This window comes from Scyliorhinus torazame, chromosome 5 (assembly GCF_047496885.1).
Source record: "Scyliorhinus torazame isolate Kashiwa2021f chromosome 5, sScyTor2.1, whole genome shotgun sequence".
Taxonomy (NCBI): Eukaryota; Metazoa; Chordata; class Chondrichthyes; order Carcharhiniformes; family Scyliorhinidae; genus Scyliorhinus; species Scyliorhinus torazame.
In genome coordinates this window covers 239,264,476-239,408,654 of record NC_092711.1, presented here as the reverse complement: position 1 = coordinate 239,408,654, position 144,179 = coordinate 239,264,476, and the positions used below count along the sequence as shown (strand labels likewise).

Below are 144,179 nucleotides of genomic sequence, written 5' to 3'. Positions count from 1 at the left end.
TATTTTCTAATTTATATTAATTTGTCTCTTTTCTGTTGTAATGAGAGGTTCCAATTTCTTGTTGTCCGAATCCATTTGTACAAATCCCTATCATTCTAATGGAGGAGAAAATTAAATTAATGTCACCTAACAGTTTCCTATTTGTACATGACTTGGATGCATATTAACAAGTTCCATCAATAAATGGGTGGCTATGTCTCTGACGTACTGCCTAGAAGGATGCCATTACAATTGTGTAGGTGCTAGTTATTTCAATCCTACCCTACCTGCTTTTTTCCATATTTTTTCAGAATTTTCCCTTTCCATTTATTGACAGACTTTACACTTAAATGTGGAATTTTTCACAACAACCGGATGCTTCAAAGCGCTTTACGGCAAATGAAGTACATTTTAAGTGAATGCACTGGTATTTTTGAAATACGACTGCCGATAGGCACGCAGCAATAACTCACACAAACAATGACCAAATTATCAGTCTTTTTGTTGATTGAACATTTTCCCAAATGAACAGATAGAGCTTGGTTTAACATCTCATTCAAAAGCTGGAACCTCCAACAACGCAATACTCCCTCAGATGTGCACTTTAGTGTCAGCTTTAATTTTTGTACTCAAGTCCTAAATACCATCTCAATGGAAAACACTTTAACCTCAGTGACAAACCTAAACTGACAACCATGGAACTACGTGGTTACAGTGTGTGGATGACTCCAATATATCAATGCACACCTGGTCAACCAAATATTCCATCCCCCATAAAAACTGCAGGAGCACTTCCCATAACTTGGCAACGGCCTCTCTCAAAAGGCCGTCAGCCTTCCACAAAATAGGTCAGTGAGCATTAGATATCAAAGATCTCCGCAAAGCAGCAAGGGTTCTAGTGTACAAAGCAGTTGACGTCACCATGCTCCTGTCCTGCAGTGAGACCTAGATGGTGTATCAGCGATACAAAGGAGTGCTAGAGAAATTCCATCCTCCTCCATCACTTCCTCCAGTAGCTCAGTATTCAATGGCAAGATCAAACACTGGTGTCCTTCTTGAAGCCAGATCGATAAGCATTCAGTCAAAACTACTATAAAATCAACTTTGATTGACTGGCTACCTTGTTTGCATGGCTAAAAATTATCTTTCCTGCCAGGTTATGTTTTCTCAAATCTCAAGTGCCAAATTTCAAAGGGAGAAACAAAGGAAACACTTCAAAGACAATCTGAAGCTCTCCTTGAAGCAGCGTTGGTCTTAATGACTGGGAAGAGTTTGCCACCAATCACTCAGAATGGCAACAATCCGTCTGGTGAACTGCATTGTACTTCGAGTCCCAATGCTTTAATCATGAGGCAGAGTGATTGCAGAGGAAAAAAGAAAATGAGACAAATTCTGCCTGCATTCTGATCCCATTACTCATTGGACATCTTTTCCTATTGGCCTAACGATCTGTCGGTTGAAAATTGGCCTACTCAGTCACATGAAGGCCCATGGCAGAAACTCGTGACTGTGAGTGAATGGTGTCTTCGAACAGAGGAACAGAAGGCAATGGTGGATGGGGTGCCAATTAAGAATGCTGCTCTGCCTTGGCTGGTGTTGATTTTTGAAGTGTTATTGGAGCTGAACTCATCCAGGCAAATGGAGTTTCCATCACATCATGACTTGTGTCTTGTAGATGGTGTACAGCTCTGGCGCATCAGGAGATAAGTTAGTTGCCTCAGAAACCCCGGCCACTGATCGAGCTTTTGCATCCATAGTATTTACATGGCTGGTTCAGTTAAGTTACCGCTTAGGATGTTGATATTAGGGGATTCAGCAGTGCTAACGTGTTGAACATTGAGGGTAAATCGTTCGGTTCTCTCTCTTGTTGGAGATAGTCATTTCATGGCACTTTTGTGGTACAAATGTGACTTGCTGTTCATTATTCCAAACCTGACCATCATCCACGCGTTGCTGCATGCAGGCACAATCTGCTTCAATCTGAGGAGTTGCAAATGGTACCGAATACTATGCAATCATCAGTGAACATCCCTGTTTCTAAGGTGTCCAAAATTGCATGCAGTACTCCAATCTGTGGTCTCATCAATTTCCAGATTGCTTTATTGTTTTTACGTATAATGCTCTATCTATAAAACCCAGGATACCATTTGCCTTTCATATTGTCTTTTCTACCTGGAATCCCACCTTTAATGATCTCAGTATTTGTATATTTTGTTCTCTTCTTTCCTTTGTTCTGTTAGGTATCCTGGGCGAGATTCTCCGACCCCCCGCCGGGTCGGAGAATCGCCGGGGGCTGGCGTGAATCCCGCCCCCGCCGGTTGCCGAATTCTCCGGCACCGGATATTCGGCGGGGGCGGGAATCGCGCGCGCCGGTTGGCGGGCCCCCCACCCCCGCGTTTCTCCGGCCCGGATGGGCCGAAGTCCCACTGCTAAAATGCCTGACCCGCCGGCGTAGATTATACCACCTACCTTACCGGCGGGACAAGGCGGCGCGGGCGGGCTCCAGGGTCCTGGGGGGGGGCGCGGGGTGATCTGGCCCTGGGGGGTGTCCCCATGGTGGACTGGCCCGCGATCGGGGCCCACCGATCCGCGGGCGGGCCTGTGCCGTGGGGGCACTCTTTTCCTTCCGCCTTCGCCACGGTCTCCGCCATGACGGAGGCGGAAGTGACTCCCTCCACTGCGCATGTGCGGGAATGCCGTCAGCGGCCGTTAACGCTCCCGCACATGCGCAGCCCGGAGATGTCATTTCCGTGCCAGCTGGCGGGGCACCAAAGGCCTTTTCCGCCAGCTGGAGGGGCGGAAATTCATCCGGCGCGGGCCTAGCCCCTTAAGGTTGGGACTCGGCCCCACAAGATGCGGAGCATTCCGCACCTTTGGGGCGGCGCGATGCCCGACTGATTTGCGCCGTTTTGGGCGCCAGTCGGCGGCCATCGCGCCGATACCGGAGAATTTCGCCCCCTATCATGTTAGCAATAATTCCATTCACTGCTCGTTTTTCATGACCTGTCTTGCTTTATATTTACTCTCACTCAATTGCATCTTTTAGCTTGTGTTCGCTTGCCTTCCTACAGGGTAATTTGATAAGATGGATTCAAAATTGGCTTAGCTGTAGGAGACAAAAGGTGATGACAGATGGCTGCTTTAGTGACTGGAAGCCTGTGTCCAGTGGTGTACCAGAGGGTTCTGTGCTGGGTCGCCGACTGTTTGTCATTTATGTAAACGACATAGATGACAATGTGTGGGGTATGATCAGTCAGTTTGCGGATGACACAAAGATTGGTCGGGTGGTAAACAGTGAGGTTGAGTGTCTTGGGTTACAAGAAGATATCGACGGGATGGGCAAATGGACAGAATGTTGGCAGATGGAATTTAACCCTGAAAAGTATGAGGTGATACACTTTGGAAGGAGTAATTTGACAAGGAAGTATTCAATGAATGGCCTGACACTGGGAAGTTCTGATGAACAAAGGGAGTGTTTGTTCATAGATCTCTGAAGGCAGAAGTGCAGGTTAACAGGGTGGTGAAAAAGGCACATGGGACACTTGCCTTAATCAATTGGGGCATAGATTACAAAAACAGGGAGGTCATGATGGAGTTGTATAGAACTTTGGTGAGTCCACAGCTGGAGTACTGTGTGCAATTCTGGTTGGCAAATTAGAGGAAGGATGTGATTGCACTGAAGGGGGTGCAGAGACGATTCACCAGGATATTGCCTGGAATGGAACATTTAAGTTATGAGGAGAGGTTGGATAGACTTGGGTTGTTTTAGCTGCAGTAAAGACTAAGGAGTGGCCTGAACCGAGGTGTACAAGATTATGAGGGGCATGGGCAGTGTGGAAAGCTTTTCCCTTAGTCAAAGGGTTAGCTACGAGGGGACACAAGTCCAAGGTGAAGGACAGGAGGTTTAGGAGAGATTTGAGGAAAAACATTTTTACCCAGAGGGTGGTGACGGTCTTTAATGTACTGCCTGGGAGGTTGGGAGAGGTGGATTGCCTCACATCCTTTAAAAAGTAACAGAATGAGTACTTGGCCATGTCATAGCATTCAAAGCTCTGGCCAAGTACTGGCAAATGGGATTAGATAGGCAGATCAGATGTCTTTCATGTGTCAGTGCAGACTTGATGGGCCAAAGGGCATCTTCTGCACTATATTATTCTGTGATTCTGCAACTTCTTCATCGCTTACCTGATGTTTAATTTGATGTCATCAGCAAATCCCCCTTTTTGTCTATAAGATTGAAAAATCAAAACCTTCCAGTAAGTTTCTCCTTGGCACAACACTGCTCACAGGTTGCCAATTCCCCCAAAACCTGACTATCTATGTAGCCATGTTTTGCGTAATATAAAATAAAAACAAATTACTGTAGAAGTTGGAATCTGAAACAAATACAGAAAATGCTGAACAAGTTCAGAGGCCTTACAGCATCTGTGGAGAGAAAACAGAGCGAATGTTTTGAGTCTGAACATCTCTTTGTCAAAGCTACATAAAATACCTCAATTTCATAAAGTCTTTATTTGGTACTTTGTCAAAATACCTAGAAATCTAGAGATACTAATTTTATGATATTCCCTTTATAGGTGCATTATGACTTCCTCTGAAAATAAAACCTTTAAATAGTTTTATTGACTGTCCCAATGCTTTCCAAGTCTATGTTGACAGTCTAATGCCACAATCAGTGTCATTTTTAAAGCAGTACAATCTCAATTTTTGCTTCAGAGATCTGCTATGACTGAATTTTCTGAAGCTAAAACTAAAGTTAAACCTAGGGTAAATCCTGTTAGTGATCCTAATGTTCAGATAATCAGTAAGAATGCTGTTCATTTTTGACAGACCGGTTAACAACAAAAAGAAGCAGTCATAATGCATGGAGGCAATTTGATCAGAATTACAGTCTCTTTCATACAAGTATTGCTCAATATTTTGAGCAAGATGGCCGGAAACAATAATAAGCGGCCTCCCTAAGCCCAGTCCTTTCCGTAATTTGTTTCCCCCCATTATTCTTCATGGAAGGTGGGCATCATTGGGAAACCCTTAATTGCCATTGAACTGAACATTTCAGAGGTCAGTTAAGATCCAAGGACATTGCTATGGATCTGGGGCCACATGTTGGCCAGACTGGGTAAGGATAGCAGACATTGATTAACCAAATAGTCCTTTACAACAATTGATAGCTTGATGATCACCTTTACTGAAACTATCTCCACATGCCAGATGTATTAAGGTAATTTTTTAATTGATTTTGAATCCATTGTCCCCATAACATTATCCTGGATTATTAGCCCAGTGGCATTACCACTGTGCCACCATCTTCCAAGCAATACTTTACAATTGCTTTATAAAGTAATTGAAAGTTTCTTTTAAGATCTGATCAGCATTGAAAAGCAGGGTGTCCCAAATAAGCGCACCATTAAGCTAAGCATATTCTCAGACAAACTACCGTGAACATAATGGACTGAATTTCACGCACAGGGATGGATGGTGGATATTTCAGATGTACCACAAAATAGAGCATAGGGACATTAGGAGTGGGTCCTAACTTATCACGCTGCTTCACCATATTTAAGGAGTTAGGTGCATCAGCACTGTCAAATTTGGAACTCCACCACTTGTATGATTGCGTTCTTGTGCATTGTACTTCCTTTTCTCCTGTGAAGATAAGAGCACATTAATGAGGGCCTATTCTATATGGCTGAGGAGTGCATTCGCCTCCCCAGCATTGTTGGTCCATATGCCCAACACATTGCTGGACTTATCACCTTCAAGGTGTGCCTGCCATCCTACCTAGTCCTAAACAGCCTTGCTGGGCACAAATTTTGTTTGCTGCAAGAGCCGTTCATGTGCCACCTTCCAGCCCACTAAATGAATACTCACACACATTCATTCCAAATGAAAAGTGGTTTCCTTGCCCACATTTGCAGAGCAGAGGAGGTGGCGTAGTGATATTGTCACTGGGCTAGTAATCCAGAGACTTGAGTACTGCTCTAGGGTCCCAGGTTCAAATCCCACCACTGCAGATGGTAACATTTGAATTCAATAAAAAATATTTGGAATTAAAAGTAAACTGATGACCATGAAACCATTGTCAATTGTCGTAAAAACCCATCTAGGGTATTAATGTCCTTTCAGGAAGGAAATCTGCCACTCTTACCTGATCTGGCCTCTATGTGACTCCAGACCCACAGCTGAAGGGGCTGGTTTAGCACAGGGCTAAATAGCTGGCTTTTAAAGCAGACCAAGGCAGGCCAGAGCACGGGTTCAATTCCCATACCAGTCTCCCCAAACAGGTGCCGGAATGTGGTGACTAGGGGCTTTTCACAGTAACTTCATTTGAAGCCTACTTGTGACAATAAGCGATTTTCATTTAATTTTCAATTTAATTTCAAGTGGCGACTCTTAACTGCCCCTCAAGGGCAATAGGGATGGGCTATAAATTTTGGCAGCCTGTGACGCCTACACCCCTTGAACAAATTTAAAAAAAGAAGGTAATTGACTCTCTTCACACAGTGTAACCAAGACCTGAGCACAAACCCACGACTTCTGACTACCTCCACTATGTACATCTGGGCTTTCTGTGTGGAGGCTTCCTTTTCCGATCACCTCGCAGCAGCACGCCCCGGCATTCACTCGTTGCCTGCAGGAGGGTACGCATGCAGTCTTTGGAGAAGCGAGGGGCAATGCGTGCATGCTCATTTGCATCCCTTCTAGCTTGGCTTTGTCCTCTCGGCACAGCTCCCTCAATGAAGTGGTCTTGCCTGCGCTGCTGGACAAGAGTGAATGGTTGTTACAGGAGAAGGTCCTGCAAACTCCACACGGACAGTCACCCAAGGCTGTAATCATTGTCGGCAGTTGGGATTGGGTGTGAGTCGACATTATAGTCACTTCCTGTCCCCCCACACGCCCAGCATAACACTCAGGCCAATATTTTTGCCAATGCTTGGTCTTGAGATTCTGCAGTCAGGGCATTGATCAGTGTAAGAACACTTTGGAGTCCATTTCGCCAAAATAAAAGCTAACAGCTGATTGCAAGAACAGAATCGTTTCGAGTTGATGTGTTGGGTGTTCTGGATCACATACAGGTCACCAACACTTGAAATAGTGCAACAATATTTTATTGAATCATTAACAGTTTAAACTTACTTAGACTGTGGGTTAATACGATACTAGCTTTAACTAAATACCTTTGCCTTGTCCTAACCAGTTGATGCACTCAGCACATGGTGAATGTCTGTGTTGCAGGCTATGAGCTCCGTCCTCCTAGCTAGCTGCTACTCGAATGAACGGGAACTCTGATGCCCCCTGTCTTTATAGTGCGTGTGATTAGCTGCAGTTTTGTGTATGTTGATTGGTCCCACTGTGTGTCCATCAGTGTGTGTCTGCACCATGATATACTGGTGTATATTATGACAAGAGTTACAAGACTCAGGGAATCCCTGTAGTGTTACTGAGATGTGACACAGCCAGTTGGGAGCAACATCAGTGAAGGAAAAGAGGTACTTTATGATGAATTTAGATCCAAACAAACTCAACTGACACCTTCATGGCAGTTACTACCAGCTATAACATCATAATGGAGAGATGCATCTGCAAGAAAGTCTTAAAAAAATTAGCCTGATGCAACCAAAGGAGCTTTGCCTCAACAGATATCTTTAAAAAAAATTTAGAGTACCCAATTATTTTTTTCCAATTAAGGGGCCTGCACATCTTTGGGTTGTGGGGGCGAAACCCATGCAAACACGGGAAGAATGTGCAAACTCCACACGGACAGTGACCCAGAGCCGGGATCAAAGCTGGGACCTCGGCGCCATATGGCAGCAGGGCTAACCCACTGCGCACCGTGCTGCCTATCTCAACAGATATCTTAATTATCTTCTGAATTTTGTCATAACTGACTACATAGAAAATTGAAGTAATGCAATTTATCTATTCTGAAAAATTGTTGCTTTTGAATCGCATTCCTAGTTTTATAGAGCTTACCCTTTGAATTGAAGTTTACATTAAAAAAACACATTTTGTAAAGAAAAGAGCTCAAGTGACTTTCATGAAGAAGCTTTTGAAAAATAAAGTAATTAGTATACAGCATTAATAAAAGTTTCCCTTGGAGATTGAGTTTTTCCTCTCTGATTAATTTTAATAAGTTTTGCAACACCATTTAAAGCAAAAATTAAATAATTGTAGATTTGCTGCATTTTTGGTTTGATGCTGTGTTGTGCTTCTACAAAGGAAACCAGTAAGATTTATTCTGGTTGATGTTTTATGGTATTGATCATGGAGCAAACCATCTTTCTCACTTCATAACTGCTTCTCCATTAAGTTCCTCACTCTAGTTATTTTCAATGCCCCTCTGTAATTCAGATGTAATCTGTTCTCTGTCCTCTATGGGGCAATCCACTTTAGTATGCAGATGACAATGCCATCCCTGCTCTCTCAAAAGAACATTTCCAAGCCACGCTTGATGCCTTCACAGAAGCATACCGAAGAATCGGTCTCAGCCTCAACATCAGGAAAACTCATGTCCTTGACCAACCATCCACAGGACAAGATCCATTTTCTCCTTCCAGCAAGGTCAATGGAGAAACCCTCCCAAATGTGGAACCTCCCAATCCCCCACCTTTCACCTAAGGCTGACATTGATGCGGAGATCCAACATGGTATCCAACCTGCGAGCTCCACCTTCGAATGCCTCAGGAAGAGAGACTTCGATGACCATAACATCCGTTGCTGATACCAAGATCCTTGTGTACAAGGCAATCATCCTTCCAAGTGTGCGGTCGGAGATCAGGCGTCATTCTCCGACCCCCCAGCGGGTCGGAGAATGGCCGCTGCCGCCGTGAATCCCGCCCCCGCCGGTTGCTGAAGTCTCCGTCACCGGATATTCGGCGGGGACGGGAATCGGGCCGCGCCGGTTGGCGGGCCCCCCTGCTGGATTCTCCGGCCTAGATGGGCCGAAGGCCCGCCGATAAATTGCCTGTCCCGCCGGCGTGGATTAAACCACCTTTTGAACGGCGGGACAAGGCGGTGTGGGCGGGCTCCGGGGTTCTGGGGGGGCGATCTGGCCCCAGGAGGTGCCCCCATGGTGGCCTGGCCTGCGATCGGGGCCCACCGATCCACGGGCGGGCCTGTGCCGTGGGGGCACTCTTTCCCTTCCGCCTCCGCCACGGTCTCCACCATGGCGGAGGCGGAAGAGACTCCCTCCACTGCGCATGCGCAGGAAACTGTCAGCGGCCGCTGACGCTCCCGCGCATGCGCCGCCCGGAGATGTCATTTCCGCGCCAGCTGGTAGGGCAACAAAGGCCGTTTCCGCCAGCTGGCGGGGCGGAAATTCCTCCGGCGTCGGCCTAGCCCCTCAATGAAGAGGATCTGTAAAGATTTAATCACCTGCTAATGCTCGTATTCCAAGCATTGTCTGGCATCTTTTGAATCTGTCTATATATATGTTTCTGGAACTTACCTCTTCATTCACCTGAGGAAGGAGCAGCACTCCGAAAGCTAGTGACATCGAAACAAACCTGTTGGACTTTAACCTGGTGTTGTAAGACTTCTTACTGTGCTCACCCCAGTCCAACGCCGGCATCTCCACATTTAAAAAACAAGAATAGAAGACATTGAACTCAGGCATGTCATACAGAACCAAGAATCATCATTATTAAGCAGTAAAGCATGCTACAATTGAAATTGATTTATCACACTGATGCTGTTGCTGACAAGTAGTACAGTAGCAAATTGAGGAATGAATTTCAAAGAAAATTTAAAAGCTTGAGAAAATTGAAGTCCAAATACCATGCTACTCTTAGTGCTCATGCTAAACCAATTTGCCTCATCTTACTGAAGGCCTCCCACTCACTATTGTAGTTCGGACTGGAATTGAGCACATTCCACAATGCGGGTATTATTTCTCCAGCAACCACAAAGAGGAAGTGGTGTTCTGGATTGTTCATCAGTTTCATGTAAAATGGCTCAATTAAAATCTCCATGGACTGGACTTGTTCAAAAAATATAGGTAGTTTTAAGGGCCTGATATTTGTGTTGGTAAACATTAGAAATAAGGTATAGGTTTAAGTAACTTTAACGTAATGTTTCTGTGCCTGGAAGGATCACCTATAGTTAAATTAATGCTAGACAAATGTGTTTGCATGTGTGAGTGTTGGTTCATTTCCACTGTGCCTCCATTGTGCTTAAAGAGGGTCACAGCATGAAAAATAAATAAAAGGCATAAGTATGTGGGTGTTGCTTAGCAATGGGGCCACGGAAGGTAGAGAAGCTTTTAAATTCTAGTATTAGCTGAATTTGTGGGCAGTTGGAGACAGGATCTTGGGGAGAAAACAGCTCTCAACTCTGCCAGGCGAAGCTGGATAGGACAAGGGAGTTGCAAAGATGCAGGCTTCCTAAGGAACATGAGACAATCTGGATAACTAGGGAATTGAGACAGACGGCATGTTTAAGACACCTGGAGGTAAGGGAATAGAAACCAAGATATTATTCAGAAGAATTCAAGAATAAACAAAGTGTTCTGAGATAAAGACACAATTTCAGTAGCTATATTTAAAGTAGGACAGCAGACTTCAGAGGTAGATGAAACATTTAATGTAATTTTAATACAGTCTGGGAATTGAGAACCAATTGAAGCAATTTGCACAGCAGTGAAGGCAAAGAAATCCTAAAGTGGTTGGTATAAAATCCTGGACTAGAATCACTGTTAAAAGTGGAGTATAAGCTTTATTTTAAAGAGTAATTTGTAAAATCTGTTCTGGATTTTGGAATGCAAACTGCTAAAGTAAAGTATTATTATGAGGTAAACTATTAAAACATGCTTTTTGGAGAGGAGTTTGGAAACGCTTACCTGAAAATTTAAGAGGAAATCTAACTTGGATTCAAAGCAGAAGTCATTTTTTGATCACTGTCATCTTATCCTAGATTATCATAGAATTTACAGTGCAGAGGGAGGCCATTCGGCCCAACAAGTCTGCACCGGCTCTTGGAAAGAGCACCCTACCCAAGGTCCACACCTCCACCCAAGGTCCACACCCCATAACCCAGTAACCCCACCCAACGCTTAAGGGCAATTTTGGACACTAAGGATAATTTTTAGCATGGCCAATCCACCTAACCTGCACATCTTTGGACTGTGGGAGGAAACCGGAGCACCCGGAGGAAACCCACGCACACACGGGGAGGATGTACAGACTCCGCACAGACAGTGACCCAAGCCGGAATCGAACCTGGGACCCTGGAGCTGTGAAGCAATTGTGCTATCCACAGTGCTACCGTGCTGCCCTTAAGCATCTTCTGTGCTTAAAAGGGACGTTTTGTCTTAATGTGACCATTGGAGCTTAAGGTATACTTTATTATCCATGTTATCACTTTTTTTTATTAAAAATCATTTACAGCTGCATAGAACAGCTCAGAACGGCTTCACACAATTAGAGAACTTATCCATGTTAATCTTTTAAAAATCTCAAAATCTATGTGTATTTGTTGAACTAAGTGGGGGGAGAGGGGGGGGGGGCAAATAAAGGAGTATTGTCCAAAACTAGATAAAAGTATCCCATTCACCAAATATAATGCAAACAGCATATTTTGACAGTAGCCTGGGGACAAAGAATCCAGACTGCTGACCACTTTTATAAGGTAATTTGGTCATTATTACTGCAGTAGATTACCAAATATGGTTAGAGAGTCCCCACAGCCCAGGAATATTGCAGAGCTGTAGAGATTCCTGGTCAACCAAGCAGTCAGATACTTACCAAATTTGGTGGAAACCAATGAGCTGTTGAGACAATGGTGCTGAAATGTGAACAAGCAAAATGCTTTCGAGCTGATCAACAATCTTCCCATTTCTCCAAATATTTTAGTGCACCATGATCCAGAATTGCTGACCTGAGCAGCAGTAGATGCACCATCTACAGGGTTTTATTCCAATTGAAAGATAGTGAACAAAAATCAATTTATTACAGCTCAAGGTCAGTCACCAACATTGAAAAGATATATGCTACAATTGAGAAGGAATTATTGGCAGCAATATGGGTGTGTGGGAAGTTCTCAGACAACATAATGCGATTGCTTTAAAATTGAAACCGATTATTAGCTATTAGTCACCTTCTGGACATGAAGATTGCAAAAATGCCACCGAGAATTCAATGTTTCAGACTGAGGCTAATGATAGGATTCACTACCAAAGCACATTCAAGTGAAGTATCAGACAACAGCAAATGCACTATCAAGAATACCATTTGCAAGGCAAAATAGAAGATTTGAATTTCATTGAGGAGGTGGAAGCATTTACACTGCTCATTACCAAACACCTACCTGCTGCTGCAATGAAGCTGCCGGAGATAAAACAAACAAAACAGCAAGATGGAAAATGTGCCGAGGTACAGGAATGCTGTCTGGAAGGATGGCCGGACTATACTCTTACCAATCCAGTATTATGGCAGTATTTCAAACAGAGAAAGCATGTCATAATCATTGATGATCCTATTTTTCAATGACACAATAGTAATTCTGAGAACATGTCAGCTTGATATTCACCAAAATATTCATCACGGTCAGTTAAACATAGCAAATTGTCAAGCAAGAACCCAGGAATCGGTGGTGAGGCATTGCTTAAGTGTGCAGTAACCGGCAACATGAAGAGACCAAGTGCCACCTGCCACCTTTCCTCCAAGGCCGTGGGGCACCTGGGCATGGATTCTTTTGATTTTAAAGACAAGGGGCATGATCAAATGATCACGTTGCACCTGAAAAGCAGCGTGTCGTGGCACAATGTGGCTGATAGAAGCAGGGAGACCCTGCTCCCAGGATCTACCCAACGCTTCCCAAGATCCAACGCTAACTCTTCAGACGTTGCAATGTGAATCCCGCCCATTGTGGGCTGGATCACTTTTTGACAAATCTGCATATTAAAGTGAGATAGCTAGTCTCACTTTAATATGCAGTTTTCAGAGGAATCTGAGGCATTGGAATCTATCTCCTTGAACTTGGGCGAATTCTGTTTAATACTGGTCTGCATAAATGGTGACCAAATGGAATGGCATTCGTGAAGGTCTCCCAGGTGCATGCCCTCTAGGCAGGGTGGTACCCTGGCACTCCTGGTGCCAATGGGGCACCTGACAATGCCAGCCTGGCAATGCCATGTGGTTTCCAGATTGGCACTGCCCAGGTAGTTCTGCCAAGGTACCAGGTTGGGGCACTGCCAAGCTGCCATTCTTAGTGTGGCAACAATCATGCAGGGTTGCCTTGTGTGTGCGTTTTGAGGGGGGGTGGGGAATCGGATCCTCCCATACTGAGTTAGGGCTTGGAAACGGGTCGGGAGTCATGCCACGGCTCCTGATTTCTAGCGGAGATCCTCAGTGCAGAAAATGGGATTACGTGCGGCCTCGGCCACACATTCCCTGCTGAAGTCCTGTATCTAACCTGAGTGACGTTAGATAGCGTTGTATTTCTCGGCGCTGTGAACACCGGGAAACATGCGGCTAAACACGCTCGCTGTGGGACTTTGTTCCCATTTAGTTCAATCGTGCCTGAGGTAGTTCTTATTGATTACCACTCCAGATAGATTGAAGTGACCAGGTTACACTGCATCAGGATAGAAATAGTAATTTATTCATGAAGAGAATCTAAGCTACACATGGCATCCCAGATATTGTTGGGTCAGCCAATGGTCAGTAATTTACCCTTGAATTATTCCACAACATGGAGTCATTGAGGTAACCACCTCACCTCGATAACCTGAAACAAATGGAAAAGCTGAGGAAGGTGTGTGAACCATCAATAACTTGGTGACGAAAAATCAAGATCTCAGCTTAGCGCTTCTTAATTATCGAACTTCACCACTTCAAAGTGAGTCCTCACCATCAGCATTGTTAATGAGAAGATGACAGAGAACACAACTTCCAGCTCTGCAACACAAACTAGAAGCAAATATCATCTTGCATGACCACATGATGGGGAGGTGGTGGCATAGTGGTCTTATCACTGGACAAATAAGCCAGAGACACAGGATAATGATCTGGGGACGTAGGATCAAATCCCACCATGGCAGGTGGTGGAATTTAAACTCAATAAAATATCTGGAATTAAAAGTCTAATGATGACCCAGAAACCATTGTCAATTGTCGTAAAATTCTATCTGGCTCACTAATATCCTGGTCTGGCCTATTTGTGACTCCAAACCCACAGCGATGTGGAAATGGCCAAGCAAACCACTCAGTTGTATTCAATCGCAAAAAAGAAATTAAATCAGATGGACTACCCGGTATCGAACCAGACACTCGAAACGAAAATGGCAAACCCAGCCCTGTCGACCCTGCAAAGTCCCCCTTACAAACATCTGGGCTTGTGCCAAAGTTGCGAGAGCTGACTCACAGACTAGTTAAGCAACAGCCTTACATAGTCATACTCACCGAATCATACCTTACAGACAATATCAACATTCCTGAGTGTGTCCTGTCTCAACGGCAGGGCAAACCAAGCAGAGGTGGCAGCACAGTGATATACAGTCAGGTGGGAGTTGCCCTGGGAGTCTCATGGCTTCCAGTTAAACATGGGCAAGGAAATCTCCTGTTGATTACCACGTACCGGCCACCATCAGCTGATGAATTAGTACACCTCCATGTTGAACCCCATTTGGAGGAAGCACTGAGGGTGGCAAGAGCACAGAATATGCTCTGGGTGGGGGACTTCAATGTCCAAGAGTGGCTCGGTAGTACCACCACAAACCGAACTGGACGAGTCCTAAAGGACATAGATGCTAGACTGAGACTGCAGCAGGTGGTGAGGGAACCAACAAGAGGGAAAAACATACTTTACCTCATCCATACCAATCTACCTGCTGCCAATGCATTTGTCCATGACAGTACCGGTAAAAGTGACCACCGCACAGATCTTTCATTGAGGATACTCTCCATTGTGTTGTGTGGCACTACCACCGTGCTACATGTGATGGACTTCGAACAGACCTCACAACTCAAGGCTGGCCATGAGGCACTGTGGGCCATCAGCAGCAGCAGAATTTTATTCAACCACAACCTGCAACCTCATGGCCTGGCATATCCCCACGCTACCATTTCCACCAAGCCAGGGGATCAACCATGGTTCAATGAAGAGTGCAGGAGAGCATGCCAGGAGCAACATCAGGCATACCGAAATATGAGGTGTCAACCTGGTGAAGCTACAACACGGGTCTAGAATATAGAAAATACAGCACAGAACAGGCCCTTCGGCCCACGATGTTGTGCCGAACAACTTGTGTGCCAAACAGCATAAGCAGCAAGTAATAGACAGAACTAAGCTATTCCATAACCAACGCATCACATCTAAGCTCTGCAGTCCTGCCACAGCCAGCCATAAATGGTGGTGGACAATTAAACAGCTCACTGGAAGAGGAGACTCCACAAATATCCCTATCTTCAATGATGGATGAGCCCAGCACATATGTGCAAAAGACAAGGCTGAGGTATTCGCAACAATCTTCAGCCAGAAATGCCGAGTGGACGACCCATCTAGGTCTCCTCCAGAGGACCCCAGCATCACAGATGTCAGTTTCCAGCCATTACGATTTGCTCCACATGATATTAGAAAAATGGCTGAACACACTGGATACTGCAAAGGCTATGAGTCCTGATGATATTTCGGCAACAGTACTGAAGACTTGTGCTCCAGAACTTGCCGCACCCCTAGCCAAGCTGTTCCAGTACAGCCATAATACTGGCATCTACCCGACAATGTGGAAAATTGCACAGGTGTGCCCTGTACACAAGAACCAGAACAAATCCAACCCAGCCAATTACTGCCCTATTGTGCAGTCATCCGCAAACATCCCCACTTCTGACATTATGCTGGAAGGCAGGTCATTGATGAAGCAGCTGAAGATGGTTGGGCCTAGGACACTATCCTGAGGAACTCCTGCAGTGATGTCCTGGAGCTGAGATGATTGACATCCAACCACCACAACCATCTTCCATTGTGCCAGGTATGACTCCAACCAGCGGAAAGCTTTTCCCCTGATTCCCATTGACTCCAGTTTAGCTAGGACTTGATACCATACTCGATATACTAGTCTACTCTCCATCATCAACAAGATAATAGAAGGAGTCATCATCAGTGCTATCAAGCGGCACATACTCAACAATAACGTGCTCACGGACGCTCAGCTTGGGTTCCGCCAAGGGCACTCAGCTCCTGACCTCATTAAAACCTTGGTTCAAACATGGACAAAAGAGCTGCATGCCAGAGGTGAGGTGAGAATCACTACCCTTGACGTCAAGGCAGCATTTGACGGAGTATGGTATCAAGAAGTCCTAGCTAAACTGGAGTCAATGGGAATCAGGTGGAAAACTCTCCGCTGGTTGGAGTCCTACCTGGCACAATGGAAGATGGTTGTGATGGTTGGACGTCAATCATCTTAGGACACCACTGCAGGTGTTCCTCAGGGTAGTGCCCTAGGCTCAACCATTTTCAGCGGCTTCATCAATGACCTGCCTTCCGACATAAGGTCAGAAGTGGGGATGAAGCAGTCTCTGTCCAAATGCAGCAAGACCTGCACAATATCCAGGTTTGGACTGACAAGTGGCAAGTTACATGCATGCCACATAAGTGCCAGACAATTCCTTCCCATATTCCAACTTTCTCAAATTCAAAAGTGTGTAGAAAAAAAGGCTTTGACCTATAATACATAATCATCAGCAAGCTCCATGATTTGCCTCGCCGTTTTTTTAATCCTTTGCTCCTCCACATGAATTCTTGTCACGACAGGTAATGAATCGTTGAATTCTTCCAACAGAATTACTTTGCTAAGAACCTCAGAGGTTCATTCTACTTTTAACCCACCTATTAAAAATGTTTTTTCTTAACCCCTCTTAAATTCGATATAAGTCTTCCAGACTGTTTTCTTACGTTTCAAAACTTTTTTCTGTAAGCTTCCAGTGATAATTCATCAGCGCTCAATACAGCTTCATACATATATAATATATATATAATATATAGCAATATAGCTATCTTCACTGTATCATATTCACCAGACCTTTCCTCTGACAAAGACACATAGCCTTCACTAGCCTTACCTAAGATTTACTCTGTAAGAGCAGCGTCTAAATTTCTTGTGACCATTTCATTAATCTCGCTATATTCTCCAAAAAAATGTCTCTGTATCCTTCTTGTCAAATTTTGCAAGTGCCTGTAAATATAAACATCTCCCCACTAGGTTCATGTCTAGAACGACTTCCTTCCTCACCCTGCTCGAGTGTCTCTGCTTTAAGCTCCAGCATTTTAAGTTGAATTTCTCTCTTTTTCCTTGTCTTTCCTTGCTAATCTTTCTACCTACACATCAGGTTTTCTCATTTCAATTTTGCTTTGAAAAGCTCTCTCTCTTTCACTTTCTTTTTGCTTCTCCTGCATCTCTAGCTCAAGTTTTTTCATTTCTATTTCTATTTCCTTTTCTTTGTCAAAAAATTCTAATTGTTTAATTTGTCATTGAATTTTAGCAAATTCAGTTGCCTCACTTTTCGGAGAACGTGGTCTATCTGACAACTCTTGAACATTTAAATGCTTTGCAATTCTTTCCACTTTCTTAGCTTTCTTATCCCAGTCGGGAAGCCGAATTGTAATATATTCGCCATTTCTGTAAATTTAGGTGCACTTTAAAAACTTCCAAGGTTATGTTGTCTACTCACAAATCTTAGCCATTGCCAGAGCCATGCTACACTTACCTTATTTTAAATCACAAGCCTCCTCACTTGTTTCAACACGTTCCTCACTCTCGTTACATTTAAAAGTCGCAAATTCCCCTACACCCAAGGAATTATGTTTTTCAAAATCCCGCGAAAGAGCCCCCAATTTTGTTAAGAACCCGACTAATGTTAAGTGTGAGAGTATCCCAATTCCCAGGGTGGTAACTTGGAATAACGGTTCTTAATGGTTTATATGCAAAATCAGGGAGGAACAGCCAGTCGTTTTGTGATCAATTAATAAAGAATATCTATTAACTTAAAAGAAAAATACACAGCACGAAGGATTAAAATACACAAATATACGACAGCAGTATACGTAACTAGACTGATAGTTACACACATATCACATGAAGTTATCCCTTTCTTCCCAAATACCTACACTTCCTAAACTCTGAGATGCCCCTTTTTTTCCCAAACAACATCTAAGGTTATATAACTCTGTGGCCAAATCCAGCAGATTGTCATCAAACACAGGTTATTTGTCTACATTTGGGAAAACCATCCTCAGTTTCAGTGAAGGAATACTTTTTCTGTTCGAGTTTTGGATTTTGACCAGTCGCCTTTTTGCAATAACCTGTTTTCGGGACGTCTGCTTTGTGAAACTGAGTGCGGCTGTGACGGTAGCTGCTGCTATTATGTCCCTTTCTCCAGTTACTTTGCGATGGATATATCATTCTTTCTCTTTGATGCTACCCAGCCTGTGGACCCAGCTTTGAGCATATAAGTGCTAATTCTCCTCACTCTCCACTTTTAAGTGACCTCTTCTACATCCCATTGTTCTCCCCTAGTCACAAAGGTAAACACTTTTCACTGGTATTCTGATTCACATATAACAAAAACCTTCAGTCAGCTACACTTATCAATCCTCTTTCTTTATTTTATCCCAATTTCATTTCTAATCTTCATTTTCCTCAATTCTTAACAATAGGCAACTCAAGAAGAATGAGAAGGGATAACTTAGCTTCATCACCATCAACTAGTTGTTATTTGCGACTTTGATAAGAGACATTTCGATGGTGACTACCAGTCCTATGATAGTCAAGGATTTGTTGATGATGATACCATTGATGATCCAGAAGATGATTGCGTTTTTCCTTCTTTGGCACTTATGAGGTGTAAAATATTGTGCATCGTTTCACAGCCTAAGCCTGGAGGTTATTCCCATCCTTACAGTTACTTTCATCCCATTTTTTAGAGGTTGGGACATTCCTGGATACTCATCAGATTATTGGGTAGATGCCAGTGTCATAGCTGCTGGAAAGAAATGGTATGGGAGAGTGGATAGCTTTGGTGCACAGTCTTCCGCATTATATCCAAGGTGTGGTCAGGGCTCATAGATTTCAGTGGGTTCAATTAATGTCTTAATGTCTTTTTAATGTCACATTGAGTGAAATAAATTGACTGCACACCTATATTGGTCCAGACCTCAAAAGGAAGTCAAATGGGATAATCCACTTGGTACTTTTGGCCAAAGACTTTCACAAGCATCCAGCCTCATCTCTTGCACTCAACAATAGTTGAGCATGCAACAGCTAGTGGACTCTGTCGAACTATTAAGAGGGGACAGCTAACAATAGGATATTGGGAGACATGAAGCTTTACCTTTTAAAAATATTACAATCAGTGCCCTCACCAAAGAACTTAGAAGCAATAATTGATTAAGAATTCATAATATTAATAATTAATCTGTTACAACTCTCAGTAATTATCTTGTTAAGGTTATTATCTAAGTGCCATAGTTTCCTTTCTTTGCAAGTTTTGCTAATAAAATAGGCCTTGTTTAAAATTACGGTGCAAAAGTGGTAGAAGTTATGAACAGACTAGTTCATATTTACTGATATTCTAAATATTCTTACTTTTTCAAAAATGGATCAACCAGTAGGTATAGAGAGTTAAAGAAAAAAAAGCTGTTCTGTGATTCATCAAAAGTAACTTTTGAGGAAGTCACATCGCTTTTAGCAATTTTAGACTTGCATCAAAAATATATTTCCCTCAATGAGATTGCTATTAGTGAGTTTAAAGAACAGGGATTTACCAGTTGTGATAGAAATGGTCGTTGGGGTTTGAGAGGAAAGACATTTTCTGAATTGTGGAATTGAATGGAATAATTTTGGAAATTTCACAGAATGGCATTGGTGTCTGGGGTTTTTATTTCACTTGCAAATAGTTTTAATGTAGATGTGTTCTAAATTATACACTTGTTAGTTTTGCATGTGCAAAGGAACCTACAAAGTTGGAATATAAACTGGTAATATGCATGTTTTATGGTGGATGGAATAGGCTGAGGCAAGTCTCACTGCGCCCAAAGTGAATTGCCAGTGTTATGGACAGGAGAGTGTTAATTTAAACAGCACTAATTTCATCTCACAATCCGTCCATAAACAGAAAGGTTTTCTGATTTGTTACCCTCTTTATAAGTGGTGGTGTATTTCCCAACACACCGGTTTTGGTGTAGTCCAATTTTCTACTAATAACCCCACAGCAAACTTGAGATAGGATGAACTCAAAGGGTTAGTCCATTTGCACACACTCAAAACACGAAAGCGGGTTCACAAAGTCCCCCTCGTATTCAGATAGTAAAAATATGGAGGGGACAGAAAGGTTCAGCGGTTCAGACACCACAATGAAAATAAATATTGTTTCAGCTGGATTCCAGAGTCCAGAATCAAAGTTCAATGAGGTATACCTTCATGGAGGTCAATGGGCTGAAAACTGATCCTGTATGATATCCTTTTCCGGTGGTGTTGATGTCACATGAAATAGGAACATGAAGTAGGAACACAGAGATGCATCAGTCTTGTAGGCGATGGGGCAGAATTTCAACCAGAAGCAGTGGAGGTGGGGCCAGAGGTTAAACCTGAGCAAAGCTTCTTTTCTGTGAGGCTGGCAGTTAGATGATAAACAGCAGACTGAGCTATGCAGTTCAGCAAAGTTTATGTTCCACAAGCCAGAGGCCCATGTCACATGACCGACTACCACTCCACCCAGCCTTTGACAAAGGGTGTGCCATCCATCAGCTGGGTTCCAAAGACTGTTAATGGTCTCAGCCATTAGGAATTGAAAAGGAAGATTGTGAGGCATTTGCCTGAGCAGAAAAGCCATCTCTTTCCGGCCAGCCTGGGTTATTAGATGCAGATAACCTTTGTATAGCTCTCTTTGAAGTTGGTCTGTGCACTCTGCAAGGGGTTATTAGTGGCGCCTCAGAAAAAACAAGGTTTACATTTTCCTAACACTGCCTGGTACCTTCTTTTGTCCAGGAGGTCACAGACAGGCATGGTTTCAGCTATTTGAAGAACTTTTGCTCATTTAAAAATTTTTAGTAATAACCCTGAGCATATCTATTTTTTAAAAAAGTGTAAGCCTTTGTTGTACACACCTGGGTAATGGAAGATTGGAAAACATCAACTCTCTGTGACACCCTGAGTGATCAAATACAGTTTCCACCACCACCCCTAATAAACACATCGGTTTCAACATGATTTGCCCATTTTGAGCCTTGAGTGGTAAATCTGTACTTTCCAGCTGCTTGTCATATTGTTAACAGAACTGCTATTGATTCAGATGCAACTAAGAACCTCATCACACAGGTAATCACACTTTAACAAGTGAAAAGGGCTGATTGAAGATGCTTGAACATCCAACTTTTGCCTGATTCAGCAGAACATTTGAAAAGACAAATACATGGGGTTAAGCAATTAAAGCAATTGCTTAAGTTTTGATGAGTTAGAAATATCTAATTGAATTTCCTATAATGGTCAGCACACATACCTTTGCAATAGTCTTCCATGGCAATGGTAATATCTATTGTTAACCATCCGGCATAAACTCATCATAAGCGTGAGTGGTGCAAGTCATGTGGACTACACCTGAAAGAGGTCATGGGCATATTCCCGGACACTTTAAATGATCCATCTATCAGCCTTTCATTAATGGGACCTGAACCTATTCTGGAGGGTGGAATTCTTTCCATTAAACTCCAGATGACACTGTAAGCCAAGGTGCTAATGGATCATGTGATTAGAGTTGAACAAGCAGCAAGAAGTGCTATTGCTCAATGTAAATTGCATAATTTTAATTGATAAATCCCAAGGAGTAATCCATATGTTCTTGCAGTCCCTAACTTTTGTGAGTTAACCTCTGCCGAACCTAACTGGAATTAAGTTAATTGGTGCGGTATTATCATAAATGAAGGCAATGCAAGGGTTAATGAAATGTATACAGACATCCACTCGAGGAAGCTAGTCCCATAAGTATATAAGGGGTGGGGCTAAGCCTTATGGGTCAGATGATGATGATAGACAGTTAGAGATAGCATCGTTAAATATAGAAACCTTCTACTTTTGGAGTGTGAATGAATCTTAGTTAGTAGCATAATAAATCTATAGTTTTGACAAAGTTACAGCTTTGACAAAGGGTCATCTGGACTCGAAACTTTAGCTCTTTTCTCTCCCTACAGACCTGCTGAGATTTTCCAGCATTTTCTCTTTGGTTTCAGATTCCAGCATCCGCAGTAATTTGCTTAAATCTATTATTTTGTTTGTTAACAAAGCTTTGTGTTCTTTATTCAACACTACGCATCCAAGCCATCCAAGTGAAGCAAAATAGAGAACACACCAGTGGGTTTTATCCTCATGATATAAAAAAGAAGCAAATGGAAAATTATGCAGGTTCTGGAAACCTAAAATTAAAGAAAATAATAATAAAAATGCTGGAAATACTTAGCATGTCTGGCACCTGTGGGGAGGAAAACAAAGTTAATGTGTCAGCTCAATGATCGGCGAAGGGACATCAACATGAAACAGGGGGCGAAAGTTAATTTGTGTAATGGCTTACAGCTTCTGGGTGGAGAAATTGCAGGAGCCCCCTGTCATCTCCATTGGGGCAGGCCCACCATTGGGCCTTCCCCTGGATGGGGAGGCAATGGTGTAGTAGTATTGTTGCTGGACAAGTAATCCAGAGATCCTGGATAATGCTCTGGGGACCTGAGTTCGAATCCTGCCATGGCAGATGGTGAAATTTGAATTCAATTTGAAAAATATCTGGAGTTAAAAGTCTAATGATGTCCATGAAACCATTCCGATTGTTGTAAAACCCCATCTGGTTCACTAATGCCACTTAGGGAAGCAAATCTGACGTCCTTACTTGGTCTGGCCTACACATGACTCCAGATCCACAGCAATGTCGTTGACTCTGAACTGCCCTCAGGGATGGACAATAAATGTTGGCCCAGCCAGTTGATGTGTTGGGTACTCTGGATCTGTGGAGACTGCATTTACCTTAGCAGTAACATAGACAGGCTACCAACACTTGTAATACTACAACTCTATTTTATTTAACTAAGAGCTGTTAAACATACTTGCACTGTGGGTCGACACTATGTTAGATTGACTGAAGACCAATGCCTAACCTGACCAGCCTATACTGCTAGCACATGGTGGATGTTTGTGCTACTGACTGCGGGCTCTGTCTGTCTCAGAGGCTGCATCCCGAATGACTGGGAAAACTTGTGCCCTCTGTCTTTATAGTGACCGTGCCCTAACTAGTGATTGGCTGCTGTGTTGTGTGTGTTGATTGGTCTTGCAGTGTGTCAGTCAGTGTGTGTCTCTGCACCATCATATACTGATGTGTATATTATGACACCAGTGATGCCCATGTCCCATGAACGAATAAAAAAAAAAGGACCTTGGGGCTGAAATCCCACTGCGCAGTTACTCTCCATTGCCATTAGTATCACCAAGAGCTAATGGTTGCTGCTGTTAGTGCACCCACCAAAGAGCCAGAATCAAGGAAAGACCCCATGTCAAAGGTGAGTGAGGACTTGATTGAAAGATAGCTGGCTGTGAAGTCGGGGTGATGTGTGAGGGGGGGGGGGGGTATGACGGTGTGTGCATCAGATACTAGGTTAGGCGGGTGTTTTTTTTGTGTCTCACCCCCATTCTTCCCAATGCTGAGTCCCTTAATGAGTACCTTTGAACAATGGGCCACCCAACCCCACTTCCCCATGTATTACTGAACCAAATGGACACTATAGGCAGAGAATGTGTACTCTATTCAGCAAATATATAATCTAGCTACATGAAGTTTCCCATAAATAGTTTTGAAGTCCCTTGAGAGTAGTGTTAGTTTTCAGCACATTAGACACTCAGCCAAAGAAAAACATTTAATCACTGGGATATCCAGATTTAATATTTGTATAATTTCTATTATCTAATTTCCTTAATTTCAAAAAAATTCAGAGATATTTTAGAATGCTCTCCTCCAAGTAAAGCTTCAGCCTTACATTATTTGAAAACTTCTTGCACAGGGTTAAATAAACATAACAGTTTACTTTGAACCTTTTGGCATGATTTCTGGCCATGTCCCGCCAGGGATGGAACGCGACCGGTAGATCCTGTGAGAGGCCTCTTCAGGAATTCCTGATTGGTGTTATGCCCCAGAAGATCTAATGAGATCTTGCAAGACATTGCAATCTGAATCCTGCTCACAATGGGTAGGATCCAGACTTCCATAGTTAAGTGAACTTAGCTGCTCACTTAACTATGCTGACGCCAGATCTAACCAGCGACCAGGACCTACTGCCTCACCGAGGAGACCTCAGCCAGGTGCCATTTAGCACTGTTGCCCACAAACGGAGACCAGGCAGAACGGCAGATGGGGAGGTCTTCTAGTCGATTGGAGGCCCCTAGGTCATTGGCCTTTGAGCAGGGTGGCACCCTGGCATTGCTGATGCCACCCAGAACCCTGGCAGTGCCAACTAGGCACCCTGGCAGTGCCAGGCTGGCTGGGGAACTGCTGGGATGACAGTGCTAAGGTGTCCAGATGGCATTGTGCCCAGCCTCGGGCTCGGGCCTGGGGATGCGCAGCCTGTATGAGGTGGGGTGTAGGGATGTGGGAGATTTTCAAAGACCCCCCAACAGGTGAGCTAGAGTTTGGGAGGTTCCAGGGGCTACACTGGGTGGCCGAGAGATCGAGATGGCATTTAAAAATAGCGCCTCAATCTGTTCCTGCATTGATGAGCTGAGTACTCAGTGTAGGAAATGTGACTGAGTGTGGCCTCGGCGGGGCGTTCCCCGGTGTGGCCAAAAAAATAAGAGTTCCATTCGATAGTGAGGTCATTATCAGCACTACGAGCGCCAGGAATCACCCCGCTCATCCTGCCCAGAACTCAATCTTGGTAGCAGCCTTCAGACCTGCAAGATCACATGTTTTGCCGTGATGATCAACGATGTGTTAATCATCACCTAATATTAAACTGATAAGAACAGATACTACATTTGATCTTAGCCAAAAGGCCGAGAAGTGATAATCATCACCTAATATGACTCAGGAGCCCACTCTGGTGTGAAACGTAATCTGAATGATAAATAATCTTGTGAACGAACCTGGGTCTGAATAATCCAGGTGATTTCACACTTTGCACAGGAAGCCTTATCCTTCAATGTTGGTGTTATATTACCATTCTTGGTAATATGCTAGATTCTTTGTCCTTTCTTCCAGAATGATCCAATGTGGTGTTGACAAAGATTATCCCTATCAAAAGATTGAAACAAAACTAATTTATCATTACACTACTAATTAAATGAAGTTCGCACAATCTACTGAGCTACAGATAATAACTAAGTAATATTGAATCTGTCTTACAGTACTCAATAATCTAAATAGTCATTAACTATACTATGATCTAACCTTGTGTTAACTCTATCTACTCTAATCTTCTTCTTATGCTTTCACCATGCTTTCTCCTTATGCTACTCCCAGAATTCCCTCAGAGTCTGATTTAAATACAGAGAAGAGGTAACGCCCTTTAGTGTTCGATTTACACTGAGATGTAATTGTTCAAGCTTCACTAACCTGACTATATACATATCATTACATACCTCTTTTGTTAGACATTTTTTTTCTATTAACAAAGGAAAAAATGTATAGGGCGAAATTCTCCGGAAACGGCGCGATGTCCGCCGACTGGCGCCCAAAATGGCGCAAATCAGACGGGCATCGCGCCGCCCCAAAGGTGCGGAATGCTCCGCATCTTTGGGGGCTGAGCCCCAACCTTAAGGGGCTAGGTCGGCGCCGGACGAATTTCCGCCCCGCCAGCTGGCGGAAAAGGCCTTTGGTGCCCCGCCAGCTGGCGTGGAAATGACATCTCCGGGCGGCGCACGCGCGGGAGCGTTAGCGACCGCTGACAGCTTCCCACGCATGTGCAGTGGAGGGAGTCTCTTCTGCCTCCGCCATGGTGGAGACCGTGGCGGAGGCGGAAGGGAAAGAGTGCCCCACGGCACAGGCCCGCCCGCGGATCGGTGGGCCCCGATCGCGGGCCAGGCCACCGTGAGGGCACCCCCCGGGGCCAGATTGCCCCGCACCCCCCCCCAGGACCCCGGAGCCCACCCGCGCCTCCTTGTCCCGCCGGTAAGGTGGGTGGTTTAATTTACGCCGGCGGGACAGGCATTTTAGCGGCGGGACTTCGGCCCATCCGGGCCGGTGAATCGAGCGGGGGGGCCCGCCAACCGGCGCGGCGCGATTCCCGCCCCCACTGAATCTCCCGTGCTGCAACCGGCGGGGGCGGGATTCACGCCAGCCCCCGGCGATTCTCCGACCCAGTGGGGGGTCGGAGAATCTCGCCCCAGATGTCGGTACTTAATATATGATATGTGTATGAATTTAACATGTAGTGAAAAAATCAATAATGAAAAAGTCCAACAGGTACGATTCACAAATTGAGTCTGTCTCTCCTTCTATTCCTGGTTGACCTTCTGAAACCATGAAGAGGAAACTCAGAAGTTTTTAACGTCTTCCGTGAATCTTCAATAACTTTGGAAGATGTCATCGTAGCGTTGAAAAGACTTTCACGGAGTTGTAGATCTGGAAAAACCTTGTTAGATTGTTTGATTTTCAAAAGGGCTCATCGATTACGTCGAACAATTGATCCTTCATTCGTTTGAAAGACATGTGAGCATGTTGCTGCATGACAAATAACTTTTGGAGGGGCAGATCATCCTCCATCAAGAATTTTGATCCTAACTTGATCCCCTGGATTCAGTGTTTCCAGTGTAGTTGCATGTTGATTGTAGTATTGTTGTTGCATATCTTGTTGATGTTGCATCTTTTTGATAACGGGTAGATGATCTGGATCGGGTAGTCTAACGGACGGAAGAGTAGTCCTTAACTCCCTATTCATCAATAATTGCACTGGTGATAAACCCGTGGAAAGCGGAGTTGCTCTGTACTTGAGTAAAGCAAGATTCATGTCAGCATGATAATCAAAGCATTTATGAAGAAGTTGCTTCATGATGTGAACCCTTTCTCAACATTCCCATTTGGATAGTGGATAGTGCGGACTTGATGTGATGTGAGTAAAATTATATTCTTTGGTGAATTCAGCCCATTCATTTTTTAAAAATAAATTTAGATTACCCAATTATTTTTTCCAATTAAGGGGCAATTTAGCGTGGCCAATCAACCTACTCTGCACATTTTTGGGTTGTGGGGCGAAACCCACGCAGACACGGGGTGAATGTGCAAACTCCACACGGACAGTGACCCAGAGCCGGGATCGAACCTGGGACCTCAGCGCCGTGAGGCAGCTGTGCTAACCACTAGGTCATTGTGCTGCCCTAAATTCAGCCCATTCATGACTGTCAAAGCACGGTCCGTTTCAGACATGACAGTGTTCAGAATACCATGTCTGGGTAAGATCTTTTTCGTAGCTTTTAAAACAGATCGAGAAGTTAAATTGGACAACTTGATGACTTCAGGATAATTCGAAAAGTAGTCTATGATTAACACATAATCACGACCGTTGAAATGAAACAAAACAATTCCTACTTTTGACCACGGAGTTTTCTCCAATGCATGCGGTAGAAGTTTGTCTTTGCATTGTACAGTTTGGAATTTTTGACATGTTTCACACTCGAGTGTCAGATTAATGACGTATCGGTTGATACCTGACCAATACACAGCTTGTTGTGCTCTTCTCTTGCATTTTTCAATGCCAAGGTGAACTTCATGTATCTTTTTCAGAATTATGGGCCGAAGTGACATAGGTATTACCATTCGATCAAGTCGAAATAACAATCCATCCACAACTGTTAGTTCAGCTTGTATGTTCCTATACTTGGAACAAGATCCTTTTGGCCAACCATTGTTTAAATGGTCTATGACTCAAAGTAACATTGAATCTTTCTTGGTTTCTTCACAAATGAGTTTCAGTTTGACGTCTGATGCAGGTAAGGTTTCAGCTCAAAGCTGCACTTAATCTTCTATGTGCAGTATAAATTACGGTGGCTGCTCTTCTGAATTAACAGAATGTGATATCATTTAAATCCTTATGAATGATATGGACAAGTGGCCTGTGATCAGTTTCGACTGTAAATGTAGGAAGACCATAAACATAATCGTGAAACTTCAGAACACCCATTAGTAAACCCAAGCATTCCTTTTCTATTTGTGCATACCATTGTTCAGTAGGCGTCATTGCTCTGGAAGCACAGGCAACTGGTAACCATAAAGAATTGTCATCTTTCTGCAGCAGAACTGCACCAATTCCACTTTGACTTTGGATCAAAGAAAGAAAGAAGAGGTGCAGTAGTCAGTTGAGACTTCAAATCGATCCATTCTTTTTGATGAGTGTCAGTCCATGCAAACGTGACAGACATTTTGATGAGATTTCTCAACGAACTAGTTCTGGACGAGAGGTTGGGGAATGAACTTTCCCAGAAAATTCGCAACACCTTAGAATCGCAACACAGCTTTCTTGTCCTCTGGGACTTTCATTTTTGTATGGCAGCCATCTTGTCATTGTCAGGTCGCACACCATGTTTTGAAATTTGATCTCCAAGGAACTTCAGGGTTGAGATACCAAAACTACATTTGGCTCTGTTCAGTTTCAGATCAAATATATGTACACGTTGAAATACTTATAATAACCTTGCATTGTGCTCTTCTCTTGTAGATGACCAGACAATTATATCATCCACATACGCTCGTACACCTTCAATACCTTCAGTCATCTCATAGATAGAAAGGTTTCATAGAATTTACAGTGCAGAAGGAGGCCATTCGGCCCATCAAGTCTGCACCGGCTCTTGGAAAGAGCACCCTACCCAAGGTCCACACCTCCACCCTATCCCCATAACCCAGTAACCCCACCCAACACTAAGTGCAATTTTGGACACTATGGGCAATTTAGCATGGCCAATCCACCTAACCCGCACATCTTTGGACTGTGGGAGGAAACCGGAGCCCCAGAGGAAACCCATGCACACACGGGGAGAATGTGCAGACTCCGCACAGACAGTGAACCAAGCCTGGAATCGAACCTGGGACCCTGGAGCTGTGAAGCAATTGTGCTATCCACAATGCTACCGTGCTGCCCCATCTGTTCCATCACTCAATGAAAAATCTCTGATGCTGAGATAATTCCAAATGGCATCCTGTTGAAACAGTACCTATCAAACAGTGTGTTGAACGTACCCAACTTCTTGTTGGTGTCATCAAACTGCATTTGTCAAAATCCTCTGGAGGCACCCAGTTTGGAATTTTTTTTAGCGTTTGCCATCTCACTGGTGTATTCTTCCCTCTTAGGTATAGGATAGCGCTCTCTCTTAATATTTTTATCAAGATCTTTAGGATCGATGCATATCTTTAATTCCCTGGAAGTTTTTTTACACACACCATGGAACTGACCCAGTCAGTCGGTTTTGTTATTTTAGATGTTATGCCTAGATTTTACATCCTTACAAGCTCAAGCTTCAATTTCTCCCGAAGTGGTACAGGAACTCTTCTCGGCAATGTGTACCACTGGTTTGTCATCTGGTTGTAACTGAATTTTATATTACAGTACGAAGTCTTACAACACCAGGTTAAAGTCCAACAGGTTTGTTTCGATGTCACTAGCTTTCGGAGCGCTGCTCCTTCCTCAGGTGAATGAAGAGGTATGTTCCAGAAACACATATATAGACAAATTCAAAGATGCCAAACAATGCTAGGAATGCGAGCATTAGCAGGTGATTAAATCTTTACAGATCCAGAGATGGGGTAACCCCAGGTTAAAGAGGTGTGAATTGTCTCAAGCCAGGACAGTTGGTAGGATTTCGCAGGCCAGATGGTGGGGGATGAATGTAATGTGACATGAATCCCAGGTCCCGGTTGAGGCCGCACTCATGTGTGCGGAACTTGGCTATAAGTTTCTGCTCGGCGATTCTGCGTTGTCGCGGGTCCTGAAGGCCGCCTTGGAGAACGCTTACCCGGAGATCAGAGGCTGAATGCCCTTGACTGCTGAAGTGTTCCCCGACTGGAAGGGAACATTCCTGCCTGGTGATTGTTGCGCGATGTCCGTTCATTCGTTGTCGCAGCGTCGGCATGGTCTCGCCAATGTACCACGCTTCGGGACATCCTTTCCTGCAGCGTATGAGGTAGACAACGTTGGCCGAGTCGCACGAGTATGTACCGCGTACCTGGTGGGTGGTGTTCTCACGTGTAATAGCGGTATCCATGTCGATGATCTGGCACGTCTTGCAGAGATTGCCATGACAGGGTTGTGTGGTGTCGTGGTCACTGTTCTGAAGACTGGGTAGTTTGCTGCACACAATGGTTCGTTTGAGGTTGCGCGGTTGTTTGAAGGCAAGTAGTGGGGGTGTGGGGATGACCTTGGCAAGATGTTCATCATCATCAATGACGTGTTGAAGGCTGTGAAGAAGATGACGTAGTTTCTCCGCTACGGGGAAGTACTGGACGATGAAGGGTATTCTGTCGGTTGTGTCCCATGTTTGTCTTCTGAGGAGGTCGGTCCGGTTTTTCGCTGTGGCGCGTTGGAACTGTCGATCGATGAGTCGAGTGCCATATCCCGTTCGTACTCGTGCGACTCGGCCAACGTTGTCTACCTCATACGCTGCAGGAAAGGATGTCCCGAAGCGTGGTACATTGGCGAGACCATGCAGACGCTGCGACAACGAATGAACGGACATCGCGCAACAATCACCAGGCAGGAATGTTCCCGTCCAGTCGGGGAACACTTCAGCAGTCAAGGGCATTCAGCCTCTGATCTCCGGGTAAGCGTTCTCCAAGGCGGCCTTCAGGACCCGCGACAACGCAGAATCGCCGAGCAGAAACTTATAGCCAAGTTCCGCACACATGAGTGCGGCCTCAACCGGGACCTGGATTCATGTCACATTACATTCATCCCCCACCATCTGGCCTGCGAAATCCTACCAACTGTCCTGGCTTGAGACAATTCACACCTCTTTAACCTGGGGTTACCCCATCTCTGGATCTGTAAAGATTTAATCACCTGCTAATGCTCGCATTCCTAGCATTGTTTGGCATCTTTGAATTTGTCTATATATGTGTTTCTGGAACAGACCTCTTCATTCACCTGAGGAAGGAGCAGCGCTCCGAAAGCTAGTGACATCGAAACAAACCTGTTGGACTTTAACCTGGTGTTGTAAGACTTCGTACTGTGCTCACCCCAGTCTAACGCCGGCATCTCCACATCATGAATTTTATATTGGTAGGGAAGAGTAGCCATGCCTTAGAAGACATGTGCGGAAAGTGATCAAGAATTCCTTGTATGTCGTGTTGAATAGGTGGATGAGATGAACTCGCACTATAAATCCTCTGAATTATGTGAAGTTCCTTCCAGGCTTGCGCACCTAAGTGTGAGGATTTGTTTGAATCAACAATCTCAAATCTTAGAGATATGACAGTGTCGTGATTGGTAACCACCAAATAGCAGGATCCCACTGAGCTGATGGCATTGCCATTGTAGTCATGCAATTGACAATTCGATTTTTTCTGATTTTAGGAGTTTGCTTCAGTTGCGAAAGATCATGGGCGGCATTCTCCCCGCCGGGTCGAACAATCGCCGGGGGGCGGCGTGAATCCCGCCCCCACCGGCTGCCTGAATTCTCCGGCGCCAGGGATTTGGCTGGCCGGGAATCGCGCCGCGTCGGTGGCGGCCGCTGGCAGTGGCGCCCCCGGCGATTCTCCTGCCCGCGATGGGCCGAGTGGCCGCCTGTTTTTTGCCGGTCCCGCCAGCGTAAATTAGAGTAGGTCCTGACCGGCGGGACCTGGCGGCGCGAGTGGCCTCCGGGGTCCTCGGTGGGGTGCGGAGGTGCCCCAACGGTGGCCTGGCCCACCGATCAGCGGGTGGGCCTGTGCCGTGGGGGCACTCAATTGTTCCGCGTCGGCCGCTGTGGTCCTCCGCGATGGCCGACGCGGAGTAGATCCCCCCATACGCTGGGATGACGCCAGCACACGCTGGCACTCCCGCGCATGTGGCAACTCGCGCCGGCCGGCGGAAGCCCTTCGGCACCGGTTGACGTGGCGCCAAGCCCCTTTCCCACTGGCCGGCGTGGTGCAAACCACTCTGGGGCCGACCTAGCCCCTGAAGGTGCGGAGGTTCCGCACCTTTGGGGTGGCCCAACGCCGGAGTGGTTCATGCCACTCCTCGGCGCCGGGACCCCCTGCCCCGCCGGGTAGGGGAGAATCCCGCCCCATGCCTATTGAGCAAGTTTGCAGAAGCTCCTGTGTCAACTTTGAATTTGATTTGAGAATCATTAACTTGAAGTACTGTGTTCCATTCGAACTGTGTGTTGATAGAATGAAGTACCTTAAGAGGAAATGAGACATCTGTGGTATCATCATGTTTCTCAATGATGCCTACGAAGAAGGAGTCTTCTAAACAATAAACATCGAGATCATTGGAAAAAAAATCTTTTTGAAAAGCTTCTTCTTTTGTGTCCACACTTCTAACATTCATCTGCTGTGTATTTAAATTTGGAGATTTAAATTTAAGCGTGGATCTGCATTGTGCAGCAAAGTGGTTGTGTTGCCACATTGTGAGCAAATGTTTCCTCGTGTTGGACATCTTTTTTGTGGGTGGGCCTGTCCACAGCATCCACACGTCACGACGTTCACGTTATCACGTGTACAGCTTTTTCGTGCATGCACAGATCGGTCTTCTTCCGTCTTGCATCTTTTTGTGAAGTCCGCATGTGTAGGCTTGGAGCGCACGTGCGCAAGATGGCTGCTGTGCAAAACGCTTATCTTTCTGAGCTGCGACACAGCCCTAACGCATTATACCTTGCAGTTTGTATACACGCACTTTTCTCACTAGAGAATTTCAATATATTGACTTTTGGATAATTGATGCATACGACACATTTCGATTGCATTTTTAAGCTGGAGATCTTTTTGTCTCAGCAAAAGTTCACTGAGCTTATCATCGATTATTTAAATACAATTTGATCTCTGATCATTGAATCAGTTAAAACGAAGAAATTACATGTTTGAGCTCAGAGTTTCTCCATTATTTTGCATTCTTCTTTTGAAGACAAAACGCTCAAAAGTTTCATTGATCTAGCTCTTACAGTGAATATCAAACTTTGCTATAACAACATCATGTGAACTGTAGCAAATTGAAATGAGTTATACAGTTCTATGGCTTGTGGACCAGTCACCATTCGAAATAGAGGTAATTTACGATCATCACTCGCATCATTTAAATCAGAAACCAACAGATATAACTGAAACTGTTGCTTTAACACTCGCCAGTTAACATCTAGTTTACCGGTGATCCAGAGTTGTCGTGGAGCGTGAGCTTTCTCCATCAGCACTGGATTCTTCGATGTCTCGCAGTAACAGGTCTGTTCTTCAAAATTCAAGTTGCGTGTTTGTTTTTCTGACTAAATCCTTACTAAACTATCTAACTAGCTTCAGCAGGCACCTGGTACCATGTTATATTACCATTCGTGGTAATATGTTGTATTCTTTGTCCTTTCTTCCAGAATGATCCGATGTGGTGTTGATAAAGAATATCCCAATCAAAAGATTGAAACAAAACTAATTTATTATTACACTACTAACTAAATGAAGTTTGCACGCTCTACTGAGCTACAGATAATAATTAAGTAATATTGAATCTGTCTTACAGTACTCAATAATCTAAGTAGTCACTCACTACGCTATGATCTAACCTCATGTTAACTCTATTTACTCTAATCTTCTTCTTATGCTTTCTCCTCATGTTACTCCCAGAATTCCCTCAGAGTCTGACTTAAATGCAGAGATGTGGGGCGTCATTCTCCGACCCCCCGCTGGGTCGGAGAATGGCCGTTGGCCGCCGTGAATCCTGCCCCCGCCCCCGCCGAAGTCTCCGAAGGGAGAAAAGTCGGCGGGGCGTTAATGGCGCCGCTGCCGCGGAGAATGTCACGGGTCTGCGCAAGGCAGCCGATTTTCGGCCTGCCGATATTCTCCCTTCCGGATGGGCCAAAGTCCCGTCGACGTGATGACCGTTCACGTCGACGTCAATCAAACCTCCTTTTCATCGGCGTGACCCGGTGCTCCAGGCTCACGCCGACCAGCGAGGAGGTGAGTGACGGCCTGGGGGGTTGGCTCTGGGCAGGAAATGGCGTGGCCGCAGACTGATTGCGTGAGGAGAGGTGTGTCTCGGCTTGTGTGTGTGTGCGGCGGGGGGGGGGGGTGGTTAGAGTAGGCTGGGCTCCGGGGGAGTGCCGGGAGGGGATCCGTGCCGGGGTGGAGGTTGGGGGTTGGGGGGGGTCCGTGCCGGGGTGGAGGTTGGGGGGGGGGGGTCCGTGCCGGGGTGGAGATTGGGGGGGGGGTCCGTGCTGGGGTGGAGGTTGGGGGTTGGGGAAGGGGTCCGTGCCGGGGTGGGTGATGGGAGGGCAAATGAGTTGGTCCACCTGGCCAGGTGCCAGCCTCCAAAAGTTGGACCCATGCGGTCCATGCCACCTGGCTGGGGGGAGGAGGGGATATGGGCAATGATGACATGTCGTCGTTCCCCTCCCCCCCACCAGGCCATCATGTTTTCAGACCATCCAGCGATGTTGGCCGCCGTGGTGGCAGCCGCTCATGTCTATGTTGCCCTGGATGAGGAGGAGGAGGAGGAGGAGCGTGCCAGAGAGGCGGCGCAGGCTGCCGCAGAGGGGCAGGCGGCAGCCGCCCAGGCTGGAGGGACACCTGACCGACAGGACGAGGAGGGGGAGGAGGACGTCGCGGCCCCACGGCAACGGAGGCACCCGAGGGCGCCCCGTGTGTACCGGCCCCGGCAGTCATACCAGGACCTCACGGACCGGGAATGCAGGAGGAGACTCCGGATGAGCCGGGAAACCGTGGCACACATCTGCCACCTGCTGGCACACCTGTCACCGCGTGGCACTGGCGGGGGACACCCTCTCCCCGTGTCCGTCAAGGTTACGGTGGCCCTGAACATTTATGCAACGGGGTCATTCCAGGCACCGAGTGGGGACCTGCCCGGCATATCGCAGACATCGGTGCATCGGTGCATCCGGGCAGTGACAGATGCCCTTTATGCCATGGCGCACCGCTACATCCGCTTCCCCGTGGACCGGGCCAGCCAAGATGCCCGGGCCGTGGGCTTCTCTGCCGTTGCCGGGTTCCCCATGGTCCAGGGCGCGATCGATGGGATGCACGTCGCCGTGCGGCCACCTGCAGAGAACAGGGCCGTGTTCACTAATAGGTAGGGGACCTATTCAATGAACGTACAGGTGGTCTGCGACCACCGCATGATGATCCTGCACGTCTGCGCCCGTCACCCAGGCAGTGTACACGACTCATTCGTGTTGTCGCGGTCATCCATCCCCGGCATGTACGAGGGACGCCATCCCCGGCTGAGGGGCTGGTTGCTGGGCGACAGGGGCTACCCATTGCGATCGTGGCTGATGACGCCTATACGGAGGCCACGCAATGAGGCGGAGAACCGCTACAATGATGCATATGTAGCGACAAGGGGAGTGATCGAGAGGTGCTTTGGCATGCTGAAGATGCGTTTCAGGTGCCTGGACCTCTCTGGGGGCACCCTCCAGTATCGGTCAGATAGGGTCGGCCGCATCATTGTGGTGTGCTGCGTCCTGCACAACATAGCCCAGCAGAGGGGCGATGTGCCGCAGGCAGAGGAGGGCGGAGTGGAGGAGCAGCAGGAAGAGGCCCAGTCCTCCCCAGATGAGGGGGATGGGGGCAATGCTCAGGGCAGACGGGGTAGACACAGGCGGGTGGCTGTCCACCGTTACCGGATGGCCCAGCGGGCACGGGACAGACTGATAGACGCCCGCTTCACTGACTAGATGGGCGTGGGAATCGGGTAGTATGGCCACAGACCGCACACCATGACAACAGCCGACCACCCACACCCCCCACCCATCCACCCACCCAGCACCCTCACCCCCCTCCCCAACACCACACACCCCACCCGCATGCACACCACCCCCCCACCCCCAATTGCCGATCCACCGGCGGCACAACGGTCCGGGCTCACCCAGTTGCGGGTGGACGCGTGTCTATCGCAGGCCATGGAGGATGATGACAACCCGCCTCCGATGAGCTCCTGGCTCTACATCGTTGGACTATGTCTGACCCATGGCCACAGTACCACCATCCACCCGGACCATCCCTGCATGCGGCTGTGACACTGCAGCGCACGGTCCCGTCCTCTGCCCGGGGGATGTTGATGGCGGCCCAGGGGGAAGGGGGCAGACTCACCTGGGGCTGAGGTAAGACCACCCGTCACACACACACTTGCGCTCAACGTACATGACACGCCCGCACACTTTGGACAGAGCACAAAGGCAGCTTCGGTAGGTGTAACATTGACTTTAATAACCAAAAGAGTTCATGCACGTGCCCTAGCCCCTAAAACTCATCTGTGCCCTGCACCCGTGCCAACTTACTCAGTGTCTAATTGTTTGGCCTTACGGGCCCTTTGACTATGTCTACGTGGTTCCCCAGACGGTACAGCAGAACTGGAGGTGGACTCCTGTGATTCCTGCCCTCTGACACTGGATCCCTTTGGCGGCCGTTTCCTGGGGCGTCCTGGCCTAGATGGGCCAGGCTGCGGCCCGGGTGACTGGGATGGCGAGCTGCCAGCCTGTCCTGCCCGTTGCCCACCCGATGCACCTGGGACGGAAGGGGGGGAGTCCGAGGTGTCGTGGTGTACCGGGACCTCCCCGACAGAGGGAGCCGGGACGGACCACACCACCTCCTCCTCCCTCGGGGTGCCCGATGGCCCCCAGGCCTCTACATGGGTGGGGGATGCGAACGGACTGGCCATCCGACGCGCCCCCGACATCTGGCGCTGCCAGTCCTGGAGGCCCGTGCTGGTATCGACAGGGGTCTGCAGGTTTGCAGCCATGGAGCCTAGGGGGTTGTCGAACCCTGTCTGCGACAGTGCGACGCCAGCTCGCACATGGCCACTGGCGCCGATGCCCTCAGCGATGGCCTGCTGAGACTGGGCCATGGCCTGCAGAGACTGGGCTATGGCCTGCTGAGACTGGGCCATTGCCTGCTGAGACTGGGCTATGGCGTTGAGCACCTCTGCCATCTGGCGCTGGCACTGGCTCATGGCCTCCTGTGAGAGGGCAGCCATTTCCTGGGCCACAGACGCCGCCTGCACGGAAGGCCCCAGGCCTCGCAAACCGTTCCCCATGTCTGACACCGTCGCACCCATTGCCTCCACCGCGGACGCCACCCGTGCGGTGTCAGCCTGGGTGGCACGCATGACCGGGACCACTCCCAGCTCCTGGACGCAGGTGGACTCCTCCACCTGCGACCGCAGCCGCCGCAAGCCACCCGTCACCCTATTCGCTCGTCTCCGTGTCGGTGGTTGCATCGGATCTATGTGTGGGTGTGGTAACTGCAGGAACCCGGGATCCATCTGGGCGGCAGATGTTCGCTTGGCCTGGGCTGCCCTCCGACCGCCCGGTCCCTCTGCTGCTCCTACCTCCACCTGCTGTACCGGGACGGCTGTGTTGTGCGCACCAGTGAGTGTACCAGACGCCTCATCACTAAAGTGCCCAACCGTGGTGAGTGTTTCTGCGATGGTGGAGGGTGTTGGTGACAGCAGTGGCGTTGTGTCGTGCTCTTCGTCCCACTCTGAGTCCATGGCACTTTGGGGTGGGGGTTCGTCTCCACCCATCCACTCTGAGTCACTGTCCGGTATTTCGTCTTCCCGGGTAGGGGTGTCCTGGGTAGTGCTGTCCCGGGTAGTGCTGTCCCGGGTAGTGCTGTTCCGGGTGGTTCTGTCCCGGGTAGTGCTGTCCCGGGTAGTGCTGTCCCGGGTAGGGGTGTCCTGGGTAGTGGTGTCCCGGGTAGGGGTGTCCTGGCTCGGATGTGACGGGGGCCTGTGGCTGCCCCCCTCATCGCTGGGTGGACGCTCCCGCACGTGACGGGGGTGTCGTCTCCCTGTTGCTCCAGGTCTCTCCGTCTCCCGTGGTGTGCGAGGGGCATCCTGCGGGCGTCGCATGCTGGAGGGTCCGGGTCTCTCCGTCTCCCGTGGTGTGCGAGGGGCATCCTGCGGGCGTCGCATGCTGGAGGGTCCGGGTCTCTCCGTCTCCCGTGGTGTGCGAGGGGCATCCTGCGGGCGTCGCATGCTGGAGGGTCCGGGTCTCTCCGTCTCCCGTGGTGTGCGAGGGGCATCCGGCGGGCGTCGCATGCTGGAGCTCCGGGTCTCTCCGTCTCCCGTGGTCTCCGAGGGGCATCCTGCGGGCGTCGCATGCTGGAGGGTGCGGGTCTCTCCGTCTCCTGTGGTCTCCGAGGGGCATCCTGCGGGCGGTCTGCATCTGCGGGGATGTGTGCCTGGACGTTTGGTCCTGCGATACACAATGAAGCATGCATGGTTAGACATCAGGCAGTGATCAGGTGATACGGGGGAGGGGGATATAGGGGAGGGGGGATATGGGGACGGGCTGTTGGTGGCTCACTTGCTCGTGGGGCCCCGACCTCTGCATCAGCAACCTCCCGGTCCTCAGGTCCGCCAGCCAGTTCCAGGGCCCTTTCCTCGTGTACGGTCAGTGGCCTCTCATCAGCGGGCCCTCCTCCAGTCCTCACATGCTCCCTATTGTTGTGTGCGCGCTTCTCCTGTGGGGGGGGGGGGGGTGGTGGCAGGGGTAAAAGGCAACAGTGTTAGGCAGGTATATGAATGCACGCCATCGGTTGCGCGTGCATTGCAGAGGTTAAGGTTAGGGCTGGATTCACTTGGGGATATGGGGGATATGGGGGAGGGGGGATGTGGGGGAGGGGGGATATGGGGGATATGGGGGAGGGGGATATGGGGAGGGGGGATATGGGGGAGGGGGGATATGGGGGAGGGGGGATATGGGGGATATGGGGGAAGGGGGATATGGGGGAGGGGGGGATTTGGGGGAGGGGTGGATATGGGGGATATGGGGGAGGGGGGATATGGGGGAGGGGGGATATGGGAGAGGGGGGATATGGGGAGGGGGGATATGGGGAGGGGGATATGGGGAGGGAGGGATATGGGGGAGGAGGGATATGGGGGATATGGGGGAGGGGGGATATGGGGAGGGGGGATATGGGGGAGGGGGGGATATGGGGGATATGGGGGAGGGGGGATATGGGGGATATGGGGAGGGGGATATGGGGGAGGGGGATATGGGGGAGGGGGGATATGGGGGAGGGGGGTATATGGGGGATATGGGGGAGGGGGGGATATGGGGGAGGGGGGATATGGGGGAGGGGGGGATATGGGGGAGGGGGGATATGGGGGATATGGGGGAGGGGGGGATATGGGGAGGGGGGATATGGGGGAGGGGGGGATATGGGGGATGGGGGGGATATGGGGTATATCGGGGAGGGGGCATATGGGGGATATGGGGGAGGGGGGATATGGGGGAGGGGGGATATGGGGATATGGGGGAGGGGGGGTATGGGGAGGGGGGATATGGGGCAGCGGGGATATGGGGGATATGGGGGATATGGGGGAGGGGGGATATGGGGAGGGGGGATATGGGGGATATGGGGGAGGCTCACCCTGCCTGCTCTGACGAGGTTGTTCACCTTCTTGTGGCACTGGGTGCCTGTCCGTGGTGTTAGGGCCACAGCGGTGACGGCCTCTGCCACTCCCTCCACAGACGCCGGCTGTGGCGTGGGGCAACTCTGCGGCCGTGCCCGGGATACAGGGCGTCCCTCCTCTGCTCCACCGCGTCCAGGAGCGCCTCCACATCGCGTGACTCGAACCTCGGGGCTGAGCGACGGCCAGCCATCAAGTCGGGTGTTGCGGTCGGCTGTTCCGGTCGGGTGGGGGGGAGCTGCGCGGCCTTATGAGCCGTCACGCCGTGCAGCGCGTATGACGCTGCACGGCGTGAACCACTGCGCAAGCGCGGATCCCGTTACGTCGCTGCTAGCCCATTTCGGGCCGCAGACTATCGGCCCATTTTTATGACGTGACGCAAGTGGGATTTGCGCCGTTTTTTGCGCCGATCGGCGGACTTTCCGCCGATAACGGAGAATTTCGCCCGTGGTAACGCCCTCTAGTGTTTGATTTACACAGAGATGTAATTGTTAACCCTTCACTAACCTGACTATATACATATCATTACATTGTATTGTTTTGAAATTAAATTGTTACTAAAATAGATGTTTCTGTGGCCACAGTGCAAAGCTGTTATGGAGGGTAATATGCGTACATTTGAAATTATATTCCCTCATATTTGTATGAGTAAAAACTACATTCATATGATTTCGGCAAATAAATGTGAATCAGATTGCACCAAATGCTGTCAAATACTTTAAAACTCAAGACCCCATGCAACCAAATACTAATTAAACCTGACTTAATGAGGACTACACACTTCTTTAATCAGTCCTGAGAAATAACTGATGAAGCATAATGCAGAGATACAACATTAAAATGATGAAACATTCTTCTACATCTAAACCCAGGCAGCAACCACAGTCGGATTACAAAATTTCATTCAAGCTGTGCATTTCAACAATAATTTCAGTTTGGAAGAAGGAACATTATTTATATAATTGTGTCTAAGCTAAGGGAGTAATTTAATCAAACTTATTGGGTAGGTTCAGGTTGACATCCCATTTTAATGTGAAATGGAGGGTAAAATCAAGATGCAGTACCATAAAATAAACACCCAACCCAAAGCTGTTTAGTTTTCCCCTGGCTGAAACTAACTGGTAAGAACTTGAACCCATTTGTGTTGATCAAGTACATCAGAAATATGCACAGATTTTTGTAATTCTAGCTTTCAAAAGTTCTGTATTATGAAACACCAAAGGAAATGATATGGGCGGACAGTAGTGACTCACTCATCTAAATTTAGTGGATCCAGAAGCCTAAATTCACACCTCTTAAACATTTATGTCACTTATGTTTGACAACCCCTTTTAGTAATACTTCTCGCAATTCAGTATTTATTGATCCCTGACTGTATTACTAGAAATGTATACTATAAGTCTGCCAGCCTCTAGATTAGACACAATGGCACTGAAGGTTTTTTTTTACATGAAATGAAAGGAGCTGCTAAAACATTGTACTATGATAGCTGCTGTGAAAAATCATTATATTTTGCCATGGAAACAGAAAATCCTGGAAATGCACACAAAGTACATCCACATCTGAGAAAAGAGAGGTTGAGGCTGTGGGTTGAGCTACTGTATAAGTTTCAACAAACTGATAGTCTTTACAATTTCAATTTATTCCGCAAAGCACCACTTCAAAAATATTTTAAAATGTCAAAGAAACTTGAGGCAGCACAACACATTTTCAGTGGGAAATGGAAACTTTAACGCCTTTGTCAGAGGCAACAATGGACAAAACTATGATGTGATGAAGAGGCCAAGACTCGTCAAAGGTGGCAGCGTGAGACAGGTTCATAGTGAATCGGCACCTGGTCCTTCATTGTGCTGGACTGCTTTCCAATGAAGGTCACTGAAAAATAGTTCAAACTCTTTTTGGAACCTCAAGACTGGATTCTCCCGTCCCGCAGCCACGTGTTTCTCGACGGCGCACCGTTCGCTGGTGGTGGGATTCTCTACTCCCATTGCTTGCCAATGGGATTTCCCATTGAAGCCACACCACGGTGAAACGGGCCGGCGGGAGTGCACTGCCGGTGGGAACAGAGAATGGTAACGGCCAGAAAATCAGAAAACGTGATTCACTCCGGAGAGATCGGTTTTCAATACAGCATCTAATAGTGACATGTGTATGTGTCAAAACAGAATTTTCAGCAGACTTTCCCTGGTGCTCACCATCATATTTTAGCGCTTCCAAAATCCTCGCCAGCACATGAAAGTGGTGTGCAGCGAGAAATACACATTTCTTTTGGTCCTCACGCTAGCGTTCCCGATCCTAGAAGAGGTGCACATGCGTTTTGCATCCTAGGCCTTAGCGACCCACAAAGAGGCAACGTGGAAATGGTATGGACTCAGGAGAACAAGGGGAAATTTTCCAGCAAATAAAAAGTTACATTCAGCATTTCATAACCTGGTTTGCACTTCCATTGGGAGATAGTAATTTGGCCCCACATATTCATTTAAGAATAGGCGAGGTAGCTGATTAAAGAAATGGTGAAACTCTGAGATATGAAAATATAGCAGGTACAGGAAACTAGGATTACTCATGTGGGAGATAAATAATGATATGAACTGGGTGATGATGCAAAAATCTGTTGTAAACATCCCTCACAAGAAGAAATTTAAAACCTGAAAACTGAAGCACATTAACTGCAAATGGAGGAACAAGAATATAAAGGAATATTATTAAATGTAAAGGGTTCAATTTTAACTCTGTGCAACCCAATGTGTTTGGAATGAGTTAAAATCTTACCTTGCCAAAGACAGGCCACCCTTGGGTGTGGGGGTGGGGGGGAGGTTATGGGTGTGTGGGATGGGGGTTGGGACTAGATGCACAGTGCTGCCTACTGTTGCTCTGTTTATCTGGTTATAAATATGGTGGTCGATATGGTCGCCTTCCTTAATTCTAATTATGTTTGCTTTGGAGTCGGCAGGTATCTTTCGATACCGCCACAAGGTTCAAACCCGAATACTGATCAAAGAGCCGGTACACCAGTTAGTTAGTTCAAAGTCAATGCTATTTATTTACACACACAGTAATATCTACTCATGCACAAAATACTACAAACTAAACTATCTCTAACGCTAACGCCTATACTTAACTTCGGGTGCCCACTCGGTCAGAGGAACAATGGCCGTTGTTCGGATCTGAGGCTGTTGGGTTCGAAGTGGTACAGGAGAACAGCTAAGGTCGTCTGTCTGGTAGCGAGCGTTGACCTTAGACTTACTTCATTGTGGTGTAGCTGGTGGAAGGGTCTCTCCGCTTTGAGAGCCAATTCCAAGAGAGCGATTCTGTCTTGGGGATTCTTCTTATACCCAAAGGGGCTTCGCGTGCTTTTGGGCAATCTTTGAACTTGACCCCAATTAATTGGGCCATATCTTGGTCACTTGTATTGATCTTGACCAATGAAGGGGTGGGTGCCTTGATGGCTGGGCGGGTCCTATGTGGCCGTTGGCCTTGCTTTGTTTATGCTTTCGGTTTGGGGAACTGGCGCTGCAATGTCTGGAGCTATATCGGTTGCTTGAGTGTCTTTCCTTTGTTCCCAGAGATGGGCCATCAATATGTTAATTGCCCTACAGTTTCAGTCCCGTCTAGGAGCTATTTCTTCAATATGCATAAAGGCTCTGTGCCTGCTTGCTTTCTTAATATTGTCCATAGTTCCCTTCATTCATTGTGAGTATCCATTTTGTGTTCTGGAAGTGGCCTTCCCAGATGGCTACACTTCCTCCTTGTGATCCTCAACATGAAGAGTGAAGGATCAAGTTACTGCATCTTCTTCGGTCTCCTCCTAAGTCGGGCACACACAAGCAAGGACAGGCATGACACTACTCTGTCCTATGGATTGAAACTTTTACCTAAATTACTTTATGCACACACATCATTATAAAATTCTATGGGGTGCTATGACATTCAGGCATGCATTACAAAAATAAAAAAAACTGAAACCTCTAACAGTTCTTAACTAAACTATCCTTAATCAACCAAAATAATTTACAACATTTTAAACTGTACAATAATAGCAACACAGGTTTCTCTGGCTTGGCAGTCACGCACAGAGTTTTATATTTCTTTTATTAGAACAACAAACACACAGAAAAACAGATGTACTTTAATTCACTTAAAGGGGTTGGGGGGTTTGTTGAAGTTCAAAAATAGGGGATCTGAATGTGTATACCAGAGTGCGGGAGGCTTTCTTCCGCCATTTCCTGAGTCTTAGTGTCTGAACGACACTGCAGAGTATCGCAATTACTGGTAGTGATTCTACAGGTTGACCAATGGTGTGGTCCAGGTTGGTGTATCAGTAACTATCTTGGGGTCTAGTGTATGGCAGGGGTGGGAAACATTCACGGCCTGTGTGGTAGGGGTCAGGGTGGTAGCGTCCGCATGCAACTGTAGGGATCCTGCTAAGTTCCAAATGTAGAGCATGATGTTTGCCTTCATGTTCTTTTCTTTCTTCCGTAGTCTTCCTGAGGCTTCTGTGGTTCTGGATTTCTGTGGACACAAGCATAATACCTGTTATTATCTTGTTTAAGATCTCGTATGTCTGTCTGCCTGTTCTTTTATTGCCAATCACCCCTGATAATTGGTCACCATCTGTGACTCCCTCATTTTTTTTTAAGCCAAATACTTTTGGACAAGACATCCGAGAAGAAAATACTGACACAGTGCGAGCAGTCTCGCAGCCTGTGTGGGCGATGCGGTAAATGTACCATCCCAGTGTTTGAGGATGTAAATAGCATATGGAAAGCAACCTAAGGGTCGCCGTAAAACAAACAAAAGAGTTTTGAACTAAAAGTTCGAAATGGGGTGCGTATGAGCCGCAGCGGGGCAAGGATGGGTGGAATCCCAGGGTAGGATGGTGGCCAGTGCACTACCCGAGCGTAGCTGACCAGATGGGGGTCCTCAGGCAGGGCGGGGACCAGTGCCGTTACTCCACTGCCTGAGTGACCGGGCAAGAACGGTAAGAATTTGTGATCGTCGTGGGGGTTGCATCTGTTGCTAACTTCTACCTTCAAATCAGAAGAGCAGTTAAGATTGCTTGTCTGCGGACCAACTAGTTCCTCTAACTGCCATTGGGCGTTAAAAGAGTGGTAGCATGGAGCCATGAAAACTTTAAATGAACAAACAACATTTAACATTCGCATTAACAAACATACATTCCAAACATGGTGCAGGTTCCATCAGAAAGGACACTGTAAATCTCCATCGGTTCCTTTTTACCATCATCTGGACACCTCATTGCTCTAAAGCGAACAGAGTCGCAAAGGGATTTGTTTGGTGGGAAACAGACTCTATATCATCATCTTCTCCCGGCTGCCATACTCTTGACTGGAGTAGGTGCGCTAAAGCTGCTTGGGGTGAATTGGGGTCCATCTCATCATTCCGGATGAGCCTGAACGAATTGTCTCGGTGCCAGAATTTTGTATCGAGGTTGGAGCTGCTAGGGGTTAATCCATAATCGTTGGGCGGTGGGTCTGGGTCAGAGGCTTTAATATACTTTATCTCAACGGGGTTGCTGGAATCATGTTCGGAGTCGCTGGGAGTGGGGCCTGGTGCAGGGGAGTAATCATAGCGTGCTGTGCTGGGGCTGTCGTCATCGCTGTCGGTTGGAGGAAGGGGGAGGCGGAGTTGTGCCTCTGGGGGTGGAGATGTAGTCGTGTCTGAGGATGGGCTCGACAGGTTGGGGGAGGGGTAGGAATGTCGTTCGTGGGTGGGGCGTGTTCATCTGCTGCTGCAAGCGAAATGTGGTGTGAATGGTTGTTCTGCGAACCATAAGCCTTAAGCTGGTTTATGTGGAACCACGCAGACTTGCCATTCGGATAGGTAATTTTATACACAGAGGGGCTGACTTAATCAGAGATGGAGTACGGTCCGGCAAATTTAGGGGAAAGGAATGAACTGGGGTTGTATAGGGATAGCATGACTTGCTGCCCTACTACACACTCTGTGGCATGTACTGTCTTATCAAAGCAAACTCTGCTTTGTTTCTTGCAGGTTCCAAGCCTAACGGCTGCTGCGAGCTGGGTTGCTTTCACATTTTCAAGAACCTGTTGTACTGCTTTCTCATGCATGAGGGCGGTGACTGCGGGGCTGGCCAAATCCAGTCCGAATAAATATTCTGTCCCTTTCATGGGGTGTCCGGTCATGAGGGTGTGGAGGGTGTATCCTGTGGACGTGGATACTGTGTTTTGAATGACCATTAATACAAATGGGAGAACTGTGTCCCAGGTGCTGTTGTGTTGTTGCACCATTTTTCTGAGGGTTATTTTTAAAGTTCTGTTCATCCTTTCTATTATGCCGCTTGATTGGGGGTGGTATGCAATATGGAATTTTTGTTTTATGCCAAAAATTGTAATGACGTTTTTCATCACTCGTCCTGTAAAATGTGAGCCTTGGTCGGACTCTATGCTGCGTGGAAGTCCCCATCTTGTAAAGATGTGCTGAGTGAGGATTTTAGCTGTCGTTTTGGCAGTGTTTGTTCGGGATGGAAACGCTTCCACCCATTTTGTGAAGGCGTTGATGACCACCAACACATACTTGAAACCATTCCTGCAGGGGGGTAGGGGTCCTATATAGTCGATTTGAAAGTTCGTCCAGGGGCCATTAACGGGGAGGGTGTGGCTTAGCTGAGCTTTTCTTGTGTATCTGTCTGGATTGTTCTGGGCACAGATTAAGCAATTCTCAATGTAATGTGTAACATTAGACTTTAAATCAAGCCACCAGCAGAGAGATCTGAGGTGGGCGAGGCTAGCTTCTATGCCTTGGTGTCCATGGTTGTCATGGAACTGACAAATAATTTGATTCCTGTCCTGGCTGGGGACTACATAAATTCCATCTTTTAAAATCACACCGTCATGTGTGGTTAACGTTTTTATACTTCTCATAGGCAGCTGTACAAAACTCTGGTGCGGCCGCATTTTGAGTATTGCATGCAATTCTGGTCGCCGCATTATAGGAAGGATGTGGAAGCATTGGAAAGGGTGCAGAGGAGATTTACCAGAATGTTGCCTGGTATGGAGGGAAGATCTTATGAGGAAAGGCTGTTTTCGTTAGAGAGAAGAAGGTTAAGAGATGACTTAATTGAGGCATGCAAGTTGATCAGAGAATTAGATAGGGTGGACAGTGAGAGACTTATTCCTCGGATAGTGATGTCTAGCACAAGGGGACATAGCTTTAAATTGAGGGGAGATAGATATAAGACAGATGTCAGAGGTAGGTTCTTTACTCAGAGGGTAGTAAGGGTGTGGAATGCCCTGCCTGCAACAGTAGTGGACTTGCCAACACTAAGGGCATTCAAATGGTCATTGGATAGACGTATGGATGATAAGGGAATAGTGTAGCTGGGCTTTAGAGTGGCTTCACAGGTCGGTGCAACATAGAGGGCCAATGGGCCTGTACTGCGCTGTAATTTTCTGTGTCTATGTTCTATTTTAAAGCTTCCCTGAGCTGTGTGGCTTCTTTTCGGGCCTGTGCTAAATCCTGAATGTTGGTCTGTGAACCTGAACCGCGTGTACTAGGCCGCTTTCGAGGGGGTTCCAAAAGTGACCATGTCTGGAACCTGCTTTTGCTAGGGCATCTGCCTTAACGTTACCAGGGCGGGAAGGACGATGGTGGCTACGAACTTTGATCATTCCATATTTCCTATCTTCGGCTGTTTTCAGAATATGCTGGAGCAATGGGGCTGAGGGTAGGGGCTTTCCGTCTGCGGAAACTATTCATCTAATTTCCCACAGGGGTAGGAATTCGGTTAAACTGTTGCAAACATATAAACTGTCAGAATAGATGTCGGCTGGGGTCGGGAATGTGTCGGGGTGGTCTACAACGTACGCTATGGCTGCTAGTTCTGCTGCCTGCAAGCCTAAGTGTCCTGGCAATTTGAACAAAATCTCTTCTAGGGCGCGTCCCTCCGCGTCCTCTACATAAATACCGCAACTGGTAATCCTTTTGCCGTTTAAAACTGTGGAGGAGCCATCCACATAGATTCTCAGGGGTGCCCATGTGTCTGTGGGCTGGGGTCTCTGGGGTGAAGTACCAGCTTCACCCCAGTGACTGTTTTACATTGGTATGCTTTATCCAATGGAATGGACCAAAAGCCGTTGCTAATGTCCATGCAAATAACACACTTCCGAATCTTGGTGATTTGATCAGTATTGGTCTTATACTTGTGGTTTTTCTGTTTCCAATTGGATTCTAATTCAATTTTTGGGTTCTCTCGGAGTGACTAGGCCACTTCTCGGTTGAGTCCCGTCAAATGTCGCCAGTAATGTTGCTCTGTTTATCTGGTTATAAATATGGCGGTCGATATGGTCGCCTTCCTTAATTCTAATTATGTTTGCTTTAGAGTCGGCAGGTATCTTTCGATACCGCCACAAGGTTCAAACCCGAATACTGATCAAAGAGCCAATACACCAGTTAGTTAGTTCAAAGTCAATACTATTCATTTACACAATAATATCTACTCATGCACAAAATACTACAAACCAAACTATCTCTAATGCTAATGCCTATACTTAGCTTCGCGTGCCCACTCAGTCAGAGGAACAATGGCCGTTGTTCGGATCTGAGGCTGTTGGGTTCGAAGTGATACAGGAGAACAGCTAAGGTCGTCCGTCTGGTAGCGAGCGTTGAATTTGGACTTACTTGCTTCTGGTGCAGCTGGTGGACGGGTCTCTCCGCTTTGAGAGCCAATTCCAAGAGCGCGATTCTTTCTCAGGGCTTCTTCTTATACCCGAAGGGGCTTCGCGCGCTTTTAGGCGGGCCTTGAACTTGGCCCCAATTAATTGGGCCATATCTTAGTCACTCGTATTGGGCTTGACCAATGAAGGGGTGGGTCGTATGTGGCCGTTGCCCTTGTTTTGATTAAGCTTTCGGTTTGGGGAACTGCCGCCACGATGTCTGGAGCTAGATCGGTTGCTTGAGTGTCTTTCCTTTGTTCCTGGAGATGGGCCATCAATATGTTAATTACCCTACAGTTTCAGTCCTGTCTGGGAGCTGTTTCTTCAATATGCATACAGCCCCTGTGCCTGTTTGCTTTCTTAATGTTGTCCATAGTTCCCTTCATTCATTGCGAGCATCCATTTTATATTCTGGAAGTGGCCATCCCAGATGGCTACACTACTTGGCCATTCTGAGGTTTCTTTTGGAACTTCTGACTGGTCTTGCGTGTTGCCTATGGCGCTGACGACCTCTGCCTCGACAAACAGCGATGGCAGGCAGCCTCCTTCCCACTCCAAGGTACAGGGTCACTCATCTCTCCTCCATGGCATCCAGCAAGGTCTCCAGTTTGGCATCTGAAAACCTTGGTGCCGCCCCCCCTACCCGGAGTGCGGCCTTACCCCACCCTGTGTCACATGTCAGCGCCCATAGCGGCCACCATGGCCGGGTTCCCTGAAACCACAGTTACCCATCCCCTGGGCTGCATGTGTCGGACTGTCTAACACTCTGCGTTTTCTGTCTTGCTGTCATCATATTGGCTGTGATGGTGTGTGTGGGGAGGGCAGAGTGTATATGTGGCTGCAGCTTGTTGTCCTCCTGGTGTCAATCCCAAACATGGTGAATCTGGCACCGTTTCTCATTGGAATCAATCGTGTTCCACGTGGTGCCGGAGCTAGCCCTTTAATGGTCAGTGAATTAGTTCAGGTGTGCCACCAGTTTTGCTGTCATCGAATTCTACTAATCCTGCCCTGGCATCAACACTTAATCTCAGGAACAGAGAATCCGGCCCACGATCCTTTGAGCCAGAGTTCCATTCTGGGATCTCTTCTTCCAATTACAACATCAACTGTGATCGTAACACTCATGTCAGATTGATAGCTTGCTTTCCATTTATGCAAATAATCCTGGCCCATGCACCAATGACTATATCCCATTAATGAATAGAAATGAAATACATGGGGAAAGCGTTAGGGTGAAGGGTAAGGAGGTGAAGGAATTCTTAGAAGAGAGCTTTGTCAATCAGCGTATATTTAGTCAAATAAAGCATGAAGCATTGATGGATCTCATCCAGGTGAATGAAATAGGACAAGTGGTGCATTTTAGAGTGGGTACTGTATTTGTGGATAAATGATCATAATGTGACTAGGTTTAGAGTAGTTATGGAAAAGGACAAACAAAAATCAACTCTAAAAATATTCAAGGGCAGATGGGGCGGGATTCTCTGAACCTGAGGCTAAGTGTTGACACCGTCGTAAACGCCGTCACGTTTCTCGACAGCGTCAACATGACCTCAGGAGCAGCGATTCTGACCCCTTCAGGGGGCCAGCACGGCACTGGAGTGACCCGCGCCGACCGCGCCGGCGCCAATGGCACTGATTCACCGCTCTCCGGAGAATCGGTGGACTGGCGTTGGGGCGGCGTCGCCCATCCCGGCGATTCTCCGGACCGGCCTGGGCTGAGAGAATCCCATCCATGATTTCAGGGAGATGAAAAAGGATCTATGCAGCTGGACCTGAACATTGGCACGTCAAAGAGTAAATGAACAATGGGTGACCTTCAAGTGGAAATCAAAGTCACAGCACCTCGAACAACTAAACATGCAGGGAAAATGAAATAGGATTTTATCAATGACAGGAACATAATTTTAAAGAGAGCCACCATGTTTAATGAACCTATAAATCATGAAAGCGTGGTCAATGGAAAGACTGGGCTGGATTCTCCGGTCGCCAACGCGAAAATCGCGTTCGGTGATCGCCGGAGAATTAAAGTTCCCAACCGAATCGGGACAGTGCCGCTTTCGCGATGCTCCGCTCCCTCCAAAGCGGCGTACTTTCCGGTATCGACGGCCTCAGGCTCACCGCCCGATGCTCCACCCCTGACTGGCCGAGGGGGGTGGAGGTATTGTGGGAGGATGGTCCGGGGCGCATGAGCCGGCCAAAGGAGGGGCACTATTTCACAGGCAGGGTCCGCGAGCAGCTTCCGCCACCTAGCACAGCTGTTGGCCATGGACCCGGCAATTCTCTGGGCCGTATTGGCAGCAGGAGCCGGGGACTCTACGCTGACGGCATGCTAGCTCTCAGCTACACGGAGGATTGGTGGCCTTCTTACGCCATTTTTTCTGGAGTACAACGCCACCGTTCCCACGCCGGTCAGATAATCCAGTCCAGTGGGTCTGATTTGCAACCAAAAGGAAAAATCATTTTCTGGAGGCTGAGGCCATGGTTAAGGTATTAAATAAATACTTTGCATCTTTTATTAAAGCAGAAGATGGTGCCATTTCAGCAATAAAGAAGGAAATAGTTAAGAACGTGGGCAGTATAAATTTCGATGAAGAGAAGCTACTAAGAGCTGGGGCGAAATTCTCCGTTATCGGCGGAAAGTCCGCCTATCGGCGCAAAAAACGGCGCAAATCCGACTTGCGTCACGTCGGAAAAATGGGTCGATAGTCTCCAGCCCGAAATGGGCTAGCAGCGACGTAACGGGATCCGCGCTTGCGCAGTGGTTCACGCCGTGCAGCGTCATACGCGCCGCACGGCGTGACGGCTCATAAGGCCGCGCTGCTCCCCCCCAACCGACCGGAACACCCGACCGCAACACCCGACCGGATGGCTGGCCGCCGCTCAGCCCCGAGGTTCGAGTCACGCGATGTGGAGGCGCTCCTGGACGCGGTGGAGCAGAGGAGGGACGCCCTGTATCCCGGGCACGGCCGCAGAGTTGCCCCACGCCACAGCCGGCGTCTGTGGAGGGAAGTGGCAGAGGCCGTCACCGCTATGGCCCTGACACCACGGACAGGCACCCAGTGCCACAAGAAGGTGAACAACCTCGTCAGAGCAGGCAGGGTGAGCCTCCCCCATATCCCCCCTCCCCCATATCCCCCCTACCCCATATCCCCCATATCCCCCCCTCCCCCATATCCCCCCTCCCCCATATCCCCCTCCCCCATATCCCCCCTCCCCATATACCCCTCCCCCATATCCCCCATATCCCCCCTCCCCATATCCCCCTTCCCCCATATTCCCCCTCCCCCATATCCCCCCTCCCCCATATCCCCCCTCCCCATATCCCCCATCCCCATATCCCCATATCCCCCCTCCCCATATCCCCCATATCCCCCCTCCCCATATCCCCCATCCCCCATATCCCCCCTCCCCCATATCCCCCATATCCCCCCTCCCCATATCCCCCATATCCCCCCTCCCCCATATCCCCCCTCCCCCATATCCCCCCTCCCCCATATTCCCCCCTCCCCATTTCCCCCCTCCCCCATATCCCCCCTCCCCCATATCCCCCTCCCCATATCCCCCTCCCCATATCCCCCCTCCCCCATATCCCCCCTCCCCATATCCCCCATATCCCCCCTCCCCCATATCCCCCCTCCCCATATCCCCCCTCCCCCATATCCCCCCTCCCCCATATCCCCCCTCCCCCATAACCCCCCCTCCCCATATCCCCCCTCCCCCATATCCCCCTCCCCCATATCCCCCTCCCCATATCTCCCCTCCCCATATCCCCCCTCCCCCGTATCCCCCCTCCCCATATCCCCCCTCCCCATATCCCCCCTCCCCCATATCCCCAAGTGAATCCAGCCCTAACCTTAACCTCTGCAATGCACGCGCAACCGATGGCGTGCATTCATATACCTGCCTAACAGTGTTGCCTTTTACCCCTGCCACCCCCCCCCCCCAACAGGAGAAGCGCGCACACAACACCAGGGAGCATGTGAGGACTGGAGGAGGCCCCGCTGATGAGTGGCCACTGATCGAACACCAGGAAAGGGCCCTGGACCTGGCTGGCGGACCTGAGGACCGGGACGTTGCTGATGCAGAGGTCGGGGGCATACTAGCAAGTGAGCCACCGATAGCCCGTCCCCATATCCCCCCTCCCCTATATCCCCCTCCCCCGTATCACCTGATCACTGCCTGATGTCTAACCATGCATGCTTCATTGTGTATCGCAGGACCAAACGTCCAGGCACCCATCCCCGCAGATGCAGACCGCCCGCAGGATACCCCTCAGAGACCACGGGAGACTGAGAGACCCGGACCCTCCAGCATGCGACGCCCGCAGGATGCCCCTCGGAGACCACAGGAGACGGAGAGACCCGGACCCTCCAGCATGCGACGCCCGCAGGATGCCCCTCGGAGACCACGGGAGACGGAGAGACCCGCACCCTCCAGCATGCGACGCCCGCAGGATGCCCCTCGGAGACCACGGGAGACGGAGAGACCCGCACCCTCCAGCATGCGACGCCCGCAGGATGCCCCTCGCACACCATGGGAGACGGAGAGACCTGGAGCAACAGGGAGACGACACCCCCGTCACGTGCGGGAGCGACCACCCAGCGACGAGGGGGGCAGCCACAGGCCCCCGTCACATCCGAGCCAGGACACCACTACCCAGGACACCACTACCCAGGACACCACTACCCAGGACACCACTACCCGGGACACCACTACCCGGGACACCACTACCCAGGACACCACTACCCTGGACACCACTACCCGGGACACCACTACCCAGGACACCACTACCCGGGACACCACTACCCGGGATACCACTACCCGGGACAGCACTACCCAGGAAGACGAAATACCGGACAGTGACTCAGAGTGGATGGGTGGAGACGAACCCCCACCCCAATGTGCCATGGACTCAGAGTGGGACGAAGAGAACGACACAACACCACTGCTGTCACCAACACCCTCCACCATCGCAGAAACACTCACCACGGTTGGGCACTTTAGTGATGAGGCGTCTGGTACACTCACTGGTGCGCACAACACAGCCGTCCCTGTACAGCAGGTGGAGGTAGGAGCAGCAGAGGGGCCGGGCGGTCGGAGGGCAGCCAAGCCCAAGCGAACATCTGCCGCCCAGATGGATCCCGGGTTCCTGGAGTTACCACACCCACACATAGATCCGATGCAACCACCGACCCGGAGACGAGTGAAGAGAGTGACGGGCGGCTTGCGGCGGCTGCGGTCACAGGTGGAGGAGTCCACCCGTGTCCAGGAGCTGGGAGTGGTGCCGGTCATGCGTGCCACCCAGGCCGACAACGCACGGGAGGCGTCCGCGGTGGAGGCAATGGGTGCGACGGTGTCAGACATGGGGAACAGTTTGCGAGGCCTGGGGCTTTCCGTGCAGGCGGCGTCTGTGGCCCAGGAAATGGCTGCCCTCTCACAGGAGGCCATGAGCCAGTGCCAGCGCCAGATGGCAGAGGCGCTCAACGCCATAGCCCAGTCTCAGCAGTCCATGGCCCAGTCTCAGCAGGCCATGGCCCAGTCTCTGCAGGCCATGGCCCTGTCTCAGCAGGCCATGGCCCAGTCTCTGCAGGCCATGGCCCAGTCTCTGCAGGCCATGGCCCAGTCTCTGCAGGCCTTTGCTGAGGGCATCGGCGCCAGTGGCCATGTGCGAGCCGGCGTCGCACTGTCACAGACAGGGTTTGCCAACCCCCTGGGCTCCATGGCTGCAAACCTGCAGACCCCTGTCGATACCAGCACGGGCCTCCAGGACTGGCAGCGCCAGATGTCGGGGGGGCGTCGGATGGCCAGTCCGTTCGCATCCCCCACCCATGTAGAGGCCTGGGGGCCATCGGGCACCCCGAGGGAGGAGGTGGTGGTGTGGTCCGTCCCGGCTCCCTCTGTAGGGGAGGTCCCGGTACACCGCGACACCTCGGACTCCCCCCCTTCCGTCCCAGGTGCATCGGGTGGGCAACGGGCAGGACAGGCTGGCAGCTCGCCATCCCAGTCGCCCGGGCCGCACCCTGGCCCATCTAGGCCAGGACGCCCCAGGAAGCGGCCGCCAAAGGGATCCAGTGTCTGAGGGCAGGAATCACAGGAGTCCACCTCCAGTTCTGCTGTACCATCTGGGGAACCACGTAGACGTAGTCAAAGGGCCCGTAAGGCCAAACAATTAGACACTGAGTAAGTTGGCACGGTTGCAGGGCACAGATGAGTTTTAGGGGCTAGGGCACGTGCATGAACTCCTTTGGTTATTAAAGTCAATTTTACACCTCCAGAAGCTGCCTTTGTGCTCTGTCCAAAGTGTGCGGGGGTGTCATGTACGTTGAGCGCAAGTGTGTGTGTGAGGGGTGGTCTTACCTCAGCCCCAGGTGAGTCTGCCCCCTTCCCCCTGGGCCGCCATCAACATCCCCCGGGCAGAGGACGGGACCGTGCGCTGCAGTGTCACAGCCGCATGCAGGGATGGTCCGGGCGGATGGTGGTACTGTGGCCATGGGTCAGACATAGTCCAACGATGTAGAGCCAGGAGCTCACCGCAGGGCGGGTTGTCATCATCCTCCATGGCCTGCGATAGACACGCGTCCACCCGCAACTGTGTGAGCCCTGCCCGTTGTGCCGCAGGTGGATCGGCAATGGGGGGTGGGGGGTGGTGTGCATGCAGGTGGGGTGGGTGGGGTTGGGGAGGGGGGTGAGGGTGCTGGGTGGGTGGATGGGTGGGGGGTGTGGGTCGTCGGCTGTTGCCATGGTGTGCGGTCTGTGGCCATACTACCCGATTCCCACGCCCATCTAGTCAGTGAAGCGGGCGTCTATCAGTCTGTCCCGTACCCGCTGGGCCAGCCGGTAACGGTGGACAGCCACCCGCCTGTGTCTACCCCGTCTACCCTGACCATTACCCCATCCCCCTCATCTGGGGAGGACTGCGCCTCTTCCTGCTGCCCCTCCACTCCGCCCTCCTCTGCCTGCGGCACATCGCCCCTCTGTTGGGCTATGTTGTGCAGGACGCAGCACACCACAATGATGCGGCCGACCCTATCTGACCGATACTGGAGGGCGCCCCCAGAGAGGTCCAGGCACCTGAAACGCATCTTCAGCACGCCAAAGCACCTCTCTATCACTCCCCTTGTCGCTACATGGGCATCATTGTAGCGGTTCTCCACCTCATTGCGTGGCCTCCGTATAGGCGTCATCAGCCACGATCGCAATGAGTAGCCCCTGTCGCCCAGCAACCAGCCCCTCAGCCGGGGATGGCGTCCCTCGTACATGCCGGGGATGGATGACTGCGACAACACGAATGAGTCGTGTACACTGCCTGGGTGACGGGCGCAGACGTGCAGGATCATCATGCGGTGGTCGCAGACCACCTGTACGTTCATCGAATAGGTCCCCTTCCTATTAGTGAACACGGCCCTGTTATCTGCAGGTGGCCGCACGGCGACGTGCATCCCATCGATCGCGCCCTAGACCATGGGGAACCCGGCCACGGCAGAGAAGCCCACGGCCCGGGCATCTTGGCTGGCCCGGTCCACGGTGAAGCGGATGTAGCGGTGCGCCATGGCATATAGGGCATCTGTCACTGCCCGGATGCACCGGTGCACCGATGTCTGCGATATGCCGGACAGGTCCCCACTCGGTGCCTGGAATGACCCCGTTGCATAAAAGTTCAGGACCACCGTAACCTTGACGGACACGGGGAGAGGGTGTCCCCCGCCAGTGCCACGCGGTGACAGGTGTGCCAGCAGGTGGCAGATGTGTGCCACGGTTTCCCGGCTCATCCGGAGTCTCCTCCTGCATTCCCGGTCCGTGAGGTCCTGGTATGGCTGCCTGGGCCGGTACACACGGGGCGCCCTCGGGTGCCTCCGTTGCCGTGGGGCCGCGACCTCCTCCTCCCCCTCCTCGTCCTGTCGGTCAGGTGTCCCTCCAGCCTGGGCGGCTGCCGCCTGCCCCTCTGCAGCAGCCTGCGCCGCCTCTCTGGCACGCTCCTCCTCCTCCTCCTCATCCAGGGCAACATAGACATGAGCGGCTGCCGCCACGGCGGCCAACATCGCTGGATGATCTGAAAACATGACGGCCTGGTGGGGGGAGGGGAACGACGACATGTCATCATTGCCCATATCCCCTCCTCCCCCCAGCCAGGTGGCATGGACCGCATGGGTCCAACTGTTGGAGGCTGGCACCTGGCCAGGTGGACCAACTCACTTGCCCTCCCATCCCCCTCCCCGGCACGGACCCCCCCCAACCTCCACCCCGGCACGGACCCCCCTCCCGGCACTCCCCCGGAGCCCAGCCTACTCTAACCCCCCCCACCCCCCCCCCCCCCCCCCCCCCGTCGCACACACACAACCCGAGACACACCTCTCCTCACGCATTCAGACTGCGGCCACGCCATCGCCTGTCCAGAGCCAATCCCCCAGGCCTTCACTCACCTCTACGCTGGTCGGCGTGAACCTGGAGCACAGGGTCACGCCGATGAAAAGGAGGTTTAATTTACGTCGACGTGAACGGTCATCACGTCGACGGGACTTCGGCCCATCCGGGAGGGAAAATATCGGCAGGCCGAAAATCGGCTGCCTTGCGCAGACCCGTGACATTCTCCGCGGCAGCGGCGACATTAACGCCCCGCCGACTTTTCTCCCTTCGGAGACTTCGGCAACCGGCGGGGGCGGGATTCACGGCGGCTAACGGCCATTCTCCGACCCTCTGGGGGGTCGGAGAATGACGCCCAAGATCTGCACAAGTGGAAAAGCCAGTGAGTTGCCATTGAGTTTGATGTGTTTCAGGATGCTAAGCGAAGTAAAGGTGGAAATTGTGAAGGTTTTGACCATAATCTTACAATCCTCCTGTGTGGGAATGCTCCCTGAGGACTGGAAGATTACAAATATTACACCCATTTGAGATCAAGAGTACAGTGATGAACATGACAGTAATAATCCACTCATGGGAAACATTTAGAGACAATCATGCACACATTTATTTGTACTTGGAAAATAGAGGTTAATAAATAAAAATCAACACAGATTTGTTAAAGGCAGGTTATGTTTTACTAGTTTGAGTTTGTTGGTGTATTGATGAAGCTAGTGACCGAGGGTAGTGTAATTGTTCTTGTTTATACAGATTTTCAAAGAGATGTTTGATAACAATACAATATCATTGAATTATTAGCAAAACTGAAGCCTATGAGATTAACGGGGCAGCGGCTACATGAATATAAAGGAGTGGATTCTCTGCTCCCCCAGCCGCTCTTTCTCGGCGGTGCACTTTTTCTGGCAGCGGGATTCTCAACTCTCATGGCTTGTCAGTGAGATTTCCCATTGAAACCATCCCACACGATCGGGAAACCCGTGGGTGCGGTACACTGCTGATGGAACAGAGAATCCCAACGGAATTCCGGCCAAAATTGGCTTAGGGACAGAAGGCAGAGAATAGGAGTAAATTATTGTTTTTCCATACTAGAATGAAACATGTAGCAGCATCCCAGAAGTCAATTGCCCAGAACTTCCAATTATCAGCGGAAAGCCACAGGCCACCGAATCTGAGAGAGAAACCTGCAGTTACCTATCCCCAGAAAGCACAACAAGTCTTCCTGCTCCTGCAGCTTTGGGTCTCCAGTGTGACAGTCTGCGCAGGCTCCAGCCCAGCGCAGGTTTACTGTTGCAACGCCCTCTTTTGAGCAGCAGCTAAACGCTCATTGAGGGCAGGCAATTAAACTGCAGATTTATATGGAAGACAACAGGCAACATGTTTAACAAGTGTTTTAAAGGTATGTAGAATTTTTTTCCACCGATCTTTTTATGCTTTCTTTTATAGAGGCACTGCTGATTCTTTGAAAGTTTTTTTATGATTAAAGGTGATTATTATTTATAAGTGAACATAAGTTTGTCATTTATTTTAAATCTGTGAAAATGTTAAATTTGCACTATATTATTATAACATGTGGCACGCTTAAAAGTGTGTGTATGTATAATTCAGATTCTGGTCATAATATTTTAAAAGTGCACCGGGGCTTTTTGCCGTCACTGTCCTTGTAACATCTGGGGCGAAATTCTCCCCCAATGGCGCGCTGTCCGCCGACTGGCACCCAAAACGGCGCCAATCAGACGGGTATCGCGCCGCCCCAAAGGTGCGGAATGCTCCGCATCTTTGCCGGCTGAGCCCCAACATTGAGGGGCTAGGCCGACGCCGGAGGGATTTCCGCCCCGCCAGCTGGCGGAAATGGCGTTTGTTGCCCCGCCAGCTGGCGCGGAAATCACATTCGGGGCGGCGCATGCGCGGGAGCGTCAGCGGCCGCTGACAGTTTCCCACGCACGCGCAGTGGGGAGAGTCACTTCCGCCTCCGCCATGGTGGAGGCCGTGGCAGAGGCGGAAGGGAACGAGTGCCCCCACGGCACAGGCCCTCCCGCGGATCGGTGGGCCCCGATCGCGGGCCAGGCCACCGTGGGGGCAACCCCCAGGACCCCAGAGCCCGCCCACGCCGCCTGGTCCCGCCGGTAAATACCAACTTTAATTTACGCCGGCGGGACAGGCAATTTCTGGGCGGGACTTCGGCCCATTCGCCGGAGAATTGAGCGGGGGGTCCCGCCAACCGGCACGGCCCGATTCCCGCCCCCGCCCAATCTCCGGTACCGGAGACTTCGTCGGGCGGCGGGGGCGGGATTCATGGCGGCCAACGGCCATTCTCCGACCCGCTGGGAGGTCGGAGAATGACGCCCCTGATTTTTTTTTATTTGAGTTTATGGAATCATCGCAGTGCAGAAAAAAGTCATTCGATCCATCAAGTCTGCACTGACACTTTGAAAGAGCACCCTCCCCAGGCTCACGACCCCACCCTAACCCCACCTAACTTTTGGACACTAAAAGGCAATTTAGCAAAGCCAATCCAGCTTACGTGCACATCTTTGAACTGTGGGAGGAAACCAAAGCACCCTGGGGGAAACCCATGCAAATACGAGGAGAATGTGTAAACACCACACAGTCACCCATGGTCAGAATTGAACACGGGCCCCTGGTGTTGTGAGGCAACAGTGCTAACTAGTATGCCACCGTGTTACCTGTGTTATTATGTTTCTTCCTTGTTTACGTCAATTATTTTATTCATTTATAATGATCTCATTATTAAATGTTGTGTTTTGATTTTTCACCAAGACATTTGTGGAAGTTTCTAAAGTTTAATGGGAAACATTTATTGACCAAAATAATGTTAAAAATACCAAACTATGAAAGTTATCAGCTGAAGAATGACATTTTGTGTAACAATAACCTCAACTTTTAAAAACTTCTTGCAATAAAATATATTTTCTCACTCAGACACAATGATCAATAAACTATATTTTCCCATATAAACACAATGGTTCTGTCAATTTTGGGAGGGAAGAGGGGGAGGAGGAGGAAGAGGAGGGAGGGGAGAAGGGGAGAGAGGGAGAGAGTGCGATGCGGAGGGAGAAAGTGTTTAGACATAGCAATTGTTAATTTTATACGCTAAAAGTCTGAAAGCAGCGCTGCTGAAGCAGTAACCTGGCATACATCTCCTCTGTCATCATTTTGGGATGCCCTTTGTCTGTATGCTCTTAGGGGTGGGTAATTGATTTGTTTCCTCGCCAGGCAGAGATGTAGCCTGACTCTTCTCTCAAGATCCCTGCACCTACGTCAAAGCCTCCCAAGAAGTTTAAGGATTTTAAGAAGTCAAGCTATAAGTGTGATGCCCCAGCTTAGGTGAAGAATGATGACAGATTTTGAATCTGCACTGGATTCTGCAATACCTGTCAGAGAGATAGTTCATATCAGCTTAGAGGAGGCTTGCATACATCAATTAAGGCATTAAACTTTGTTAAAGCATTTGATGTAATCATTGAGGTTTGTTAGGATAAACATTACATCTGGGAACTCTTAAATAACACAACTTAAAATACATTGCAAAATCCAAATGTACTTGAGCTCTGAATCAGCTGGGAGGACAGGCTTACTAACATTAGTGTCCTTGAAGGAGTCAATAGCACCAGTATTGAGGCCATGACCAACCAACTTCGCTGGGCCACCCAATGCTTAGGATGTCAGAGTCCTGACTGCCAAAACAAATCTTCTTCACCCAGCTCAAGGAAAGATCTCGAACAAGAGGGGGATAAATGAAATTCTTCAAAGACATCTTGAAGGCTTACCTCAAGAAATGAAATATAGATGTCAATGCCTGGGAGACCCCTGCTCAGAAGAAACCTGCTTTGAGGAACCTCTTGATTGAGGAGACACTATTCCTCGAGAACACCTGACGGCAAGAGGAGACCTGGAAAATGAGCCTGAGAAAGGAATACCCGTGACCTAGAGTCCAACGACCGATCCCACCTTTTAGAAACTCCTGCCAAGTAAGTGATTGAAGATGCGGCTCTAAGATTGGGCTCATCAACCACATAAGGACCCACAGAACCTGTGACCAGTAACAAGGAGTATCTTAGCTGGACAGCCATGCTTGTGAGTGAGTGATCGCCGAAGATTATATGTTCTACAAACCCATCTATCCATTATAGTTTCTTTAATGAAATAACATCCACATGACAAACAAAAATTTTTGAAAAATTATTTCACTTTCCGTGACTCCAAACTCACATTATACAGTAAAGTACCTTTTTAATGGAATTAACAGCCTCACGCCAAAATACATTTTAAAAAATATAAAAGGAAATCTACCTTTCATTTTTTTGCATTTTAAACATATTTGTAAATGCTGAACACTAATAATATGAAACATTAACTTACCCAAAAAATGGCTCCCGATGTTTCCTGCTTGATGATCCTGAACCGAAGAAAAAAAAGTGCAAATAAAATAGTGTACAAACTTACGTAACATCAGAGCAAGTCGGCCCAGTTAGTGCTGTCCCTGGAAATGCGCAGGTTCAGCGCATCAAGTCAAGGAGGTTAAAAAAAAATGGACAGGGAGTTTAAACGTGCCACACTTCCAGCACACATGCCCGTGCATCCGCAATTCCGGCTCGTCGTGTCGCGCACATGTGGCGGACAATCGACTTAAGACTGGAATCGGACAGGAAGTTATGGGTCAATGATCATATGGATAAATAGCAATAACCTGCACTTGGAGGTACAGAGCAGAAATTCAAAGCTGGCAGATGACGTAAAGCTTGAACATAGAGTAAACAATGGATCAGTTCAGGAGAACTGAGACTGGTGACAAGGGCAGTTGAAATGTAACACAGCAGTGGAAATTTAACACATTTCGGCAGAAAAATTGAAAAGAGGTGATATGTACATAATTGGACAAGTTTAAACATGTGCAGGAACAATACGAAATCTAGGGTGTATATACACAAGACCATGACAATGACAGGACAAGCTGAGAAAGCTGTTAAGAAGATAAGTAGAACTCTTACCATTTTATAAACAGATGCACAAGTATAACGCTCTAAAACATTGAGTAGGCTTCAGCTGGAGTATTGATGGCAATTTTAGGTACCAAACTTTAGGAAGGATGTATAAGGCCTTGGAGACCCAAGATTTACCACCATGAGATAACAGGGCACCTAGAAAATATCACCAGGATTAGACACAATCAACATAGATTTCTGAAAGGGAAACCATTGTTGACATACCTACTGGAGTTTATTGGGGATGTAACTAGCAGAATAGCTAATGGATGTGATGCACTTGGATTGCGTGATAGCACAGTGATTAGCACTATTGCTTCACAGCTCCAAGGTCCCAGGTTCGATTTCTGGCTTGGGTCACTGTCTGTGCGAGCTCTGCACGTTCTCCCTGTGTCTGCGTGGGATTCCTCCGGGTGCTTCGGTTTCCTCCCACAAGTCCCGAAAGACGTGCTTGTTAGGTAATTTGGACATTCTGAATTCTCCCTCCATGTACCCGAACAGGCGCCGGAATGTGGCGACTAGGGACTTTTCACAGTAACTTCATTGCAGTGTTAACGTAAGCCTACTTGTGACAATAAAGATTATTGTTACTATTATTTCAGAAAGTTTTTGAAAAAGTACCACATAAGTGGCTTGTCTGCAAAATGATAGCACATGGGATTGTGGGTAATATATTAATATGGATTGAGAATTGGCGAGCAGACAGGAAACAGAGTAGGAATAATTTTGTCTTTTTTGGATTGGCAGGCAGTGACAAATTGGGTCCTCCAGGGATCAGTGTTTGGGCCACAGCTATCCATAATATATACCAATGACCTGGATGAGGGAACCAAATGTAATATTTTCAAGTTTGCTGTTGACACACAACTTGGTGGAAATATGCGTTGGGAGGAGGATGTAAAGAGGCTTCAGAGTGATTTAGACAAGTTGAGTGAGTGGGAAAATACATGGCAGCTGTAATATAACATAGTTAAATGTGAAGTTATCCACTTCAGTAGGAAAAGCAGTATAATTTCCATGGTGATGGATTGGGAAATGTTGATGTACAAAAGTACCTGGGTGTCCTTGTACACCAATCACTGAATGAAAGCATGTAGGTGCAGCAAGCAATTAAGAAGACAAATGGTATGTTGGTCTCATGGCAAGAGACTCTGAATACAAAACCAAGGATGCCTTATTGGAGCTGCACAGGGCCTCAGTGAGACTACACCTGTAATATTCTGTGCAGATTTTGCACCTATTTTCTATGTTTATATTGGTACTTTGATGAAAGGCTTCAGGTATGTGGATAGATTAAAGAATCTTAATCACATGCATTCTGATGAATCGAGAGGTAGAAATCAGATTTTATTAGGGTGAAAGGTTTGGATAGAGTAATTAGGTTGAAACTGTTTCCAGGAGCAGTAGGCTCCAGACGACATAGATTTGGCATAATTAACAAAAACATGTGGCACAATCTACTGGTCATGCTGCACCTGAAAAGCAGCAGGTTGTGGCACATTGTGGCTGGTAAATAACGGGAGGCCCAGCTGTCAGGATCTACCTGGCTCACCACACCTTGCGGAATCCAACGCAATCTTGCGAGATGTCGCAATGTGAAACCCGCCCTTTGTGTGCGGGATCAAATTTTGGCAAATCTGCATATTAGAGCAAGACAGCTAGTCTCACTCTAATATGCAGTTCCGTGAAATAACCAAGACTTTGGGATCTCTCCTCTTCATCTTGGAGAGCTCAGACGAGCGCCGTTCGCCATAAATGGGGACTAGGTGGAACGGCACTCGTGGGGGTCTCCCAAGGGATTGGAGGCCCTCAGGTGCATGCCCTCTGGGCAGAGTGGCACGTTGGGAGTCCCAGCCTGGCACCCTGGTAGTCTAAGCCTGGCATCCTATCAGTGCCACTTGGGTGTCAGCCTGGCACTGCCATGATGCCCAAATGTCACTGGCAGCTGGCAAGGCACTGCCAGGGTGCCAGGCTGGCACTGCCAAGCTGGCATTTTATGCATGGCAGTGATCAAGCTGGGGGTTCCCCACTTGGGGAGGTGAGGGAGGGGGAGGGGGAGGGGGAGGGGGGGGGAGGTTGCTGGGGACCTCTTACAGTGGGTTGCGTGGGAGAGCTCAGGGGTCATGTCAAGGGCACAGTAAATCCTATGATCTATTAACTATGATCTATGATCTATCAGGCCATCATTTAAAAATGGCATCCCGATCTCTCCCTGCACTGAGGAGTTTCGGCAAGTTGGGCTCCTCAGTGCAGGAAGCGAAACTAAGTGTGGCCTCGGCCGTGCATTCCCCGCTGAGGTCCCGGGCGGGATTCACCGCAATTGGCGATTTGGCCCGATGCCGGCGCCTAGAATGACGCGAACCACTCCAGCAACGGGCCAACCAGAAGTTGAGGAAAACTCCGCACTTCCGTGGGCTAGGCTGCCACCGGAGGGGTTGATGCTGTGCCAGCCGGCGGCAAAGGAACTGCGCAAGTTAGCGCATGCGCAGAACTGCCGGTGTGGTTTAACGCATGCGCAGACCAGTCAGCATATTCTGCCGCATGCGCAGGGGGGTGTCTTCTCCGCGCCAGCCATAGCGGAGCCCTACAGGAGCCAGCGCGGAAGGAAGGAGTGCCCCCACAGCACAGGCCCGCCCGCAGATTGGTGGGCCCCGATCGCGGGCCAGGGCACCGTGGGTGCCGCCCTCGCCCCCCCCCCCCCGGGCCGGATCACCGCGCGCCCCTCGAGGACCGCACCAGCCGGCCTACCAGCCAGGTCCCGCCGTGTGGGACCATGTCCAATCCATGCTGATGGGACTGGCCAGAAACTGACGGCTGCTTGGCCCAACGGGGCCTGGGGAATTGCTGGGGGGGCCGCTGCCAACGGCCCCCGGCTGGCGTGGCGTAATCCCCACCCCGCATGAAAATCGACGCCGGAGAATACGGCAGCCGGCGTCGGAGCGGCCGGGCGGGATTCACTTCGCCCCCGGGGATTCTCCAACCCGGCGGGGGGTCGGAGAATCCCGCCCCCCGTACCTAACTGGAGTCACGTTCGATAGCGTTGTGCATCTCTGCTGTGTGAGCACTGGGAAACACGCGGCTAAATGAGCTCACTATGGGTCATGGCTCCCATTTGGTTAAATCGAGCCCTTAGAAACAACATGAAGAAAAAACGTACTCTGTGCGTTATGTTGATGTAAAAGGTATTGGTGAAAGAGGGTGGATCTAATTGAAGCAACTTTCAAAAAGGAATTGGTTAAATAATTTAATAAGAAATATTTGGAGCTCTATGCATAAAAGACTGGATGAGTATGGCTAATTGGATAGGTTTACAATAACTGGCACTAGAATGATGGGCAGAATGGTCTCCTACTGTGCTGTATCATTCTAACGAAGAGGACATTACTCACTGCGGGTCAGAAAAGCAATCATCCCACCTTTCGGGATGCCTGTCTCTGAAAAGGCAATAATCTGCCTGTCTTGGTGATGCCAAATTTAAGAAGATGATTACATTTAACCATGGATTTTGTGGAAGGATCTATCTCACTGACTTAATTTTCCCTCCTGCGTAGGCAGTCAGTGTTTTGCTTTTACTTCTTTGCAAGGATTTATGATACTTGCACAATTTTGTAAAGAAATATCCCACCTTCCATTCATTTTCCAAAAAGGAATTGTCCAACATCCTCATTTTCTATCAGAGCTTTCCAAAATACTTAACTTTTCTAGACACATGGATCATACCTTGACACTTTGATTTGCCAGAGCAGTTTGACATTTTCTGAAGCATTCAGAATTTCCAGAGCTTTTCCAGGATTCCGACTATTATGCTGTCATTTAAAAAAAATAATAACTAGCTATTCCAACCTTGACACTTACTATTTTGGCAAATACTGTTGATTTCCATTGAAATGTGTCACTTGGTGCAATTTTAATTTCCTCTCTGCCACTGTCTCATCATTTCTTCCACCAAGCCACTACGGCGCTTTCTTTATTGAAGTGATTAACCAGTTGAGATGGTTTTCTTTCTGACAATAGTACCCTTGCGTGCAATTTTCTAGATGTCAGTAACGTTTCCAACAGTCGTGCAATTACTGCAGAAGAATTGTATTTTGCAAGTGAAAATTACTAGTTTCCGACGCATGTTTATATTATCAGAAACAGGTTTGCGAATCTGCCACGTAAAATACTAACTAACCTTGTTAAACTGAGCAGGGTGAGTGCAATTAAAATTGGAAATACTGAAACATTTAATCACTTAGGGATCCAGTTTCGAAGTGGCATTTGTGAAGGGAAAGCAATGTTTCCGTGAAAAAAGGAATGTGGCCTGTGTCAGCTTCTGCCCTTACTGTCAATACCTACCTACCACCCAGTCAGGGTACTCCTTCCTGCTAACCCCCATCCTGCCCAATGTCTTTGATCTACTGTGGAGGCTATGTGCAGCAGTGCCAACATTCTCAGCATTGCTGCTGGTACTGCAGAACTGCTGACAACTCTCAGGGGTGGTATATTCTCCCAACAGTAGAACGTACAGTGATTTAATAACCCTGGGGCAACTCAGAGCCCCAGCAGCAGGTCTCAGAGTAGAAACTTTGAGTAGAATTCTCCCATCCCACCCGCGGCAGGTTTGGCGGCTGGTGGGAGTGGAGAATCCAGCGAGAGTTTCGGGCGGGATTCTCTGAGCCCCCGCTGTGTCGGAGAATCCCGGGGGGCGGCGTGAATCCCCCCCCCCAGCAATTCTCCGGGCCCCGATGGGCCGAGCGGCCGTTAGTTCCTGGCCAGTCCCGCCGGAGTGAAATGGACATGGTCCCACACGGCAGGGCCTGGCTGGTAGGCCGTCTAGTGGAGTCCTCTAGGGGGCGCGGGGGGATCCAGCCCAGGGGGGAGGGGGGGGGGGCACGGTGGCCTGGCCTGCGATCGTGACCCACCGATCTGTAGGTGGGCCTGTACTGTGGGGGCACTCCTTCTTTCCGCACCGGCTTCTGTAGGGTTCTGCCATGGACGGCGCGGAGAAGAATCCCCCTGCACATACTCAGGAACACGCCGGTTGGTCTGTGCATGCGCAGAACCACACCGGCGGCTCTGCGCATGCGCCAACTCCCACCGGCCCTTCGTTGCCGGTTGGTGCGGCGCCTACCCTTCCGATGCTGGCCTAGCCCCCGGAAGTGCGGAGGATTCCGCAACTTCTGGTTGGCCCGACGCCGGAGTGGTTCGCGCCATTCTTGGTGTCGAGGTCGGGCCATCCCGCCAATTGCGGGAGAATCCTGCCCGAATAGTTAGAAACCCACTGACATGAAAGCAGTTTGGAATTCTCAACAGCGTGTTAATGGCCGGTCTGTTTTCCTGGACTGAATTCCATTTGTATCTCATTGCTCATTAAAACAGTTGCTTGCCAGGATCTCCTCAGGCCTTCCATCACGCTTGATACCAGCGGGAAATCATGTTGGCGTCAAACCCGTTTGAAAAAGGGTTGTTTGAGACTTTAAGGTGAGTCCAACATACATAGCCTACGTGCCATAGCGCTGCTCCACTCGAGGTTTGCTGAATGCCAAACTGCTGGGGCAGACTGCTTCATGTCCTCCAGCTCCATGTTGAGCAACTCTTTATGGACAGAACTGTACTGCATGACTCATGGATCCTCCACTCCAATGTATTGAAGTTCGAGGTGAGGAGGGAGGCAGTGCTAATGAAGACAAAGGGGGCAATGTGGAAGAAGTGCTGTACAAGGGTTGGGAACGGAAGGGCAAGAGGGCATGATGGCAGGCAGAGGGGCAAGGAGGTAGATGAAGATAACGCACAATGGAAGGCAGAGGAAAGACTGAGGGGAGACAAGCTGGACACCAACAAGGCTACATGATAAGCTCACAAACAATGAGATCTAAGAGATATCACATTGTTTACTGAACGGGGATGCACCAAAACTCCAGATGTGGTGGGTAGCATTCCAAGTGGGCATAAGCACCTTGCATGTGAACGTTCGGAGAGATGGTGGTTGAATTCAGGTACTGACTTCTTCTTGAGGCTGGGTTCCGGACATCCTTCACAGTCTGATGAAGACAGGTGGTTTAGAGCAGGTGATGTGAGTTTGCTGGACTGGCATTTACATATGATGCCTGGATGTTCGAACCTGCTTGTTGGTGGCGGGCGGACAAAACAGCTGACGGCCTAGCAGGTGATTCTGGGTGAACTCACCTGTGCATAATTATTGAGCTTCCAAGCGCAGAATCTGGCACCGGATCCTGCCATTCTGCCCAGCGGTTGCCACCGGAAGTGCCTGCCACCGCACCTTGTCTAGAAAATGGAGAATTCCGCCATTTACTCCACTAGGCTTTTTGCAGATCAGGGGCAAAATTCTCCGTAATCGGCACGATGTCCGCTGACCGGCGCCAAAAACGGCGCAAATCAGTCCGGCATCGCGCCGCCCCAAAGGTGCGGAATCCTCCGCATCTTGAGTGGCCGAGCCCTAACCTTGAGGGGCTAGGCCCACGCCGGACTGATTTCCGCCCCGCCAGCTGGCGGGAAAGGCCTTTGGTGCCCGGCCAGCTGGCGCGGAAATGACATTGCCGGGCGGCGCATGAGCAGTGGAGGGGGTCTCTTCCACCTCCGCCATGGTGGAGACCATGGCGAAGGCGGTAGGAAAAGAGTGCCCCCACGGCACAGGTCCGCCCGCGGATTGGTGGGCCCCGATCGCGGGCCAGGCCACCGTACGGGCACCCCCCGGGGCCAGATCGCCCCACGCCCTCCCCCAGGTCCCCGGAGCCCGCCCACGCCTTGTCCCGCCGGTAAGAGAGGTGGTTTAATCCACGCCGGCGGGACAGGCATTCCAGCAGCGGGACTTCAACCCATCCGGGCCGGAGAATCGCCGGGGGGGCCCGGAGAATTTGGCAACCGGCGGGGGCGGGATTCCCACCCCTGGTTTGCAGGGGTGTCATCGGAATTTGCTGTGGTTGGTGGGCTCTTCGCTGCCCAATTAAGTTCTACCCCAAATTGATTGATTCATTCATCTCATCTGCTATAATCAACCTGTCATCGTTGACCGGAAACATTAACGCTGTACCTCCCTGCTCAGATGCTGCCTGAATTGCTGTTTTTATTTCAAATTTCCAGAATCTGTAGTACAATGCTTTCGCCCGCTTATCAATCTTAAGGGAAATCAAGACTCTGCCAACACAAGTCCCCGTTAGCATTGTTTCTTTTTGCCACCACGTACTTGAATCGGTGTTTCTTTCTTCCCCGTTCATTCTTGTGTCGTTGATCCCCTTCCCCCACCTCCTTCTCACCTCTGTAAAACAAACGGTTTGTACCTGTGCCATTTGTTTCTCTTTTATTGGCAATGCCCACATTTCAGCTTCAGTGCTGCTTTAATTTCACTCTGTCAATATTGAATTACCTGCCTAGTAACTGTTATTTACTTCAGGTAATTTAATTTAACGTAATCTTTAACAGCCCATTTGGTTTGCAAGCCATCAATTGTTATGGTTTGGGGCTTTCTCCTTCAGTTTGTGCACTTGGCAGAAAGACAGTTAACATGGATCTCCTGTAAAATTAAAGGTGCAGCCATATATGTGGCACAGGAATAACATTTACCTCTTAACTGGGATAGAATCCATAAAGGGGTAAATACCTCGTGACAGACTATCATGTTCTAATGGATTTAATTACAAGAAAAATAATGTAGTAAGATAGTGAGCAATATTAAAAACACAAGATTAAACTTACACAATGTATATGTTTGAGAATAAGCAAAATAGTTGCAATTCTGTCAAGTTCCTTTCAGTGGCCTCTCACAGAACCAATCCTGGATTTGGATGAAAAATTGGATAAATACTTGAAGGAAACAAAAAACAGGGTTGTGGGGAAAGAGCAGGGCAAGAGGATTAATTGGATAGCTCTATATGAAGAGCCAGCACAAGACGAATGGGTTGAATGGCTTCCTTCTGAGTTCTATCTTTTTGGATTTTGTTATTATCGTGCATTGTCACCATATTCTCAGTGGGACCGTTGGCATCACCTAGTTTCTTCTTTAGTTTTTGTCAAGCCTTCCTCAGGCCACATCTTATTGTTAATCACACATCTGAATTTTCTCCCTCTTCTGTCTTTACCCTCAACCTCTCCTTCAATTGTTGCCAGGACAAGGCTGTCAGGTTATTGTTTCCTCCTCCTCCAGCATGTCGCCCTGCTGCTGTGCCATGTCGTGGAGGGCAAAGCAGACCATCACAAAGCGGGAGATTCTCTGGACAGTGCGCCAGCAAAGCGCCTCCAGGCATGGGAACTGCATTTTGAGCAGCCTGATGCACTGCTCAATGACAGCATGGGTGGCAGCATGGGCCTCGTTATATCGGATCCCCGCCTCGATATCCGGCCTCTGCACTGGTGTCATCAGCCAGGGCCTCAGCGGGTATCGCTTATTCTCTAAGAGCCAACCTGTCATCCTGCGATGGTCCTCGAAGGCACCTGGGATCTCCGAGTGTCCCAGGATGTAGCTGTCATGCACTCTCCTTGGGAAGCGTGCACAGACGTGCATGATACTGAGGTGGTAGTCAACACACAAATTGAACATTCAGCGAGTGGAACCCCTTCCTGTTAATGAAGGATGACAGGTGTGCCACATCTATTGCTCCCTGGACCTGGGGTATCCTGGTGATGGCAGAGAATCCTGCAGCCCAAGCATCTTGGTGGGCGTGGTCCAGCTCAAAGTTGATAAAGTCTGATGCCTGGACATATAGGGCATATATAACCTCATGGATGCACTGTTGAGCGTAGCTTGGGAAATTCCACACAAGTCCCTGCTCGAGCCCTGAAATGAACCGATTACATAGAAGTTTAGGGATGCGTTGACTTTCGCTGCCACTGGGAGCGGGTGTCCTCTTCCTCCAAAGGGTGCCAAAATCAGAAGGAAGTGGCACAGGTGCCGCAATGTCTTGTTGAGATGGAATCTCGTGTGGCACATGCTGTCCGTCATCTTCTCAAAAGACAAACAACATCTGTACACCTTGGGACGTCGCTGGCAATCCCCCCTTGGTTCCTGGACCTCATGGGCAGCCGGGCCTTCAGGGTGTGTGGCCGCACCTTGAACATGGGGGTGCCACCTCCAGCCTGCCTGAACGTTGCTGCCACTTTCTCTGGTAACTGTCTGCCTCGGCTACCACCAACATTGCGAGGGCAGCCTCTGTGGGACCAAGAACACCTGCCATATTGTTCTATCAGTAAGGAATTGGAGTAGGAGAGCGGACCGACAATCAGTTCGGACTTCCACCCTAGTACCCTCAAATTCCCCCAAGCCACCCCATCCTTACGTGCCCTGACTTCTCTCAGAGTGCCATCCACCGAGCTGGTTGTCCTGGAAAATCTCACTCTGCACACTTATCTCCATCCACAGCAGGAGCCCCTAGACCCCAGACTCCTGCCGGGAACATTAGGGAGACCGTGCTCAGATCCCACCCCTGAGCCACACACTCACCCTATGGTCGTGAGGACATCCCCAGTGCTGAAGCCCAGCTCTTGAGAGTTTGATTGTTGGCTGCTGCCTCTGTGATGCTGACGCTTCTAAAGGTCAGGCAAACTGTTCAGCACAGCTTTTCAACTCTTATGTCTTGGCTAGCGCCAGCTATCACTTTCTGATCTTCAAATTAATTTTATATTTTAACAACCGTTAAAATGCCTGTGGCAAATCATGTTACCTTTGATATTTGAGCTACTTACATTACCAAATATCAAGCAAATCTTTAATTAAATATGGACATTCACATCCATCCAGGGAATTTTCACATTTCTATTTGAGGATGGGCCACACAGAGGTTTATGGGGCTTCCCAGACTGTCTGTTCCCTTGTTTCAAGCTGAACAAAAGGAAATGTCAAAACTCACTTGTTGGCAGTTGGAAGTGAAAGACTCCTCTCACCCTCCCATTGCATCATGATGGTGTTCCGCATCCAAGTTACACAGGGTAGACTTTGGAAGTGTTAAAATACAACACGGGGTATGGAGTCAACATCAACACCAACCCATTGTTTGGAAAATGACTTACAGGCTTGCCAAAAGTGAAGTAGTGAGGGAGCCATGGTGTTATCTGTTTTTAAAAATCAGCTAAAAGCTGCTTGTAGATAGATCCACCATGTCCATCAGAAACATCAGATCAGCCAGTCTGTAAATCACACTCGATACTATCATGCTGCCAACGTACTTAACCTGTTCTGTTTTTTGAAGTTCACCTGAGAATCAACCTGTTATAAATTTGACGACAGAAAGCTCACAACCTGCTGTGAATATTTGCTGTAGAAGAACACTGTCACTTCAACTATATGTCGATGAATCCATCAAAAGAATAATGGTCTGCCATATAGAAGACCAGAGATCATAAAACAGGCATCTGTAAACATGCACTATCTTTATCTGTAACTAATCTTTGTGTTTATGAGTGCATAGTTGAGAATGAGGTAAGATGTTGCATTTAATTTGGGCTAAGACTGTGAGAATAAACAGCCTTCTTTATGTTTAAACCCTCAAAATCTTGCTACTGAATTATTTAATTGGAATCCAAACTCCAAGGATAAGAAGACACACTCCTTTACATCCAAAATATGATGGGCAGCATTGAAGCACAGTGGTTAGCACCATTGCTTCACAGCACCAGGAACCATGGTTCGATTCCTGGCTTGGGTCACTGTCTGTGCAGAGTCTGCATGTTCTCCCCGTGTCTGCGTGGGTTACCTAATTTTGTTTGGCTTCAATGAACAATCTACAGTACCAGGGACCAGGGATTAATTCCCACCTTGGGTGACTGTCCATGTGGGGTTTGTATGTTCTCCCTGTATCTACTTGGGTTTCCTTCGGGTGCTCTGGATTCCTCTCACAGTCCAACGATATGCAGGTCAGGTGAATTGGTCATTATAAATTGTCCCTTTGTGTCCAAATGTTAGGTGGGGGTGTGGGGTTACAGGAATAGGGTGAGAGAGTGGGCCGAGGTAGAGTGCTCTTTCCAAGGGTTGGTGTACACTCAATGGGCCAAATGGTCATCTTCTGCACTGTAGAGATTCTATGATTTTTTGATTGAATTGACTTGAAAAAGAAATACTCGTCTCAATACGATCATATGGTATTCTGCCGGTCGACTGGTAACAGAAAATGGACTGTCAGGTGGATAATTTTTGATTGACAAAGAGTGGTCCCTGCCATTAAAATCCTGGATCCTATTTAAAGCATGTCGGCACATCTTGTGAACTGCTCAGTGAATCAGCAAGTCAGTCAGTATGTGCCTGAGAAAATGCTGCTGAATCATTTTTCACCAAGCTGACAAGATTCTTAAATGCAACGAGAGACAACTTTTGCAGTCAAAACAATTGCATGTGAGGGAGCATATAAATTCAGCAGGACAATATTCTGTTTGAATGGTCATGCCCTTGAGGCTCTTGTAAATAGAATAAGGGAGTGAAAGTTTTCTTTGCCTAAGTTGCTGATGACTGTGTTTGACTTCCAAGGGTAGGACGGAGAATCCCGCTGCCGGTGGGGGTACGCCGCACCAGAGAACTGGTGCAGTGGGACGGAGAATCCCACCCCAATCTCTCCAACAATTCCTCACAAGACAACATGGCCATTCCTGGTATTAGTACAGTAAACATTTCTGAACTGCCTCTAATGCATTTACATCTTTCCTTAAATCAGGAGACCAGTACTGTACACAATACCCTGAAGGAAGTCTCGCCAGTGCCCTACACAACTGAAGCATAACTTCCCTACTTTTGTAATCAATACCCTTCAAAACAAATAATAACATTTTATTAGCTTTCCTAATTACTTGTTTCACTGTGTCCTAGCCTTTTGTCATTCATGCACTCGGATACCCAGATCCTTCTGCACCGCAGAGTTCTGCAATGCCACAGCATTTAGATAGTAGACTTCTTTTTTATTTTTCCTACCAAAATGGACAATTTTGCCCACATAATATTCCGTTTGCCACAGACTTTCCCACTCAGTTAACCTATCAATGTCCCTTTGTAACCTTTTTAGGTCCTCTTCACAATTTACTTTCCTTTTTTTAAATAAATGTCGAGTACCCAATTATTCTTTTCCAATTAAGGGGCAATTTAGTGTGGCCAATGCACCTAACCTGCACATCTTTGGGTTGTGGGGCTGAAACCCACGTAGACGTGGGGAGAATGTGCAAACTCCACACAGGCGGTGACCTGGGGACGGGATCAAACCCGGGTCCTCAGCGCCATATGCAGCAGTGCTAACCACTGCGCCATCGTACCGTCCCCAACAATTTACTTTCCTACCTATCTTTGCATCATCAGCAAATTTAACAACTGATAATTCTGTACATTCATTCAAGTCATTTCTATAAATTGCAAAAAGTTAGTACAAACTATAAATACAGTGAAAAGAAATGGTTAAGAATATTACTTATATTGTAATTCAGCATGATACTTAGAAATTATTTATCTTTTACAACACAAGGAGCTAGCAAAGCTTAAGAAATACTAGAAAAATGTTTCAATTTGATGAATACTTTTTTAAAACTAATGAACACAGTCAATCTTTTTCCAAAATTCAAGTCTCTTGTAGCTTTTCTCTGTCTGACTAACACATAAAAACTGAGAACAAAGTCATCGCTGTAGAAACTTAAAAGCTATCTTTGTACGTTCCTTGAGCATTACTATGAGTTGAGACGTAGATATCTGGGTAAGTGAAATTGCCTTTCCATGGACAGGGGGACTATAGATAAAATTCAAGTTATATGCTAATTGCAATAACTCAAAATGAATGAAACTCTCAAAAATAACATTTATCATCCAGATAGCTGCGATTTTCACCAACATGATTATCGGAAGTCTTCACTTGGCCATTAACTGAGTGATGCTGCGAGATGACACAGTGTGAAACGTCCCACAGATGCTCTCCACACTTCAATGGTGCAGTAATAAGCAATATGCTTGGAGACAGTATCCAGACAAGTAGGACCAAGTAATTAAAATATTGGACGGCAGTAAAACATTTTGTGTTAGGTTACTTGCACTTGTACAGAAATATGCATGCATGTAACAGTGATGAATATTCACTTAAATCTCATGTGGATGCCAGGCTCATGTCTATTATTGCCACACATAATAGGAAAGGACATTAAAAAGGGAACACCCTTAAAGGGGGAAAATCTCTCCAAAGTTCTGGCACAGATTCAGAACTAACAGTACTATAGAGAGATAATAGATTCGTGGAAGCCCAAGTAAGCACAAAAGCCACCAGCATCTATCATTGAGACTTCAATTTTGGATTCACCTGGTGGGTAAAAGTTAGAGACTAGTGCATTAGTGCACAAAGCACACATTTACAGTACAGTCCATTTAGAGCAGGTTTGTTAAGAACTAAAATAAAAATAAAAACAAGGTACTCCTCTTACCCATGCATTTATTGTTTTTTAGTCAAGCCATCGAGTCCAAAGTAAAAATAAATGAAGCTAAAGTCAATTGGCCACAATTTGCTGCCACATTGTTTCTGATGTTATCTGCTATTAGTAAGATATAACCCCTGTATACATCAGCTGCAAGAACAAAAAATGCCCTCCAGGTTTCTGAAAGTCTGAGCTGAGTGAATAAAGCCACCAACAGACTATCTTCGTAACTAATTAGGTTGAAGCACTGGGAGATGAACAATGAAAAGGAAGGAGAATTCAATGTCAGATCTAGTAATGAAGAGAAATAAAGAAAGAAAGAGTGTTAAAGAGAGAAAAGGGAAAATGAGATATTTTTAAATGCTCCTCAAAATTCAAAAGCAGAAGGAATGAGACTCCACACTTGTAATCATTAATTTTGGCACCAGGGCAGTACGGTGGCGCAGTGGGTAGCACTGCAGCCTCACGGCGCCGAGGTCTCAGGTTCGATCCCGGCTCTGGGTCACTGTCCGTGTGGAGTTTGCACATTCTCCCCGTGTTTGCGTGGGTTTCGCCACCACAAACCAAAGTTGTGCAGGGTAGGTGGATTGGCCACACTAAATTGCCCATTAATTGGAAAAATAAATTGGGTACTTTAATTTATTTAAAGAAATGTTGGCACTGGTGAGATTGATTGGCAATAATTAACATGTATTATTCCGTTAAAAGGGTGCTTTTTCTTTTGCACTTGTAATGTCAAGACAAGCTTTCTGTTGTGGGTTTAATGGACATAGTTCCTAATAGCAAGTTCCTATAAAGGGGGATGCCAAGGACAAAGCCCTGTTTTTGTGAAGCCAACAGCAGAAAGAAGCAAATAAACAAATTACTGCGGCTGCTGGAATCTGAAACAAAAACGGAGGATGCTGAAAAACTCAACAGGTCTGGAAGTATTTATAAGGAGTGAAAGCAGAGTTAACATTTCAAGTCCTTTTGGCTCTTGTCAGAACGAAACAGTATTTTTTAGCAGAAATAAGCAACTAGGAGAGTGAAGTTTGGATCTTCACAATTACCAGCACACCAGCTCCTCACCTGAGGTTGCTACACCATTTCTCAATTAGTAGCACAAGCTCCATTGCCCTTGAATTATTTTGAAAGGAAATATAAAGCACAAAATAAGAATTGAGTCACAGAAATTTTCAATTGCCAGGTCATTGTGCAAAAACGTAATTTGGCACACCATTCTTAGAATCATAGAATCATAGAATTAACAGTGCAGAAGGTGACCATTCAGCCCATCGAGTCTGCACCAGCCCTTGGTAATAGCACAGTGTTTATGCCCACACCTCCACCCTATCCCCATAACCCAGCAACCCACCTTATCTTTTTGGACACAAAGGGCAATTTACCGTGGCCAATCCACCTAACCTCCACATGTTTGGACTGTGGGACGAAACCGGAGTACCCGGAGGAAACCCACGCAGACACGGGGAGAAAGTGCAAACTCCACACCTGAGGCCGTAATTGAACCTGGGTCCGTGGAGTTGTGAAGCGGCAGTGCTAACCACTGTGCCACCGTGCTGACCGATCGCTCCTCGTGGTAATCTTGTAACCTCATTCTTTTCTCTTTATCGACAGCCCATTGCTCCTACTTAGGCTTCTTTCGACTGCAACATTAATACTGCATGAAAAATATCAGAATAAATTTGAGTGGTATGTACATCTGAATTGCTGTTTGAGCAGACCAGCTCGTGCATAGGAAATACTCATTGACATCACCAAGCATGGTTGCTATATTTGGCAAGAAACCAACTTGGGCCTAACTTTGTTGCCAAAGATACAGCTCATTCATACATACTGCAGCAGTTACAAGTATGCAGGAGGAAGCACGCATTCAAGTTCATGTTTTGAATTCAATGATTTGTCTGGTGGCTGTGACATTTCCTGCTTGTGTCGGTCAGACCATGGTGCTGAGACGCTTGAAATGTTAGATGTCTGTTCCTTATGATGTCCTTTGCACTATGGAATCTAGACTGCAGCTGAAGAAATATTCTTGTATCTCTGCAGATATTGGTGACTGCCTCCTTGTGCTGAAGTGGAACATCCACTGCCCACTGTTTACATCCAAAAGTGAAAAATGTCTATTACTGTATAATTTTCCTTATAAAGGCTGTAATATCAAATAGAAATTGATAACCAGAATGATGCCACAAGTTAATTCAATGTGTTAAGAACTCCACTGATGTTAAATTTGAGGGCATCCCAAAAAGAAGGATAATTTGGAAAATCGGTTCTTCCTGGTGTACATTGTCAATTTGGTATACTATGAGAAAAATATGTGAATCAGGGAGGAATAGTCCAGTAATTGGTGAACAATGAACAAAGAATATTTATTAACTTAAAAGAAAAATAAATCACATGCACCGTGGCTGGCTCTGCTGCACAGGAGGGCAGGAAAAAGAGTGGTAGAGCTATAGTGATAGGGGATTCGACTGTAAGGGGAGTAGACAGACGTTTCTGAGGAAGCAAATGAGACTCCAGGAAGGGTTGTTGCCTCCCGGGTGCAAGGATGTCTCAGAGCAGCTGCAGGATATTTTAAAGGGGAAGGGTGAACAGCCAGCTGTCGTGGTGCATACAGGCGCCATTCAGGACTGCGGCAGCTAACCTGGACGAGAACGCAACCACCGTCACAGACTTCATCAGTAAGTTGTCGAGGACTGTGTACCAAAAAGACAATAGGGGTATTCCCCAATCTGAAACCCTGACTCAACCAAAGGGTTCACTCCCTTCTGAAGTTCCGGACGGAGGTGTTCAAGTCTGACGACCCTTACCTATATAAGAAAACCAGGTACGATGTACGGAAAGCCATCAGGGATGCAAAAAGACAATACCGCATCAAACTAGAGTCCCAGACCAATGACACTGACCCATGATGGTAATGGCAGGGCCAACACAAGATCACAGCCTGCAGAGCAAGGCCAGGTGGAATATCTGGGGCTGGAGCATCCCGACCCGATGATTTGAAGGAGTTCTATATCCGCTTTGAGCAGTCAAGCAATGTATCAGTGCTACCCGCCCCAACAGCCCTGGACACACCCATACCCACTATTACAGCCTCAGAGGTAAGAGCTGCCTTCTTGAAAGTGAACCCGCGGAAAGCGACGGGCCCCGACGGAGTCACTAGGCGAGCACTCAGGGCCTGCGCAGACCAGCTGGTGAGTGTATTCGCAGATATGTTCAACACCTCACTCCTCCACTCTGAGGTTCCCACCTCCTTCAAGAAGACCCCATAATACCAATACCAAAGAAGAACAAGGTAGCCTGCCTCAACAACTACCGACCGGTGGCCCTGACATCTGTTATCATGAAATGCTTCGAGCGGCTAGTCATGATACAGATCACTGGCAGCCTCCCAGATGGTCTCGATCTACTGCAGTTTGCCTATCACCACAACCGGTCCACAGCAGATGCTATCTCACTGGCTCTGCAATCAACACTCGAACACCTCGACAACAAGGACACCTACGTGAGACACATGTTCATGGACTACAGCTCTACTTCAACACCATTATCCCGACAAGGCTAATAACCAAACTCCGCAATCTTGGACTTGACCCTCCCTGTGCAGCTGGATCCTCGACTTTCTCACTAACAGACCGCAATCTGTCAGGATAGGCAATAGCACCTCCTCCACAGTAACACCGGCCCCGCAAGGATGTGTGCTCAGTCCTCTATTGTACTCCCTATACACACATGACTGTGTGGCAAGATTTGACTCCAGCTCAATCTATATGTTTGCGGATGATACGACTGTAGTGGGCCGTATCTCAAACAACAAAGAATCAGATTACAGGAGGGAGATAAATCACTTGGTTGCCTGGTGTACCGAAAACAACCTCTCTCTAAATGTTGGAAAGGCCTGGGAACTGATCATCGACTTCAGGAAGCTAGCACGACACACACTCCCACCTGCATCAATGGCTCCGAAGTGGAGATGTTCGATAGCTTTAAGTTCCTGGGGGGTCACCATCACCAACAGTCTTTCCTGGTCCACTCAAGTTGATGCAACAGTTAAAAAAGCCCAACAACGTCTCTACTTCCTACGGAAGCTAAAGAAATTTGGCGTGTCTGCATCGACTCTCACAAACTTCTACAGATGTGCGATAGAGAGCATCCTATCTGGCTGCATCACAGCCTGGTATGGCAACTGCTCGGTCCAAGATCGGAAGAAACTGCAGAGTGTGGTGAACTCAGCCCAACGCATCACACAATCTTGCCACCCCCACATTGATTCTGTATACACCTCCCGCTGCCTCAGGAAGGCAGACAGCATTATCAGAGACCCCGCCCACCCAGGCATTGCCTTCTTCCAGACCCTTCCATCAGGCAGAAGGTACAGAAGTCTGAAGACCCGCACATCCAGAGATAGGAACAGCTTCTTCCCCACAGCTACAAGACTCCTCAATGTCTCTCTCTCGGACTGACCTGTTCCCTGTAAGAACACTATTCATGATGCCCTATGCTGCTCTTGCTCATGTATTTGCTTTGTTTGGCACCTTTTTCCACACTGTAACCAATCATGATGCACCATTTGTCAATGTTCGCTGTTGATTATTCTTTTGTCTGCTATGTACGTACTGTGTACGTTCTCTCAGCTGCAGAAAAATACTTTTCATTGTACTTCTGTACATGTGATAATAAATCAAATCAAATCACCAACTACATAGGTAAAAAATGGGATGACATCCTACATGCTGAATTTAGGGAGTTAGGAGCGAAACTAAAAAGGTAGTAATCTCGGGATTAGTACCAATGCCGCGTGCTAGTCAGAGTAGGAATGACAGGATAGACAGGATGAATGCGTGGCTTGAGAGATGGTGCAGGAGGGAAGGATTCAGATTTTTGAGACATTGGAACCGGTTCTGGGAGAGGTGGGACCGTTACAAATTGGAGGATGAAATGAAATGAAAATTGCTTATTGTCACAAGTAGGCTTGAAATGAAGTTACTGTGAAAATCCCCTAGTCGCCACATTCCGGCGCCTGTTCGGGGAGGCTGTTATGGGAATTGAACCGTGCTGCTGGCCTGCCTTGGTCTGCTTTCAAAACCAGCGATTTAGCCCTGTACACCTGAGCAGGATTGGAACCAATGTCCTAGGGGGTTTATTTGTTAGCGCTGTTGGGGAGTGTTTAAGCTCATGTGGCAGGGCGATGGGAACCAATCAGGAAGTCAGAGGGTAGTAAAGAAGGGATAGAAACAAAAGCCAGTAAGCACAAAAGTGGAAGGCACAGAAACAGATTGAACTGCATTTATTTCAATGCAAGAGGCCTAACGGGCAAGATAGATGAACTCAGGGCATGGATAGGTACATGGGACTGGGATATTATAGCTATTACTGGAATATGGTCAAAGGAGGAGCAGGACTGGCAGCTCAATATTCCGGGGTACAGATGCTACAGGAAAGATAGAACAGGAGATAGAAGAGGAGGGGGAGTTGCATTTTTGATTAGGGACAACATCACAGCAGTACAGAGAAAGGATATATCCAAGGGTTCACCCACTGAGTCTATATGGGTAGAACTAAAAAATAAGAAGGGTGAGATCACTTTGATAGGACTGTACTATAGGCCCCCAAATAGTCAGCGGGAAACCGAAAAGCATATATGTAAGGAGATTACAGATAGCTACCGGAAATATAGGGTGGTAATAGTAGGGGACTTTAACTTTCCCAACATTAACTGGGACAGCCAAAGCACTAGGGTTTGGATGGAGAGAAACCTGTTGAGTGTATTCAGGAAGAATTCCTCATTCAATATGTGGATGGCCCGACTAGAGAGGGGACAAAACTTGACCTCCTCTTGAGGAACAAGGAAAGGAAGGTGACCGAAGTGTTAGTGAGGGATCACTTTGGGACCAGTGACCATAATTCCATTCGTTTTAAGATAGCTATGGAGAATGATAATTCTGGCCCAAAAGTTAAAATTCTAACTTGGGGCAAGGCCAATTTCGATGGTATTATGCAGGAACTTTCAAAAGTTGATTGGGGGAGCCTGTTTACAGATAAGGGGACAGCTGGTAACTGGGAGTCTTTCAAAAGTGTGTTAACTAGGGTTCAGAGTGAAGGGTAAGGCTGGTAGAAGTAGGGAACCCTGGATGACTCGTGATATTGAAGCCATGGTCAAAAGGAAGTGTCATGATATTCAAACACACACATCATGATGGACACACCAACAGACAAATCAGAACACACAACACCACAACCAATCACACACAAAGACAGGAACCATATAAAAGCACGAACACGACACCTGATGGGCAGTAGGTCTGGGGACAAGGACACGGACACGACCTGTTTTAACATCACAAACAGGGAATCCCCACGTGCAGAGTATCAAGACAAAACTGTACATAGAAAGTTTAAATAAAATAGCGTTGTACCATATACAACTGTATTGGCTCATCTGTGTGTCAGAACGCCCAACATCACAGCGTACAGGAGTGGATCGATACCTGCCAACTAACCTGCCATTCTGGACATGGACCGCACCGACAAACCGCAGCCGTTGCAAGTCGCGGGGAACCTTGGTACCAATTGGAAGCTCTTCAGGCAGCGATTTGACCTGTACATCCGAGCCAACGAGAAACAGAGTGCTTCGGATGAAACGAAGATTGCACTGCTCCTCTTTACGCAGGGCAGCACGCCCTCGACGTCTTCAACTCACTGGTGTTCGAAGAAGGGGAAAACCAATCCAAATATGACACGGTCATCCTCAAACTGGACCAGCACATTAATGTTGAAGTGAATGAAAGTTTTGAAAGATACCTCTTTCAGCAACGCCTGTAAGGTAAGGAGGAGCTTTTTCAACCCTTTTTGACGCACCTCCAAATTCTAGCGCAGTCCTGCGGTTACGGCAGCACCACAGAGTCCATGATCAGGGACCAGATTGTTTTTGGCATTGCCTCCAGTGGCCTACGCCAGCAGCTTCTTAAAATAAAAGGCCTCACCTTAGCGTCTGCTGTGGAAGCCTGTGTCCTCCACGAGAATGCAACCAGCCGTTTTGCCCGATTTCAGGCGTCCGAATTGGCACAGAGGGGGTCCCCTGCCGTCGAATCGGCAAGCCAGGCCGCCCACGACGCCGAACGCATCCAGGCCGTCGATTACTTCCCGACCCGCGGCCCCGACGAGAGCGGCCGCTTCGCGCGCTTTTCGCGGTCTCCCGCGCTGGTGCGCGCCAAAAATAACGGCCACATCGAGGGACGCACTGCGCAGGTGCGCCCACCGCAAGATCGCACTGCGCATGCGCAGTGGCGCAACGGACGTCGTGAGGTCATGACGTGCGGCAATTGTGGAGCTGTACACTTAAAAGGGCAATGTCCTGCTAAAAACCGACAGTGCCTCAGATGTGGCAAGATGGGCCACTATGCTGCCCACTGTCGTGCGGCTCAACCCATGGATCCTGCACATCCCCGACAATCTTGCAGACAAGTCAGGACCGTCCAGCCCACGCATCAAGACTTCCAGTTAAGTGATGCAGATGACCAGGATGCCTTCCGCGTTTCCGTCATCGATGTTAACAAGGTCAATGCCATCAATCCAGCCAATGAGTGGTGTGCCACCCTGACGGTCAACCGATCACGCGTCACCTTCCGTCTGGACACCGGCGTATCCGCCAACCTGATTGCATATTCTGAATTCCTGGCCATGAAGGTCAAACCACCCATCACGCCATCCCGGCTCAAGATGGTTGATTATAACGGGAATGTCATCCCGTCCATAGGATCTTGCCAGCTACAGATAACTCACAAGACGCACACGGCCACACTCCCCTTCGAAGTTGTCGGCTCATCAAAAGACTCGTTACTGGGCGCACAGGCGTGTAAGGTCCTTCACCTGGTACAGCGCATTATGTCTCTCTCTCCAGATGAGATATCGGACTTCCCGGATGCTGAGTTCCACGCAAATCTCCATTCCCTCCTTGCTCACAACCAGGAGGTTTTTGAAGGCATGGGGACATTGCCATACACGTACAAGATTCGACTCAAACCGGACGCCATCCCTGTCATTCACGCACCTCGCAGGGTTCCTGCGCCACTCAAAGACCGCCTCAAGTTGCAGCTGCAGGCTCTTCAGGACCAAGGGGTCCTATCCAGGGTCACGGAGCCCACGCCATGGGTCAGCTCCATGGTCTGTGTAAAGAAGCCCTCTGGCGAGCTCCGCATATGTATAGATCCTAAAGATCTGAATAACAACATCATGCGGGAACACTATCCCATCCCGAAACGAGAGGAACTCACCAGCGAGATGGCGCAAGCCAAAATATTTACCAAATTGGATGCGTCCAAAGGATTTTGGCAGATCCAATTGGACCCGGCCAGCCGAAGGCTATGCACGTTCAACACCCCTTTTTGGCAGATTCTGCTACAACCGGATGCCATTCGGCATCATTTCAGCATCTGAAGTTTTCCACCGCATTATGGAGCAGATGATGGAAGGCATCGAAGGGGTTCGTGTATATGTGGACGATATTATCATTTGGTCCACCACTCCGCAGGAACACATGCATCGTCTACGACGCGTCTTCACCCGCATACGACAAAATGGCCTGCGTCTCAACCGCGCCAAGTGTGCCTTCGGCCAGACTGAGCTGAAATTCCTCGGGGACCACATCTCACGATCAGGGGTCCGTCCCGATGCAGACAAAGTTAGCGCCATCACAGCCATGCCACGGCCGGCTGACAAGAAAGCTGTCCTAAGATTCTTGGGCATGGTCAACTTCCTTGGGAAGTTCATTCCCAACCTGGCTTCTCATACAACGAATATGCGCCATCTCGTAAAAAAATCAACAGAATTCCACTGGCAGCAATCGCATCAGCTGGAATGGGAGGAGCTCAAGCACAAACTGGTCACGGCACCAGTGCTGGCGTTCTTTGACACGGCTCACCCTACAACGATCTCAACGGATGCCAGCCAATCTGGTATTGGAGCGGTACTCCTGCAAAATGACAGCAAGTAGTCATGGGCCCCGGTTGCATATGCCTCACGAGCCATGACCCCTACCGAACAGCGCTACGCGCAAATAGAAAAATGCCTGGGCTTGTTAACTGGACTGGACAAGTTCCACGACTATGTGTATGGTCTTCCACGATTTACGGTTGAAACTGACCACGGCCCCCTGGTCAACATCATTAACAAAGACCTGAACTACATGACCCCTCGCCTCCAGCGCATCTTACTTAAACTCAGGAGGTATGATTTCGAACTGATCTACACTCCGGGGAAGGATCTCATCGTGGCGGACACGCTCTCCCGAGCAGTGAGCACACCACCAGATGCGGAGGGGTTCGTGCGTCAAATTGAGGCACACGTGACTCTGACAGCAGCAAATCTGCCAGCTGATGACCCAAGTCTGGCCCATATACGCGCAGAGACGGCGACTGACCCCCTTCTACAGCGAGTGATGCGCCACATGGCGGAAGGGTGGCTCAAAGGGCAGTGCCCCCAGTTTTATAATGTGCGAGATGACCTTACCAACATAGACGGGGTCCTTATGAAATTAGACAGGATTGTTATTCCGCACAGCATGCGCCAGGTGATTCTTAATCAACTACACGAAGACCACTTGGGCGTCGAAAAATGCAGATGAAGGGCCCGAGAGGCGGTATATTGGCCGGGTATTAATGAAGACATAGCCAACATGGTGCTCAATTGCACAACCTGTCAGAGGTTTCAGCCGGCGCAACCTCCGGAGACCCTTCTACCACACGAGTTGGTGACGTCCCCCTGGGCGAAGGTGGGTGTTGACCTATTTCACGCGCTCGGCAGAGATTACATCATTATTATAGATTACTTCTCAAACTACCCGGAAGTCATGCCTCTACATGATCTGACGTCGTCCGCAGTCATTGGGGCCTGCAAGGAAACATTTGCTCGCCATGGCATTCCAAGGACTGTCATGTCAGACAATGGACCCTGTTTCGCCAGCCGTGAATGGTCGTCCTTTGTCGCAGCATATGGTTTCACTCATGTGACATCCAGCCCTCTACATCCACAGTCGAATGGGAAGGCAGAGAAGGGTGTCCACATTGCCAAGCGGCTCCTGTGCAAGGCAGCTGCTGCCGGATCGGACTTTAACCTCGCCTTGCTGGCCTATCGATCGGCTCCGCTTTCCACGGGTCTCTCGCCAGCGCAGCGCCTAATGGGTCGCTCCCTCAGGACGACGGTACCATCCATCCTGGCACCAACAACGGACCATGAGACGGCTCTTCATAACATGCAAATGCAGCGTGATCGCCAGAAAAGTCAGTACGACACACGAGCGACGGACCTGCCCCCCCTGTCCTCCGGAGACAAAGTACGCGTCCATCAACCGTATGGTGGCTGGTCAGCACCGGCCGAAGTCCTCCGACGTGTGGCTCCCCGCTCGTTCCTGATTCGCATGCCGGATGGTTCAGTGCGTCGCCGCAATCGGCGCGCCCTTCGCCGACTTTCACGCTCGCAGCCACACAGTACACACACGCCAGATCCTCAACAGTCTTCCGAGGATGACTTCGTGGAGCTGCCGCAGATCACGCCCTCTCCATTGCCACCCATGGCCACGCTTGCACATCAGCCGATGGTTCTTGACCCACCCTTGAGGCAGTCGCAAGCCCATTAGACTGGACTTATAACACCGTTCATATGTTCAAAAAGTTACACACTTCTGTATTATAACCTGTTGTTGTTTATCGTTCCAGATATCGTCTGACTGGACCACTGTTCAAATTTTTTTTCTCGTTCGCATTCATGTTCTGTTATGGTACAACCTTGTTGATGTGACGCACCCGACATCGCCCCATGTAAATAGTTACGTCATATACACATGCTGTACACAACACACACACACTCTTAGATGCACTCACGACACGATTATATTTATTACCACGTAGGCACATATCGTTGTAAAAAGGGGGGATGTCATGATATTCAAACACACACATCATGATGGACACACCAACAGACAAATCAGAACACACAACACCACAACCAATCACACACAAAGACAGGAACCACATAAAAGCACGAACACGACACAGGAAGAAGGAGACCTATGACATGCATAGCAGCTGGGATATAGTGGATCCCTTGACGAGTATAGGGTTGTCGAGTAGAGTTAAGAGAGAAGTTAGGAGGGCAAAAAGGGGACATGAGATTGTCTTGGCAGATAAGGCAAAAGAAAATCTAAATAGCTTTTACAGATACATAAAGGGCAAAAGAGTGACTAGGGAGAGGTTGGGCCTCTTAAGGATAAACAGGGTCACCTATGTGAGGATCCACAAGGGATGGGAGAGGTTGAGAAAGGCACGAATGTTAGGAAAATTGGGGAAATAAAAGTAATATCTTGAGGAGTGTACATATTACAGAGAAGGAGGTGCTGGAGGTATTAAAGCGCATCAAGATAGACAAATCCCACAAAATGTATCCCAGGACGTTGTGGGAGGCGAGGGAATACAATGCTGGCCCCCTAGCTGAGATACTTAAATCATCGACAGCCACAGGAGAGGTGCCTGAAGATTGGAGGGTAGCAAATGTTGTGCTCTTGTTTAAGAACAGCTGTAGGGATAAGCCCAGGAATTACCGACCGGTGAGTCTTACTTCTGTAGTTGTTAGAAAGTATTCCAAGGGACAGGATCTACAGGCATTTAGACAGGCAAGGGCTAATTATGGGAAAGACAGCATGGCCTTTTAAGGAGAAAGTCATGTCTCACCAATTTGATTGAGTTTTTGAAGAGGTAACCAAGAAGGTAGATGAGGGTATTGCAGTCGACGTTGTCTACATGGACTTTACAAGGCCACTTGACAAGGACTTTGCCAAGGTACTGCATGGTAGGTTGTTGCAAAAGGTTAAATCGCACGGAATCCAGGGCGAGGTAGCCAATTGGATACAAAATTGACTTGGCGACTGAAGTCAAAGGATTGTTTTTAAACCAGAGGCCTGTGACCAGCGGTGTGCCTCAGGGATCGGTGCTGGGTCCACTGTTATTTGTGATATATATAAATGATTTGGATGAGAATGTAGGAGGCATGGTTAATAAATTTGCAGATGACACCAAGATTGGTGGCACAGTGGATAGTGAAGAAGTATATATAAGATTGCAACAGGATCTTGACCAATTGGGCCAGTGGTCCGATGAATGGCAGATGGAGTTTCATTTGGATAAATGCGAGGTGATGCATTTTGATAGATCCAATCTGGGAGGACCTATTCAGTTAATGGTAGGGAGTTGGGGAGAGTTACAGAACAAAGAGGTCTAGGAATACAGGTTCATAGCTCCTTGAAGGTGGACAGGGTGGTGAAGAAGGCATTCAGCATGCTAGGTTTTATTGGTCAGAATATTGAAAGGTTGAGGAGTCTAGGACTAGAGGGCATAGGTTTAAGGTTAGAGGAGAGAGATACAAAAGAGACCAGAGGGGAAATTTCTTCACACAGAGGGTGGTGAGCATCTGGAACGGGCTTCCAGAGACAGTGGTAGAGGCGGGTACAATTTTGTCCTTTAAAAAGCAGTTGGACAGTTACATGGGCAGGGTGGGTATAGGGGGATATGGGCCAAATACAGGCAAGTGGGACTAGCTTAGTGATAGAAACTGGGTGGCATGGACCAGCTAGGTCGATGGGCCAGTTTCCCTGCTGTAAACACCTATCTATGACTAAAGACTACAACACTACACATACAAAGAACAAAGAAGAACAAAGAAATGTACAGCACAGGAACAGGCCCTTCGGCCCTCCAAGCCCGTGCCGACCATACTGCCCGACTAAACTACAATCTTCTACACTTCCTGGGTTCGTATCCTTCTATTCCCATCCTATTCATATATTCGTCAAGATGCCCCTTAAATGTCCCTATCGTCCCTACTTCCACTACCTCCTCCGGTAGCGTGTTCCAGGTACCCACTACCCTCTGCGTAAAAAACTTGCCTCGTACATCTACTCTAAACCTTGCCCCTCTCACCTTAAACCTATGCCCCCTAGTAATTGACTCCTCTACCCTGGGGAAAAGCCTCTGACTATCCACTCTGTCTATGCCCCTCATAATTTTGTATACCTCTATCAGGTCGCCCCTCAACCTCCTTCGTTCCAGTGAGAACAAACCGAGTTTATTCAATCGCTCCTCATAGCTTATGCCCTCCATACCAGGCAACATTCTGGTAAATCTCTTCTGCACCCTCTCTAAAGCCTCCACATCCTTCTGGTAGTGTGGCGACCAGAATTGAACACTATACTCCAAGTGTGGCCTAACTAAGGTTCTATACAGCTGCAACATGACTTGCCAATTCTTATACTCAATGCCCCGGCCAATGAAGGCAAGCATGCCGTATGCTTTCTTGACTATCTTCTCCACCTGTGTTGCCCCTTTCAATGACCTGTGGACCTGTACTCCTAGATCTCTTTGACTTTCAATACTCTTGAGGGTTCTACTGTATATTCCCTACCTGCATTAGCCCTTCCAAAATGCATTACCTCACATTTGTCCGGATTAAACTCCATCTGCCATCTCTCCGTCCAAGTCTCCAGACAATCTAAATCCTGCTGTATCGTCAGACAGTCCTCATCGCTATCCGCAATTCCACCAACCTTTGTGTCGTCTGCAAACTTACTAATCAGACCAGTTACATTATCCTCCAAATAATTCATATATACTACAAAGAGCAAAGGTCCCAGCACTGATCCCTGTGGAACACCACTGGTCACAGCCCTCCAATTAGAAAAGCATCCCTCCATTGCTACCCTCTGCCTTCTATGGCCTAGCCAGTTCTGTATCCACCTTGCCAGTTCACCCCTGATCCCGTGTGACTTCACCTTTTGTACTAGTCTACCATGAGGGACCTTGTCAAAGGCCTTACTGAAGTCCATATAGACAACATCTACTGCCCTACCTGCATCAATCATCTTAGTGACCTCCTCGAAAAACTCTATAAAGTTAGTGAGACACGACCTCCCCTTCACAAAACCGTGCTGCCTCTCACTAATACGTCCATTTGCTTCCAAATGGGAGTAGATCCTGTCTCGAAGAATTCTCTCCAGTAATTTCCAGTAATGTAACATGATTACACTGATAGTTATGCACACACAGCATTACATGAAGTTACCCCCTGGTTCGCAATACCTACATTCCTTGAAGTGTCCCTTTGTTCCCAACCAACATCCAATGGTATATTACTCTATTAGCTAAATCCAGAAGATAGTTGCCACACACAGGTCATTTGCCGAGTTTGGGAAACTGTCTTCGGTTTCATCAAAGGTAAAATCTGCTACTTTTGTTTTGGATAAAAGCAAATTACTGCAGATGCTTGAATCTGAAACCAAAAGGTAAAATGCTGGAAAATCTCAACAGGTCTGGCAATATCTGTAAGGAGATAAAAGAGCTAATGTTTTGAGTCCAGAATCCAGGTGACCCTTTGTCAAAGCTCTGACAAAGGGTCACCTGGACTCGAAATGTTAGCACTTTTTTTTAGGAGACTGTTTCTGCAGCTAAGGGTGGGTGTGATGGTAACTGCATTTTGCTTTTCTCCCAATTCATGTGCTATGGGTATATCATATTTTCCCTTTGATGTTATCCACCCTTTGGAGGCGGCATTTGGCATACATGTGTCAATTTCCTGATCTCTCCATTTTGAAGTTGCCTCTTCTGTACCCCATTATTTTCCTCTAGTCACATAGGTAAACATTTGCTTTTCTCACTGAGATGCTAACTAACATCTCAAAATCTCCTCAGAAAGTTGCATTATCAACTCCCTGTTTTATTTTATCCCACTTTCATTTCTTTTGATATGAGTTTTTCCTGATTATTAACAAGTGTGTAAGGTTGATTGTTTCTACAACTGTAACCTTATTTTCAAATTTGCCTTTCCAGCAGGCAAATCTGGAACACACCTGTCCGAAAGTTGCATTTTATATATATTTTCCGAGTGTATAGGCAATAACAGTCCCTTTCCACATCTAGGCAGTCACAGATTTTTGTTTGAAAGGGAAGAAGACAGAATGTAAGGACTAAATTTTTAATCAGGGGTTGTGATATGGACACGTGAGTCAAATCCAGGTCCTGACCCCACACAACATGCTTTAGGCATGTCCACCACAAGTTCCAATACTGCAGCCAATTAAGGCGAAGAAGGTTATATAAGATTGTCCAATCAGCGATGGTGGGCGGGCTCCCGTGCAAGAGGTCCAATGGGATGCTCTACAGAACTCAGTGATTGGCAGCCCAACCAGTCGAGGTGAGAACAGTTGATCTGTGTTTGAAGACTACGAGAGAAAAGATCAGGTAAGTTGATTTTGATTTTTTTAAAAAGCTGCCATTTTCAAAAGCTACATCACAGCCATGGCCCAGGAGTTGCTCTGGTCCAAGTGAGAGGGACGCCTCGCTGTTGTAACCTGCCTGCTTACCACTGGCTGGGGACTAATGACAACCCCACAATCATTTGGGAGTATGGGCTTCTACAATGAGAGGGGGGGGGGGGAGAAATCATTAGCAGATTCCCTGCATAAATAGAGCTGGCCAGTTTGGAACCGGCTAGAGGAGAGTGAGCAGCAAGGAGTTGCTGCTGCTGTTGTATATATATATGTTATTGTAAATAAATGTTATTTCTTTTTATCCTTCAACTCGTGCTGGATTTTTCGTGGCCCTCACAAAACTCGCTTACGCTTTTGTGCGCCCCCAGCCACCTCCCACCATCTTCACATTATGAGCCACTGTTATGAAAGCAGGTGAAAAATGCTAGGTTGCCCAAATCCCAAAGGGAAACTTGGGACAAGCTATCACAATGATTTTAAATTTGCATTTCACAATAAGAAAGTATCTACATTGACATCAAGAACACAAATTTCAAACCACTCTTGGAGATTGTATTATTAAATTTAAACATTTATTCAAAATCTTAAACATTCAAGATTAAATTTACACACTTAACATTTGGTCCACAAACTTTCTCCAAAAGGTTTCTGCTTTGTTGAACTCAAAGCTAAAACACTCTTTTCGGCAACAGTCCTCATGGATTTTCCCGATAAAATTTCCAGTAAAAATTACCACAACCACTGTTGCTTCAGGGTCTGTGAGGGCGGCTGTGAAGTCGGGTAATGGAAATAATTTGGTATTGAAACTCATATTGAGATGTACATTTACAGCTTTAGATATGATTTGGATTTGGATTTTATTTATTATCATGTGTACCGAGGTATAGTGAAAAGTATTTTTTTGCGAGCAGCTCAACAGATCATGAAGTACATGAAAAGAAAAGGAAATAAAAGAAAATACATAATAGGACAACACAAGGTACACAACGTAAGTGAATTTAGTTCAAATGTTAGTAGTTTTAAAGTTAGCTATGGGAGCCTTTCAGGCATAATTGGAAAATGAGCCAAAACAAGGCATTAAGGATAGTAAAGCAGACAGGGAGTTATCCCTGCTGTGAGTCAGGAAGGCCACATTCTGAAGATAAGAGGCCATCTGGGAATACTCGGAATAATATATTGATGTATGTGTGAGACCTCCTGTTTTTCTATAATCAAAAGATATGAACATGTTACACAGCCTTGGTAATAACAACAATCTTTATTACTGTCACAAGTAGGCTTACATTAACACTGCAATGAAGTTACTGTGAAAATCCACTCATCGCCACATTCCAGCGCCTGATCAGGTACACGGAGGGAGAATTCAGACATAAATTCATAACAAGCACATCTTTTGGGACTTGTGGGGGGAAACCGGAGCGCCCGGAGGAAACCCATGCAGGCATGGGGAGAACATGCAGACTCTGCACAGACAATGACCCAAGCGGAAATCGAACCTGGGACTCTGGTGCTGTGAAGCAACAGCGATAACCACTGTGCAACCGTGCGCCCCCAGTGAGACATTTTGTAAAAGCAGGCCTATGTCTCCCAAATATGTTTCTGAATAAAGTCTCAGTTTCTGCAACTCACAGATTTGACTGGTTTCGATCTTTGACCAGAACAGGTGCAAGCTGCGTTCTTCACATGTCTGTCTTCAAACACACATTCTTCATAAACGTAGAAAATAGAAGGGGTAGGCCATCCAGCCCTTTGAGCCTGCTCCCACCATTCAACATGATCATGGTTCATCCTCAATCTCAGTGCCATATTCCCACTCTCTACCCATACACCTTGATGCCATTAAAATCTAAAAATGATCTATCTCTTTCTTGAATACATTCAGTTGCTTGGCCTCTGCAGCCTTCTGTGCTAGAGAATTCCATAGGTTCACTACCCTTTGATTGACGAAATGTTTCCTCATCTCAGTACTAAATGGTCTACCCGATATCCTGAGATTGTGTCCCCTGGTTCAAGATTCTCCAACGAGGGAAAAAACCCTTCCTGCATCTAGCCTGTCCAGCCCTGTTAGAATTTTATGGGCGCGATTCTCTGCTCCCACGCCGGTTGGGGGAATCGCCTGGGTCACCAAATTTTCCCGCGACACCGGTCCGACGCCCTCTCACGATTCTCCCAAGCGGCGAGAACGGCCCCGTCGAGTTCCGAACGGCGCAGGCCGGAGAATTGCCCGAGACACCCAAAATGGCGATTCTCTGGCACCCCTGCTATTCTCAGGCCCGGATGGGCCGAGCGGCCAGCCCAAAATGGTGGGTTCCCCCTGGCGCCGTCCGCACCTGGTCGCTGCTGGCGGGAACAGCACGGGAACGCCGGGGGGGGGGGGGGGGGGGGCCTGTGGGGGGGGGGATCCTGCAACAGGAGGGGCCTCAAATGGGGTGTCGCCCGCGATCGGTGCCCACCGATCGTCGGGCCGTCCTCTCTGAAGGAGGACCTCCTTTCTTCCGCAGCCCTGCAAGATCCCTCTGACATCTTCTTGCGGGGTGGACTCGGAGAGGACGGCAACCACGCATGCGCGGGTGACGCCAGTTATGCGCGCCGGCCATGCCATGTATACGGCGCCGCCTTTACGTGGCGACAAGGCCTGGCACGTGTAAATGACGCGGCCCCACTCCTAGCCCATTATCGGGCCCTGAATCGGTCGGGATAGGGGCCGTTTCACGCCATCGTGAACCTCGACGGCATTCACGATGGCGTGGGCACTTCGGCGCGGGAGCGGAGAATCCCGCCCATGATGTTTCAATCCGATCTCCTCTCATCCTTCTAAACTCTAGAGAATACAAGCCCAGTCAAACTGCAGCACCCCCTCGATCGCAAAGATATCCTTTCTCAGATAGGGAGACCAAACTTCATGCAATACTCCACGTCTGGTCTCACCAAGGCTCTGTATAACTAACTGCAGTAAGATACCTCTCCTTCTGAACTCAAATCCTCCTGTAACGAAGGTCAACATAACATTTGCCTTCCTAATTGCTTATTGCACCGGCCTATGCACTTTCACCAGCGTATAAGGACACCCAGATCCTTTGGTACATCCATACTTCCAAATATATCAACATTTAGATAATACTCTTCCTTTCTGTTTTTCAAACCAAAGTGTATTACCTCACATTTAGCTACTTATCATGTATTTGACCACTCATTCAATTTGTCTAAATCACATAGGGAGCTTGCTTGCATCCTCTTTACAAGTACTAGTTACATCCTCAAAAGCCCACAGAAAATTTGTTCAGCATCACTTGCCTTTCATACTCGCTTTGTCTAATCCCGTTAATGCTTTCCAAATGTTATGTTATCACATCCTTTATGATAGATTCTAACATCCTCCTCACTCCTGGGGTGAAATTCTCCGGAGACGGCGCGATGTCCGCCGACTGGCGCCCAAAACGGCGCAAATCAGACGGGCATCGCGCCGCCCCAAAGGTGCGGAATGCTCCGCATCTTTGGGGGCCGAGCTCCAACCTTGAGGGACTAAGTCGGTGGCGGACGAATTTCCACCCCGCCAGCTGGCGGAAAAGGCCTTTGGTGCCCCACCAGCTGGCGCGGAAATGACATCTCCAGGTGGCGCATGCGCGGGAGTGTCAGCGGCCGCTGAGCGCATTCCCGCGCATGCGCAGTGGAGGGAGTCTCTTCTGCCTCCGCCATGGGGGAGACCGTGGTGGAGGCGGAAGGGAAAGAGTGCCCCCACGGCACAGGCGCGCCCGCGGATCGGTGGGGCCCGATCGCGGGCCAGGCCACCGTGGGGGCATCCCCTGGGGCCAGATCGCCCCGCGCCCCCCCCCAGGACACCGGAGCCCGCCCGCGCCACCTTGTCCCGCCGGTAAGGTAGGTGGTTTAATTTACACCAGCGGGACAGGCATTTTAGCGGCGGGACTTCGGCCCATCCGGGCCGGAGAATCGAGCGGGGGGCCCCGCCAACCAGCGCGCCGCGATTCCCGCCCCCGCCAAATATCCGGTGCCGGAGACTTCGGCAACCGGCGGGGGCGGGATTCACGCCAGCCCCCGGCGATTCTCCGACCCGCGGGGGGGGTCGGAGAATCTCGCCCCTGATGTCAGGCGAACTGCTCCATAATTCTCCCTTTCTTCTCTCCCTCCCTTCTTAAATAATGGAGTTACATTTTCCACCCTCTAATCTGCCGGAACTGCTCCAGAGTCTATAGAATTTTGAAAGATGACCACGAATGTATCCAATTTTTCCACAGCCACTTCCTTTAATAATTGGCGATCTAGGTTATCATCCCTGGTGATTTGTCAGCCTTTAACCTCATTAATTTCACCATTTTCTTACAAATACTGATTTCCTTCAATTCACCCTCTCACTGGACCCTTGGTTCCTTCACGTTTCTGGAAGGTTACTTGCGGCCTCTTTTGTGAAGAGAGAACCAAAGTAGGTGTTCAATTCTTCGGCCATTTCTCTTCATATATTTATGGAAGATTTTTAGCGGTCAGTTTCTATGTTCCCTGCAATGTTACTCTCATACTCTATGGTTTGGGATTTGGTTACTTCACTCTCCATTTTAGTAAAGAATTCTATCATATTATGTTTGCTCATCCATAAGATTGTTAATTGACCCTTTCACATTCGCAGTATCTAGCCTAGTATAGCTGGTTCTCTGGTTGATTCCACAAAATATTGGTCCAAAAAAACTATCACATACACGCCAGGAACTCCTCCTCCACTATATCATTGCTAGTTTGCTTTGTCCCATCTATGTATAAGTTAAAGTCATCCATGACTATAATTGTATCCTTATTGCAGGCATCTCTGATTTCTTGTTTAATACCTTTCCTTATATCTCTAGTACAGTTTGGGGGCTATAGAAAATACCCAGCAATGTTTTTTGCCCCTTGGTGTTCCTCACCTGCACCCAAACAGATCCTAAATCATGATATTCCAAGCCAATATCCTTCCTCACTACTGTATTGATTTCCTCCTTTACTAACAATGATACCCCACCTCCTTTCCCCTTTTGTCTGTCCTTCTTAAATAACGAATACCCCTGGATGTTCAGTTCCCTGGTAACCTTGAAGCCAAGTCTCTGTAATTGAAACTATATCATAACCATTTATATTTATTTGCATTGTTATTTCAGCCAACTTGTGGATGAGCAAACATAATATGATAGAATTATAGACATGTTGTTTTAACTTTTTCTCGTGACTACATTTACGATACAACCTTCAATCTCTCTTTGAATATATTTTCCCCCTTTCATCTTTAAATCTATTGTTTTTACACCCCTTTGGAAATTCCCTTTCCCACAACATACAGTTCTTTCATTTTTTTATGGCTACTGCTTTTGTGTAACAATAAACATAATACTTTGCTGTATGTATTTATGGTCTTGATCAATTAACATTTCCTTTTGAAATACAATAGTTCACATCCCATATCTTCCGAACGCAAATTCCATCATACTGCTTCCTGGTGTCCCAGATACCTGGGAACCCTAAAATTAGGGGGGGTTCCCCTTTAAGTCACTGACTATCCTGACTTGGAATATATTGTCATTCCTTCATTGTCGCTGGATCAAAATCCTGGAACTCTCGCCCGAATAGCACCGTGGGTATATCGACACTTCAAGGACTGCAGCAGTTCAAGAAGGCACCACCACCTTCCGAAGGGCAACTAGGGATGGGCATTAATGCTGGCCTAACCAGCGACGACACATCCCGTAAATCTTAGTCCTGCTCATTTCCACTTCAAGATACTTTCACACATAATCCTTTTTTGATGTTATTAACTGTTTCCAGTCTAATTAAATTAGTCACACCCTTTAACATACACACAAGACTGTTTCATCATATACCACAGTGATATTGGAAAAATATTGAACAATATGGGGTGGGATTCTCTGTCGGCTGGATCCTCCGCTTCTCTGGCAGCACATTCATACCCAGGGATTTCTCGATGGCGTGGGGTGCCCACAATGGAAATCCCATTGGCCGGCTGCCAGGATGAAGGATCCCGCTGCCGGTGGGGGCACGCCACATCAGAGAATGGGTGCAGCGGGACAGAGAATCCCACCCATGACATTTTCCATCACATTACTTTGTTGGCCTGGATGTGGTCATTAATCCATCCTGAAGGCACCCTAATTGAAAATGGCTCAGAGTCAGGATTGTTGCAGCATGCAGAAGGAAGGCAGTGTAGTGGTATTATCATTGGACTAGTGATCCAGGAACCCAGAGTAGTGCAATGGGGACTCAAGTTCGAATCCCACCAGGCAGGTGGTGGAATTTGAATTCAATTAAAAACAACCTGGAATTAAAAGTCTAATGATCAGGTAAAAAAAAACATCTGGTTCACTAATGTCCTTCAGGGAAGAAAATCTGTCATCCTTACCTAGTCTTAAATCAGGGATGGGCAATAAATGCTCGCCGAACCACCGACGTCCACATCCCATGGAAGAATAAAAAAAAACAGCATGGAGGCCAGTAATACAAAATTACTCACCCACCCATTTCAGATTCCAGCCCAACCCATTTAGAAATCCTGGTCTGTAATGCAATTCCAAAAATCATCAGTAAAATCCAGCAATTCCCAGTCATGATGATGTAATTTAAATGTATTCAGTCGTTGTTCAGCAATGGTGTTGCCCATTAGTAACAGTGAGATAATCCCTGTGAGCAGCAAATTATTAATAAAACCACATTGATTGTGAAAGTTTTTGTGTGGCAAAGAATCAACAAATATGTATTATGGTGCTACTGGCATATGTCAAATGTATTCTAATGGGGGAGGGGGGTTAAGAGTATCTAAAGGTGTAAAAAAAAACTCAAATTTATCTCTTAATTCTTTCCTGCTTAATGTTCAGATTGCATTCCCAACATGTATTGCATCAAAACAAAAAGCTAGAATTGTACAATACATTTCTTCTGATGCTGTCATTTTAACCTATTTTTCTCTACCATTTTGCAGCTTCTGCAATTGGGTAATCATTTATGACTGGAGGGACTGGATGATTTGACTCATCGTTGTTGGCACAATGAATGCTACTGCTGCTGTTATTATGCCCATTAAAGTAGGAGCAAAAGCACAACAAATAGAAATATTCATGCCTTTTACAAATTTGTCAGACTTTTCAATGCAGTTCAACAGTTCATCAGTCCCAGGTTTTCATGTATTGAGAATGTAAGTTGAACATTAACAACCAAACAATAGATTAATTTGCTGCATCACAAGAGTGACTAAAGTCCTAAGTACTTCATTGGCTACAAAGTGCTTTGGGAGACCCTGAGGTCGGGAAAGACACTCTATAAATTCAAAATCAAAATAGCGCAGATGCTGGAAATCTGAAATAAGGACCGCTTAGTAACTGAGGAAGCTAGAGGTAGTGGAACAAGGTTTTATTGAACTATGTAGAATACACTGCCCACATCAGTAATTCTCTCACATTCCAGGCCCTGTTTGGACAACTAACAGCTCCGGGCCCTGCTTGGGCTGGCTTTATATGTAGGGCTAGTGAGCTCCAGCTGGGTGGCCTCTGGCACGACCTGGGAAGCTCGTACACCACGGGTCCCAAGGGGAGATCCACAATGGCTTCCCAATGGTCCTCGGGGGAGGGGGGGGGTTAAGACACCCCTCCACCCCAATGTCCGTAAGCTCCCCTTCAGCCGCCAACAGAGGGGCCTTCTGCACCGCTTTGCCGGAGGCTGTGTTTCAATTTGTGGTGGCAGTTCTGGGTCTGGTGGTGTATATCAGTTCGACCTTTTCCTGGCTGACCCCCAAAGTGTTATCATCGCTGTGGTAGTCACCACTGTTTGTATATAGTACACATATGAGATGTAATATGGTAAGGCTCCTGAACTACAGGTACGGGGGTAGATCCCTGCCTGCTGGCTCCGCCCAGTTGGCGGAGTATAAATATGTGTGCTCACCGAGCTGCAGCCATTTCGGCAGCAGCTGTAGGAGGCAACATATCTCAGCGTAATAAAGCCTTGATTACTCTCTACTCTCGTCTCGTCGTAATTGATAGTGCATCAATTTATTACGCAGAGATTTTATAGCGATAGACCTTTGCATCGAGCCAGATCGCCTGCAGCGGCACCTTCAAGCAGACAATGCCACGTCGGCCTTCGACCACTGGCTAGCTTGCTGTGAAGCCTACATCGGATCAGCGACAAAACCACCCTCAGAGGCACAGAAACTACAGATCCTGTACACACGGTTGAGCTCCGATATTTTTCCTCTTATCCGGGACGCGCCCAACTACACTGAGGCCATGGCGCTTCTGAAAGAGAACTACACACGGCCGATCAACAAACTCTATGCCAGGCACCTCCTGTCCACGTGTCAACAACTCCCCGGTGAGTCATTGGAAGATTTCTGGCATGCCCTGCACACGCTGCCGAGGAACTGCGATTGCCAGGTAGTTTCGGCCGTTGAACATTCCGAACTCCTAATCAGGGACACTTTCGTTACGGGCATAGGGTCGGCGTACATCCGCCAGCGCCTATTAGAAGGGGGTACGCTCGACCTTGCAGCGATCAAGAAACTCGCGATCTCGCTAACGTAGCCTCCTGTAATGTACAAGCGTACGCCCCCGACCGCACGGCGACCCCATCTTGGACATCGTGGACCCCACTAGCGACCGCCCCCAGCCAACCCCAAGCCTGCGCCATGCGGCAGCCAGCCAACAACGGGGGGCCCAAGTGCTATTTCTGCAGGCAGACAAATTACCCCCGCCAGCACTGCCAGGCGCGGAGCGCACTTTGCAAAGCCTGCGGGAAGACAGGACATTTTGCTGCAGTGTGCCAGGTCCTGTCGATCGCCACTGTAACCGGCCCCATTGTTCCTGCACCCCCCACGTGCGACCATTGGGTACCACTATTTTCGCCCCCACAACTCACGTGTGTCCTGCGGGCACCGCCATCTTCCCCCCATCAGACATCGTGCGACCCGTGGGCGCTGCCATCTTTAACGCCACCCGCCACATGCGCCCCATGGGCGCCGCCATCTTCAGCACAATTTTGGACGGCGCCTCAGGATCGCTTCTCGCCGGGCACCTCATCAGGCCACTCATCGCTCGCAACCGCCGCCGACCAGCCCGGGGCCCACCAACACCAGCCGCAGCTCGCCGCCATCACGCTCAACCAGTCCCGGCCACACAATCTCGCGACCGCGACAACGATGATGAAAATCGATGGCCACAAGTCACCTGGCCTCCTCGACTCCGGGAGCACAGAGAGCTTCATCCACCCCGATACGGTAAGGCGCTGCTCCCTCGCGGTACACCCCATTACCCAACAAATCTCCCTGGCCTCCGGATCCCACTCCACGGAGATCCGGGGATACTGCACCGCCACCCTCACCGTCCAGGGCGTAGAGTTCAGCAACCTTCGGCTCTACGTCCTCCCCAGATTGCAAACCCGTCGCCACCAGGAGCAGACGGTACAGTGCCCAGGACAGGACCTTCATCAGGTTGGAGGTCCAGCGGCTACTGCGGGAAGGCATCATCGAGGCCAGCAACAGCCCCTGGAGAGCCCAAGTGGTAGTTGTAAAGACTGGGGAGAAACACAGGATGGTCATTGACTACAGTCAGACCATCAATCGGTACACGGAGCTCGACGCGTACCCCCTCCAACGCATATCTGATATGGTCAATCAGATTGCACAGTACCAGGTCTTCTCTACAGTGGACCTGAAATCTGCCTACCACCAGCTCACCATCCGCAAGGCGGACCACCAACACACTGTGTTCGAAGCAGACGTCCGCCTTTACCACTTCCTTAGGGTTCCCTTCGGCGTCACTAATGGGGTCTCGGTCTTCCAACGGGAAATGGACCAAATGGTTGACTGGCACAGACTGCGGGCCACCTTCCCGTACCTGGATAATGTCACCATCCCCGGCCACGACCAGCAGGACCATGACGCTAACCTTTCCAAATTTCTCCACACCGCCAAACTCCTGACCCTAAAGTATAACAAGGAGAAGTGCGTGTTCAGCACCAACCGCTTAGCCATCCTTGGCTATGTGGTGCAAAATGGAGTCCTAGGGCCCGACCCCGATCGCATGCGCCCCCTCATGGAACTCCCACTGCCCCAAGGCCCTCAAACGATGCCTGGGGTTCTTCTCATACTATGGCCAGTGGGTCCATAACTATGCGGACAAGGCCCACCCACTCATTCACTCCACAGTTTTCGCCCTGACGGCCAAGGCTCACCAGGCCTTCAATCGTGTCAAGGCCGACATCGGCAAGGCGGTCGACGAGACCCTCGCCTTTCAAGTTGAGAGCGATGCATCAGACCTCGCTCTGGCCGCCACCCTCATCCAGGCAGGCAGACCCATGGCATTCTTTTCCCGCACCCTCCACGCCTCCGAGATTCGGCACTCCTCCATCGAAAAGGAGGCCCAAGCCATCGTTGAAGCTGTGTGGCATTGGAGGCATTACCTGGCCAGCAGGAGATTCACTCTCCTCACTGACCAACGGTTGGTTGCCTTCATGTTCAATAACACACAGCGTGGTAAGATCAAAAACGATAAGATCTTGAGGTGGAGGATCGAGCTCTCCACCTACAATTACAAAATTTTGTATCGCCCCGGTAAGCTCAACTAGCCCCTCGATGCCCTATCCCGAGGTACATGTGCCAGCGCACAAGTGGATCGACTCCGGGCCCTACACGGGTCTCTGTCACCCATGGGACACCCGGTTCTTTCACTTCATAAAGGCCCGCAACCTACCCTACCCAATTGCCGGAGTCAGGGCGGTCATCAAAGACTGCCATGTCTGCGCGGAGTGCAAACCACACTTCTACCGACCAGACCGGGCGCACCTGGTGAAGGCCTCCCGTCCCTTTGAACTCCTCAGCATGGACTTCAAAGGGCCCCTCCCCTCCTCCGACCGAAACACGTACTTCCTTAACGTGGCTGACGAATACTCCAGATTCCCCTTCGCCATTCCATGCCCCGATATGACGTCTGCCACAGTCATCAAGGCCCTCAATAGCTTCTTCACTCTGTTCGGTTTCCCCACTTACATCGACAGCGACCGGGGATCCTCCTTTATGAGTGATGAGCTGTGTCAATTCTTGCTCAGCAAGGGCATTGCCTCGAGCAGGACGACCAGCTGCAACCCGTGGGGAAACGGTCAGGTGGAGAGGGAGAACGGGACGGTCTGGAAGGCCGCCCTCCTGGCCCTTCGGTCTAAAAAGCTCCCAGTCTCCCGCTGGCAGGAGGCCCTCCCCGACACCCTCCACTCCATCCGATCGCTACTTTGCACTGTGACTAATGCAACCCCCCATGAACGTCTCCTTGCCTTCCCTACGAAGTCCACCTCCGGGGTTTCGCTCCCATCGTGACTGACAGCTCCAGGACCCGTTCTCCTCCACAAACATGTGCGGTTCCACAAGGCGGTACAGAGGGTCCAGCTACTCCATGCAATCCCGCAGTACGCCTACGTGGCGTACCCCCGACGGCTGCCAGGACACAGTCTCCCTCAGGTACCTGCCACCAGCTGCGCCCCCCCCCCCTGCCATCTGCCCCGGTGCCACCCATCCTCCCCCCAGCGCACCTCATCACAGCACCCGCTCCAGGACGATCCGTCCTCCCATTGGTTCCACCCTGGGATGAAGATGAGGACTACACGTTCCCGGAGTCACCGGCGATCAAGCCGGCGCCTGCATCACCACCGGGACTGCGGTGCTCACAACGGAGGATCAAGGCACCCGACCGGCTGCATTTGTGAACTTTTCCAGAACTGTACACTTTAAAAATGCTCATTTACATGTAAATAGTTTTCCACCCCCCCCGCTGGACTCGTTTTTTAACAGGGGGTGAATGTGGTAGTCACCACTGTTTGTATATAGTACACATATGAGATGTAATATGGTAAGGCTGCTGTACTACAGGTACGGGGGTAGATCCCTGCCTGCTGGCTCCGCCCAGTAGGCGGAGTATAAATGTGTGTGCTCACCGAGAAGCAGCCATTTTGGCAGCAGCTGTAGGAGGCAACACATCACTGCGTAATAAAGCCTTGATTACTCTCTACTCTCGTCTCGTCATGCATCAATCGCATCCCTGGCCTCGGCCACAGTTGTCTGTCTACATGGATACTTCCATGACCATTTCCGAGCCGGAGTTATTCTCATCCTTCTGGTCCAGGTGCTGAGATACAGGCAGCTGGGTCCCAAGGCTCAGGGGCAGTTCCAGACATGAAGGGGTTGACACTGCTGCCAGTTGGGCATCTTGTAATGTAGGCTCTCGCTTCCTGAGGTGGTCCAAATTTCACTTGAATTCTAACTTTGTAGTTAACCTGTCCTATTCTCTCCAGCAAGACACCTGGGAGCTAAAGTGCCCCATCTCCAAAGTTGCAGGTATAGACCTCGTTCCCCACCTGAAACTGCCGCCCTGGCTACCCCGGTCATGAGGCACTTCTGCATCTCCTGATGCACCTCCACTTTCCCGCCAAGATTTGAAAACGTTAGAACAACCAGGTACTAACCATTCAGCCCACCAGCAGTTCTGCAGGAGCAATTCCCATCTTCAAATATGGCGTTGTGCGGTAGTTAAAAAGGAACTGCACCAGTCACGTGTGCATGGAGTCCGTGGTTTGTTATTTTATGCCCCTTTTGAAAATCTGGAGCACTCTTTCCATCAGACTATTAGATGAGGAATGGTACCGGTCAGTGCTGACAGGCCGGTTGCCTTTCTGTTTTGCAAACGTGACAAACTCCTCATTCATGAACGGTGTTCTGTTGTCCATTACCAGGACTTCAGGGATACCATGGTGCTGAACGAGCACCAGAACGTTTCTCATGTGGCGCTGGATGTCATCGAGGCCAACTTGTACCCATCAAGCCACTCCAAGTGGGCATCTACGATGATGAGGAACATGGATCCCATGAAAGGCCCTTGAAGTCCCCAGACAGTCGCACCGATGGGTGTCCTGGATATTCTCATGGGTGAAGGTAGAACACCAGCAGGAGCTTCTGATGCTCCTGGCACAAGGGGTAGCTGCCTACGATCCTCTCAATAACCCCACCGAAGCCAGACCACAAAACATAACTACAGGCTAAAATCTTCATCTCAGAGGCTCACAGGTATCCTCTGTATAGGCCCTTCAGCAGGGACTCCTGACCTGTTGTGGGATGACAACACAAGATTCCCCCAATATGACACTGTCCTCCATGCTAAGTGCTTCTGGGCAAAAGGCTGCAGGACTACAAGAGGGCTCCCCTGCATTCCAACATTGGTGGGGATGGGGAAATTATGGGTAATGGTAGACGACTGAGAATGTCGGCATGTGCAATCTCAATATCCAGGCGATGTTTAATGAATATTCATACGCGGCGAGTAGAAATGCCCAAGGCTGAATTCTGGCTGATGCAATGGGTGGGATTCCCTTATCTTCCTTAAAAAGGCCAAGTAGGGGATTGTGGTTGGAATCCTGTTGGCAACTCACAGGACAGGAACACAAAATCAGTTACACTATTTACAGAGGGAATTAAATGAAACTTTGCATCTGCAGTGGCTATTCGCCAGCAGAGGACAGGCCACACTTGTGCGAGACATCTTTGTGGCTTGAATCAAACATTGCAGTCAGTACTAGAAAAGGGGAAAGTGGCAAGCCTGAGGTCAGCTGTAGGCAGAGGCTTGTGATGACAGGTACGGGCCACTGAGGCTGATGTTAATATTAATGATAGCGGAATTGATAAAGGATTGATAACAGTTCCTGCAGGAGACTTTCCCAACTTTACACGGCTACACGCGTTCCCTAGCCTCCTTCCAGTTTCTTCAGAATTGGCTCAAAGTCACCACTGAAATGGCAGTATAGCCAGTGTGAAAGTTCCTTTAAATCCTGGGTGCTCAATCATGATCCCGGTTCCTCATTTACCCACCAATTTTAAATGGACAGCAATACTGGATCTGGCTCCCGAACTGGGTACCTTCTGAAAAGATTAACTTGAAAGCCATGCTATTCACACGTTGGATTACCCGAACTGGAAATCATCTTGTAGTTCCGGCAAAAAAATAAGTGTAAAATCTTGGACAGAAAGCAAATTAATGGGAGGGAAAGAGAGGTAGGATTAAGAAAGGAAGATATGAGACTGAAAGTTAAACATTTTCTAATTCTTTCAAAATCTCCAACTGTGATTAAAATCTAAAGCATTATAATTTCACACTTGTAAAAGGTGGTTTGCAGTAATTAAGACCCATTATGGCATTAAAGGTTTATTTACACAAGACTGGACAATTAAGCCCAAACATTTTCTTGAAGGTGAGCGTGGCATTTATCACATAATGACAGAATACTGACACTGTTCCATCTGCATCATGGAAGAGTCTGTTGGTGTGATCCTGGTATAGGAAAGCTTCTTAGAGGCAGAACAACTCAGGCAGCAACTTTCTGGTGCAGTCACTGAGAGTTGCTGTCCAATTTACACTTGAACAACTGTGAGCACTTTTAGCCTCATTGTTACCTCTACCACAAAACTTAGGCCATTGAGGTTACATTCACATCACAACTTATATCCTTAACAATGTGTAGTGTTACATGTCCACTTTGTTGCTTTTTGACCTATGTGCAACATGAAAACTCTCCATCCATTCTTGGCCTGGCCAAGGTATCTGTGACTCCAGTCTTACACCAAGGATTTGATTCCCGAAATCTCTCTGAAGTAGTCTCGCAAGTAATTCAGTTGTATCTTGAAGAAGGCATCCCACCACCATCACTTTCTCAAGGCAACAAATGCCAGTCTTACCAACCACACCCACGTACCAAGAATAGAAATGAATAAGTTCACTTATTATGCAGTTGAACATGGCAGTAATGCTGCAAATCAGATCTATGACCTGTTAAAGTTGGAATATTGGCCAGAACATGAGATGATCTCTGTGTTCTTCAAATTAATACCTTAAGCCAAAGGGAACTCAGTTTAATGACTCATTGGAAAGAGAACTGCTGAATAGGCACAATAAAGTCCAACGTTGGAGATCAACGTCTTACACCCCAGGAATGCCTGAAAAATACCTGACTCAAAATATGTTGGTGCATTTTTTCAGGCATCTCTGACAGCTGATTAAAATCAGATGTTAGATCCTTTCCATACATAATACACAATACATAATGATGAGTGCGACAGATATTGGCTCACCCATATTGGGATTCTTCAGCAGTCAAATCTATCAAGTAAAGACATTTTCTACAACATCTAAAATGAACCAACAAAATATTCTTAGGGAAACCAAAGAAGCAGGCATGCCCAACTCTAGAGATGTCACAATCAACTGCTTCCCTCCTATTGCAGTTGAAAGAGCCCACTAACTCTGCATCTGCCATCCACAGCCCCCAGCCCCACCACAGGGTGTTATAATCCTGTTAGATACATTAACATTTGAAGAGAGGTCTGAGCATCCAACAATCAACCCATAGAACAACCCCACGAGATTACACATTTCTGAACAGAAACAAACTATTGTACATTTGAAGAATAAAACAGAGCAAGCACTATTATAATTTAACACTAATTAACGAAAGATAACCAATGTAACTAACATTTTTCTTTTGTTTTCAATGTGTGCATACATCTTTGTTCTGTATATTATAAAAAATCCTCAATAAAAACAGTTAAGAAATAATTTAACACTACAGATGAAAGTTTTTAAACAAAGAACTCAGTTCCACTTTTACATCCCTCCAAGAATCATCTTGTACAACTATCTTGAAGGTTCATTCACTTCTGTCGGGGCCAACTACAAATGTATGCCACAGACCTCCAGAATTCAATACTCCTCAGTGTTCCATTTATTTTATGGGGATATCCCATTAACTTTTGCCTAAGTGATCATCTAACTTTCATTAATGAGCTCACGACTGTGGACCCTTAGGTTTTCTGTCCTGGTTTTGGACAAATATCGACTGCTTTATCCCAGTCTGTACATACGTTTTCTGTGCAGCCCAAGCAGCTAACTACCTAAACTTGCTGTTTTCTCCCATATGGCTCGATGAGAGCTACTGTAGCTTTCTTCCACTAGCTGCTTTTCCTTCATGAAATCCAAACTCACATTCCACATGATAAACAATAATGTTGTTATTTTCTCTACTTGAAGAGCAGGCCTAACTGCTGACTAACATTTATTTTCTTTGATTCTCTCAACTTAGTTTACACCAAGACGAAAAGTGCCTCTATCTGTCTCCCATAGAACTGTTTGCTTCTGTAATAAAATAGACACAGATTAATTAAATGGAAGTACCATTTTAACCATGGTTTTACCCTGAATCACATTATTAACTTGGCATGCTTTGGGATGGTTCAAACAGAAATGCAGACAAATTACTTTACTGTCAACACACCTCTTTGATCCTGCAGTCTATATGAATAACTTCAACCTCGAATGGACTTTTATGACACTCTTTCCCAGAATTGCTGGGTTTTAGTTTCTTTTTAGTGTAGAAGATTGTAGTTTAGTCGGGCAGTATGGTCGGCACGGGCTTGGAGGGCCGAAGGGCCTGTTCCTGTGCTGTACATTTCTTTGTTCTTTGTTCTTTGTTCTTTGTTTATGGATATAACAATAGACCAGGCTCTCCATAGACTCTCAGAAATGGGTCACCCGTTGTTAGAGCTTCTTTTCACAATCAACTCTAACTTTGTAAGATAAATACAGGGGGCGGTATTCTCTGAGTCAACATAATGAACCCAGGCTTATTTGAATTGTATTTACATCAAAGTTATTTGTTTTTCAGTCAGATGTCCACTTACCTTGCATTCCCAATATACTTGAAACTAAAGTTATATTCTAAAACAGATGGGGTGGCATTCTCTCAGCTCAGGACGGGCCAGAGAATCCCCGCGACCGGCGCGAATCGCGCCACGCCGCCGGCACGCAATTCTCCATTGAGCGGAGAATCAGCGCCATTGGCGTCGGCATGGAAATGCATTCTCGGGCCGGAATGGGCCGGGCGGCCATCGTGGAAATGCAGAGTCCCGCCAGCGCTTCCACACCTGCTCTCAGCCGGCGGGAACTCAGCTTTGAAGGGTCGGGTAGCAGCCTGTGGGGGGGAAGGGGTGGTCCGAACCCTGGGGAGGGCCTCCGATGTGGCCTGGCCCGCGATCGGGTCCCACCGATTGGCGGGCCGGCCTCTCTGTCTCCCGGCCTCCTTTCCTCTGCGCTGGCCCCTGTACTCATGCACCATGTTGCGTTGGGGCCGGTGCGGACAAGGGAGACACTGCGCATGCGCAGAAATCACGCCAGTGGGACTGCGCATAGGCGGGATCTCGGCGGACGTACTGCGCATGCGCGCATTCCCCGGTGCCCATTCTACGGCCAGATCAGCAGCTGGAGCAGTGTGAACCCCTCCAGCACCGTGCTAGCCCCCTGTAGGGGCCAGAATTGCTGATCCTGGGGCCGTGTTGATGCCGTCGAGAAATGCAATGGCGTTTCCGATGACGTGAACACTTACCTTCAGGATCAGAGAATCCCAACCCCCAATTATGAACTAGATTTTCTCAACATGAGATCACCCACGTAGGACCTGAACATATAAGGTTACTTTCCAAATGGTAAAAATCATGTAATATTGGATACCCAGAAATGTACGTAAATCATTAAAATGGCATTGAACATAATCAAAAAGGCTAATGGAATGCTGGCCTTTGTATCTCAAGAACTGGAATATACAAGGGGTACAAGTCAGGCTTCAGGTATACAAAACACTAGTTGGACCATATCGGGTACTGTGAGCTGTTCTGGACAATATACCTCAGGAAGGGTATATTAACTTTTGGGGACAGCTCTGATTGACCAGAATTATACCTACACTCAAAGAGATTGAGTGTTTTTTGTTAACTAAAGGTGTTAAAGGATATGGGCCGATGGGCCGAAGGACATATCAAACGATGGGCCGAATGGCCTCCTTCTGCACTGTAAATTCTATGATATGGGGCAAGGGCCAGTTAAATCACACCAGCCATGGCCTCACTGATGGCTGTGCTGGCCCGACGGTCCAAATGGCCATCCCTATTCCCTTGTTTTAATGTCCTCTATTTTAAATCCACTTGGCATCTTAACTTGCAATGTGCTTACACATTGTGTTAGGAGTGCTATAGTCTGGGCCAAGCTGTCATCCGAAGTACTAAGTAGAGCATACTAGATCTCCGTACAAGCCTACCAATGCTACAATATCATATATGAACGTGAACACACATGACATATCTTTAGACCTTAGTTGAAAAGATTAGCGTATTTTTATATATATTACAATGCTAACTGGTAGACTGAGAGTGGAATCTAAGGTGTGTTATTTATTTATGTTGGAAAGATTCAATTTAGAAACACAGGGCGCGATTCTCCAGAAAAACTTTCAAGTGCTATAGCGAGCTGGAATTTCCCGGTGCTCATCTCGGTGAGGCCGGCAATACTATTCAACGTTAATTCGTCCACTTAAAGAGGCTTCATGGGCTTTCTGAATGCCGGCTTGCCAGCCGATTCAGCGGGACCGGGCTTGCCAGCCCCCTGCTAACAACGTCGAGTAGCACTTAAGTTACACTTGCTCAGCCAACCCCAGCCAGCTCGCAACAATGGCGCTGAGGAGACCGGCCCCAAGATTTAGTGATGCTGACCTAGGGAGGCTCCTGGGCACAGCGGAAGCCAGGAGGGATGTCCTGTTCCCCCAGAGGGTGAGCCACAAGGCAGTCAGTGCTCCCTGAGGCGGCGGCAGCAGTCAGCTAGGGAAGTGTGACCAGGAGCACTGGCCTCCAGTGTCAAAAGAAAGTCAACGGCACACACTGGGCAGCCAGAGTGAGTAGACACCAATATTCCACCTCCCAATCGCGACCACCAACCCTCACTCCATCTGCCTCCACCCACTTCTTCAACCCTCCCTCCACCTCAACCCTCCCTTCACCGCCCCCCGCCCCCCCCACAGTTCACACAACTGTGAACCACGCAGATGGCGAACAATACTCTCTCTGTTCCCCTCAAGGAGAGCTCTCCCATATTCAGCGGGAAAGGTCCCAAACAGGCGGTATGGTGCCAGACTTGAGAATCCTCACCTCTTTCGAGGAGCAGGTCTGGAGGTGACAGGTGTGGCCGAGGACAGGACGGTCACCCACATGGAGGCTAGCGGATGTTGTAGAGGTGAGGAACCACCAAGCTCCACCCAGAGGACATATCAAACGTGAATAGTGATTGACTTACTGACTGACCTATCCCTCCCACTGACCACATGTCCAGTCTCCCGCAGGTCCAGCAGCCGATGGTGCCAGCCCATCCCAGGCAGCCCCCTCTCCTGACTCTGGGGAGAACACCTCGGAGGAGTACTCTTAAGGTGCAATCGTTATTATCGCGGCACAGCTGTCATCCCCATCCTCCACCAACCCAGATACACACACCTCGGTGGGAAATGTTAGTGTACAGGCGGCTGGGGCACAATCTGGTGAGCACCACACTGCTGCTGCTGATAGACATCAGGTTGTGGCAGGAATCCCTAGGCAAGACAGCAGTTGGATGTCTGCTGGATTCCTGGACCCAGCTGGGTCCCAGCCTGATGCTGAACCTCGACCTCAGAGTTTCCCGGAGCTGATGGAGACGATAGGGAGTGGCCGGGACATTCTGCCCACAGAAGCCATCCTGTCAGGGTCACGTTTTTAAAAAGGAGTACTAACCGGCACCACCGTGAGCACTTGCTGGGGAGGCCGGTAAATGACAGGAGATCCATTGGATGACGGGTGGCTCTCGTTAATTGTATGCTAATGAGGCTTAAGTGGTGATAATTGGTTTCTCGAGATTCTGAATTTGCCTACGGGAGCAGGCCGGTTGCATCGCAAACAGTTTGCCCCCTAGCATGGTTTTCGGTTTTGGCCTCTCCCACTATTCACCAGTCTCGCTCGGTACACTTGAGCTCAAGTGTAACGAAGCCGGAAGTTCGCGCCCACAATGTATTTTATTATGAGACTGTCGAAATGCAGAAGCATTGTTTTTGAAGGAAACCGTATTCATTAAATGGAACTCAGCAAGCATTTATTAATTTTGTTTTTGTTTCAAGGACAAACACATCAAAAGTTGTTTTGACAGTCTTCAACTATTTGAAGCTGCTTTATTCTATAGTTTTGCAAACACATTTTGCCTTGGGCTTTTGTGTAGCACAATCTAAATGAGAATTTTGTTATCAACATCTGAATAAACATTTCCATTCTTGTATCTCTTGTTGGGGTAATGTCATTGCACACAAACCAGAGATTTATTGCTTGAAAGGAAAGAATAACGCAACGATAATGCGAATTTCCAGTATAAACTATTCCAATACATGTGTGAGGATGAAAGTATCTGAAAATTTTGGGCGAAATTCTCCATTTGGGTCTCCTGCCGGAAGTAAATGGCAATTGCAACCCCTGCTGGGAGCGCAGATCAGGAAGCACCACGTGTTAATTTCTGGAAAGAGAAAGTAGTGACCTGTGTTTACACCCCAGATCCTTGAACTGCATGCTATTCATTCATTTCCCTCACTGGGCAGTTCCACACACACACACAGCGCTGTCCTTGCTTTATTCAACCGTGAACTTCCTTCACGGTTGATTAACTCTGAAGTACTCTGACCACAATGTTTATGAATATCAACCACTTCAAAGAGAGTGATGTGTTGTCAATTTCCAGCTGAGCACTTTAAAATCACGCAAGTGTGAAGGGGTGTGCTAGGAATGCAGGTTCTCCCTATTTAATTGGGGTAGTCTCTTTATTTAGGGATCTCTTTGGGGGAGGGTCTCTTTATTTAGGATGTCTCTGTGGTGGGGTCTCGCTATTTAGTGGATCTTTTTATCTAGGGTGTCTCTGTGGAGGGTGCGGTGGGGGGTATCTGGTGAGCGTGGGGTGGGCAGGTCTTGCATTTTGGGAGGAGATGTTGGCCCTTGGATGGACTTTGGGGCAACTCCCTTCAGGAGTTACCCTCTTGGACCACAGCGAGGTCCACCATGTCAGGGCCTCGCTGGGAAATATCTGTAATGAATCCTGCCCACTTTATTCCCGGCCCAGAGGACCGGAGAATCACGAGGGCTCGGAGAATATGGTGCCGGCCTGCTACGTGGATGCAAAGGGGCCATTTACACCCATTTGCATCCATTTCGATCCCGCCGCCAGCTGGGTCCCGGAGCATCGGAAATGGATTTGCATCCAGCGGCGATCTCGTTTTCTTCACGATGCCCGATTCTCCGCCCCATCAGGGACCCTGGGCGAAATTCTCCCGAAACGGCGCGATGTCCGCCGACTGGCGCCCAAAACGGCGCCAATCAGACGGGCATCACGCTGCCCCAAAGGTGCGGAATGCTCCGCATCTTTGGGGGCCGAGCCCCAACATTGAGGGGCTAGGCCGACGCCGGAGGAATTTCCGCCCCGCCAGCTGGCGGAAACGGCCTTTGTTGCCCCGCCAGCTGGCGCAGAAATGACATCCCCGGGCGGCGCATGCGCGGGAGCGTCAGCGGCCGCTGACAGTTTCCCACGCATGCGCAGTGGAGGGAGTCTCTTCCGCCTCCGCCATGGTGGAGACCGTGGCGGAGGCGGAAGGGAAAGAGTGCCCCCACGGCACAGGCATGCCCCTGGATCGGTGGGCCCCGATCGCGAGCCAGGCCACCGTGGGGGGACCCCCCGGGGTCAGATCGCCCCGCGCCCCCCCCAGGACCCCGGAGCCCGCCCACGCCGCCTTGTCCCGCCGTTCAAAAGGTGGTTTAATCCACGCCGGCGGGACAGGCAATTTATCGGCGGGACTTCGGCCCATCCGGGCCGGAGAATCCAGCGGGGAGGCCCGCCAACCGGCGCGGCCCGATTCCCGCCCCCGCCAAATATCCGGTGCCGGAGACTTCGGCAACCGGCGGGGGCGGGATTCACGGCAGCCCCCCGGCGATTCTCCAACCCGGCGGGGGGGTCGGAGAATGACGCCCCCTGCTACCGTGCAGCGGGCGGGGGAGAATTTTGCCCTTTGTCTCCATTAAACAAAAAAATTATCGGTCCCTTATCCGGTGCAGGTGAGTGCTCAATTTTCCATGCACTGCAGCTCAGAGGAACCCCTGCTGGCTTCTGGATGCAACTGCAGAAGCATCAAAGCTGTGTTGAGGCTCATTTCTGACATGAAATAAAAGATAGCTCCACCGCCTTGGAAGCAACATGGTAAGCCACAATAAATTTAGGAATACTGTTTTTAGCTAAGCTTTCCTTACGCACTCTTACTTTGAAAAGGACACACAAATTGTAAAAGGGAAGCACGGTAGCATTGTGGATAGCACAATTGCTTCATAGCTCCAGGATCCCAGGTTCGATTCCGGCTTGGGTCACTGTCTGTGCAGAGTCTGCACATTCTCCCCGTGTATGCGTGGGTTTCCTCCGGGTGCTCCGGTTTCCTCCCACAGTCCAAAGATGTGCAGGTTAGGTGGATTGGCCATGTTAGATTGCCCATAGTGTCCAAAATTACCCTTAGCGTTGGGTGGGGTTACTGGGTTATAGGGATAGGGTGGAGGTGTTAACCTTGGGTAGGGTGCTCTTTCCAAGAGCTGGTGCAGACTCGATGGGCCGAATGGCCTCCTTCTGCACTGTAAATTCTATGAATCTATTCTATGAACTAACTGGATTGTGCCAAACACTTGGGAGTCTGGTCCAGGCTCAGAACACATTACAACTGTGACTACCGTTCAACTGTTCTTCTTTGGCTGTAAAGCGCATTAGGCCATCTTGCAGTCATGAGAGGTGCTATGTAAATGCAATACTTTACTTTTATTAAGATGCTAACTGATGCCACCGTCTTCCCTCCCTGCTTGCTTTCGGCACATGTACGGGCCACCCTGCTCAGTCAACATTCAAAAAATGACAATCGTCACTGGTTGTGCCAGGATCATCGGGTGTAGACCCAATGGACTCCCTAACCCCCTAGCACATCTTTATTCACCCAGCTTCCACAGCGCTGAAACTAGTGGAACAATGGGACTCAACCTTCCAACAAAATGTCTCACGGCAGGCAACATGGTTTACAACAAGCGTTGGAAAACGTGACTATTTGCACCATTTAAGGCAGGCAGTCTTCCCTGCACCACAGTCCAGTAGCTGATTGAAAAGATGGGCTGTGATCAGGTCCTAATTGTTTCCAATGCCACTGCAGTGAATAACAAATTAAACCAATGCCTTTCCAAATGTAAGAATAAATTTGCGACAGGTTGGAAATGTATCAGTCAATGCCGCTGTTTGATTTCTTCCACGCTCCCTATTGTTTCTGACGAAAGCAAGGAATGTGTGGGAATTTCAGCTGTGAAGCACAAGTCCCAGAAGCCTGTGGCACAGCATGTCACAAATCAACCTGCTGTGCTGCCGCCTGGTATCACATCAACTCGAACATGAAGCGAGACAAATGTAAAAACAATTCTCGCTTTTGATCATAAACCAAGTTTTTCTTAAAACCAGAGTGAAAAAAAAAACTCAAGGTAATTTCTTCATAAATTTAGGAATAGATGTACTTCTGACAGATTAGTGCTCATTAACTCTGTTGCGGTATGGAAACTTCAATTGCTTGCAAGCACATTTAGAAATCAGCACAATATGGAACATTGATACAGGAAATCATATTGCACGGGGATGGTATCGCAATCTCTAACTATGTCAAGAGAAGCACAATTGACCAATGAAGGTGGTAAATTCAGATTTTGTCTCAGTGATTGTCCAAACCAAACATAAAGTTGTGAGCACCTTACCAAGCTTCTCACGATGGGCTACATCTGTGGTGTGGTGTCACCAGGAACTGTGTGCTGGAAGGACAGTACTTTTCTCATAAAGTTCTCCAGTTTCTTGACAGAGTTTCCCCCTGCCAAGATGGCCACAGGATGTCAACCCAGAAGTCACATGGGAAACTCCCATCAGGCATCAGTGCAATGAGGATCAACCTTGCTAGTATGGCAGGGGGTGGAAACAGAATGTTAGCTTAGAAGGTGTAATAACTAAAGGGGAAATAGAGAACCAAGTAAGAGAACAACATCACCCTCAGTCAGAGCAAAAAAGCTGACAAGTGTGAGAAGGGAGGTGGTCAATGCAGGGTTGAGGGTGTTGAACCTAAATGCACGCAGTATACGGAATAAGGTAAATGAGCTTGTTGCGCACATTGAAATTGGCCAGTACAATGTTGTGGGCATCACAGAGACTTGGCTGCAAGGGGATCAGTGCTGGGATCTAAATATCCAAGGATATGTGTCCTATCGAAAGGACAGGCTGATGGGCAAAGGGGGCGGGGTTGCATTGTTAGTAAGGAATGAAGATAAATCGATAGCAATGAGTGATATAGGATCAGAAGGCAGAGAATCTCTGTGGGTAGAGTTGAGGAATCGCATAGGTAAAAAGACCCCAATGGGAATTATGTACAGGCTCCCTAGCAGTAGTCAGGATATGGGTCAGAAAATAAATCAGGAGACAGAAAAGGCATGTAAAAAGGCAATATTACAAAAGTCATGGGGGACTTCAATATGCAGGTGGACTGGGAAAATCAGGTTGGTAGTGGATCCCAGGAAAAGGAATTTGTGGAATGTCTAAGAGATGGATTTTTGGAGCAGTTTGTGACTGTGCCTACTAGGGAACAGGCAATTCTGGATTTGGTGTTGTGTAATGAGGCAGACTTCATTAGGGAACTTAAGGTGAAGGAACCCTTAGGGAGCAGTGACCAAAATATGATATAATTTATCTGCAGTTTAAGAGGGAGAAGCTGCAATCAGATGTAACGGTATTACAATTAAATGAGGGTAACTACAAAGAAAAGAGGATGGAGCTGGCCAGAGTTGATTGGAAAAGGAGCTATGCACTTTGGAAGGAGAAATGGAGGCATAGACTATTTTCTAAATGGGAAGATGCTTAGGGCATCAGAAGCACAATGGGACTTGGGAGTCCTTGCTCACATTTCTCTTGAGGTTAATGTGCAGTTTCAGTTGGCAGTTTGGAAGGCAAATGCAATGTTAGCATTCATGTCGAGAGGGCTAGAATACAAGACAGGGATGTATACTTCTGAGGCTATATAAAGCTCTGGTCAGACCCCATTTGGAGTATTGTGAGCAATTTTGGGTCCCGTAACTAAGTAAGGATGTATTGGCCTTGGAAATGGTCCAGAGGATATTCACAAGAATGATCCCTGAAATGAAGAGCTTGTCGTATGAGGAACGGTTGAGGACTCTGGGTCTGTACTCGTTGGAGTTTAGAAGGATGAGGGGGAATCTTATTGAAACTAACATGATATTGCGAGGCCTGGATAGAATGGACGTGGAGAGGATGTTTCCGCTTGTAGGAAAATCTAGACCCAGAGGGCACAATCCCAGACTAAAGGGACGATCCTTTAAAACAGAGAAGAGGAGAAATTTCTTCAGCCAGATGATGGTGGATCTGTGGAACTGTTTGCCGCAGAATGCTGTGTCTTTAAGACACAGATCACGCAGTGTCTTTAAGACAGAGATAGATAGGTTCTTGATTAATAAGGGGATTATGGGTTATGGGTAGAAGGCAGGAGAATGGGGATGAGAAACATATCAGCCAGATTGAACGGCAGAGCAGACTCGATGGGCCGAGTGGCCTAATTCTGCTCCGATGCGTTATGGTCTTATGGATATGGTTGGAATTCACCAGCCTTTCACTGGTGGCGGCGTTCTGTGGTCCCGCCAGCAGCACACCCCGGCCTGTGGGTTTCCCGGCATCATGGGGTGGCTTTAATGGGAATTTCCATTGACAGCAACGGGAACAAAAATCCACCAGCGAATGGCATGTTGCTTCCCGCCGATGTGAAACATGCGGCCGGGACGCCGGAAAATCCCGCCCTCTATAAGCAGAGCACTGAATCCTGCTCGGGGTGGTGGGGGGGGGGGGGGGAGCAAATTGATGAATGCAAGGAAGGTGACCTGGGGGGTGAAGAATTGCTGTGTGCTTGTCGCTGACCTTGGGTTCTAAGAAACCCCGATTTGGATTGAACTTTGGCCTGTATGAGAACCCGCACTGGTAATCTGACCGTCGCTGTTATATACTGTACTGAGCTTTCCCTGGGGAATGGAGTAGCCATCCAGGTTTAAATAAGGGTGTATTGTGTGAAAACTTGGTGCAAAGGAAATCTAGGTGTTTATTTCCTGCCTTTTCTCTTTTTCTGAGTATTTGAAGACCTTTCAATAAACGTTCGCATTTTTGTTATTTGGACAACTGTGTGAACTATTGAACTGAATGAACTCGACCCCACCTATCATGAACCCTAGCCCCTTGCGACATTACATTTTCTGGAGAAGATGCAAGAGGCTAAGGTAATAACGGAGAACTCAGTTGAATAACGGAGGCCCAGGCTACAGGATGCTGCAAGAAGCCACCCAGACTCAAACCGAGAGTAACCATTATGCTAGAAGAACTAAGAATGGGTCCGCAGCATCTGCAGGCTGAACTCCAGGAGCTAAGTGCAGAGTTTGCCAGTTGGAGAGCTCAACCTCGACCTGCAGTTCCAGGAGGTAGCTGCAAAAGATGACTGAGGCAGATGATGTGGAAGTTTTCCTGAGGATATTTGACCAGACAGTGAACAGGAATACCTAATTTGGCTGGCAAAGCCAGGAGGCTTATTGTGACCGAGAAGTGAAAATGGCTGAAGATTACGAGGCACTAAGGAAAGAGACCCTAGCGGGGCGAGGAGTAATGACTGCTACGCAAGCTCAATGCTTCCCTGCCTGGGTATACCAAGAAGGCAAAGCACCCCGGTCCCAGATGTTTGATTTCAAACACTTGGCCCAGAAGTGGTTACACCCAGAGGAGCTCAGCCCTGGACAAGTGGTGGAGAGAGTCATCCTGGATCACTGGACATAAGGTAATTGGTGAGCCAAGGGAATCCCAAGTTGGCGGATCAAGCAGTGGAACTCATTGAACAACACCAGACAACATCATTACTGATGAAGGCAGGACAAATGGAGAAACCTACTGTGGGACGTAGGGCCCAAACAGAAGTGCTTTGTTCCCCAAAGACAGGAGACGATGCTATGCTTGTAATGCAGTGGGATACTGTGTTGACCAATATCCCTATCAGAGGAACCCTAGGGCAGCGTAAGAGCCCAAGAACATGATGGACTGCAATCCCATTGCACCCTCTGGGCGCGATTCTCCCAAATAATTTCTAAATTAATTTGTGGTGCGTTTTCAGGGAGTTTCCCACTGGCTCTGCCAGCGAGTTCCCCACCGCTATTCAATGACACTTCGGGCACGTTACTCCCTAAAAATTTCTAAGTGTGTTATCGAGCGGGAATTACTGCGAATTTCCCGGCGCTCAGCCCAGCGAGGCTATTCAACATTATTTGGTCCACTTAACGAAGCCTCATGGGCTTCTGGTCCCCAATGATGAGTAATCGGTGGGGCAGACGAGCAGGGACAAGGGTTGCTCCTGGAACAGTTACACGCGATCCAGGGGTTGGCATGATGGTGCCATGAAGGTTGCCCCCTCTCCCGGTCGCCCCCCCCCCAGTGACCCCCCACAAACCCATGGCGGCCCACCACTGCTGAGGGTCCCCCACCCCCAGCTGAGGGACCCCTACCTCCCGCTGAGCACAAAGGCAGCAAGCCCAGTGCCCCCGGGCTCTTTGTCTGTGAGCATAGATGGCTACTCACCTCCTCAGCTCCCCACAGAAGCCTTCCAGCAGGTTCACGTTTTTAAAAAGGAGTATTTGCTGAATGACTGGAGGCCACTGGATAAGCGGTGACACTCGTTACTTATATTGAAATTGGGCTTAAGTGGTGATAATTGGTTTCTCGCCACGCAACGGAAAGATTTCGATTTCGCTTAGGGAAGCTGGCCAGTTGCATCGCAAACTGTTTGGCGCCTGGCCTGGATTTCGTTTTTGGGCTCTCCCACTATTCACGGGACTCGTTTCGAGTGAGCAAGAGTGTAACGAGGATGGAAGATTGTGCCCTTTGTCACTTTTTTGGATCTTGGGGCATTTCTCACCGGTTTAGCCCACACAGTTTTTTTAGCACTGAGGAGCTGAACTCAGAGATCAGGCCGCCATTTTGAAAGGGTGCCCTCATCTCTAAGTGAGCTTGTGTGTCTCCCAAATCTCCCACCCATGGGCAATGTCACCCCACACACATGGACACTACCCCACAACCTCCAAGTGTGTATACCCCGCTATGGCTTACCTGGGGATCCCCCCTAATCAGGCCCCCGCAAGCCCTCTTACAGCAGTCCCCACCCATCCAGGACCCCCACCCATCATCCTGCCAACCTCCCAGAGGTCTCTATTTAAATGCCCTGCACTCCCCCACCCTTCAAACCATCCCCACGCCCTCATTTCATGGGCATGGGCCTCCTCACACTCTGACCCATTGCAATGCCACCCTGGCACTTGGGCACCCTTGCACTGGCATCCAGATACCCAGACAGTGCTCCTGCCAGCTTGGCAGTGCTACCCGAGCACCTTGGCAGTGCCAGGGTGGCAGTGCCAAGGTGCCATCTGCGCAGTTCCAAGGTGGTCGCATTCAGGGGGGAGATGGGAGGGCCAGGGATCCACCCTGCACTTACCCTGACCACCCAGGGGTCTCCGATGGCCTGAGAGATTAACGGCTGCCGTTCCGCCTGGTCCATTTTTGAGTGGACCAGCACTGATTGGTGCCCGGCTGCAGCCTCCCTGGGGAGGCTGGAGAATCGACGGAGGCCAGTGGATCCCAGGCAGGTAGATCACAAGTAGGTTTACGACCTACTTCCACGAGCGTCATTTAGTCCCGCCCATTCTGGGCAGAGTTCCGGCTCCGATGTCTCGCGGGAGTTGGGTGAATCCCGCGAGGTGCAAAGGCTGTCCGGAGGTCCGCTGGAGGCCTCTCCTGGGATTCTCTGACCACGTTGTGCTCTTGCTTGAGCTCAACGCAGCAAGAGAATCGCACCCTCAAGCACCACCAACCCTTTACCCCCAAGAACCCATCAACTGCCTGTGGAAGAGAATCATAGAAGCCATATTAGACTCAGGAGCATGGTGATTCTGGTGGACCTGAGCATGGTGCTCAAAGACTGGCCTTTGAAGGAAAGAGCAGATGTATTGGCAATCACTTGTGTACATGGACATATCCCACAGTGTAACTCCACTTTTAAACACCCCAAGGGGATTACCAGGCCAAGGGATTTCCAGAAGGCATTTGATAAGGTGCCACAGGGAATATTAAAACACAAGGTTAGATCATCTGGGGTTAGGGATAATTTGTTAGGTTAGATAGGTGACTGGCTGACCAAGAAAACAGAATGTCAAGATAAATGGGTCTTTTTCTGGATGGCAAGATGTAACTAGTGGGGTGCCACAGGGTTCGGTCCTTTGACTCCAACTATTTACAATCTATGTTAATGACTTGAATACAGGGACAGAAGATTCTATAGCCAAATTTGTAGGTGACACGAGAATAGGTGGGACAGTAAGTTGTAATGAGGAAATAAAAACTTTACAAGTGGATATAAATAGGTTAGGAAAGTGGGACAGATGAAGTTTAACTTGGATAAGTGTGAGGTCATCGATTTTGGTCCGAAAAATGTAAAGGCAACTTATTATCTAAAAGCAGAGAGACTTTGGGGCGCTCCTTTGTAGAGGGATCTGGGGATCCTCATGCATGAATCACAGAATACTAGCATGCAGGTACAGCATGTAATAAAGAAAGCTAAAGGAATGTTGGCATTTATAGTCAAAGGAATGGGGTATAAATGTGAGGAAGTATTGTTGCAAGGCATTGGTGAGACCATACCTGGAGTATTGTGCACACTTTTGTTCCTCTTATTTGAGGAAAGATGTAGTGGCATTGGAGGCAGTTCAGAGATCGATTCCAGAGATGAGGGATTTGTTGTATGAAGAGAGATTGAGCAGTTTAGGCCTATACTCTCCAGAGTTTAGAAGAATGAAGGGAGATCAAATTGAGGTATATCAGATGATAAAGGTACAGATAAAGTTGACATGGAGCGGATGTTTCGTCTTTCGTGGCATTCTAGAATGAGAGGTTATAGTCTCAGGATAAGAGGTAGCAAATTTAAAACAGAGATGAGGAGAAACTACTTTTCCCGAAGGGTCATGAATCTGTGGAATTCGCTACCAGAGCATGGTGGATGCTGGGATAGTGAGTGCATTTAAGGAGGAGTTGGACAGATTTTTAATTAGTAATGGGGAGAATGGGCAGGACGGTGGAGTTGAGGCGAGGATGAGATCAGCCATGATCGTATTGAACAGTGATCAAGCTCGAGAGGCTAAATTGCCTACTCATGCTCCGAGTTCTTATGTTCTCAGAAATAACTATTCTATCTAATTCCACCTTTTAGCTCTTGGTCTGTAACTCTCTGGGTAACAGCACCTCAAGCACAAATCTGGGGTGTTCATGATTAATAAGGGGATTTCTTGCTTAATAAGGGGATCAGCAGTTACGGGGAGAAGGCAGGAGAATGGAGATGAGGAACTTATCTGCCATGATCGAATAGCAGAGCAGGGGCGGATCTACTATGAAACTAATGAAGCTTAAGCTTCAGGGCCCCAAATCCAGGAAGGGCCCCAGAAGCGACTTTAGTCCACATTGCTTAAAAATTTTGGATCTACTGTATGAGAAGGGGTTTTTAAAAAATAATAATATTAATAATATAGTGTAATTCAATACAAAATAACAGTTAAAATAAAAATTAAAAGGTTATTAAAGTATTATGTAGGCTAGCTGTAAACGAAAAAACGTTAAAATTAAGGATGTTTCATTCTAAATATATTTAATATAAAATAATTATAAATAATTTAAAACACTATTCACGTTTATGACAGAAATACAAACAGTAGATGACGTGTCGTAACAAAAAAGGGGAGCCGTTGAAAAGGCAATCACAATGCTAACGTGAATTTTCAACGTGATAGCATTCGTGATAGCGATTCAAGAATGTTTTTCAATAAAGTGTTCATAAGGATAAATATTTTAATTACCCCTACTCAAAAATAAATGTTATATTTAGAAAAGTAAGGTAAGTAACAAAGGTGAAATAGTGTTAGATTAGCCTAAGCCTATTGTTTTTATGAAGAGGTGAACGGAAGGTAGGCTACGACCGAATAGCCTAGGCTAATACTGTATTACAAGTATTTATGAAAAAGTAATAAAAGGGTGAATTTGTTTTAAATTACAGGTGTTTATTATGAAAAGTGTTCAAATAATGGTAAATTTGTGTCACATTACCTTAGCCTATGAGTTTTGGTGGCCTACTCTTGCCTACCTTAGTCTAGCCTAGCTTAGGCTAGCTTGCACATAGCCTAGTTTAGCCTATTTAGCTTATTTATTATAATCTTAAAAAATGGCACTCTACTTTCTGAGAAGGGTTTTTAAAAAAAAAACGTTCTCAGAAAGTAGGCCTAGAATTTTTTCCTTTCAAAGCATGCGACAATAGTCGCACGACTTAAATTGATTAATTTTTTGTTGTATATATTTCAACAATCCCAAAGTTTGAGAGTCAATAGCACAGATGTTGTAAAGGTGGAGTGTCGCGGTAAGTTGGCTGTCCTGCTGTGGCTAATGTAATTTTTTCCCCTTTTTAACAGAGGTCAAGACCCTAGAGGAATAACAATGAGTTCACGAAAGTACTTAAGTGGATACCAAAAACGCGATCTGACGAAATTTCTAAATGTCAAAAACTAACAAACTATTTTGCAATGTCAAGTTTGTCAACACCTACAGTTGAAACAAGCCAAGCAAACACCATTGAAGCCAGTGATAGTGCACAAACCATGGGAGATCTTTCTAGCAATATTCAACCCACTGTTGACGCTTTTGATACAGATGACGATCACAGTGGTCAACATGAAAGTACCACAGAACAAGCAGAGACTGAGCAGAAACATGAAACAGGAAGCAAATTCAGTGATTTCAAAGAATACAGTGACCTCGAAAACTTGCCCATAACAGTTGATAATGATTTCATACAGAATTGTTTAATGCAAGACATCGTTTTTTTTCAAAATAAAAAAACAGATGATGTATATACTGAATCAAGCAGGGTTTACAAGGAGCAAAACAGAAGTTTCTCAAACAAATATTTTGAAAAAAGATTGAAAAATGGCCAGACTGTTATGAGATCCTGGTTAGTTTACTCAAAGAGCAAAGGCTGAATATACTGTTTTGTTTGCAAACTCTTTTCTAAATGCCAAACATCACTTACAACAGGAGGGTTTTCTGACTGGATGAATGTACTCAGAACTCTGGAGAATCATGAAGACAGCATGGAACATAAGAGGGCGATGTTGTGTTGGATAACAAGAAAGTCAAATAAAAATACTGTGGATCAGCAACTTGGAGACCAGATGAGAAAAACCATACAGTACTATTTTGAAGTACTGAAAAGGGTTGTAGCTGTTATAAAGTTTTTAAGTGAATGAGGTTTGGCATTTAGAGGTCATGAGGAGAAATGGTCTCACCAAATAATGGAAACTTCATGGGGGCCATTGAACTTATTGCAGAGTTCGACCCATTTTTACATGAACATCTCGAGAAATGTAAAAATGAAAAAGTAAATTCTACTCACCTATCCAAACCCGTGTATGAAGAATTGATAGAAATCATGGGAAAAAATCATGTGCAAGATGAAATTGTGAATCAAATCAACAACCTAGACACCAAATACTACTCTATTATTGTTGACTCTACTCCTGACCTGACACATGTTGACCAGCTGGTAATTGTGGTTCGATACTACTATAATGGAAAACCCTGTGAAAGATTTTAAATATTTTTACCGAAAGCAAACCATTCATCCACGACCTTGTTCAACAAAATACAACAAATCCGAGGTGAACATAAGCTTTCACTTGAAAATATCCATGGTCAGTCCTACAATAATGCATCTAACGTGAAGGGCTCAGAGAAAGGGCTGCAAGCACTTTTTAAAAACATTAACAGGTACGCAGACTATGTACCATGTGCAGTCCATTCGCTTAACCTTGTTGGAGAAAAGGCAGTGTCTATTGTACCTGAAGTTGTTGACTATTTTGGCATTTTGCAGGAGCTGTATGTTTTCTTTTCTGGATCTCCACGAAGATGGGGGATTTTAAACACACAGGGCAATCTACATTTTTCTCTAAAGAGCTTAAGTGTAACTAGATGGTCTGCACACTTTGAAGCAGTCCGGGCAATTAAAAATGGATATATGGGTATTTTACAAACTCTCAAACACGTTTTTGAAGACTCAGAAGAGAAGCCTGAATGTAAACGAGATGCAAAGAATTTATATCACAAGTTGGTAAAGCTGGAATATGCTATTTTAACAGTCGTTTGGGAAGATGTGCTGGAGCGTTTCAACAAAACAAGTAAGAAACTCCAAACCCCTGGTTTTGATGTATTTGAAGGTTATCTTCTGCTATCATCTTTACTTTTGTTTGTTAAAGAACTCAGAGAAGATTCAGCCGATAGGATTGCACACTATGAATCAGAAGCAAAAGGTTTATGTGAAGATATCACCTCAAGTTATTCTGATGCTTCCAAATGCATTGTTACAAGGACATTTTCAGATGGAACAAGTGGTATTGCTTCTTTGAGAGGAGCTGACAAATTTAGGATAGAAGTTCTATATCAACTCTATGACTGCTTGATAATCCAGTTACGCAAGAGGATTGACCCATATGCGCAGATTGCGAAAAGGTTCAAGTTCCTCTCAGAATTGGTGAACAATTCTGAAATTGATGAGGACAGTATTAAACTTATAATATCGTATTACAAAGATGATATTGACCACAAATTAGTAAACGAGTGTTATCAGTTCAAAGAATATTTGCACCTTAGGAAATCCCAGCACACAGAAGAAAACACGCCATCTAAAATGCAATGTTCAGAAATTCTTCAGCTTATTTATGAGCAACACCTAATTGAAGTGTTCCCCAATATTACTACTGCGCTTTAACTGTACTTGACAATGCCTATCACGAGCTGTGAAGCAGAAAGGAATTTTTCAAAGCTATCCTTTATAAAGAACAAATTTCGGTCTACCATGACTGAAGAGCGCTTAAATTCTTTATGCATATTGTCTCTAGAAAATGACATTGCAAGGAAGCTCTCATATGACAAAACTGTACATGAACATGTTGCTAGAAAAAAAGAGTATTTTGTAAAACGTGCTTCATGTAGTATGTATTCTCATAGGTGTCTAAAATAAAGAATTATATTGACTGTGGTCTTTTCTATGTTCTATTTCATCATTCTATGATGCATCATGCATGTATATAACATTTCCCTAATTTTCATCCCCCCATAACTCGAAAACTATAAGGCATAGGAAATGTGTATTCACACCAGTGACTTTGACATGTGAGATAATCCAGTACAGCAATTTTAATCAAAATCAGAGAATTAGTGGTTACATTTTTTAAACATTTGTGGTGATCTGTCGTGGAACAACCCCATTGAAGAAGATAACAATGGTTACCCAGACCTCGTTGCTGGTTGTGAAGGGGCCCCCATAACAGTTCAAGCTTCAGGGCACCAAAAATGTAGGTCCGCTACTGTAGCAGAGCAGACCTGATGGGCTGAATGACCTAATTCTGCTCCTAAATCTTATGGTCTAAATCAGTGAGAAGGTGAGTCCAGTCACCTATAAAGTAAGGCAACCAGGCTGGAGACAGAAGGAGCAGAACTATGTCAATCTGTTGAAGAAATGTTATGACCATGTTCTCACTGAACTCAGAGCCTGTCGATGAGGGAAGTCGTGAGGGGAGGGATCTCACACCCTCCCAAAGGCAAGCCACATGTGTGTTTGTGCCCCAGAAGAATTATGTCTTCTTAAGCCTTCCAGGAAAAACTAATTCTTGAACACAAGATGATCACCGAACCAGGACAGAAGGTGTGACTATGGCCCTACCGGATCCCTGAGGCATGGCAAGAAGCCATCAAGAAAGGGCAGCACAGTGGCGCAGTGGTAGCACTGCAGTCTCACGCCGCCGAGGTCCCAGTTTCAATCCCGGCTCTGGGTCACTGTCCGTGTGGAGTTTGCACATTCTCCCCGTGTTTGCGTGGGTTTCGCCCCCACAACCCAAAGATGTGCAGACTTGGTGGATTGGCCATGCTAAATTTCCCCTTAATTGGAAAAAATGAATTGGGTACTCTACATTTATAAAAAAAAAGGGAAGAGGATGTGTCGGAACAAAGACAGGAATGACCACATCACGAGATGGTGCCTGGTTCTTCAGCCATTTAGTGTCAACATGCCCCACCGGGCTTGTTCCAGACAAGGTAATGTGGATACACTGCCCTGTCTGTTCAGTCTGCAGCCAGAGGTTCCTTCCCAGGAGATGCTTAGACCCTGGGGGTAGGTATGTGGTGTCACCAGGGGCTGTGTCCTGGTAGGACGCTACTTTCTCTTTGACAGAGTTTCCTCCTCCAGGATGGTCACAGAAAGTCAACCAGGAAATCACATGGCAGACTGATGGAAAGCACCGATCAGAAATCAGTGCAATGAGGATCAACTGCACAGCCTTGCTAGACCATGTAAGCAGAACACTGAGTCCTGCTAGGGGGGGAAGCCAACTTGGTGAATGCAAGGAAGGTGCCTTGGAGAGTGAAGAATTTGCTGTCAGCACACTGTGTTTGTTGATGATCTTGGACTCTATAGAATCCCTGATTTGGATTGAACATTGGCCTGTATTAGAACCCGTACTGGTAATCTGACTGTCATTGTTATGTATTGAGTATTCCCTGGGAAACAGTTTAGCTATCCAGGTTTAAATAGGATATACTGTGTGTAAAGTTAAGCTCCTAGAAAAGCTAGGTGATTATCTCCTTTCTTTTCTGTTTTGCTGAGTATCTGAAGACCTTCAGATAAACGTTCCGTTTTTGGTATTTGGACAATTGTGTGAGCTACTGAACTGAGTGAACTCCACCCCACCTATCACGATCCCCAGTCTCTTGCGACATCACAGCGGAGAGATTGCAGGTTTTGATAATCAACCACCCTTACTGCCCCCAACCCAAAAACAAATGCATTGCTTCTCAGTTGTTACTGAAAATAAACACTATTAAATAGGTGAACAAGACCAGCAGAAGATGGTTCAGTTCTTACCAATATTCTTGCTCCCATGCTGAAATGCAGCTGTTAGTATTCATCCAAGTAAGCATGACGAGGGTCGTCTTATTTAAGAAAAAAAAATAGATGGACAAGAAGGGAAAGAGGATAAAAGAAGATAGAAATTGAGTTGTAAACTCATATTTAAACTGGTGCGTTCAGTGTATGTGAAAGCACAAGATTGCCAAGTAATATAGCGGCCCTGACAGAATTAAATAGCATGGCAGAGCTTCCTCCTCACACCGTGAGTGCAGCATAAGGATTCACACAGTGCAGCAGCAGTTCGTTGAGAGAAACACAGAGAACACAGTTGAAGCATCACTTGCAGAACAAACTTGTCCAGGGAATAAATGTACCACAACATATGGTGTCTTACCAGAATCAGACACTCAGTCATAATTGAATCTCCTAAGAATTTCATTCATCTCTTTACTAGGAAGGTAGAATTGGTACCTGGTATTTCAATGCTTCAGTTTTGCAAGCTTTTTATTTTTTATTTTATTATATTCAGCTTACGTTGTTTAACTTATCCATATAATCTCCATATTAGAGTCCTAGTTTTATAATACATTTTTATGCAGTTTCTCCAGTCAAGCACTTTGTGCAGATCTCACCTCCGATTCTGACAAGTGACCTTGAATTGAAATGTTCTTTGATGCGTTGCCCTGTTCTATGTACCCAGTGAAAGTTTGAGCTGCACAAACCCACCTCAACCCACAAACCCAACTCACCCCAACCCAAAACTGTTTATCGGTGACTTGCTCCCAATGCTGCCTCTCATGGTTTTTAGGTTCCAGTCAGTGTAAATGGCTTTCCTGAACAACTGGTGTGCCATTTTGCAAAGGTTTTCCACTTTGTCAGCTGGCTCAAAGAAATATTGATCGTTTGTACTGGTTACATCACAATTTAGCTGCTTTTCACTTATGAAATAAGCGTTATTATCGGTGTGTTTACAGTTAGTTTTTCTTCCCGCAACCAAATCTATATTTCAGAAAATGATCTGTGCCAAGTCGTGGAGACTTGCCATTTTGATTTGATTTTGTTGAACTCTAAATTTTAAGCAAATTAATCTTCTATTTGCTAAAAGAGGGAAACATAGCCCTAATTTAACCATGTCCCCATGCTTAAAATGGTCAATTTTTCCTTGCTGATATCTGGAAAAATATAGAGCTTCCTGACAATTGGATTAAAATTAAGTGTATATTTCAAAAATGCACCCTAGAAAATGTGTTAAAGGGAATTTTCATCTCCTCATATTCATACAGCATGAATGAACACCAGGACTTTGTGGAAGCAATAAGCTGGGACAAATAACTCATAAATGGCATTAATGAGCACAGGGAGATGGAGTGGAAAGGCTTTAAATGTGTCCCATTAATTAGTGGGATAATTAACAGTGCAGTACCAACGTGGCATTTTATGACAGAAATAGATAGGTTCCTGCCTGTGCAGGCTGCAGTGAAGTTGCTCAGGTTGCTTTTTTTACGAGTTTCTTCTGGCCTGCAGGAATGTAAAAAATTACCACCTTGCTGGAAAGTTTGTCTTAAAATCCAAATGCCGAGGAAACATTAACATTAATAAATTATGCCGATTCCATGCAGGGGAGCAAGGACTTTGTGATTTACTCTTTGGAACACTGCATTGTGCATATATGCACTTTCTAAGTCCGACCACCTTCACTTGCTCCAAGTTGAAATTATATTTTTTTTAGTAAATTCTAAAACTGCATATTTCAAAAGGGACTGAAATCCAAGCACATTCTCATTTTGTTGGCTTTTTTTTTCAAATTGTAAAAATCTAAATAACGATCTGATTTTAATCTAGATCAGTTGGGAAAGGTGAGGGATTAAAATCATGAAAGTCTGCATTGTCTCTCGCCAGTAATGCACCAGCAGCCATTTTAACTCTGGAACTGACATGGGACATCTGGCCAACAAGGTATTCTGACACCATGGCTAGAGATTAGTTGAGAAGATGGAGAGAACGTGAAGGTGCTAACATCAGGAAATCTGGATATTGGAGAGGAGGGGGGAGCGAAAAACATGTGTTTGCCACTGAACTACTGCACTCTGTGTATGGTGTGTTAGTTGTATTCACCACCTTCTCAATTCTCAGCAAAATACAGAAAAAAAGACACTTCCCTTTCTCTACCCATTAATGTACAAGCAGTTATTGAAACATGATGTAGAAACCACAGAAAGGTTACGGCATAATACGAGGCCATTCAGCCCATCATGTCTACACCTGTTTAAAAGAAAAACAGCTGCCCATTCTGATCTTGCATAGCCAAATACTCCCGCAGAGCTGGTGAATTTGTTCACCGACTGCAAGCTCATGGGGGAAACAAAATACAGTTCTGGAATTGGAAACTCAAGTCCACAGCATAACGGAATAGAATCATTAGCCCTATTCCCACAGAGGCCTAACTCATGTCTTTACTGAAGCCATAGATAATGAAAACTATTTCTCCAGGCTGTCAATCATCTAGGATATTTGGAATTAAAATGAGATTGTTTGATTCATTTACCTGTGGCGAGTATTTTGATTTACCGGCTAGACTGGTCCCTTCCAGGTATAAAGCAAACGATCAAACCTTGAATACCAATGACTTCCATAACAAGTTTATGTCTTGCCTTGAAATGTGAACATTAACCATATTGAACTTTGTTCAGCTTTCAGGAAATAGCTGGCAATTGAATTTAACCCTTTGTGAGCATGTGTCCATCAAAGAAACCAGTCTACAGACACATATAAATGCTTTATTTTAGCACACCTTGACTCAAATGAAGAGTCTTGGAAAAACTGTCACCAATGCTACTAAATCTGACATCAGTACATTTGGAGCCCAATGATCTGGATCAGTTATAGCATTAGCCACTACAGGACATTCCATATACCCGATTTGCTATTAAACTTGGACAAGAATCATTTTGCCTTTTTTTTCTGTGCTCATCATGATGTAGATATGAGCCCACAATCATCCAGTGTCATCATTAAACATAGAAACATAAAAAATAGGAGCAGGAATAGGACATTTGGCCCTTCAAGCCTGCTTCGTCATTCATAATGATCCTGGCTGATGTTCCAGTAACATGTTCCCATTTTGCCCCCTGATTGTTTGATTCCTTTAAGCCTAAGAGCTATATCTAACTCCTTCTTAAAAACATACAATGTTGGGCAGCATATGGTTAGCACTGCTGCCTCACGGCGATGAGAACTCATATTCGATCCCAGCCCCGGGTAAATGTCTATGTGAAGTTTGCACATTCTCTCCTTGTGTGCTTGGGCCTCACTCCACAGCCCAAAAATGTGCATGGCAGGTGGATTGGCCACGTTAAATTGCCCCTTAATTGGAAACAAATAATTGGACACTTTAAATTCAAAGAAAAGAAAATACGGGGCGTGATTCTCCGGAAATAATTCGAAGTTCATTTGTTGCGGCGGGTTTTTCAGGGAGTTTCCCGCCAGCTCTACCAGCGGGTTCACCATCGTTATTCAATAACACTTAGGGATGGATTCCTCCACCACGCCCGCCGCAAGAACGCCACAATCGAGACGCAAACAATGGAGAAGTCCATTGACTTTGGGCAGGATTCTCCAGTCGCCGGGCGGATGCTTCCGGTGAATCCCGCCCTCAGTCATTGTTTTGGACCCTGGGGAGTATCTTACTGGTTTAGCCCACACTCTGGGTGCGATTCTCTTGCCGCGTTGCGCTCAAGCAAGAGCACAGAGCAACCGGAGAATCTCGGGAGAGACGTTCAGTGGACCTCTTGGCAGCCTCCATGCCATGTGGGATTCACCAATGTTCTGCGAGATGTCAGAGTCGGAACTCCCCAGCCCAAAATGGGCGGGACCAAATGAAGCTCATGGAACTAGATCGTAAATCTACCTTTGACCTACCTGCCCTGTATCCACCAGCCTCCAGCGATTCGCCGGCTCCCTCAGGGAGACTGTAGCTGGGCACCAATCAATGCTGGTCCACACAAACGTGGACCAGGTGGAAAGGCACCCAGGGGTTCTCCCAGGCCATCAGAGACCCCTGGGTGGTCAGGGTAAATGCAGTTTTTGTGTGTGTCTGGATGGAGGGTGGGACAGAGTTTTGGGATTAGGTAGGCTGGTAGACCATTTCCCTGTTATTTCTTTACGTTTTCATCTTTTCCTTTTATTACTAGTAAACAGTTTGTTAATGTTTCTAAATCTGGTGGCGGTGTAGGCATGTAAAATGACTGCGTTCCGATTAATCTGGCCAAAACCCAGTTTAAAATGGCTAACCCGAAAGACTGCTGGGAAAAGCAGCCAAGAAGACACAAGCAGGCAGCTGCAGACAGGTTTGCAGCTTCAGCTCTGGGAACGTAGCCCAGATCGATACTCAGGGCTATCAACAGCCCATCAACCCAGGTATCCGCAGTTTCATTCAGGACTGTTTACACCTAATCTACTCAGACATCCACAGTTAAATCGGCTATCCCCGGGAACAATTGCAACATATTGGCAATTGAATACCGGGCCAGACCTGTCGGTGCCTGCAGTGGCCGAAACAAAGACAGGTGAGCGACCACCCCCCGATCAAGGAATTGCCTCACCATTGGACACATCGACCCCAGAGACTGGGGACAGAATCCAATCACTTGGGACTCAGGGTCAAGGGCCGCCCCGGGAGGCGGGAAGCTCCTGGGCCCTATAAAAATAAAGGCCCAAGTTCAGATCGCTCTCTCTCTCATCTTCGCCTGCTCGAGACCTTCGCAAGACCAGCCACCGTGTATCGTAAGTTTGAATCCAACGATCGCTATCCGGTAGAGACACCTAGCCACCGACCTGTAGCAGCCTTTTGAATCCCGCGGGCCAGATTTGATTGGACAAGCCATTTGTTTCCCTGACCTGGTGGGCTCTTCCTAAGTTAAGTATTGGCCAGTAGCGATAGGTTTATTATATAGAAAGTAGTATTAGGGTATTAATATTGCTTGTTGTATATAATAAATGACCGTTGTTTTAATCCTTACTAAGCGGTGTGCTGTGTTTTTAATCATAACCTAAACTTGAACCACATGGCGGTATCATAAAGATACCTGGCGACTCATGAGCAAAGGTGACCTAAACAGAGCAAATAGAATAAAGCTAGAAAGAGCAACAGCGGGAATCCATTGGAGCAGTCAAGGGTTAAGGATCTTCGGAAAATACAAATTATTGGTTAAGTCACGTTGGGACTCCTGGGTTTGTGGGGCTGGAGCTGATCGCGCACTCGCCCAGGGTGTCAAAACAGGATGACTCGTGGATTATCATAGAATTTACAGTGCAGAAGGAGGCCATTCAGCCCATCAAGTCTGCACCGGCTCTTGGAAAGAGCACCCTACCCAAGGTCAACACCTCCACCCTATCCCCATAATCCAGTAACCCCACCCAACACTAAGGGCAATTTTGGACACTAAGGGCAATTTATCATGGCCAATCCACCTAACCTGCACATCTTTGGACTGTGGGAGGAAACCGGAGCACACGGAGGAAACCCACACACGCACGGGGAGGATGTGCAGACTCCGCACAGACGATGGACAAACAATGGCAAATATTCAAAGAGCACGTGTGTGAACTGCAACAATTGTTTATTCCTGTCAGATGCCAAAGTAAAATGGGAAAGTTGGCAAAACTATGGGCGGAATTCTCCGTTCCAGTGGCTAAATGCCGGTGCCAGTGGAGATTCCGCAGGTGGTTCACGACAGGAAAATCAGCGCGAACCTCTCAACGATTCCAGTGCCGGTGAGTGGCTAGCATTGACATTGCATGAACCACCTGTGGATCGCGCGGAACACGGCCAGAGAATGGCTGGGTACAGGGCTGCGTACGCGCAGGGCTGACGGCCTGTTCCGATTGCGCCGGAAAAGATCGAGGCGGCCATGCACGAACCCCAACCTGCCCACCCAACTCCACAGCCCACCCCATGTCCACTCACCACCACTCCTCCTGGCCCCAGCATAAGCCCCCCGGACAAATGTGGCAGCGCTGGACACCGTCTGCAGCCAGCACACTAGGTTCCTGACCATTGAGACCACACGTGGCCCGCGCTGTCAGGAACTCGGCCCATTGGGGGCGGAGTATCATGGGTGGGCCGACCTATGACACTCCAATGGCTTTGCAACTGCGCGTGGTATGCGTGTCGATGACGCTGGTTTGGAGGGGGTGGAAAATCGCAAACCAGTGTCAAACCAGTGCCTGTCCCAGATCCAGCGGCGGAATCTGGTCTCGTCTCATGAGGACAAACAATAGTGTATCTCCACAACCACTGACGTTTAAGGACTTGCAAATAAAGAGGGGAAGAAATCAGGAGAATAATGTGAATTAAATGTCGAATCAGGTATAGAAAGAGGAAGTAAAGAAGAAAGATAAATGCATCAGAAAGTAAAAGAAAAAATAAAGCAATGCCATTTTCTTATCGGTTTTTAAGTGCTCAACGTTCCCAAATGTTAAAATGATTGTTAAGTTCAGAATTAACCCTTAACAAAAACACAATACAAAACAAGGCAATCCTAATGTGAAACATGATCCCCTTTTCTATGGCTGAATGGTGCTTCTCACTATTTTTCTTCATATTTAGATGGGGCATCTGCACCTGAATACATGAGAGGGAGCATTGCAAATTATATGCAAATAGATTCTCAATTTGCCCCCACCAATTTTCCAATTGCAGTGGAAAGCAGAGAAAACCCTGCAGATTCTGAAATTATAAAACAGGAACACACAGCAAGTTAGGCAGCATCTGTTATTAGAATGCCAGACCAGATCACAGCAGTTGCTAGGATACTGGACCTGAACCCCAATTTTTTAGTTTATTTGAAAGGCTGTGAGGAAAGAATTATTTGCTCCAGGAGTGATTTCATGAAGAAATAGGGTTTGGTTATTTTTAAATCAAAACTTTATTATAACTACAATATCAAACTTTTTAACTTCACACCCCAAAAAGAACAGCTTACAATTTACACCTCAAACACTACTACTCAGTTTCACATGAAACAACAAGAAACGAAACATACAGATCTCAATCTATCTTAATGTGGGAGAATTGTGGACTTGGCATCAGGCAGACCAGAAAGCAACTACACTCTCCAAAGTTTCTCCACCAACTGAAGATCTCTGAAGGCAGAAGGGCAGGTTAATAGGATGGTGAAAAAGGCACATGGGACTCTGGCCTTTATCAATCGAGGCATAGATTACAAAAGCAGAATTTCATGTTGTAGTTGCATAGAACTTTGGTGAAGCCACAGCTGGAGTACTGTGTGCAATTCTGGTCACCACATGGATGTGATTGACTGCACTGGAGAGGATGCAGAGGAGATTAACTAGGATGTTGCCTCGGATGGAACTTTTAAGTTATGAAGAGAGGTTGGGTATACTTGGGTTCATAGAATCATAGAATTTACAGTGCAGAAGGAGGCTATTCGGCCCATCGAGTCTGCACTGGCCCTTGGAAAGAGCACCCTACCACCACCATATCCTAAACCCACACCTCCACACAATCCCCGTAACACAGTTATCCCACCTAACTTTTTTGGACACTAAGGGCAATTTAGCATAGTCAACCCACCTAATTTACACATCTTTGGACTGTGGGAGGAAACAGGAGCACCCGGAGGAAACCCACGCAGACACGGAGAGAACATGCAGACTCCGCACGGACAGTGATTCAAGCCGGGAATCGAACCTGGGACCCTGGAGCTGTGAAGCAACTGTGTTAACCATTGTGCTACTATACCGCAGCTATCTACACTGGAGCAGAGAAGACTGAGGGGCGGCCTGATCGAGGTCTCCAAGATTATGAGTGGCATGGACAGGGTGGAAAGGGAGCAGCTGTTCCTGTTAGCTGAAGGGTCAGTTACAAGGGGTCACAATTTCGAGGTAAGGGGCAGGAAGTTTTAGGGGGATTTGAGGAAAACTTTTTTACCCAAAGAGTGGTGGCTGTCTGGAATGCATTGCCTGGAGGCTGGTAGAGGTAGGTTGCCTCACATCCTTAAAAAATAACCTGTATAAGTACGTGACACATCATAACATTGAAGGCTATGGGCCAAGTGCTGGCAAATGGGATTAGGTAGGCAGGTCAGGCATTTTCCATGTGTCGGTGCTGACTTGATGGGCCGAAGGGCCTCATCTGCTTGTTTGATTCTGTAATTCTGTAATGCTTTCAAAATGGCTCTCTGCCTTCCTTGGCTTCATCCAGCAATGACCTCACCTCACCAACTTGAAAAACAACTTATCTGTGCAGGCTGCAAAGCACATTAATTCCCCAGGGACTTCACCAGGCAAACCACTATGCATTAGCCCAGGCTACAAAACACATCCTTCATCAGGTTCACCTGCTGGCTGCTAAAACCACCCAGGCCCTGCAGAATAGAACTATTTTTAAGCAAACAGATTCTAACCCTCGGCTTTAACCCTTAAATTGTCCAATACATTTATAACCCAATTTTCGTAACATCATCCAATCGTCACACTGTGCAGAGATGAGAGCATATTAGGTATTACACGTGGTGAGATATTGGGGGCTGGGGAAGAGAAGTGGATGGAAGAAAGTGGAGTCCCTCATTTTGCCAGTGAGCGGCTCTGCGTCTTGGTGCGATCTGATTCTTTTTCCTGGTCCCCGACATGTGGGCTGTTGCTGTTTGCTTTGATTTGTCAATTTTTTGTGCATCCATTTAGTCTGTTCTTCCCAGCTTTTTATCTCATAAATAAGTTTACTTTCTCTCAGCATGCTTCATATTTGGGGGAATTTACCGAAATCTTGGCAAAGTGTCAAGTCGAGCGGGAAAACTGGGTTGCTGCCCACTGGCTAGTTTTTCCAGCCGTATATTTAGCCACGGAAAAATATTCTCGGGTTTCACACCATCTCAGTGGCTGATGGAATCTGATTTGCCTGGCCCACCTTCAGGCCGAGTGCTTCAATTACTGGGAAAGCGTCACTTAAACCACCCCACCATCACCTGTTCCAAGTCCAAAGCTGAGGAAGGCTGCCAGGAATACCAAAGGTTTTAAACGGGACCTGGCCAGGATGCTGGACGCAGTGGAAGCAAGAGTCCGGATCTGTTATGTTCTTTGTTGTAGTTGGAAAAAGAAGGAATCGGTGTGGCACACATCACGTCCATGTAATATAGTGAAAGAGGCTTATTTAGAAGATGCTGCTCTTCTACAGGGTACAATGGTGAACTCCACAAAAGCCCACAAAACGCCCTGATGATGTCATTGCATAATATGCACCATTACACTAGCCAATGGTGTTACTCTGGTACATAACATTCCTCCCTCTTTGCTCCTTTCATGTCCCCAATATGTTTACTGACAAACCATTTAACACAGATCCAATACATTCTGCCACAACTAACAGTGTCATGTTACGGATACATTTCTGCATGAGTAAGACAGCCTCTTGGATGGACGTCTGTCTCAATTGGCAACGTTCAGGAACTTGGTTCTTGGGAGTACTAGGAGTGTCTTTCTGGACACTGGTTGGTGTTACATCTGGCGAAACCAACTCGGGGGGGGGGGGGGGGGGTGGTGGCGGTGGTGGGGGGGGATTCTCCGTCCTGCCAGTCTCATTTTCTGGTGCGGCGTGCCCCCGCATGCAGCGGAATCCTCCGTCCCAGCAGCTGGTCTGTGTCCATCTACTGTTCTCGCATATACAGCATAGATTCTTTGCCGTGGCTTGGTAGGCCATTCCCATGGATGCAAAGGTTGTAGTGGAGGTACATTTCTCAATGGAGGGCGGGTTTGGCATAGCCCTACCGTCTCCTCTATTTGGGCATCCAATCAGGGCCACCTGAAGCAGCTTCTCACCAACCCCTTCATTCGAACTACACCGGGATGGCCCTCGTGCAGCTGTTCCTGGAATTTACTCCGTAGACATGGCGGAATGATTACTCTAGTACCCCACAACAATATCATACTTTGGACTGTCAACTCAAGATGACCAGTAAGATAGGGTTGAAGGTCTGTATTCTTTCTGTGCTCTTGTGCCCAACCCCTTCCCCATCACCATATCAGTTTGGGTAAATTTTAGCACCTAAGAAGACATTACTGGAACATTTTCCACATTAGACAGATAGAATATTTTGTTGAAGTGTTCATCAGACTCGTGCTTAACTTTTTGGTCTTGTTGATCTTGCAGCAGCAGTCAAGACAAAATGTCTATGTTTGGGTGCAGTTCACGCCTATGAAATTCGATGAGATAAGCATGTGCCGGCAAGATAATTGTGTGCCGACAATGGCTGCACGGTGGCACAGTGGTTAGCACTGCTGACTCACAGCGCCAGGGACCCTGGTTCAATTCCAATCTTGGGTGACTATCTGTATGGAGTTTGCACTTTTTCCCAAGTCTGCGTGGGTTTTCTCCAGGTGCTCCGGTTTTCCAAAGATTTGCAGGTTAGGTGGATTTGCCAAGATAAATATCCCCCCGCCACCGAGGTCCCAGATTGCCCCCTAGTGCCCAAAGGTTAGGTGGGGTTACAGGAATAGGAGGGAGTATGGGCCTAGGTGGGGTATTCTTTCAGAGGGTCGGTACATACTCGATAGGCCAAATGGCCTCCTTCTGCACTGTAGGGATATTATGAAGATAACACCCACCATTGCAGTGAGCGAAGGGATCCCTTATGCATGCCAAAAAGTGTTGTTAAGGGATGATGGTCTGTTAATGGAGGAAATAAATAATGGTGGGACATTTGAATACCAAAAATAATGCTGAAAACGTCTTTGTCAAATTGGGCATTGTTGGGCTCAGTGCTAGTCAACATCCTGGAAGCAAATGCTATTGGTCACTGTTCGCCTGAAGGAATTATATGAGAGACAACTGCTCCAACCCAATAGGGTGATGCATAGCAAGCATACTGCAGCTTGAGTTTTGGATTATAACAGACCAATAACTCTGATTCCTGTAATATTGTTTTGATATTTTGGTAAACATTTTCACAATCTTTTGTCCAGAGTCAAACTTATTTGTTACAAAGCAACGTGTGTAAAGGTTTGAGCCTTGCTGCTAAGTGCAATTCAAACTTTCCATAGTATTGCCAGAAAGGACCTTAACTGAGTCACGTTTTGTGGCTGTGGAGCATCCAAGATCTTCAACATCTTCTTAGGTTCTTTGTGAAAATCGTCTTGGTCGTTACAGTATCCAAGATAGTGAATCGAAGATTTTTTTAAATTGCCCTTCTCTTTCTTGACCCTGAAATTAATTATTGGCGTCTTGCAAGGGTAGCTTCTAGGTTCTTTACATTTCAAACACTTAGGCACACTGTCTGCCTTTATCTTGAGTTTCACTTCGATCCCACTCATGGATCCAAGTGACTCCTTGACTATCTTTGCATTCTTTCTCACAAGTGGTTGAAGATTATTCATCGTCTCAATAAATTGGCTCACGACGGCCCAGCTTAGCTTAATCTGCCTGAACCAAGATCTCCCAAACAAAGTTGGAAAGTTTCCTTGAACAAAGCGAAGAATCAACTCCACTTTCTATTCATTAACTTCCACAGTGACCTTGATGAAGCTCTTTCAGCAGCATGACCTCCTCGGCATATATCCTTAAGACCACATCGGATGATTGCAATGACAGATCATTCAATTTTTGACAGTATAACAATTCAGGTATAAGTGATATTGCAGCACCCGTATCCACTTCCACCTTAATGGTGTTCCTATTTCATTTTGGATAGACCCAAAATCGTTTCTGGTCTCTTTGTACTATTAGAACATCGAGCTTAAATTTCTTAAACTCACTTTACAGTATGGTACTCGCTGAGTCTTCAGTTGGATCACTTATCTGGTAAACTCACCCTTTAGACTTTACAGTATTTTTCTTGGTCCGCTTCTTTTGTGCTGATGAAGGTTGGCGTTACCAACATGCCTTGTCAATGTGACCAACTTTACCACAATGTTGTCAATTATTCTCCTGGCTCCAAAAATCTCCAGCCACGTGTTCCACTCGGTTGCAGCGATGACCTGGTCAGTTCTTGATGGACTTGCTTCTCACAGACTCCATCTTATGGACTATAGCTCGAACTCCAATCAGCGAAGCTTCTCTCTCAGCAAGTTACATGGACATTGCGATTTCTATAGCAGGTTTTAAGGTTAATGCACCTTCAGTCAACTATTTTGTTTGGATGGCTTCATTCCTGAGGCCACAAACTAATTAGTCGTGATGTGTATTATCCAAAGTCTGGCCAAATTTGCAGTACTTTGCTGGCTTTAAAAGTGATGCAACAAATTGTGAAATGTTTGACCCTTCCTCCTGTACATGACAATGAAATCGGAATCTTTCAGCTATAATATTGGACAAGGAGAGAAATGTTCTTCAACACAGTTATTAACTCATCATATGGTTTGTCTCCAGGTTTAGCTGAGTGTAGTAAATTCTGTAGCAACATGAATGTTTTCTTCCCAACTGAGTTGATAACCATTGCAGTTTGCAGATCTCCTGGTGTCTGATTAGCTTTAAGGAACGACTCGAATATTTCCTCATAAGAGTTCCATGTCTTCCCTTCCTCATCATCATCAAATGTGGCACCTTTCCGCCATTTATGGATTGTGTTTCCCTGATCTGTACTCCTCAGCCTTCAGCCTGTCTTCCCTGCCATTTATATTCTCTGCTTAAAGCAGACAAAATCATAGCGCACAAGCAGTCCAGCTATTTCTGTGCCCCATTATCGATTCCTGGTCAGTCGGTTGTTGAGTCGTCAGTCGCATAGGTTAACGGGCCTCATGTGTGATCTCCACAGCTCTACCCATTATAACGGTACATGTGCTGAAACCGTCGATCCCCCATTTGAAATTAGCACCCTTTAATTCTCAGTTGTCTGATGGCTTTTATTTTGAAAACCCTTTTACTTGCAATAGCACTGTCACGATCAACCAGATGATTCGCCGACGCCTTCCGACAAAGTGTCCAAGTATTTACGAGAGTTATTTTACTTGCCACAACGGTAATTTCACCTTGAAGTCGATGATATTTCTCCTGACTTCACTCGCAATGGTCTCTGGACATGGATCCCCGCCGATGATTCCTTCTTCCGCTTCACAAAATCTTCGTTGAAAGTTGTTTTCCTCACGTTTTTTGTTTTACAGTCCAGATCCCATCGCCAGTTTCTCTTTTTAAAATATTTTTTGTTGTAGCCACAAAGAGAAAGAATCAAAGAGGTGGAACACATCGATTGTGTATATCACAGTGCAAGGGCTTTATTTACAAGATGCTGCTGCAACAGGGTACAATGGTGAATGCCACAAAACCCCGGGAGACACTCCGATGATGACATTGCGTAAAACGTGAATTACACCAGCCAATGGTGTTACATTTTTTAAAGAAAAATTCCAAATAAGGGGCAATTTAGCATGGCCAATTCACCTACCCTGTACATGGGATGGGGGGAGAGATTCACGCAAATACGGGGAGAATGTGCAAACTCCACACGGACAGTGATCCCAGCCCAGGATTGAACCCGGTCCTCGGTGCCATGAGGCAGCAGTGCTAACCACTGCACCACCTAGACGTTTTAATGGTGTTACTCTGATACATAACAGGATCCTTTATCCTTCGAGGGGGAGGAGACCCCCCAGCGAGCTCACCAGCCCAGCATGGGCGGTGGTGGCAGCTCTGGTAAGCACCAACTCCCTGCACAGGAGGTCGGGAGTGCAGGAAGAGCATCAATGACCTCCCCACTCAGCCAAGGTAAGTCACTGTTCTCAACAACGTCTGTTCACCCACTCGCAGATGCACACCTGCCACATAACCAAATTACTTTCTCCCCATTTGTTCTCTTGCAGGAAAAGCAGATCACAACTGCCGGCAGAGAGCACATTCGGGCAGAGGGTGGTGCAGTTGTAAATGCTGACGGAGTTTGAGGATAGAGCGCACTGCTGGCCGAGGAGGGACAGGTCCGATCCCTGCAGTGAGGAGGAGATGGCCTTGAGGAATCGCAGTGAGAACCCAGAATCGAATCATCCACCTCGCGAAACTCACGGGAGTTCCATCACTTATATCCTTATGCCATTTCTATGCATTCATGCCATCTCCCTTCTCTCGCAGGCTTTGCAAGGGAGCTTTCAGATCTCCCTTCGGGCTGGGCGAAAGAGAACAGCTCAGACAGCAGATCCGAGGAATTCTGAGTCGTGCGGCTTGAAGACACACCACACCCCCCTCCACCAGCGCAGAGAGACAGACCTCATCGGGACTTACTAGTAGAGAGGCTCCGGGGTTACAAACTGGTGAGCACCTCACTTTTGCTCATCCACAGCAGGTGGAGGCTGGGACATCCCAGGGATCTGGCACTTGGAGGACTGCTGGACACCAAGACTCTGCTGAGCTCTGGTCAGGTGACAAACCTCTGGACACAATCTTTGCCGAGTTGCTGGAGCTCCAGAGGAAACATCAGAAAAGAATGGCGATATCACTCCTCGGATTGCAAAGCCAAATGGGGGAGTCCCAATGCCTTCTGTCTGAAGAGGTTGTGCTGGCAGCCAGATATACACTGTGTGGGTGGTGGACGCAATGGAGGCATGGGTTCAGGACCTCTGCCCTGCGCTGGTGCAAAGCTTAAGCTCCATGGTGGACAGTGTGAGCTCCACGGTACTGGCGCTTGTGCGCATCTGCGAGTCGCAACGCCAGATGATGGTGGGGCTTGTCACTCCAGCTGCCCCTCTACTCCAAGGAGAAAGCCAGTGGCCCTCGAGCACCCTTCTTAAGTAGCAATAGAGGTTGGTCCGTAGCCTGGGGCCTTCCATCCAGGAGGCTTTGGGAGTGCCCGGTCCATCAGACTCCCTCCTTTCTCACCAAGGAGGGTGACACTGCCACACCGCAGCACCCGGAAGCATGTGCGCCAATGTCATCACTGACAACGACAACAGGGCGCGGCAGACAGAAGCATTACTAACTCTGCTGTGGATCCTGGACAGACACCGAGACATAGAGGTTTGTGAAGAGAGTTTAGTTGCACGAGTGGGCACTGGTACATTTTAAGCAAATGTAGATATCAAGCACTTATGTAAGGATTATACCACCTTTGTCACTGTATTAAACCTCACTTTTTGAACCTGCCTGCGCTCATTAGTTCTCTCCACGGACCCACTGCCTCTGCTCCCTGGCTGCGTACCTCTGAACTCCCCATTGGAAATGAGGCCGCCAGCTTCCATTTTTTAAAAAGCTATTGTAAACAGCACCCCCCACCCCCCCAACCCCCCCCTCCCTCTGTCCTGACGTCACGATGCGAGGGGCAGAGGATCAGGCGAGTGGGAGGTTAAAGAACAAAGAAAAGTACAGCACAGGAACAGGCCCTTCGGCCCTCCAAGCCTGCGCCGACCATGCTGCCCGTCTAAACTAAAATCTACACTTCCGGGGTCCGTATTCCTCTATTCCCATCCTATTCATGTGTTTGTCAAGATGCCCCTTAAACGTCACTATCATTACCGCAGGGACAACCTGCCAATCCTATAATCATGAATTTGAAAGGGTTTTTCCCCCACTTTTCTCGGTGGGAGCCGCATCACACCATATGGAGGGGGCTGGCGACATTCGCTGCGGGTCATCACGCCATCGTAAAACCCTTTTCTAGGCTCCGTGATATTTTGTCTCCTGACTCCAGTGCCGACTACTGCAAATGGAGATGCAAAATCCCACCCATTATCTCACTTTAGTATCACTTCCCCTAGCTTAGCCATCTTCCATGGTCCACTTCACAGATAATTCTATTCCTTTCCTTGTGGGTGTGTTTCTTGCTCCCATGCTCGTCTCCTTTTACTAGCAAAGTGTCAACACTAAAGAAAAATCTCTGTTGTCTCTGCTGCTGCTGCCTGATGTGCTGTCTTGTTTCTAACATTATTCCGTTTTTACTTCTAATTTACCACCCTGGGGTGGCAATTGGCGCCATAAACCTCTGGCGCTACTGCCATCAGAGCTGTGGTTTGGTAATTTTTATTCGTAGCTTGCCAGGCTGGTATTTTCAGAGAGCTTTCTCTTTGATTTTTCACATTAAAATAACATTTATAGGGTGGAATTCTCCACCGTCGGGATTGTCCGTTTTGCCGGCGCCAGGGGATTTCCGTAGGCATGGACCTGCCCCACAATTGGAGACCCTATTGACCAGCCAACGGGTCGAGGCGGAGAATCCAGCCCACAGTCTTGGTGTTTTGGGGTCATTGTGGAATTCTCCCTATGTCTTACACTTTGAAATAGAGGAAGTGTTCGGTTTTGTTCCAACTTTTCCAAGCCCCCTTTTGTGATATGGTTTATTTGCCACATGCAAAGTGAAAATACCACATGTCCCCTTGACAGCTGCGGAGTAAATGTGCCTGCATCCCTCTTGATCATTTCACAACTGTTCCTCGACCACAGGGGGAAGATCTTCCTTTTCTTTGCAGGTACATCTGCTGCATCCCACCTTGAGTCAGAAAGAACGCTTTCATTTTAAAGATGTGCAGTTTAGGTGGATTGGCCATGATAAATTGCCCCTTAGTGTCCAGAAGTTAATTGGGGTTAAGGGGTTACAGGAATACGGTGGGGCAATGGGCCAAGGTAGGTTTTATAAGGCCGCAAAGGAGTCCACACCGAGCAGTTCAAAGAAACTTTGTTTATTTACAATCACGAATATATACATCTCATGGTTGATCCCAACTGGGTCTGGTTTGCCGGTGCCTAACTGACCGGCTTCATGTACCCTCCAACTTTACATTGTTTAGAGGTTCCCCCATCCCCTTAACAGAACAGCTTGTATTCTGCAACTTAACTGTTCCCACCCCGTAAGATACTTGTGGGTTATAAAAGGAGGGTGCTCTTTTGCAAGATCGGTGCAGACCCGATTGAGTGAATGGCTTCATTCTGCACTGTTGGGATTCTCTGGCTCTTATGGATTCTTGCCTGTGCCCAATGGAGCATTCCCACATATACCTGCATTATTTTATTTCAGGCAGAAAGTAAGTTTAGCTGCTGCGGCCAATCGCCTGCAATGAACTGCAATTTACTGCGGCTAACAACTGCTGATACATTATCAAACTTAATATTTATTTAAAACATTGGCTCATTAAAACTTAGCTTTCAATGTATAGGTAATATTGCTTCAGTTTACACAGCTGTGGCTCAGTAAAGTATGACCGACCCCATTGCAGAGACACTGATCATGCAATCTAAATTAGCACTAAGTGTAGTACTGCAGGGAAGCTGCATTGTTCTCAGTGCTGGTTTGCAGGTAAAATGTTAATCCGAATTTCCGTTTGCCCTCTTACATCCATTTAAGGATTTCCACATCACTATTATGAAGAAGCATGGGAGCGCTCTTCCTGATGTCCTCGCCAATATTTATTCCTGAACCTTCTTCTTGCCGCTCTTTTATGTACATTTGAAAAATGAATTTCTTGTCTGTCAAGATTGAAACAACAGGATGCGTATTCTTTATTGCTGATCTTTCACAGTAACAATCCCCAGGCAATCTTTAAACTTGAATTCCCATTTAGATACCATATTCAACCTTGTTTATTTGCATCAATTGATTTCCATACATTTTAGTTTGTTATTTAATCCTTAGCATTTCTAAGGAAATTATTATTTCCCGGGGGTACTGTTATATTTTTGTGTCTTGTGGCTTTTTCTTTTCTAGACATTTTGACTTCCGTATTTAAATTGCTCTTATCATGGATGTTGCTTCCTTATAACCTGAGCGTGCTTTCACTTGCTGTGCTTTCCAGCTGGATTTTGACAGCATACCCAGAGCAACAAACAAGGCTTATCTTCAGATATCAGATATCTCAGCTACTAGACCTATCCTATCTCCCCACTGGGTTCCATCTTCAAAAGCGACACACTAACAACAGATCTTGTTATAGCAAAACATAGTTGCTTTACGCTAAACTATA

At 47.6% G+C, this 144,179-nt stretch overlaps 1 long non-coding RNA gene and 1 pseudogene across 1 annotated transcript; both read right to left on the bottom strand.

Moving 5' to 3' along the window:
* Positions 1-24,902: 24,902 nt before the first annotated feature.
* LOC140422831 (U2 spliceosomal RNA) lies at positions 24,903-25,006 on the bottom strand (annotated as a pseudogene).
* A 17,553-nt stretch (positions 25,007-42,559) lies between these two features.
* On the bottom strand, positions 42,560-128,924 carry LOC140422756 (uncharacterized). Its single transcript, XR_011947584.1, has 3 exons — positions 128,842-128,924; positions 60,975-61,011; positions 42,560-44,052 (listed from the first exon to the last, which is right to left on the bottom strand). It is a non-coding gene; the product is annotated as an uncharacterized lncRNA (long non-coding RNA).
* Positions 128,925-144,179: the final 15,255 nt, after the last annotated feature.